The sequence below is a fragment of the Pinus tabuliformis genome, chromosome X (genome assembly GCF_031772625.1).
Source record: "Pinus tabuliformis cultivar Carrire ecotype Pingquan chromosome X, CPIR1, whole genome shotgun sequence".
Classification (NCBI taxonomy): domain Eukaryota; kingdom Viridiplantae; phylum Streptophyta; class Pinopsida; order Pinales; family Pinaceae; genus Pinus; species Pinus tabuliformis.
This window is the reverse complement of record NC_142308.1, coordinates 1,385,031,973-1,385,176,151: the sequence shown is the minus strand read 5'-3', so window position 1 is coordinate 1,385,176,151 and position 144,179 is coordinate 1,385,031,973.

The window sequence follows — 144,179 nt, the reverse complement described above, 5'->3', positions numbered from 1 at the left end:
TTGTGGAGCAAAGTGGGGAAGTTTGTATTGTCGAAGTGAAAAGAAGAGTTAGAAGAGACTGTGCAGATTAATTAGAGCAGCATGAGTGTTGTGGGAAGAATCGATAGAGTAGCGTGAGTGTTGTAAGAAGAACAAAAAGGGCAGAGCTGAAGAGCGTCCAATTGAGAGCATGTACGAGAGAAGGCAAAGTGCTGAGGATATGTTGTTGTGAGTAGAGAGAAAAGAGAAGTTGCATAAGACTAAAGGGAGTCTATGGAATTGCAATGGAATAAGAGCAGAAGTTGTTTTCGCAACCAACCAAATTGGTATTTTCTCTATAAATGTGTATGATTTTAATTCTAGTTTGAAAATTTAATGAAATAGTAGAATAGTGGTAAAAGCAGGTTGGTTTGTATTGAGAAGTTGGTTCTTGATAACTTAAGGGGGTTGGTGCCTCCTGTGAGAGGGTGGTCATAAACAAACTAATGTAATTAAGTAGGTTCTTCAATTGCATAATAAACAAACAAAAAGTTGGTTTTTTTTTACCTTTGGGTTTCCCTGTGAAAACGCCGGTGTGAAATGTGTGTGTTTCTCATGTGATTGGTTGTATGAACATGAATGATTAATATTTTTTCACTTTATTTATGAATGAATGCTCTCATAAGTTAAAAAATATAAAAAGGGACTAAAATCATATTTAGGAAAAAGAACTAAGAATCTCACTATTATTGATTCATTCCCCGCAGTAATTCCTTATTCCACCAAATTAACCATGCAATTATTTATAAGGGACTTGATGGAGTCCTTCATCAACCTCTGGGACCTGATGGAATGAGGGTTTAACCAATGAATGGGGCATGAAGCTTATGAACCCACAAGCATATCTATTCGAACCAAATTGTCCAGGATGCTCATTCACCTCAAATGTACCAGAGGGAGCTACAACCTTGTGTAGCCATGAACTACCATGTAAGAGGTTGTGCACAAGTTGTGCATGAAAGAGTTAGTTCATAGAAATAAAAATATAAAAAAAAAAAGAAAAAAAATAATATATAGGCGTGGAATAAAATCTACAGTTACTGTGTCAAAAACCTGAGTCTAGTTCCTCATCCAAGAGAAGCTTGGTTGCATATTTGTAGAGTAGGAACCCTAACTTGGGAGGTTACAAATGAGTTAAGGAAGCCCCGTAGTGTTGAGATGGTGGCTAATCTAACAAGCCACTCATTCTCCCAAACATACGAACTCAAGTTGTGTTCACAATTGTTGATTTCAATCTGCATCCCAAGGCTCATACTTGACGACACATTGATGCCACCTGTGAGTCTAGAGGTTTCAGTCTAGATGAACTCCATTGGTTATTAAGATTTACTATATTTATAACTATAATGAAAAAATGGGTATGATATAATAAACATAACATATAACCTTTATTTTATAGTTTTGATATTTACCATGTACATTTCCTTATTATTACATTGTGAATATTAATATGAAATTGTAAGTGTTGTGCGGAGCATTATAGGCGGAACCAAAGGCAAGTTCCAATGTTGTGTCTTGGTTGGGAAACCAAGGAATAACAAAATTTATTCATGTTAATAGGATGAGGAGGGGAGTTGGATGTACCCAAATAACCAGACTGTTGATAGGACAAGGACCTATTGCATTTACTAAGAACCTAGAGATCACTAGTAGAAAATGAGAAATTAGTGACTAGGTGACTAAAAACTTTAGTCACCAAAACTTTTCCAAGTGAAATCCTACCAAAAATGAGTAATCATAAGTGACCCAGCTAGAAATGACTAACATAAATGACTAATTTAGTCCTAGGTTAAAATATATGACTGGCTAATAAGTAGTACAACTAAAAATGACTAACATGAATGATTAATTTAGTTTTGGAACAAAAGTATGACTACCTGACAGATACTACAATAATACAAATTAGTCATTTATGTTAGTGATTTTAATTATGTCACTTCGACAATCTAAAACTACAAGTGATAGGGGATTCAAAGGTTGTTATACATTTGTTGAAAGATTATACTTCCTTAAACCCTTATTTATTGGATCAATGGATGATTAGGGTTATGAAGATGATTACAATCTTTAGGTTTATATCCTTTCATCACATTCATAAAGAATTAAATTCAAAGGTTGACAAATTATCCAAAATGGGAGTGGTGTTACAAGTAGGTCAAATACATTGCAAATAATAGTTGTAAGGAGAAGCGTTCTTAGTATAGGACACATTTCATTTAGTCGAAAACTTAACTTCTCATGCACATCTACATTTATTATTATTATGGTCTATTTTGGAGAATTTAGCATCTACGAATAAACAAATTCACTAGACAAGTAGTTGTGCCTAGAACAACAATTTAAAGTGTATTAGACTTTTCCTATAAACAATAGATAAGATGAGAATATAGAAGGCCTACATGTAGTTCCACCTTCCTCTTGTCTCCGTTGTACTGATTCCGTCACTCCTTCTCATACTTAATCCGCTTGAGAAGTACACTGCAAACAAAATAGAAGACAAAAGACGATCAAAGCATACGATCCATTAAATATAAATGAAAGGAATCAGAAGAAATTCATACATATAAGCATTATTAAAGAACACAACATATGGAAAAAGGTTGAACCACTTTATTAGATAGAAGAAGTAATTACAACCATCAATGTCTGATTCAAAGTCATTCCTTCAGCTTGGATCCCATCCACATCACATCAAAAGCAAGACAAACTTGTAGCATCACAACACTTGCTTCAATGCCAAATCTCATAGCAGCATTATCTCCTTACAATTCAACATAGTCCAGCCAGCCCTTGATCACTTAGATGAGTGGTCAATTTATGGGAAGAAGAAGAAGGTTTTGTCATAAATGGTGGCATTGAATGGCCTTCCATATTTAGAATTAGTTCCATGGAGGAAGTGATGAGAGGATAGGATGCACCTTAACTCATTCCTCATCCATTTTCGAGCTCATAGGAGTATATAACTGAGGGAAGCTTCTAGATGACTCCAAGAGATAAGAATATTCCCCAAACCCCAATTGAATTTCACTCAAATTCACCCAGTGTAGCCTAAAGAGGGCTTACATGCTCTATAGAGCACCCTGACAGTGTATCTACCTGTGCTACAGAGCACCTTGGTAGCGTATCTACCTATGTTGGTCCATTTAGAGACCATTTATGGATGTCTTGGGTCATGAAACTTTCTGGGAAGGAGGCATTCAAAGGGGTGACCTATTTAGGGCATGAAACAACTAAATTTAGGGTTTGATGAGCCTTAAAACAATAATCCTAATGTTGGGATTTGATGTGCCCAAATGGATTTGTAATAGCTATCCCCTAAAGCATGAAGTCAGAAAAATGCCAATGTCGAATGAAATTCTTTACGATGACATGATGAGTTATCAAAGTGGAAGGCGACCTGCATCAATTACAATACATATATCATGATATTTGATTTTACATGAATTGTTGATGGAAGGCATACCCATGCTCAACCTATAAACTTTCATTAAATGTACATAAACAATTGTCTATAGATATAGACCCATGATTAGAACGACCATCAATGTGACACAATTGTACATATGATTTATTACTCCTGAAATGGTAGCCCGGATGGATGAAACTAGATCCAGGGTCTTCAATCTCATTCATCTGTTCACTCAAGTACGAGTCTTAATCATGTGAACATGTGATCTGAAGTCGAACATGGCAGGACACCATCTGATTACCAGCCAATGATGTAAGTTGTTAACAGATGCGAGAGAAATCATCGATAATGATAATGATCCTCAAGGTACTGCAATACATTCTGCATGGTGTGAATGGATGATTTGATATCGAACACCATAAAAATTCTTTTGTTCAAAGGGCATTGATGTATTCCTATTGCTGGAATCAAAAAATCTGCCATTGATGCATGCAAGCTTCAAGGTACTGAATGGGTGTTTCTAAGTCAAGTTCATGGATAACCTTTTGATGTTGAAAAGAAGCGAATCATCGCAGGAGGTTCTTGATGTAACCCACATCAAAGACATGAAATGAGTGTAGTGATTTTAGAGATGGAATTTGGCTGACAACACAAGGCTCAGGAATGGTGGTCATGAAAATGAAGGTTTATGATATTGCAACTGAATGACTTCTCTTGAACATATAGGCAACACCGAATGGATTGGCAACATTCAGCTAAAACCAAAGTAATGGATGGTATGATAGACCATAGGTATGATAACCATCAAGCAGATAACCCAACCCAAATAGTCTGAATGAATTGGCAGCATTGACCCAAAACCAAAAGTGATGGATGGTGTAATAGACCATAAGTATGATAACTGTCAAGCAGATAACCCAACCCAAATAGTCATGGAGATGAAGTGAAAGTGTCATGTTCAAGAGTGATTTGCTACCATAAAGTGGTTTCCCCCTTTTTCCATTTTCCCTAGTCATCGCTGACAAATACCTCTTTATTTTTATCAAGCTTGAGGAGGATAACATATGCTTGTTTTATAATTTCACCCTTTGGGCAAATCCATTGCTATTTTATGTTTTAATAGGTCTAGCAAAGGTGAAACTCGGTCTTTTCTAGATGGACAAGTTTGAAAATGGACAAAAAGAAAACTCCACAGTTTTTTTTTGTAAATTAATCTTTCAAGTCCAAAAAAGCGTAAAATAATACAAGATAGATATCATTTTCAATCTGTTAACGAGTTGGAAAGGACAAGCGCTCGAAAATCTTTTCATATATGAATTTAAGCTTCTGTGATCCATAATCTGAGTTTGTAGAAATATTTTTCAGAAAAATCACATCAAAAAATTTTTTTCAATGCATTTTGAACCAATGAGTGTGGCTCAACTAGTCCTAACGATGAACCACACTCATTGGTTCGAAATGCGTCGAAAAATTTTTTCTGATGTGATTTTTTCGAAAAATATTTCTATAAAATCTTTTCATATTTCAAGAGTCTAAAAAGAGCTTAAATAGGACTCCACTTTGAGGAACGAGTGGTGTCTAGGATAGCAACTAGTTTCGGTGATGTTGGAACTTGTCAAAACATGTTGATTTATGTGAATAGGCTAGCTAATTTGACCACTCATTGCAACTGTTCCTCAGAAAGGGTAAAACAATCAAGTGAAACCATATGATCGTCCAAAGGGATGGTGGCGATGGGATGAAAAAAACCAAGGCTCATATGACGAGAAAGGCTCATAGAATGGCAATCACAAGGGTTAAAATGGAAATGGTTTCATTTTTACACAAGCTTGAACCATAGGGAACTATGATTGGGTTTAGTTTCATGTTTACACAAGCTTGAAATGAAAAAATATGCTTGGATTCAGTTTCATTTTTACACAAGCTTAAAATGAAGAAATTGACTTGAATTCAGTTTTATTTTTACACAAGCTTGAAACAAAAGACTATGCTTGAGATTGGTTTACATGCCCCCAGCATGATGAAAGGGAGAGTCTCCTAAAACTAGATGGAAGTCGTTGTGGTGAAGCAGGACAGTTATCCAACACCTTTTTGGCTTCGTCCAGATAGGGACAAAGGTGAATGGGGTGATTCCCTTCACATAACCTATAGGGAAACTTAACTTTACCACTAGTTGCATTCCCCCCAAGCTTCATTACATTCACCTAAGTAGACTACTCGTGGCTATCAGGTGGATGGAATGAAGGTTCATTTATGAGATCAAGTGAAAGACTCGACTAGGATTTTACGAGATCTAATGAAAGACTCGATTTGGAACTTTTCTCCATGGGACCTTGTTTCATTTTTTAATGAGCTTGACATAAGACAAGGAACTACACTCATACTCCTTGTTTCATTTTTTAACGAGCTTGACACAAGACAAGGAACTATGCTCGTATTCATTGGTTTCATTTTTTAATGAGGTTGACACAAGACCAGGAACTATCCTCATACTCTTTGTTTCATTTTTTAACGAGGTTGACACAAGACAAGGAACTATCCTCATATTCCTTTGTTTCATTTTTTAATGAGGTTGACAGAAGACAATGAACTATCCTCATGGGAGTTGTTTCATTTTTTAATGAGGTTGACACTGTAAAAGAACTATCCCCTAGTACATGATGTACAACATAACTGAATTGATCGTCAGTTGATATAGGCATGCAACTGGTTGCCACATAATTAACCCGTGGTGGGGATGATACCATTGGTACAAAAGGACGAATTAGGGAACATGGTTGACTAGGAGCCATATTTACACCGAGAAATGAGAGTTGGTCAACGGTGACAATTTTGCCTTCATGCGGGAAACAAATCACTTGAAAGAGTGTGGAAACAATAGCTCCCATGTCATAAACATAGCCACACCCTAGAAGTAAATTATAGTCTAAAGGGCCTGAGGCTACCATCACGTTCAGATAAACGATTTTTCCTACCAAATTAATAGGAAACTAAGGAAGGACCACTAATGGTTGACTGATTCCTCTGTTAAAAGCCAACAGATTTTGGATAACAAGAACATGTGGTGGCGAACCGAGCGCTCTCCAAGAAGTTGAGGAAAGGATACTCACAGATGTATCTTCATCTATAATAGTGCCTGATACAATCATATTACAAACATGTACTATGATTTGGAAAGGCACATAAGAAGGAAGACAGAATCCTTCGAGTCGATTCCAATCAAAGGAAGTGACCAAACTACTTCGGGGGGTACCATAAGAACAGGAGAATTAACACCTTGAGTTATGAGATTGGGAGTATTTTCCTCCTGTCTTGATGGATCAGGAGGACTACCCCCAACCTCATTAGAATCTGAGGAAACAAAAAGAACCTGAGTGGTATCATATTCACTCTCTTTGGGAAAGGTACGATTAGTTGAAGGTGAAATCAGGTCAACTGTTACCTTGGCCTGTTGATTTGGGTCGGGTATAGACTCATAGGAATCATTTTCAGAGAGAGTGGATTTGAACGATGGTTGATTTTGGTCAGTTAATTCATCAACTAGTGAAGGATTTAGGGAGAGTTTCTTGTAACCAAATGGAAGTCACTGCGGTGAAGCAGGATGATTATCCAACACTTTTTTAGCTCCATCTAGATAGGGACAAAGGTGAATAGGGTGATTTCCTTCACATAACCTATAGGGAAACTTAACTTTACCCTTGGTTCCTTGAACTTTACTACCACTAGTTGATGGTGTGTCCCTAGCATGATCTGCAAAAGTTAATGGCATAGGACGATGTGAATTAGAAGACCATTCTTCTAAGATCTGAGAAATATCAGGACAATTTTGAAGAAGATGGTATCCTGCACAAAGTTTGCATGGATATCAAACTTTGTGAGGTTTGACAGACAATTTCTCATGAGATGATGCAGTCAAAGCAATGGTTGCTTGGTTTCCCATTTGCTGAATTTGCTTCTTCTTCTTCTTCTTCCCTTTCTTATCCTTCTTAGCCACCTGGCTACAAGCACCAATACTTTCATCAAGTGAAGAGGAAGAAGGGGAGGAAGAAATAACCAAGGAATAAGGCAAAGGGTCAACTTTAGGATCAACTAGAGATTGATTTTGTCTAGTTCGAGGTGTACTCGAGTATTCCTCCCATATATACTCGAAGTTACGTGGAGTCCCAGTCCATATAAGCACTGTCTAATGCAAAACCGCACAGTGAGAGCATTCCCATATACTTTACATACTGTAACACCGCCTTATATACCTGAAGTTATGTGGACGAGCTAGGATATACTCACGTACATGGAATGAGGTATCACACTCGGGATGTATTGCAGAAAAGTTAGCAACAGCTGCTTTGTTTTACGATGTCAGAACACGTCTCTAACCTAGACCTCTAAATGTTTTTCGTTAGGTGACAATGCTCCATTAGTTAAATTCAGATAAATTTTACACTGATCTTATTTAGAATTTGCCTTTAAAGGTTCACCACATGATGTATGTTTTCAATTCCTAAAATGCAACTAATATGATAAGCATTATTCTTATTCAATTGAACAATGAAAACCTTAGCTAGTAGGGATAAAGAAATCAGATCTTTAAAAAAGAAGAAAGAGCACATCTAATGCAATTTCCCTAGCTATTCCTTTCAAGCATTCACAAACTACAATATCAACGATGCAAGTTTTTCTTTTCGAATCCCTCAATGTTATGATGAACAAAAAGGAAATATGCAAATATAATCAATCAATATTTAATAAGAATGAAGACTTTGACGACAGTTCTGTTTCGAAGGAAAAGAAGACTTTACAACACTTTCTTTCGAACAAAGATTAATCAACTATATTCTAAATTTGACCATAGATTGATAATGACAAAGAAAACATTAATCAATCAAGTCAAAGTAGGGATAAATAGGGAGATAGAAATTTGTTCTCTAAGACATGACATTCATTGATCAATTATAAAGCAAATAAACAGAGAAAAGTTGGCAAAAAAATTTTCCAAATGTGGGAATGTGACCTAAGGTTGATCAGCATAGGTCGAAGAGGGCCTAACTGCACTGCAGAGCAATGTCTCTCACTCAAGGGTGCTCTAGAGAGCACTTTCCCCTAACCAAGCTTGCACTAATTTCTGAGAGGCCACTCAAGAGTCATCTAACCTCAATTTCGACAAAACTCAATGCAAAAGGGCTGAAATACAATCAATGAACATAAGTAGGGTCTATGAGAATGTCTTAGGAGGTGAATAAGCTACTAGGAAAGGTGATAGTTTCCCCAGTGGAGTCACCAATTTGTTTTGGAGAATTTAGCATCTACTGATAAACACTAATTCACTAGACAGGTAGCTGTTCCTAGAAAAATAGTTTAAAGTGTTTTACACTTTTCCTATAAACAATATATAAGATGAGAAGATAGAAGTCCTGCATGTAGTTCCACATTCCTCTCGTCTCCCTTGTATCGATTCCATCTCTTCTTCCCATACTTAATCCACTTGAGAAGTACCTTGCAAACACAACAAAAGATAAAAACCAATGAAAGCATACCATCCATTGACTGTAAATGAAAGGAATTAGGAGAAATTCATACATATAAGCATTATGAAAGAGCACAACATATTGAAAAAGGTTCAAACACTTTATTAGATAGAATAAGGAATTACAACCATCAGTGTCTGATTCAAAGTCATTCCTTCAGCTTTGATCCCATCCACATCACCTCAAAAGCAAGACAAACTTGTAGCATCATAACACTTGCTTCATATCCAAATCTCATAGCAGCATTATCTACCTACAATTCAACATAGTCCAGCCAGCCCTTGATCACATAGGTGAGTGGTCAATTTATAGGAACAAGAAGGAGGTTTTGTCATAAATGGTGGCATTGAATGGCCTTCCATACTTAGAATTAGTTACATGGAGGATGGGATGAGAGGATAGGATGCACCTTAACTCATTCCCCATCCATTTTCGAGCTCATAGGATTAGATAACTGAGGGAAGCTGCTAGATGACTCCAAGAGATAAGAATATTCCCCAAACCCCAATTGAATTTCACTTAAATTTGCCGAGTGCCGCCTAAAGAGGGCATAGGTGCTTTGCAGAGCACCCTGACAGTGTATCTACCTGTGCTGAGCACCCTGGCAGTGTATCTACCTGCGCTGGTCCCTTTAGAGACCATTTCTAGATGTCTTAGGTGATGAAACTTTCTGGGAAGGAGGCATTCAAAGGGGTGATTTGTTTAGGGAATGAAACAACTGAATTTAGGGTTTGATGAGCCCTAAAGCATTGATTTGAATGTTGGGATTTGATGTGCCCAAATGGATCTATAACATGGTCCTGTCCATTGAACTTAGGATAGTAGTTTCTAACATGGATATAATTTTTTTATTGAGTTTGAACATACATTATGAACATAACAATATTGGACTCTTATGAAATTGTTTTGAATCCCTGGGGATTTTGATATTGTCTGAACATTAGATGTTGCACATATTAGAATATCACGTCATATATGTGAAACATATTTAGTATATTTTAGATGATGCAAATTACAACTTTGCATTAATACTTTGTCCATCCCACTAGTGAAACAAGATCCAATTAGCATTTATGTGAATTCTTAAATTAAATAAGATCTCAATACCAATAAACTGTGGATATGAACCCTTAACAAAAAATGCCATATTGGAGCATCTAGAAAGGCATCCACATGCACCCACATTATTGCCAAAAGTTAAACCATAGAGCTATATGTGGAAATGAATATGGAGTTTTAGCTAGTGATGCATAGGTATCATGCAATTATTGAACTCAAGGCTAACTACTTATGTATATGGGTGATTGAATGTGAACCCATGCATATATATATATATATATATATATATATATATATATATATATATATATATATATATATATATTATATATATATATATATATATATATATATATATATATATATATGACACTGGAAAATTTGACGTTCATGAATATTTTCAAGTACATATGGGTGGAAACTCTAACGCCGTACTTTGACAGTTTGGTAGTACTGTTAGATTTTACTTTGATTTTTGTATATTTAAAAAATCTCCCCTATTATCATATATTGTATGGTACTTTAGTCATATATCCGATGACAATTGAAACTTGGTCGAATATCTAAAGAGAATTCAATTTTTGTTAGATATCTGAGAATTAGCCAAGTCTATTATCCATCAAAATACCAACAATATTACACTATATCTTTGAAACATATTGATAAGCCTCATCATTGGTTAACTATATGGACCATAATACACCTCCGATCTTATTGAAATAAAATCTTTTCATAATACCTTACATGTTTTAATTATATTTTTCTTAATGAGATGAGTAAATGTAAGATGTATGTCTAGTGGACTAATATCCATTGATTGCAGGTTATTGAGATAAAATCATGGAAATTTTGGCTAATTGAGGGCAGAAACTCGAATGAGACAAGGAGGAGAGGTTATAGCAGATAGACCCTCCTCATTAAATCCTCACTCATTCAAATATTCCTCAATCAAATCACACTAGCTTATAGTTGCAAGTAGCCAAGTCATGGAGATCATGGGCAGCCAAGCTAGTGATAGTTAAGAGCGAGTTCATCTTGTGTTAGGGAGCCAAGCCTCCCTAGATTTAGGGAAGTTGTTGGACACTTCAGTTGTATAAATAATGAGGCCTAGAGCCTCATTAGGATTTAGATTTTTTTATGTAAGAGCAGTAAGAATTTTCAAGTGCAAGTTTGTGGCAAAACATTGTTAAGTAATTTTTCTGATATGATAATGAGAATGAGCATTTCCTTTATCCAGCACTGAGTTGACTCAGAGGGATGCAACTCTTGTGTTAGGGCCCAACCTTAGCATCAAAGGCTCCTCTTCTTGTACTTGTATGTTTATATTATTTCATAGATTAATCGTTGAATTGGTTTTAGCATTGTTTCATTGTAGGTAGTGGTAAATTTGATTAGTTTGCTTCCATTTATGCATAGCTTTAGTAGTAGTTTAGAGAGGTAAAGGAATACCAAAAATGCTGAGAGCAAGTGGATTTGACCGCACTCCTCCCTTCAGTGACCACGATTTGAGGGGAAACTCCTATTCAGCCCCAAAAAGACAGAATTCTGATTTCTTATGGAATTTACGATTTTCTGCTGCTTAGGCCAACATCTTTTCAGTTTTCAAGGATAGGTTTCAATTTCCATTTCTGATATCTTCAGCTTTGTATTATATCTCATGGTGTTTCACAATATCGTGCAAGTATTTCCATGCATGAAATAGGAAACTAAATAATGAAATTACGTTTTCTTAAGTTGATTGGAAATCTTTCTTGTTTGACATGACTCATGGATAAATCCAAGTGATATATGCATTGCAGGAGTTTCAATAGTGTAGGAAGATCTCATGCTGACAACTGTTGAGCCTCAAAACTACCCTTTCCTTAGAAACTCTTCCCATCCCTTTTCTTTGTTTTTCCATGAAGAAAATGCATCCCTATCATCAATAACTAGTATACATTGCCTTAAGGAGGACATTTTAATGATTTAAATAATATGTTTTTATGTTTTACTCTTTGAATACGTTTTTGTCTTTTAGCTACAGAACGCAGTCTATTCTACAACTAATCAGTTGTTTCGTAGCTATCTTCATGCTTCGACAGGTTACAGGTGTCAAACAAGGAAATTGGCCACATGGGCATCTCTGGAATGGTCATGACATGGATCCTATCCTAGCCAACCAACCCAAATTGATAAAGAAACCAGCTCAAGACTCCAGTCAATGAAGAAGTCAAATGTAGAGACCAAAGGAAACAAGACTCTATTTTGTGGATAATCAACACGTTTCACAGTGATGGGATCCGAAACAACTTCCTGAACCCACAAAATCTAACATCCATCTGTGCAACTAAATCCAAAAGCCATCATCTTAGATTTATGTCACCAGCAGCCGAGGAAGGAAATTTTGTGTGCTTGTCTGCTACGTGTTTTTGGCTGTAGCTTATTTTTCTCTACAAACAGTTGCATAATTTTCTTATAAATACCAGTGTAAAGAACTCAGAACAAGTCCGAATTTCCTGATGTATTAAGCTCATACTATTGCTCTATAATTTTGAAACTCATTTCTTGTGTTTTTTTTAATATGAAGACCGCAAGTATCATGGAAATGTGAAGGAGTTTCTTGGAGTGTTGATTAAGTACGCATAACCTGATTAGTTGCATAGGGCCCCTATGCTGACTAAGGTTTCGTTGCATTTTGTTTTATCTTTTCTAGTTAACTGTAAATTCACCATTTCTTCCATAGTGTTCATAACCATTTTTCATACTAACTCTGTTTATAATGAAATTTGTATCATTTTTTTACTAATGAAGAATAGCTTCTTCCAGTAAATAATAGCTTCTTCTTGCTTAATTTCTTTCTAGTTTTTATTAGCAGTTGGATGTTGAAATTCAGTAGTGTAATGTAGTTTGTTTTATTTACTGTTTCACTAGTCTTTAAGTTTTCAAGTAGACTAATCAGTGCAATTACAGTTCTTGCCATTTTGTTACTAGTTTATTGACTCATGGTGTAGATGAATGTTTCTAAAGAGCCCTTTTAGTTGATAAGTCATCTTAAACTAAGTGGTTGAATACTTCATTCATGCAATGCGTCTTCTACATTTTTGTATTTATCTTCTCTTAGAATAATGAAGTACATAATTCCTCAAAATGTCATCACAAGGAGGCTTTTGTCCAAAAATTGAGAGGAATTGTAACTAAGCACTTCGTTTAGTTTTGTTTCCATAATAGATAGTTGCAATTTCACTTTCAGTTTTGGTATTTCATTTATTTTTGTTCTTGTAATGGATTAGATAATAGTTGCAATTTCACTTTCAGTTTTCGGTATTTCATTTAGTCTTGTTTTTGTAATTGAATAGACAATAGTTTCAATTTTACCTGTTAGTTTGTAGCTCGTGATTTGGAAATAATGATATGATTGGATATAGAAACTCTGTTTTCATTTCTTGATTAAACTTTGCTTCCAAATCTTACTTAAGCTCTTTTTAGTTCTCATTTCTTTAGGTTCTTAGCAGTCTTTATAGAAGTTAGATTTAAGATTTTGTTAAGTACATTGTAAATCATAAGGGATTAAAAATATCAAAAACCCCAAAAACAACATAAAACTCAAAAACAATGAAGTAATAAGGGTCATCTAGCACCTGTAGTACACTACACTTCATAAGTTTATGATACCTAGATTGATAATTTATGTATAGAAATTTAGGACACTAAATTGACCAAACATTTTGGCGTCATTGCTAGGGAAGTGTAACTAGGTATCCTTATCTCTTACATTCAAAAAAAATAAAAGCAACAACAAAACAAAACAATTACATGCATAGAGAAAGAGACTCTAGGGGTAGATTTATAGCTAGGGATAGAAGTTCGATTCCTACAACACCACCTACTCCACCTATAGCAAGGAAAGGCACACCTTCATCCCATAATCATACTCCCAGCCATAGGATTCTTGGAATTCAAGGGGCAAAAACTCAATCAAAAGAATCTCCTACTTCATCCATCAAAACAGTCCTAGGAGAGAAAAATTTTGAATCTCCAACAGTAGGGATAACCTTTTTCACCTCCACAGGAGAGCCTATTGTAGTTGAAGAATTAGGAATACCTAGTGAGCACGAAGAAGTGGAAACTCTCTCCCATAGTCCATTAATAGAAGAAACAGAGGAGGAGGGAATAGCCTTGCAGGTTGAACCCTATACTGACTCTGAAGAAACTATAATGGCAGAGGAAGAACAAGATGAAGAATTCTCACTATTCAGAGAAGGTGGTAGAGGGAGAGGTAGAGGAAATAATGGAGGCGTAGAGGTAATAATGGATGAGGCAGAGAAAATAGGGAAGTATATAACTCTTTTGGATTCCCTATAGTTGATGAGGAGACACATACCACAATGAAAAATATCTCACCATCTGTCCTCCCAAACTTCTATGGGTTGAGAAGTGAGGACCCTGAAACATTTTTGTTTGAGTTTGAAGTCTTGTGTAGAATGTATGACTACCTAGAAGACTCTAAAAAACTCAAATTTTTCCCTTCAACACTAAAAGGGGCTGCTTTGAAATGGTTCATGGGGTTAGTCACTCAATCCATTAGAACATGGAATGACATGAAAACAGAATTTTTCGATAGATACTTTGATTATTGTATGCCTAACAATCATAAAGATGAGGTGTTCAAAATGATGCAAAGAGAGGATGAAAACTTAGAAGATTTGATTGAGAGATTCAACTATAATTTGAAAATAGAAAAGACAAACAATTTAGATGAAGAAACTTTGAAAGATATTTTGTTAAAGGCCGTTAGAGATGAGTGGATAGATATCCTTAACATGATGGGGAGGGGAGATATCTCTCAACTTCCATTGAGTGACATAGGAGAACTATGTGTTCATCTCTTAAACGAGAAATCTAAAACTGGGAAAGGGCCAAGAGATCCTTCTCTTGTTAGAGAAAACAAATCTGCAACTGGATTTGTAAGCAGGGCATAAATTGGCAATATGCTTGATGAGTTTAAAATTGACATTTTAGGGAGCCTTAGTGAGGAATTAGAAACCCTTAAAATTCAAAACAAGTAGAAAATAGAGGCTGATGCTTTAGCCACCCTTTGTCCAAAATGTAGAAACAAACATGCTCTAAGGGAATGCCCTTTAGATGTAGAAAATGTAGAAACGTGTATGATTTATTCAAAAAGTCATGAGACCAAGGGCTGTCCCTCAATCCCAGGTTTTAAGGCTGTCTTTGAAGAGGAAACAGTCCCAAATTCTATAGAAAATCTTTGTTTTGTTGCAAGAAGACCTTGGCAGGGGCCACAAAGTCAGGGATTTAACAATCCAATGTATCTTCAACCCCCACTAAACTGGAATTCTTGGCAGCAACCTTGGCCTCAACCTCAATCTCAGTATCAATCTCAACTGTGGGAACAAGGGGTACAAAATCCTGATTCCTTATGGGAGATTTTCTCAATATTATCAATATCCTCCATCCTATTAGAATTATCCTCCCCCAGAAACTCAGCAACAACAACTTCAAAATCATAACCCTCAACTTTCATTGCCATTTCCACAACAACCCGCACAACAAATTCAAAATCCTCATCTCTTACTGCCATTTCAACAGAAACCAAATCAACTACCAGCCCAACCATTACCAAACCCCAACAATAAAAACCCTCAGAATGCTTACATGGTAAAACGACAACAATTTCCAACTTACATTATTACTCCTCTAGATCTTAATGACATTCAACTAAGATCTGGTAGGATATTAGAAAAGGAAAAACCTTTTGTAGTTATTCAAGGACAAGACACTTCTAAGGAATATTCTCTAAAATTAAATAAAAGTTTTGAGGAAACATCTCTCTAAAACCAAAACATTGAAAAAAAAAACAAAAAGAATCAGTGAACACAACTCCTATCATTGAGCAACCAGCATCTACTTCTACACCTCCTTTTCTTGAGAGACTACAAATTGATAGAGGGGTAGAAAAACAGATCTTGTTGCCCAATTATGATTTTGTAGATGAATTGAAGAATGTCTGCATAAAAATTCCTTTGTTACAAGCCATTAGAGAAATTCCAATTATAGCCAAGATAATAAACGAGTTGAGCATCAAAAGACCGGGAAGAAAAGCAAAAGAAACAAAAAGAATTCACCTGGTAGGAAAGATAGTAGACATAATGATCGGAAAAATTGCCATACATAAGTATGTAGATCCGGGGAGTCTAATTGTCAAGACACATATAAATGGAATTGAAATTCCAAATACATTGATTGACTTAGGGGCAAAAATAAACATCATGAGTAGACAAACTATGTAGCAGCTTAAACTTCCTAATCTTCTTTACACACCTACCTTACTACAACTTGGAGATAGATCAATAATCAAACCAGATGGTGTGCTAGAAGATATTTCAGTATCCTTAGATTCTTGGGAATATCTTGTTGATTTCATGATCTTAACTCCCAAGAATAATTTAAGAGGACACCCACTTATATTAGGAAGACCTTGGTTGGCCACAACTGATGCTTTTATTAGTTGTAGATCTAGTGACATGTATATTTCTCATGGTAATTCAACAAAGAAATTTACCTTGTAACCTCCAGCAAAAGCAATCAGAGAAATAGATGACGAGGAATGGATTGATGATGAAGATGATATTCAGCCTCTCTTTACTATGTCAGAAATTAGGAAAGATAGTTAAATTTTGAATACATTGGAAAATTTTGAAACATCTTCAGAATATGATCATGCACAATTTCAAGAAAAATCTAATGTTGAATTCTTATCATCTAGGCAGAGGTCTCACTATTCTATGCAATAGTTTGGTAGCTCTACAATGGAAATTTTTCCAGGTAGGACATTGAACTTAAAAAAAAACATGCAGAAACTACAACAAGAAGAGCTAACCAAAACAGTACAAAAACATTCTATTGCATTTGCATGGGAGTACACCGACATGAAATACATTGATCCTAAGACTTGTATCCATCATATCTATATTGAGGAAAACAGTAGACCAATCAAAAAACCTCAGAGAAGAATGAATCCAAATCCTAGGGAAATTGTAAAAGAAGAGCTCCAAAAATTACTCAATGTAAACTCCATTTACCCAATTTCAGATAGCCAATGGGTTTCTCCTTTGGTAATTGTGCCTAAAAAGAATGGTAAATGGAGGGTGTGCATTGATTACCAAGAATTGAATAAAGCAACCCTTAAAGATCACTTTCCTTTGCCCTTTATAGATCAAGTGTTAGATACATTAGCAGATAAGAAGTATTTCTCATTCTTGGATGGTTTTAGTGGTTATAATCAAATTCAGGTAGCACTTGAGGATCAGGATAAAACCACATTTACTTTTCGATGGGGAACTTTTGCCTACCGAGTACTTCCTTTTGGGTTGTGTAATGCACCTGCAACATTCCAAAGAGCAGTACTAGGAATCTTTTCTGATCTAATACATGATTTTGTAGAGGCATATATCAATGATTTTACAGTCTATGGAAACACATTTGAAGAAGCTTTGGAAAATTTGGAAAAATTTGTTAAACGATGTAAAGAAACAAACCTTTCACTAAGCCATGAAAAATGTTTTATGATTCTTACAGAAGTTATTGTTTTAGGATATCACATTTCAGGAGATGGGATTAAAGTTGAAAAATCTAAGGTTGAAGTCATCTCTAAGTTATCAATTCCAAATTGCCAAAAGGATGTTAGAAGTTTTCTAAGATTTAGAGGATACTATAGAAGGTTTATAGAAAACCTCACTAAAATAGCATCTCCACTCTTCAAATTGCTTACCAAAGATTGTGAATTCAATTGGAATCCTGATTGCCAACTAGCCTTTGAAACCTTGAAAGCTAAAATATCTGAAGCACCTATTTTAGGAGGTCCAAATTGGAAACTTCCTTTCCACATTTCCACAGATGCTTTAGATACAGCACTGGGAGTTGTATTGGGACAAAAAGATTTGATTCATTATGCCATTTACCATACGAGTAAGAATTTGACTCCCACTAAGTTGAATTATAATGTGACTGAAAATGAATTTTTAGCTGTTGTTCATGCAATTAACAAGTTTAGACATTATATAACAGGCTATGAAACCATTTTTCATATAGATCACTTTGCAATTAGATATTTGATGAATAAACTTATTACTAATGGCAGAGTTAGAAGATATCTTTTACCTTTGGAAGAATTCAACATTACTGTGCTAGATAGACCTAGAAAACAAAACACAGTTGCTGATTTCTTGTCCAGGATTCAAAATATCAAAGAAGACTCTTCGATTGAAGATAAGTTTCCTGATGAATATCTTTTTACATTAACTACTCAAACTCCTTGGTTTGCAGAAGTTGCTAATTACTTGGTTACAGGGAAGTTACCTTCACATTTGCTTCCTAGAGAGAAAAGAAATATTATTCAAGAAAGTGCAAGATATTCATGGATCACTAACGAATTGTATAAAATAGGGCCAGATCTTATGATCAGAAGGGGTTTTAGGGAAGATGAAATGCCTAATATTCTCAACGCATGTCATGATGAGCCGTGTGGTGGATAGTTTGCTGACAAGACGAAAACCTATAAAATCCTTTCTTTAGGATATTATTAGCCATAAATCTTCAAAGATGCTAAAGAATATGTTAGGAGGTGCGAAAACTGCCAAAGGGTAGGGAAACCTGCTCCCTCAAATGAAATGCCATTACAAACTCAGGTACTTATTGAACCCTTTGAAAAGTGGGCTTTAGACATTATTGGACCAATTAATCCTCCATCTAAGTAGAAAAAGTATATATTGGTATGTACTGATTATGTCACCGAATGAGTGGAAGCCAAAGCATTACTTTTTGGTAACAAAATATCTGTAGTTAATTTTCTTTCTTAAGAAATCTTCACTCGTTTTGGTGTTCCAAGAGAGATTGTGACAAATCAAGGATCTCAATTCACATCCAACATGATGGAAAGGCTTATGGAGGGTTGCAAGTTGTGGCAAAAGTATTACCCATGGAGGGAAGTAGAGGAGGGAGCTTCACTCCCTTCTACAAGGAGGAGATAGCCAGAATGATTAAGATACCTCAGGATAAAGGTAGAGGGAAAGTAGAGGAAGGAAGGAGGAATAGGGAAGAGGAAACAGAGGCTCCAAATTGGAGGAGAATGATGGCACAAAAGACAAGGAGAAAAATTACAAAAAACAGAGAACAAAAGATAAAAATCAATAGGGACCGCGTAAACCCAAGGCTGAAATCACTCCTAGAGTAGTTTTAAATAATCCAGAGCTACAGGCACACAGGGAGCGCATGCAGATGTACGTAATCATATGCAAATTTATGGGGTTATGGCCCACTGAAAAAGCTTTACAGACTTGAATCCGATACCACTGGAAGCCCAAGGGGAGCATTGATCTTCACCTCGGGTCCAAGGGCTTCTTCACTGTGGTGTTAGCCAAAATTAAGGATAAAGACAGAGTGTTTGAAGGCAGGCCCTACTTCTATGCAGCGACAGGGCTCTATATAAGGCCATGGAAGATGGACTTCGTTCTGGAGAGGGAAACTTTTACCTCAGTCCTCGTTTGGGTAAGACTCTATTTTCTACCTCTTGATTATTGGCAAACAAAATCACTAGCTGCCATAGGCAATACATTAGGAAGGTTTTTCAAAGCTTCTGAAGCCACAAGGAGGGGAAAATATACTTCCTTTGCTACGGTCTGTGTGGAGATGGATCTATCTGGTGCTCTTCTGGACGAAGTTATCTTGGAGGTTTTTTATGAGGAATGGGTGCAAACAGTAGACTACGAACAAATTCCTTTTAGAGGTCGTAGATGCCATGAACATGGACACCTTCTAAGAGACTGCCCTCTCAGTATAGCAGAAAACAAAAGTGAAAGCAACATAATGAAAGACACAGATAACTTTCACAGATTTTTCCATAAAGGAAAAAGTGGAAAAAAAGGGCCAAAACAATAGCAAGCGGGAGGAAAAAAGGCCAGTCAGAATCAATACCAAGTTCTCGAAGAGGAGGAAGAAACAACAATAGAGGATCTAGTAATGAAGGAAGGTTATGAGAAGACAGAGAAGGAAGAAGATAAATATCAGACACAGGAAAATGAAAAACAGAGAGAAAAAATGATGAGGGATTTAGAACTGGAAATGGACCAGGAAATGAACCAGAGTGAGATGGAAATGGAGGACAATGACCTACAGGAGATTCTTGAAAGAGAAAAACTAGATCTAGAAGGATTCCTAAATTAGGGAACTATGGGAGGAGTAGATTCACTACCATAAGAAATGATCAATAGAATACAATAGATATTCCTATGGAAAACCCAGGCAAAGGGTTTGAAGGAAGTAAAGAAAAATGAAAGACATAGTAACGAAGGAGTGAAGGTAGTAAAAAACGACTCCGGGGATAGCAACAAGGAATCCCCAAAGAAAAAGAGGCAGAAAAAAGCAGAATGAGCTACTGATGGAATGTGGAAAGCTCATGGTAGACTCATGTAAGATGAGAGATCTAACTAGTTATTCCTTCACCAATATTTAATTATGAAGTTCGCGACTTGGAATATTAGGGGTCTAGGTAGGAGGAGAAAACAGAGAATGTTGAATAATAGAATAAAACAAGTAGCTCTGGATTTAATATTTGTCCAAGAAATGAAATGATCTATTCAAAAGTTAAAGAAAATCCATAGTAAATGGCTCAGCAAATTTGAGTTTCTAGAAGTTAAAGCTGAAAATTTAGCAGGGGGTATCATCACGCTATGGAATCCCAAAAATATTGGAATAATTGATGCGGAAGCATCAAGGAACTATTTATCAGTGGTCATACAACCTGTAGGAGATGGGAACACTTATATAGTCACAAATGTTTATGGCCCTAAAAGGTTGGATGACAAAATCAGGTTTTTAGACTCCTTGGTGGATCTTAGGGTGAAGCATGCAGGATTACCTTGGGTCATAGGAGGAGACTTCAATATGATCAGATCTCTCTCGGAAAAAAGGGGGTACAAGAGCTCTAAACAAGGATGCCACAACCTTCCAAAACTTTTCAAAAGGCATGAAGCTAGTTGACATTGAGACAAACAATGGCCTCTACACTTGGAATAATAAAAGAGGAGGGAATTCCCAGGTAGCCTCTAAGTTAGATATATTCATGATCTTAGAGGATCTCATGCTTTTAGACAAGGAAATAATTGCAGGAATTCTCCCTTTTAGTGGCTCAGATCACTGGCCAGTGTTAATGGAGATCAAGGGCATAGGCACCCCATGAAATCGTCCATTTAGATTTGAAAATATTTGGTTTTCACATCCATATTTTATTAGCAACATTGGTAAATGGTGGGAGGAAGATTTGCAGATTCAGGGATCGTCAATGTTCTTGCTACACAGAAGATTAAAGCACATCAAGATGAAGCTAAAGTCTTGGAACAAGGATGTATTTGGAAATATTTTTGTAGGTAAGAAATCTATTGAAAATAAAATTCTGGAGCTCAACCAAACTCTGATCAAGGAAGGATTTGATAAGTACAAAAATGAACAGGTAGAGAAATATGATCTAGAATGGGAAAAGCTATGCAAACAAGAGGAATTTTTTTGGAAACAAAAATCAAGAATTTAATGGCTAAAGGAAGGAGAACGCAACACCGACTTTTTCCAAAGGTCCACCATTGCTAATAGGACTCACAACAAGATCTCTTAGGTCAAGAACGAGGTAGGGAAGATCCATCAAACCCATGAGGAAATCGAAGCGGTGTTAGTTAAACACTTCCAAGGTATTTCCCAAGAGGACATTTTAGTAAGGGAGCCTTTTATCAAACACTTCACTAAACACATCTCTAATTTGGTATCCAGAGAGGACAATTGTAATCTCAACAGACCTATAACTAAAAATGAGGTAAGCGAGGTACTCAAGGAAATGCATAGTGGAAATGCCCCTGGTCTGGATGGCTTCAATGTGGATTTCTTCAAAGTTTGCTAGAACATTGTAAAAAAAGATAATGTAAGGGTAGTGGAAGATTCCAGGCTGAACAGAACTATTTTGAAAGCTCTCAACACCTCCTTCATCACCCTTATTCCAAAACAAGATAATGCTTAAACAACAGATAAGAATAGGCCCATGGCCTTATGCAATGTAGTTTACAAGATAATTTCCAAGGTAGTGGCCAACAGACTCAAACCTTTGTTGCCTATGCTTATTTCAGGTGAACAATCTAGATATGTGGAAGGCAGACAAATTCTAGATAACAACATTCAAGCTCATGAGGTGGTTCACTTGTTGACTAGTAACAAGAAAGCAAGTATGATAATGAAATTGGACATAGCCAAAGCATATGATAAAGTAAACTGGACATATATCAAGAAAGTGCTTTCTGCATTTGGTTTTGATCACAATTGGATCAAATAGGTGATCGCACTAGTGACTTCTGCCAGCTTCTGAATTTTAGTTAATGCCTCCCCCTCTGAAATTTTTCTTCCTTCTAGAGGACTCAGGCAGGGTGATCTGTTCTCGCCTTTTCTCTTCATCCTCATGATGGAAGGGTTGGGGCAGTCCACTAAGCATGCTAAAGGTTCGAGCAAAATTCAAGGCCTCCAACTTTTGGAGAATGGGCAGGCTTTGACCCATCAACAATTTGTAGATGATACCATGCCACAAGGAATTCCCACAGTCAAGGAAGTGCTGGCATACAAAAAAATTATGAGTGACTTTGCAATGGCAATGGGTATGGAGGTCAATCTTTCCAAATCAATTATTTTTTTCTTCAGCACCCACATTGCCATCCAGAGAAATGTCTCTAGAATTATAGGCTTACAAAGAGATTCCCTCCCCTCAAAATACTTGGGAGTTTCTCTAACAATTAAACCTTTGCATAAGAGCATTTGGGAACTGTTAATCAGCAAGATGCAAGACAAAGTCAGAAAATGGACAATCAGATCTTTAAATCTAGCTAGTAGACTAGTTCTTGCAAAGGTAGTGCTCTAAGCTATCCTAATCTTTATGCTATCAGCACTTCCTGCATGAAAAGGAGTTATACAACAATTTAGAAATATACAAAGAGATTTTCTTTGGGGCAAGGAGGAAACTAGGAAAAAATGGGTTTTAATTTATTGGGACAAGATCTGTAACCCTAAGAACCAAGGAGGCCTAGGTTTGGATGATCAAGAGATTCTCAGCAAGGCTCTGGGAGCCAAACTTTGGTGGCAGTGGGTTAAGGATCTTGAGTCTCAATGAGCAAGTAGCTGGAAGGAAAAATATGCCAGCTCCTGGCACTCTTCTGAGCTAATAAGATGACAGGAAATATGAAGGGCTCTCCCATATGGAACAAAGCCTAGGAGAATAAAGGAGTGGTTCAAAAAAACAATTTCTAGGAAATCAAAAATGGAGATCATGCACTATTCTGGGAGGACAAATGGCAACAAAAGCCAACACTTTTTACAAAGGAGTTTTTAGGCCTCAAGCAAGAGATAGACAACCAAGGATTAGTAAAATTAAAGGAATTTTGGGAACATGCTCACAATACCAAAAAATGGAGAACGTGGAAAAAAATAGATGGCAGAGAGGACAGATCCCTCAACAGCAAAGCAGAGACCCTAATAAGGATGTTGGATCAAAGGATGATTTTAGTCACTGAAGGGCAGGATCAACTAAGATGGGGAAACAACAAAGAGGGCAACTTTAATATTAAGGAAGCAAAATGAATTCTCCTAGGGCTGGAATCACAAGCTCCAGTCAGAATTTGGCAAAATCTATGGAGGAACAAAGGCTAGATGAAAATCAAGCTCTTTATGTGGTTGGTTCACCATAGGAAAATCTTAACCTGGGATAATATCAGAAAGAGGGGTATGCTGGGACCCTCCCGATTCTAGCTCTTTGAAGCACAAGAGGAGACAATGGAACATCTTCTCAATAGCTACATGTTCACCTCAAGGATATGGGATTTTTTTGCCTCCATCTTCAATCAGTCTGATAGAGACAGAGATAGTATCACAAACACCTTAAACAATTGGAGGATTAAGTTTTCGGATCATGAGGTTCTCAACTCTGCCTGGGCTCTCCTGCCAAGTTTCATAATATGGAATGTGTGGAAAGAAAGAAACAAAAGGATTTTCAAAGAAGAAAAGACCTCATTTCTCCACCTGCTAGAGTAGATCCTGAAACAACAAAAAGAGACAGTGGGCACAATAGTTAGGGATATCCCCAAAGATCCTCCCTTAGAAACAGAGTTGAAAATCCTCAAACAGTTAGACATGAAGGGGATCACTCCACAAGGTCTAGACAGGAAATTAATCTTAAGGGAATCAATTAAGGATTTCTGGACCCCCCCGTCGGAAGGTTTTTTGAAGTTTAACATCGATGGAGCTTCTAAAAATAACCCCGGAATGGTTGGCTTTGGAGGAGTTCTAAGGGATGAAACAAGAAACATAATCTCCCTCTTCCATTGTCACTTAGGAAAAGCTACAAACAACATCGCAGAACTAATGGAATTGGAGCAATGCTTAGACTTTTTGAAACAAGACAACAACCATAATGTGATAATAGAAGTTGATTCTGAGTTAGTCATCAACGCAGCCAAGAAAATTAGTCATGGAACACGGCCATAGAAAGTTTCAAAACATTGGAGGTTAATAAGGGTGCTCCAAAAAATTCAAGTCCATATTTAGGGACTTCGCACACTTAGATTCAACCATGTGCATAGAAAGGCAAACAAATTGGTGGTCATCCTAGCCAACCAAGGGGTCACTTGTAAGGACAGCAATAATTTGATGAGCTAGCTGGATATTCCACAAAGCGATCTAAAATGACTTTGCCATTCCTAGGCAGAAGAGGATAAAAGAGTGTATCAGAATAGAACTAAGGAAGACAAGGCGCAATAAGCAGATTTATGCAGGATTCACATTTTTGGTCAGACAAGTCAACGGAGGGTAACATGACTGAGGCGGCCTCGGCTGCTTCGATCATCACACCACTGGATATCTCTGATGGCGGATGATGGGTTTTCTCTGCGAAGAGTAAGACTTGATCAATAAACACTCTGGGGGCACCACTTTCCATTCTTCTCAGGGAAGGGAGACTAAACCACCTCTCGGGCGGTTTTGGTATGCTCGTACCGCTTTCAAGCCATAGGTGGTTTTATATTTGGGGCAGCGATACCTTTCATCGCTTGACACATGGATGAGGGATGTGTTAGAAAAACACCCTCATTGCACATTAAACTTCAATGATGTTTGGGCGTGCGATATTCAGATCCACTGTCCGATTATTTATCATCCGATCAACACTTAGGAATGTGCGAGGGTATAGTGGGGCTGAGGGTTTAACTTCCTACTTCTTTTAGAAGTGATTTGCTTCTCCAGTGTACGATTATTCAAGAATTTTGGAAGGCAGGGTTTGTAATGTTGTTCAAGTGTGGGATGGCACAGGGTTTTGGGGGAACAGCTCATGTGCCCGGTGACTCCCATAACTTGTCTTTTTTTGGACTCAAAAGTGTTTGGTTGGAACCTTTTGGGGTTTGAGAGCTTATTCTTTTTATAAAATCTTCCTATTGGTGGATTTATGTAAGTACTTTAAACCATTTTGGATTTAATGAAAATAAGGTATGACTCTTGCTTTAGCAAAAAAAAAAAAACATGTATGATCATATCTCTCCTTAATTAATCATCATGTGATTTGACTACCACGATGTCTCCATGATATCTTCCGCCTTCAATGACAAATGCTCCAATGATTCCTTCATAACTTATCTCCATTTTAAACTCCATAACTTGCGCTGAACTAGTCCTTTACAGCTACATTTGTTAACGGTAAGGTTAATGACATGACCTACTTATATACAACTCTTCAAACCCTGACTGTTTATTTATTACATGCCAACCCTTAAGTTTTTCTCTCATATTTATGCAACCATTTTGTGTATACAGTCATGTTGTTTCCATATATTTCGTATATACAGTCATTCTGTTTCCATAATTCACAGTCATTCTATTTCCATAATTCACAGTCATTCTATTTCCATATACCCCGTCATCCTGTTTCCATAATCATTCTGTTCTTATATACCCAGTCACTCCAATACCATATATGCAGTCATTCCATCTTTTAGACAGTGAGAGTAGTTTTGAACGGTAACCAAAAACAGAGGATATGGGACTTATTGTTATAGCTAAGCCCGTAGGGGTAAAATACATGGAGGGGTATCTGCGGTTGAAGGGAATGTTACAGAAGGTAGGTTGGCTATGTTTTATTGAAAATTTAATGGCTACCATAAGGAAATCACTAAATCCTTTGCCAGGTCATTTGATGGCACGAAAGTGGAAATAGGGGATATCAAATTTGCAGTTACCAAGTCCCTCATCGCAGAAGCAACAAAAATCCCAAGGCTAGGAGAAAGGTGGTTCAAAAACAAAGAGTTTCATGATGAACCTTGGAAGGTTATTCTTAAAAACCCAGGTATGGATGTTTCAGTCTTTAGAAAAGGGATTCCAATTTCTGCACTCAAAAACAAATGGAGTAGCATGTTGTTAAAATTGCAAAAATTCATTACATGTGAAGTAAGGTTTGGGTGTATGTATGTTTATCATATAAGATTGTCAATGAATTCTCTAGAGAATAGAACCCTCAATCTTCCCTTTTTCCTTCTGAATATTTTGAGAAGGATGGAAACTAATGTCCAAAAGAAAGTTGAATCAATAGAAACAACTTTATATCACCATGGATTAGTGAATATTTTAGTTGAATTTCGTTTGAGAAGTGTAGGGGATACGTGGGAGGACTTCTTGGATAGGAATTTCTTCCAATATGATCTAGATTTAACTAAGGGAAGTCATATTAAAAGAAGTAGAAGAAGAAATATTAGCATTAAAAGCTCCTCACAAAAAGATGATACATAAATAACTCCTAGACCAGAGGCTAGGAAGCAGACCAAATAGAAGAAAATGAAAGAGAGGGTTGAAGAAATTAGTGAGGACATTCTTGAACCTTCATCACCTCAAGAAGATGAACAACTGATTTTTGAAAGACTAACCAAGATCAAAGAGAAAATCAAGAAAAATAAGGAGAAAGGAAAGAGGAAAAGGACACAAAAGAAGAAATCATAAGCTTCCAAAACTTGAGGAGGAGCTCTAGACTCGGAGGCAAGGTGAGGAAGGTTAAATCAAAAGAAGCCTAGCTTATAAATCTAGAGGAAGAAACTCCAGTTTAGTCCCCTAACAGTATTCCATATGAACAAAGTCCACAGAACTCTCCTCCACAAAGTTTTGAAGGCAGCCCAAGTAGAGCTTCTCCTGGCATTGATCCAATACAATAGCAAATTTGTGACTACAAAGAGTCATTAGAGAAAAAGAGTAGCTCAGAAGACCCAGGGGCTTTAGCTAATCCAGAGCGGCCTGTCACCTCACAAGAAACTCTAACTATCTCCCTCAAATAGGAGATCTATGAGCTAGAAATTTTGAATAGGCACATCCAAAAAGAAAATGAAACTTTAAGGGAACAAAATAAGCTAGATAGAGCTATTCATGACAACACAATGCTACACTGAGGATTATGGTACAAAAAGAACAGGAAACTGAAAATGAAAAATAAGAAGCTGAACAGGACACTTATTCGTCTCAAATACAAATTTCTTATGAGGAAGCCAAGGATGGCAGTCATTGCAAAGAAAAGAAAGAAGAGGAATTTGGATGTGTTGGCTGAACTATTAGAACACATGCAATAAGAGGAGGAAGTTCACAAATTTTTATTGCATGGGGAGATGCAATGGTTTTGCAGTGGGGGTATGTTGAGCCTCAAAACTTCCCTTTCCTTAGCAACTCTTCTCATCTCTTTTCTTTGTTTTTCCATGAAGAAAATGCATCCCTATCATCAATAACCAATATACATTGCCTTAAGGAGAAAATTTTAGTGATTTACATGTTATTCTTCTAAGTTTTGTTGTTTGAATAAGTTTTTGTATTTTAGCTACGAAACATAACCTATTCTACAGCTAATCGGCTATTTTGCAGCTATCTTCATGATGCAACAGGTTACAGGTGTCAAACGAGGAAACTGGCCACATGGGCATCTCTGGAATGGTCACGACATGGATCCTATCTTAGTCAACCAGCCCAAATCGAAAAAGAAACCAGCTCAAGACTGTGGTCAATGGAGAAGTCAAACATAGAGACCAAAGGCAATAGGATTATGTTTTGTGGATAATGAACATGTTTCACAGTGATGGGATCCGAAACAACTTCCTGAACCCATGACTCTAACATCCATCTGTGCAACCGAATCCAACAACCACCATCTTAGATTTATGTCTCCAGCAACCGAGGAAGAAAATTCCATGTGCCTGTCTGCTACGTGTTTTTGGCTGTAGCTTATTTTTCTCTACAAACAGTTGCATAATTTTAGTATAAATACGTATGTAAAGAACTCAAAACAAGTTCGAATTTCCTGATGTATTAAGCTCAGGCTACTGCTCTATAATTTTGAAAACTCATTTCTTGTGTTTTTTTTAATATGAAGACCGCAAGTTTCATGGATATGTGAAGAAGTTTCTTGGAGTCTTGATTAATTATGCATAATATGATCAGTTACAGAGGGCCCCTGCGCTGACTAAGGTTTCATTTCATTTTGTTTTATCTTTTCTAGTTAACTATAAATTCACCAATTCTTCCATAGTGTTCATAACCATTTTTCATACTAACTCTGTTTATAATGCAATCTTTATCATTTTGTTACTAATGTAGAATAGATTCTTTCAGTATAAAATAACTTCTTCTTGCTTAATTTCTTTCTAGTTTTTATCAGCAGTTGGATGTTGAAATTCAGTAGAGTAATGTAGTTTGTTTTATTTACTGTTTCACTAGTCTTTAAGTTTTCAACTAGATTGATCAGTGCCATTACATTTCTTTCCATTTTGTTACTGGTTTATTGACTCATGGTGTTGATGAATGTTTCTAAAGAGCTCTTTTAGTTGATAACTCATCTTAAACTAAGTGGTTGAATACTCCATTCATGCAATGAGTCTTTTTTACATTTTTTTATTTATCTTCTCTTAGAATAATGAAGTACATATTTCCTCAAAATTTCATCACAAGGAGGTTTTTCTCCCAAAATTGAGAGGAAGAGTAACTAAGAAATTCATTTAGTTTTCTTTCCATAATAGATAGTTGTAATTTCACTTTCAGTTTTGGTATTTCATTTAGTTTTTTTCTTGTAGTGGATTAGATAATAGTTGCAATTTCACTTTCAATTTTCGGTATTTCATTTAGTCTTGTTTTTGTAATTGAATAGACAATAGTTTCAATTTTACCTATTAGTTTGTAGCTCATGATTTGGAAATAATGATATGATTAGAGATAGAAACTTTGTTTTCATTTCTTGATTAAACTTTTCTTCCAAATCTTACTTAAGCTCTTTTTAGTTCTCATTTCTTTAGGCTCTTAGAAGTCTTTACAGAAGTTAGATTTAAGATTTTGTTAAGTACATTGTAAATCATTAGGGATTAAAGGGATCGAAAGCCCCCAAAACAACATAGAACTCAAAAACAATGAAGCAAGAAGGGTCATTTAGCACATATAGTGCACTACACTTCATCAGTTTATGATACCCAGATTGATAATTTATGTAGAGCAATTTAGGACAAAAAAATGACCAAACAACAACCCCAGCCTAAACTCGTCCATCCTTGATTACCGAAAGCCACTAAGTTCATCAAGCAATTCATCATTCCATAAAGAGAACTTTCTAGGTTTGTTGAGCAAATTCAACCATCTTGCAAGCTTTGGTTTGAGCTCTGATGAAGTCCTAGCCACCCACTTGCCTTGTTTCTTCCATCATTCACCTTCTTTAAGCCCTCTACCACCTTCCAAATCACTCCTATTTCTCTCGGTTGGATCTTGTAGGAATACATGGGAAACTGCAGGAGCATTAGGACATCCTATAGGATGACCTCTAGTCACCTGGTTTGACATCGATTTGTGGGAAAAGCATCTAGGAGGATAAGAGAAGACCCCTACTTGCCTCCCAAGCCATATGGCCTTATGCCACCATATCTAAGCCACCTGCCACACCACAAATAATATTTAGCATTCACACTTTCACAAAAAGGGGACAAAAAGGGAAAAATGGTTATTGTGCTCATTCATGTGCACAACAGTAGAATGTTTAGTTATTTTAGATTGCATTCCTATGACAGTTAGGATTACACACATGTTAGCTTAGAATTCCTTTGAAGAAAGATCTCTTAGAAATTAGTTAGATGAGTGGTGTGTTTAAAGCATTGATTTCAGTCTTTCCTTACTGCAGTAGACAATACTTCAATTCTCCCAATTACTGAAAAAATCTCCTTTCTTCATTGGTAATCAAACATCTTATGAATCAATAGAAGGTTGGTTTAAGAAACCATAGTGGCATATCGCCAGCTCAGCAGTGATAAAGAGTGGACCCATCACATCTGCCTGTGTATACAACATGGTCACCTCCAAGTTTGTACGAACCCAGAGTTGATAAAGTAAAGTTGGTCGCCCCAGGAGTTGTCACATTCTTGTTGTAATACTGGTTCTCATCACATATAATAACATAAACATTACAGTATAGAAATGAAATATATAACACCATGAAAATTACACTAGTATATATGAAATATATGAATTAAAAAAAATGAATATAAAAAAGTCGATTTTCATATATTTATTATTTTTTAAAGTAGTAATATTATTGTTAGAGTTTTTTATCTTTTTCTTATTCTAGCTAATTTTATTTTAAATTTATAAAACATTTCTTAAAATGATTAGTTTCAACCATATAATTTTATAGGATGTAAAAGAATTGATTCAACACTAAATTCATTTATACATTAAAAAAAACATATTAAACATCCAAACTTTACAATCTTACACTAAATTGTATCATAATATGTTTTGAAACTTAAATAATTAAATAAAAACAAAAAACACTAATATTTTTAGTCCCAATCCAAATCCTAAGAGGCCCTTTCTCAGTGGAAGGAGGGCGTGTTTCAGGAAGGCAACTGCTATCTTGTTTGTGGCTACAATGACCCTATATATCTAGCATTGGACGCCTTAATCTCGATTTGATATTAGTCCCAACGAGGATGACGATGATAGTAAAGTGGGCATGTATAATATGTATCCAAAGTATGGGACTAATTATCACAGGCCTGTGGAGGAAAAATGTGCTATGAAATTAGGGGCATTTGTGGAGAGAGACACCACCATAAATAATCTGTGACCTGCAACTTCTACCCGTTCTCATACTGCTTTTACAATCCAATGAAATGTCTATCCAGATTGGTATGTAGCAGATCTTGTTGTGTCTGTATAAATTTAATTTTTGATTATTACGTACACTTGATTCTAAGTAGCTCCTTTCATTGACCTTATCTGAGCAAACTATCTTAATCTAGTAAGGTCAAAACTATTCACGCAAGAGTTTATTATCATGTTTTAAAATCAAGCCAACCTAGTGAGGGCTTTCTGTCATGACCAAATGGCCTTTCAAGGGAAAGCTAACCCAATAAAATCTTCCAGTGAGGACCTTACTATCTTGAGGACTACCCCAAATCTATGCGACCTTAACACCTTTTAGGACCAACAAAATGTTTTAGTCAACACCTTATCTGATTGAGAATAAATTCATCAGTCCCATGTCCTGTTCTTCATCCCTATTACTGAGAAAAATCAAGTCAGGGAAGATTCTCACTTACCCTAGCATAGCATTAGAAGGGTTGATCAGGATATTGTAGGCTGGTTGGTTGGGTTGATCAGTACAGGAAGGGGAAAGGGGTGTATTAATGTGAAATAAAATACCAACACATCGACATGTCAATGTGGTAAGATAGCACGTAATAGCCCATATATAATAATTGCGAGGAAAATATGATTCGAAAAAGCATTGCACTAAAATCATCGATGATGTTAGTATCCTAGTGTGGGAGGATGCTATCACATCAACATGGGGACTTGCATTTGAAAGTCAACTTCCAGATTAGCAACAATTTTGTTGTAGGTATGCTTTATAGAACATCTGTTTCATGATTGTTATGCATATGGAAAAATTAACAAGAAGAAGGAACGATCAACCCTTTGCTATTGGAGGGTCTATAGTTGGGCCCACACAATTTCTCGAAAATTTTGACCTATCCCGGGGGATTGGATGGTGAAAATAAATAGTCGATAGACAATTCAATTGCCTTTTGCATGATGAATGGTGAAAAAAATGAGAGTTTCTGCTATCTCTTATCAAAATATTCATCGTTGAGCTTAAACTATACATGGCATAACCAATATTTTAGCTAACTCAATATCTTCAAGGGCTTAAGCCGAAATCTATGTAGGGTCCTTATAGATAGTAAGGCCCCAATCAAACAAAAAAGTAGTCTTTCAGTCTCGACCAACCCAGTAATATCTTATGGGACCAACTGTTTAAATTCTGTTGTCTGATTCATTCATTCTTTATTTACATGGTGATCACACTGAAAACATTCTAAAAACAATAGTATCTAATATGATCCTTGTTAATGACCTTATGTACATGTATGTTTTCTAATTTTTAGAAAAATTCCTGGTAGTGAATTTGTAGAGCCTTATTTCATAACATTGTTTTGATTTAATTCAATGGTTCCCATTTCTTTCAGGTATTAAACAAGAAAAGACTTTTTAATGGTGAATCTCCAATTGTTACTTAAATTGCAAGTTTTATTTAGTTTACTGTCTGTTCTATGTTGTATCTTGTGAAGTGATTGGGTCAGGACAAGTAAAACAAAATTGACTAGAATATATGCATTTTTTCACATATCTTAAAGAGTTTGACGCACCTTGCTGAGAATTTTATGGATGATAACCTTAACTCAGTCTAGAAAAAGAATCTAAAGTAATTTATCTAAAGAAATAGGATTTTTAGGAAATGGTCATAACTCAATGATGAATTGAAGACAAAAGGCGAGTGAAATATTCACTTCTATGAAAAAGATCAAACTTTCCCTATTACACATGCAGATTATAAACAATTTTTAAGTTATAAAGAAAAAGGATCTTTGAATGGTTATTAGAAATGTTTATGTGCGATTTGACTTCCAAAACCCAAGCCTCACCAGAAGACATTTTGAGGGTTAGCAAGTTCAATTGTGGGAGGTGGAGCATCTGATTCACATGTTAAATGATTGGCTGCAGGACAACCCTGGAAAGTTCCCAAACATTATGTTCATAAATCATGGAGAGTTAGAATGGATTGATGTGGAAGAAAATAGAATATAATTAGATTGATTTTTTTAAATATTTACCTTGTTTAGCTCTAGTAGTGTTCTCTAGCGTAGCAGGGTGCAGTCAGTGACCAGGTACAACAACAAATATGTAAAACAACAGTAAGGGAACACTTATTGTTGTTGAGATTATGACTAATATACACTTGATTTGATGTGTCAACCCTCTATTTGAGGTTTCAGTGTCTTTATTGAGGCTATATATTGATAAATAACCCACCTTATTGGACTTAGAAGTTATCAATGTTTGACTATGTTGGCCTAGTCATCTCATCATCTCGGGGCTAACACTCTAAACCTGAATGGAGGTTTAGGTGTATATATATATATATATATATATATATATATATATATATATATATATATATATATATATATATATATATATATATATATATATATATATATATATATATATATATATATATATATATATATATATATATATATATATATATATATATATATATATATATATATATATATATATATAGATATATATAATGTACACCATCATCCTCATTTGTAAATTGAACACTCAAGTTTTTATGTGATAAAATACCTAGGTGTAATCTTACATCTAGTGCCCCTCCCTTGAATACTTGTGTTTTGATAGCGATCATCCTTTTTTTTTTAAATTTATCTTTTAAGCACATGGTATGTGTTCATATATATTATGATCATTATTGAATTGTTGTCATATTTTTTCACTGAACTAGATTAGGGTTTAATTAAAATTTCACTGTAAAACCACTATCTTATCATCTCAACATGGTATCAGAGCTATTGTGGACTCTTCTTTCTCTATTTAATATTATTTTAGAGTTGTCCCAGGTTTGAGGTTAGGGTAAATTTTAGGTATGAAAGTTGGTTTCATTGTTGTCTTTTGCACAACAAACTATTTTTAAAGGTTTTTTATCCTCATTTCCAAGTGTTCTCTCCTTTCTCGGCTATTTGCTGGCATTTTTTAGTAGATATAAGGGGTTATATTATAGGTTTGTTCCCTCCCTTAGGGAAACACTCTCATTTTTTCTTCTTACTGCCAATCATTTTCAATTTTTAGGCCAATATTTGTCTTATTTATGGTAATTGGCAAATGGTTGTTTCATGTGCTTATGGGGCCGACTATCATTTTTGTGTTGATCAAATGGAGGCCCTTTTTTGTAGCAAAGGCTTATGGATATATTTGGAGAAGCCACTTTTTTTTGAAGATGATGAAGGCTATGATCTAGTGTATTTGAAAAAGGATTAAGCCCTAGGGTTTGATCACTTTTTAGGTAGAGGTTGATCGCTTTTTAGGTAGAGGAAGGCCTTATTCATCAAACCAAGGGTAGAAAGAGTGGAGGCGGATTCAAGATGCTTTGTACAATTTTTTGGGTGCAGTGAACACTACTTAAGTTGGCCGAGTTGAAATTGGGCTCGCCAACCTCAAAATGGTGGATTTCTCTACCATTAGTAGAAAATGATGAAATTAGTGGCTAGGTGACTAAAAAAGTTAGTCAATGAGATTATTTCAAGTGAATTACTACAAAATTTGAGCAATTTTAAGCAACCAAACTAAAAATGACTAACTTAAACGACTAATTTAGTCTAGGGGATAAAATATACTATTAGATAATAAGTGACTAACTTAAATGACTAATTTAGTCTAGGATTAAAATACATGACTAGATAATAAGTGACAAAATTAATAATGACTAATGTAAATGACTATTATAGTACAAGAATAAATATATGACCAAATAACAAGTACAAAATGGATATTAATTTGTCATTTATGTTAGTAATTTTTAATTTCCAATCTAGAAATGAAAAATTGCAATTTTGATACCGAAGTGTTACATTTCTACATAGGTCTCTGAATCTACTGTAATATTAACATTTAGAGACAAAGGGGTATCTAAATCCATATACAGTGCTAAAATTTTGAATACCCTTTTGTCTCTAAATTTTAACACTACAGATGGATTTAGAGACCCTGTTCTTTTGAATCCATATACAACATTAAATTTACAGACAAAGGGGTCTCTGAGTCCATTTGCAATGTTAAAATTTAGATACCCTCGTCTGCAATGTTAAAATTTTGGTAGATGGATTCAAAGATCCCCTTAAAGGGTCCATGATTCCATCTATAATGCTAAAATTATAACACTTTTATAAAATCACTACTAAACCAACGTAGAAATTGCTATTAAAATGACTAACCACAACACATATTAACATATGATATTAGTGAAACTATAAAAAGCCTCTATTTATTTCCTTCCCTCCATTATTTTTTTTTAATGATCACAAATTTATTTTATTTTCATCTTTTATTTCCCTCTGCTCATTTAAATTTATTTTTCACATTTAATTTTCATTTTAAATATCTCTCCGATCATGCCATCAAGCGTTTGCTGGGTTGTTCCGACAATAGGGATACACAAATATCTATACATGCTCTGTGGTATCTATACATGCTCTTTGGTACAGATCAGAGATCTATGTGGGTCACTGCTTGGTTTGTTTTGACAATAGGGATATACAAATATCTATACATGCTTTATGGTGCTTTGGTAATGTGGCATTTAGATGGGGCACAAATACTAGCAGGGCTAGACAGGGAAGGAAAGTAAAAATAAGAACTAGAAGAGGACATAGACCATATGCTTTATCATATATTGTCATTGCCATGATGCGTATGCATGTGCATAAGGAGGGGAGGGATCGAAAGGATTGAAGTGGCACTAGGTATCCCATGCCTGGTCCGAAGAGGTACAGGGGTGCTTAGAACTTGCAGCAATAGAGTTACTTTGGAACTATACTACATTTCATACGTAGGCCACACAATGCAGGAAAAGTTAGTTTCAGTCATAGCAGCAAAAGAATTACATGAAGTGAGGTATTATAAATCTGCGAACTCTTACATCTGTAATCCCTCTGTTAATTTTCTTCCACTAACGTTGCTATATTTTTGACCTATATAGTTTGATTTAAGTTTTTTTCCAATAAAAAATTTCTTCTCCTTTCTATTCTTAGAAACAATAATTACGAATAGTGTAGAAATAGTGTGATTTAAGTTAGAAACAACAGGCAGACTCGAGACCACGATCAAAATTTTCATCTCGTTGTTTATTTTCCTTGCGATAAGAAAACCTAATTGAAATCATCTACATAATTTTATTGGGTCAACAATATAACATATTTGATTCAGAGTGATAAGAAGAGCCAATGCTAATTCATGAAGCTTATTGACTATACAAAATCGGTGAAAATTTCATCTCAAAATAAAGTTATATTCTTAGAGCGGTAAGCATAACTTAAAAGACGAGCACAAATTAGAAGATTAACTAAAATGACTAACTTCTTTGGGCATTATACAAAATTGATGCAAATTTCACCTCAAAATGAAGTTCTGTTTTTAGAGCAGTAAGAATAACTTAAAAGATGACCAAAAATTAGAAGATTAACTCAAATGAGTGACTTCTTTAGGCCTTGAAATGATACTTTAGAAGGCTACACGTAATTACAATTTTGGGGAAAAATTTAAAATTTGTCGTTTCATGCACCAGAGAATTGAATCAGATGGAAATGCATTCAAACATGATGTGGAGACAAAAATTTTCCAAACCTGTGGAAACAAAGATCTATGACACGTGAAAATCGCTTCATCTACCAAAGATCAGAGTTTAGTTTCGGTCAATGCCAAACAGTATCGAGACATTTTAAAATGGAGACTAGCCCATCTAAAATGGGAGCAAATAAGGAAAAAAGAGTCCCAAAGGGAACCAAATAGAGAGAAAAACCACGAGGAAACTAACATATAGGTTGTGCACCAAAAAAAGAAGAAAAATGAAACATTAATAGTCTTGAACTAGGAACGAACTATTGTGGGATCAGATGAGTAAACTACAGATCCTAAAGAGGTGGTCCTTTCTGTTTCCGGGAAAACTAGTGTCTTTTCAATCGACTAGCCCTCTAGGATTGACAACTATCCTAGAAACAAATAATCAAAGCAATCTAGGATTTCTTCTATGTATGAAAGATAAGAGAGAGGTAAAGGAACCAACCTGGATCTTCCTCTTAACTCCTTGCTTGATCTCTCGCCCCCTTGACAGTGATTGCAACTCCTCTCCCACTTATCCGGATTAGAGAATACCTGTAGAAACACAACAACAAAACACCGTCAAAGCATCTTGATATATTATATCATAAGAATTACAGGATCAAAAATACAATGAACATACAATGGCATTCACAAATAATAACATTCATAATTGCACAGTTGTATGGAAGAAAACTCAAAGAACTTCATTAAATAGAAGGGAGAATTATAATCCAACTGTTTGATCTAGCATCATCCTCCCAATATCAAAGCCCTCTTCACCTCATGAAAAGCAATATCACACCAATATTACAATGCTCTTTCTCAACCACAAACTATCAACACTTCGTTGCAAATTACAAAATTCGAGCCCCTAGATCTCTCAGATGAGGGATCCATTTATAGATGTGTGCAAGGGTGTGAGTCATCTCTAGGGTTTTGATTAGTGTTATTTGACTTGTTGTTTTTGGTTCCACTTGGATATTTCTTAGATCTCTTACTCATCCCTGGGCGAGTTCAGAGAGGCAAGTGTCATAGGAGAAGTTTCTAGAAGATTCCATGAGCATCCACTTAGCAAACGGTCTCAGAAATCTATGCATCATTGCTCATCACACCCTAATAGTGGAGCAGTCAGTATGGTCCAGTTTTGACCAGTTCGGATGGTTTTTCAGGTGGAACTTTTGGGGAATGATGTAATCAGCTGACCATGATCCTTTAGGGTATGAAACAACACTTTTAGGGGTTAAAGAGCCCTAGTTTATCGACATATAAGATTGGGGTGCAGTGCCCAAATATGTCTATAACAGTTGCCCCCTAAAGCATGAAGTCGTAAATCTTTGATGTCGGGTGAAATGCTTTATCATGACGATCTGAGGTTTTCAAAACTGGAAGGTAACCTGTATAAGATACAATACAATACATCATCATAATATAACTTTCATGATCTATTTGAGGCAGTCATTCCCATGATCAACCTTATAAATTCATTTCATGTACATAAAAAATATAGTCGTTTGCATATGCAGACTGGTTATTCTTCAAATTTAGATTCATCATCCATGGCTTGGATGACCATCTGTGCCGATTCTATGTACATTTAATTTCTTTACATCCCTAAATGTATCATAGCTCAAATGGATGAAACTAGATCCATGTTCCTCAATCTCGTTCAATCTTCACCCGATGTACAAGTCAATCCATGCGAAGATATGTTTTGAAGTCGAACATGGAAAGACATCACTTGATTACCAGCCAATAATGTGAGCCGTTAACAGACGCGAGAGGAATCACCGAAAATGATGATGATGCTCAAGGTACTACAATACAATTCACATGGTGTGAATATATGATTCTAAGTTGAACACCATGCAAAATCCTTTGGTTGAAGGCCATTGATGTCAACCTGTCGCCGGAAGTGAGAAACTTGACATTGAGGTATGCAAGATTCAAAGTACTGAAAGGGGTGTTTCTAAGTCAACTTCTTGGATAATGAGCTGATGTCAATAAGAAGTGACCTATCCTAGGAGGGCCTTAATGTATCCACATCTACAACATGAAACCTAGCAAATGATCTTATGGAGGTGAAAACGATCTGATGACACAAGGTTCAGGAATGGCGATCATGAAAAATGGAGGGTGTAGGTATTGCGGTGGATGAGGCATTAAATGGATGGTGGTTTCTCAACCGAATGCCTTCTCTTGAACATATTAGCGACAGTGAGATGGATTGGTAGCATTAACCCCAACAGATGGATGGTGTGGAATACCAATGGTGAAATGAGAGGTGAACAGAGTAACCCAGCCTAACTCGATCATGGTGACGGACTGAAAGTGTCATGTTCAAGAGCGACCTGCTACCATAAAATTCTTCAAGTTTTCTTCCCTTTTTCCCCAGTCATTGCTGACCAATACCTCTTTTTTTTTTCAAGCTTGAAGAGGATAACATATGCTTATTCTATAATATTCCCTTCAGGCAAACCTGTCTCTATGTTTTAGCAAGTCTAGTGATAGTGAAGCTCATTATTGTCTATGTGGACAAGTTTTTCGCTATTTTTTTAACGAGTTTAATGACAAAGACAACTCGGTCCTTTTCATGTTTAGAGAGTTTGAAAAGGGATTAAAAGGAAACTGGAGCAGTTATTTTTCATAGCATAATCCCTTAAGTCCAAAAAAGGATAAAATAATATAGAAGGGATGACCTTTTTATCACTTTAGCGAGACGAAAAGACAAGCGCTCAAAATTTTTCGTGAGATAATCCCTCAGCTCCAAAAAAGATTAAAATATACAGGAGGGATGGCACTTCCAATCACTTTAGTTAGCTGGAAAGGCCAATAGGTCAACAATATTTTCATATTTAATGAATCTGAAAAGAGTTTAAAGGAGACATGTTTTTGAGGAACGAGTGGTGTTTAGGGTAGAAACTGGTTCCGAGCAAGCTTGGAACTTCTCAAAACATGGTGATGTGAAGAGGTTGGCTAACAGGACCACTCATCACAGCTATTCTTCAAAAGGGTAAACAATCAAGTGGAAGCATATGATCGGCCAAAAGGATGGAGGTGATGGTAGGAAAACAACCAAGGCTCAAAAGGTTGATAGCATGGCAATCACAAAGGTTATTTACCGAAGGGAGGTTCATTTTTTAACGAGCTTGAACCATGGGGAACTATGCTCAGTGGTAGGTTTATTTTTTAATGAGCCTGAACCATGCGATAACACATGATCAGTGGTAGGTTTATTTTTTAACGAGCTTGAACCATGCGATAACATATGCTCAGTGGTAGTTTTATTTTTTAATGAGCTTGAGCCATGCGATAACATATGCTCAGTTTTTAGTTCTTACTTTTATGTAAGCTAGAAATGGCAAAACTAAAAAAGCTAGAAAAAACTAAAAAGCTAAGGAACTACTGAGTTTAGGTAGGATGGTTTTGTCCGCAGAACCATGGAACAGACAAAACACTTCCTTTGCTTTGTCTACAGTGTGGACAAAGGTGAATGGTTTGTTGGACCAATCACCTAACCTAAGAAGCTAAATAGCTAAAAAGCTAAAAAATGAAATTGAGAAAGGTTTGCATGCCCCCATCATGATGAAAAGGAGAGTTTCTAGTAACCATACGGAAATCACTATGGTTAAGCAAGATTGTTTCATCCGCAGAGCAGACAAAACACTTCCTTTGCTTTGTCCACCAAATAGACAAAGGTGAATGGTGTGTCAGACCAATCACTTAACTTACAGGGAAATTCATATGGTGGGATTGTTTTGTCCACAGAGTAGAAAAAACACTTCCTTGGCTTCGTCCGCAGCGTGGACAAAGGTGAATGGTATTTCAGACCAATCACATAACCTACAAGGAAACCTATCTTTTCAGCTGGGTTCATCTGCCAAATAAACAAGGGTGCATGCCCCCTAAGCCTTGTTACATTCACCAGACTACTCCCGGCAATTAGGTGGATGGAATGAAGGTTGAAGAGACACTCTCAACACAAAAGGACCATTTAGGGATGATGATCGACTTGGAGATATGCTTGAACCAGGGAATGAAAGCTGGTCAATGGTGACAATTTTTCCTTCATTCGGGAAAGACATCACTCGAAAGAGTGTTGAAACAATAACTTCCATGTTGTAAAAATAGTCACGTCCAAGGAGTAGATTCTAATTTAATGGTCATGGGACTACCATCACATTCAGGTGAATGGTTTTCCTTCCCAAAGTTATCAGTAACTTAGGAAGGATCCCTAACAGTTGACTGGTTCCTTTGTTAAAGCTTGACAAACTCTGTGTGACGGGCATAAGCGATAGTGAACGAAGCGCTTTCCAAGCAGTTGAGGAAAGGATACTCACTGATGCCCCTTTGTCTATGATAGTGCCAAACACGACCATTTTGTAAACTTGTACTATGATCCAGAATGTTACATTAGAAGAAAGGCGGGATCTTGCTAGTCAATTCTAATCAAAGGAAGTGACTAGACTACTTGGAGGGGGTATCGAATAAACGGTTGAATTAACCCCTTAAGTAGTGGGAACTGGGGAATTCTCTTCATGTTGTGAAGGAATGGGTGGATTTCCCCCAAGTTCATCGGAATCTGAAGTGATAAAAAGAATTTGAAAGGTATTGTTCTCACTCTCTTCGGGAAGGGTATGATCGTCTAAAGGTAGAACTAGGTCGAACACCATCTCGACTTGTTGACTTTGGTTCGGTATGGACTCAGAAGATTCATTTTCAACGATAAGTGTTTCAACTGATGGTTGAGTTATGTCAGTCAGATTTTCAACTAGTAAAGGACTTGGGGAGAATTTCCTGTATCCAGATGGAAGTCGCTGCAGTGAAGGAGGATGGTTGTGCAAGACTCTTTTGGCTTCATCCAAAAAAGGACACTGGGGAAGGGTATGGTCCCCTTCACATAACCTACATGGAATTTTGAACTTTCCTTTATGTCCATGAACTTCACTATTACTAGTTCATGGTGTGCTATCAACATGATTACCAAAGGTTGATGACCCCTGCTGGTGTGAATTGGGGGAGTATTCTCTCAAGATCCGAGGGATGCATTGACATTCTCGATGAAAATGGTCTCCTCTACAAATTATGCATGGAGATCTAGGTTTGGAAATTTTAGTGTGCTGATTTTCACCAGATGCTGCATGGTTGCCCCCTTGCTGAGTTGACTTCTTCTTCTTCTCCTTCCCTTTCTTCTTCTTCTAAGCCACCTAGTTACTAGCATCACTACTTTCACCAAGTGAAGAGGAAGAAGGGGAGGGAGAAACAAATGAAGAAGAAGGAAAATGGTCAACTTCAGTATTAACTGGATGCTGATTCGATTGCTGAGGAATAACGATATTTTGAACAATAGAGGTTGATAAAAGCTAGACTAGCAGGCCAGTTGTGATTCCCGGAAGGGACAATGTGGGCATGTATGGAGCACCAACATTTCCCCAAGAAGAAAATGGACTAGGATTCCCCTCAAAAGGGATTCCTTGATTCGTGGACTCCATTATCTCAACCTAAGATCAACAAAGGAACAGGGATGTTATTCTGAATTTAATAAATTTTAACGCTTTGACACAATTTTGCTTTTTCAATTTTTAAGAGTTGAGAAAAAGCTAAAGATGACTCTAGTCCCCTTTGATTTTTAATGAGCCTGAAGTGACAAGTGCTTAGATGGACGTTTTCTTTTAAAGAGTCGAAAAGGAATGAAGGTGACTACTCTGGAAATCTAGACAGAGGAATTACCAAACCAATCTCAAAAATGCAATATACACCTTGGTGATAAATTAAAGAGAAATTACGAAGGACTTATTTACGGTAGTCAATCTTCTCGAATGCTGTGCTCAGTGCATTTCAATAGATAGGGCGACAGACATGGCTTCCTATGGATAAAGGATATAAGCCTATTGTGGTCTCCATATATATACTCGATGGTATGGGGAGCACAAGTCCATGCTAGCACTTGTCGTATCAAGGAGGAGGAATCACCCAACCTTCGATGAAAACAATAGTTACTAGATTTTACGACGTCGGAACACGTCTCTAGCCTAAACCTCTAGATGTGCTGCGTTAGGTTCCAAAGCATTGTTAAGTTCATTGAGATTTATTTTAGAGTTGGACTTATTTAAAAGTTTGTCTTTCAATGGTTCATTGCATGATGTATTTGAAATTCCTAAAAATGCAATCTGCAATGCTAAACAATCATTGTTTATTTTGATCAATGAAAATCCTAGCTACTAGGGAAATAAAATTACGATTATTTCAAACAAAGAGCAAAGAGCACACACTAAATGCACTTTCCTAAATCATTTTTCACACACAAGCTAAATGCAAATGCAAATGCATGTATTTGTTTTTTGTTCCCCTTAATGTGAAAAATGCCAAAAAGGAAAACTAATGTAGCAAAAGATCTGAAATACTTTATTCAAAGCGACATTTTGACAATTTCGTTTTCAAAATACAAAGGAAGACTAAACGACACTTTTCAATTTTGAATAGAAAATGCTTTCAACACTTCGAATGAAAACAAATCAAATCAAATACATGACAAAAAGATCAATCGACTATTTAGAGAAGGAAGACTCCACGAAACTTCTCTTTTTTGACACAAAACGACAGTTACGAAATTTTTTGTACCAAAACGATAGATCGATTTAAGCAACTTTTTGACAAAGGATTGTAAATGATGGAAAAATACATAAATTTTTTTTACTAATCCTAATCAATGGAGGCTGCCCTATGTAATGCAAGGAGGCTACAATAATAAGGCACTGTTCATAAGCAACAAATCAACTAAACAGAATTGAAAACAAGGACAAAAACCCCAAATTTCAAGAAGGAAAATAGGCTCAGTTAGTCATTGCACCTAGACTTCAAAGAAACAGGGATGAATCACACTTTTCAGGCTCAGGAGGTGCGATGCATACTGGTTTACAGTGACAGAGAGTGCGATGGGCCAAGAAGCGCAACTGAGGTGGGTTTTGGTTCAAATTTGTAGCTGATTTCAGTGATTTAAGCTGAGCTATGATGGACAGTAAAGAGAAAAGTATAGAGGAATTATCTTGGGAGGTTACTGCGCTACCAGAAGGGCATCTATAATGCTTGTAGGTCAAATTTTCAATTCATAAACTAAACCGGAGATTGACTGAAGCAGCATTCATCTACTATGCAATTGTAGAGAAAGAGTAGTTCGAAGGCTATCTGGATAACTTTAGGCTCTGTCTATAGTCTATAAAATAAACAATAATAACAAACAAACATCTATTCGATCCCCAGTGGAGTCGCCATTTTGTTTTCTCGAAAACTAGTGTCTTTTCGATCGACTAGCCCTCTAGGATTGGTAGCAATCCTACAAACAAACAATTAAAGCAATTTGGGATTTCTTCTATGTATGAAAGAGAAGAGAGAGGTAAAAGAACCAACTTGGATCTCGTACTTAACTCCTTTCTTGATCTCTCTCCTCCTTGACAGAGCTTGCAACTTGTCTCCTACTTATCCTACGTAGAGTATACATGTAGAAACACACAAACAAAACACCATCAAAGCATCTTGATCTATTATATCTTAAGCATTACAGGATCATAAATACAATGAACATACAATGGCAGTCACAAATAATAACATTCACAATTGCAGAGTTGTATGGAAGAAAACTCAAAGAACTTTATTAAATATAAGGGAGAATTACAACCCAGCTGTCTGATCTAGCATCATCTTCCCAGCATGAAAGCCCTCTCCACCCCATGAAAAGAAAGATCAAACAACAATACAATGCTCTTTCTCAACCACAAACTATCAGCACTTCCTTGCAAATTACAAAATTCTAGCCCGTAGATCTCTCAGATGAGGGATCCATTTATAGATGTGTGCAAGGGTATGAGTCATCTATGGGGTTTTGATTAGTGTCATTCCACTTGTTGTTTTTGGTTCCACTTGGAGATTTCTTAGATCTCTTACTCATCCCAGGGAAAATTCAGAGAGGCAACTGTCATAGGAGAAGTTTCTAGAAGATTCCATGAGCATACACTTATCAAACTGTCTCAGACATTTGTCCATCCTTGCTCATTTCACCCTACAAAAGGCCTCATCAGTATGCACCACACTTGGCTAGTGTAGAAGTCAGTATGCATTGCACCCTGATATTGGAGTAGTCAGTATGGTCCAATTTTGGCCAGTTCTGGACGGTTTTTTAGGTGGAACTTTTGGGGAATGATGTAATCAACTGACCATGATCCTTTAGGGTATGAAACAACACTTTTAGGGGTTAAAGGGCCCTAGTTTATCGACATATAAGATTGGGGTTGCAGTGCCCAAATATGTATATAACACTTTCCAAGCCCTGGTCTTCATGGATCCTACATTGATTCCAGATATTCATTCATGTAATCCAAGTCATGGAAGGATCCTCCTTGACCAAGCTGAGGGGTTGGTTTTCTATCGGTATGATGGGAGTCGAGAGTTTTTGGAAGTGAAGGAATTCTTTGTACCCGATGGCATGGTGCAGGGACAACCTTTCCCTAGGAATTAGGTGCAAATACGTTATTATGAAAACTTTAACTAGAGCCTTCTTTGAGCTCTTCCCTTGTGGAAGAAGTGTCCCTCCTCTTGTTCTGTCCCATCCCTTTTGAGAGCTTCTCCCGTGCAAGGTACTCCCATTTCAAATTCAGTTTTCTTCTACTCTCTAAAAGTTTTTCCATTTTATAATATGAACATAGATTCTCAACATTATTGGATGTAGATTATTTCCTAATAATTGAGGCGTACATATTCATCATAACTAAAATTACATAGCCACTACCTAGTCCTGTATCCACATCGCAAATTCATTGCCTCATGCATGTAGGTGTTTAGTATGAAAAGGGACTTCTCTACTCATGTCCAAATCTCCCACCACTTCCTTACACACTAGGAATTTTACTTTTGTAGCTTCTTTGGTAGAGGAAAACAATGGATTTAGACAACTTATATGCAGACTTGTACATAGTGATTGCCTTCCATAATCACGGTTAACGTCTCTATCTACTAACCTAATACCAGTTACGACTTTTAATTTTTGAGCCTTGGAACCTTGTTGTATACTAGTGCTAGTATTCAATTGAATATAGAATGGGAGAACATATAAGTAGCCATGGCATGTACACTGTAGAAAATCAAGCCATATTATATCATAAAATTACCAAACGATCCTTTTTATTCACACTATGTTCCTATGATGGTGTTGCAATGATCACTGGCCTATTAAATTCATTCAATGTTATTCTATTGTTTTTATGACCAAACGGTGGAAGGAGACTATCTCGTAAACAACATGGCTCAACATTATAGACAAGTATTTGTTGGAAATTACTGTCACAAGAAAGAAATAAAAAACACATTGTACTGGCTTTTTTGTCCTCAGGAAATGGCATTTGGTTCTATGTAACATTTGGCACAAGAATTTTCAATTCTTTGTTTTGTTTCATCATAAATCTGTGAATGCAATCGTAGCAAGTACCAAGTGGTCATTTCCAATCTAGAACACATGTTGTGTAAGAATCAAAGGTGTCACTTTGGACCAACAATGTCACTTTTGGTCAACTAAGGGTTGTTGGCATTGTCACCTTATCAACAAATCCTCTCACTTTCAATTACTTATTGAACCTTGGGGGTATCCCAAAGAAACAAATCTATGGGGTCCTTTATGTGACTAAATCACTAGCACTGAAAACCATCTTTACATTGGATGGTCCAACATCTTTATGATCACTATCCTACTAACCACAACTTTTTCATTCATTATTGCTATAATTGCAACATCTCTAGTAACCACAACTTTTGCATTCATTATTGCTTTAATTGCAACACCTCTAGTAGATATTGATGGTGTTCATGAGCCTATTTCTTCTTATTTTCTTTATGGAAACAATATTATCTCCAACGCCATTATTCCTACCTTTGCAACTATCGATTTTCACTTCTACCCCATTGGGGAAGTAGCTTTCGTCGATGAATGGGTTTCATAGATACCCAACCTATGACAACGAGCTACATTCTATTTCTGAAGCTTGTAAGCAGTGGAAGAATTATATTCTACCAAAGGAAATGGCCATCCACACTAGTTGTAGGCCTTTTCCTACTCTAGATAATCCTTGGGAGTTAGTGCCCCTAGATTTTATATCATGTTTTCCCTCAACCAAGCATGGTAACATATGTGTTTTTGTTGTTGTTGTTTGCTTCCTTAGGATGGGAATTTTGACACCTTGTAAGAATATTGTTCAACAAAATCCACTCATACGCTATTCTTCGAGCATATTTTGGTTCAATTTGGGTTTCCAAAGGCCATATTTCTTGATAGGGATAGTAGGTTCCTTAGTATTTTTTGGTTTAACCTTTGGTCCATGATGGATATCAAGTTTGACTAAATCCACTACCTTCTATCCCTAGATTGATGAATAAAAAGTGGTCAATAGGATTATTGTAGATGTCATTAGAGTATACAATTGTGAGCATCCATATACACATGTTGAAAGCTTTCCATATTTTCAATAGAAATTTGACATAGCTCTTCATATTTCTATTGGCCACAAGCCTTTTCAGGTGTGCTTGGGGTCCCAAAAATTGGCACAAATTTGTGTAGCTATATTCATGGTATAACACATTAAGATACCTCCTATACTTAGAACGAGGTAAGTAAAGCAACCAATTTTGAGGAACGTATCCAACAAATTCAATAACGAGTTCATGATATTTTGTAGAAAGTTGCCAACTCTAGGTACAAGTAAATACACAATCCATTTGGTTCCACATAAGTTTCAGGTTGGTGACAAGTTATGGTTGGACTTGCATAAAGGGCAATTAACAAACTCCTATAAAAAGCTCATACCACTTCGACATGAGCCTTACACCATTACTAAGACTATGAGTGATAATTCTTTTTAGGATAGCCATATGATGATTTATATTACTTCAAAGTTATATGTTAAGATTTTTAATGCTTGATGAGATGCATGCCATGAGATAGCCAGAGGATAAATTTCTTTAAAAAAAATGATCTCACCATTACTAAAATAAATTGTTGTGATATTCTACTTGACTAACTTAAGTTATTGTGATATTCTACTTGAATGACATTAGATAAGTACACCATAGATTTTAAGAGTTGACATTTTTAGAATTGATTTTATGTCAAAATATGTGGATCATTGTGACTGAATTTTTTAAATATTACCTACTCTAATATTATTTTTCCTTGTGACTATTTTTCTTAGATATTACCCCGCTCTAATATTATTTCTCTTATGAATAATTTTTTTTAAATATTATCACCTCAAAGACTATTTCTGTTACATGCTCCAGATTCGAGAGCTTGAGAATATAATTGCGGGTGGGCCATATCTCTGCCTTTCTTGTCTTACAGTCCTATCGACCTTAGATTTCCATAACCCAAAATGTTTTTTTGTCCATTTGGTTGATGAAATTTCCTTCACCAATGCAGGTGGAGGGCAAGGCACCGAGAGGCATGGGGTTGAACTTGCGAATCTTGCAATCAAGATCGATCTCCGAACATACCTAGATGCGAGCACCGACAAATGCAAGGATGGCCATGTTGACAACAGTGTAGGATCAGATTCGTACCCAATCATCGTGGATGTTGTGACAGTGTTGTTGCAAGAGTTAGGGTGAAAATGTGAATCGAGTTGGATTGAAGAAAACTCCACTGTGTTGCCAAGGCGTTCAAGGATGGAACAAGAGGTATCCATTCAATATTCATGTTTCTTTGTACTTTTTTGCATGCTTTTTTGGTGGCTATATATAGTATCATTTTTATCCCTATTGTTGAAGATTTGATGTAGGTACAGAAGGGGTGTGCTTTATCATTGTAAACAATGTACCCATCGAATTTTGTATGATGTTGTAAAAATTTTCAGAGTGACAAGTCCTTTTCCCTTTTGGGGACATAATGACTCATTCATCATGATAGTTGATCATACATCAAGTGTAAAAATTTCGATTCAATTCATATTTTTCGATCTAGATGTTCATCTGATTGAAATTGAGATCAACTCCATGTTCCTCAAATGTTGTAACAAACTTTGGAATAATCTTAGCGAAGATAATATGGAAATGAAACAAGCTTGTGTTCTGAGGATTAACTCTGCCATGCATTTCCATTATTGCCTCTCGATGTTCACCTTTTTTGATAGGAAATGGATTTTCATCATCCTTTTTAAAGGAATCTTCAATTACAAGTTTCTGAGTATCTTCATCAATTTGTAAACTCCACATCAATTCCAAATTTATTGTAAAATAAAAGTTGGTCTTATTTTTTTTAGCTGAATTTTCATTGAACTGATATATGAGAACAAGACTAGAGGTATTATTGCACATATTTTCCTCATGCCAGCCAATGAAAACATCATCTATGAAATCGAGATTGTACTTTTGTAACTGAGCAGAGACTTTATCTTTTGTATATCTAGGTTTCTCATCAGTGTTCTTGGTGTATCTGTCATTTTGAAAGTCCAAACTTGTATTATCATACAATGAGCTTTTCAAGGAGGCTTCTTCATTGGAACACATTTCCTTGTCATAATGATTATGATTGTCATACAGGGGATAACCTGCAAAATGCAACATATATGACTTGAATATGTTGTTTTCCAATTTCAAGTAATGGTTTCAATGCCTTCATCATCAAGGGAGTGAGTGTAGGAACCATATTATTTAATACATAATCAAGCTTGGTCAATTCTATTAATGAGAGAGACCTAACACTCCTCAACACTCTTGGCACACCTTGACATGCTTTGGCACACACTAACATTCCTTGGCACCTCACATGTCTTGGAACATCTTGCCATGATTATGATGCCCAAGCACATGTTGGCATGCCTTAGCACAACATAACACTCCCCTAACATGTGTTGGCATGCCCTGCAATCCCTAGCATGCCCTGGAACACCTTTGCCATGCATTGAAATACATTAGTATTTGGCACACATTGGCACTTAGAATGTATTGGAACCTATTGTTAGTGTGCCTAGCATACCCCTTTTGAAAAAGGTAAATTATTTACTTATTAACCCTCTTAAGCATTCATTTCCTTGAATTTTAGCTAGGTTCTCCCTTTTGTTGCCTTGAAACTCCTTGACACATCTTGGCACACCCTATCACCCTACACATCTTGGCATGCCTTAGCACCTTGCATATCTTGGGATGTGTTGACAATATTTGGAACATGTTAGCACACTCTGGCACTTCTTGACATGCCTTAGTATTCCCTATCATGCCTTACCACTACCTAACATGGATTTTTACTCCCTCCTTGTCATGGCTATCACTCACTGACACTCCTTGACACATATTCACATTCATTCATTTCCATGCATTTTTACTTACTCCTCCCTTGTGTTTCCCTAGTACTCCCTAGCACTCCTTGATATGCATTGGCTCTCTCTAACACACCTTAACACTTGTTGACATGCCATGCCACTCCATAGCATGTGTAACACTCCCTGACACACATTGGTTGTTGGCACATGTTGGCACTTGGCAAGTATTAACATGCATTGAGATGCCTTGGTATGCTTTGGCATGTGTTGGCATGGTTTAATATTAAAGTTATTTGAGATCAAAGGATATGGCTCAAACAAAGCTGCAAATCTAGCATTCTATGCAAGCTCCAAACGACTGGTGACTTCTTTGTAATTCTGGTATGATTGGCTAGGGAATAAACATAGTCTGTTACAACCCATATTCATTGCCTTCTAGACCTTCTATTGATTGTGACTTCCCTTCAGACTGTCTCTCTAGATACACAATGCCCTTAGGCTTCAAAAACGAACTGTACAACCACTTGATGAGGCATAACTTACTGCAGCTTCCTAGCTGAAGATTCTCACCCTGTAGAACGTGGTACTTAAGGCCTGCAAACTTTTTGTAGGTGACCCAAACAAATACGTCTTCCTTCAAGGATAGGTTTACCATAAATATCACATGGAAAACATCCATAGATCAAACTTTACACATAGTGACAACATCATCTCATACCTCAGACTTGTAATAGAAGATAAGGAGGCTCAGAACGGTCCACACATGGGCCCACAGTTTTGCTAAGGAGGTTTGGTCTTCTAGCTAAAGAATTTAGTACATCAAACAACCCTGCCGGGAGAATAACATAGCCCTTCCTCCTTCGTTGGAAACAACTTTCTCCTGCGGCTATTTCAAAGAGTAAATATTGTGAGATAGATGTGTGAAATGAGGTAGTAGGAACTTCTATATATACTAGCTATTGGGTTTGAATGGACATGACTGTTAAGCTTCATGAGCCGACATAAAGGAGAGACTAGGCTTGATAATTTATATGTGAGAGAACATAAATTCAAAAATCTATTTCTCCTTATCCAAATTTGATGATATTTAGGTTGATTTTGATCCTCTCAAAAAGGGGAATTCAATACCACAATTATCTTCTCAAAAGGAGCTGTCAAAAGTGGAATTTGGCTCGAGTTTCGATTTTTAACACTCATTATCAACTAGGGAGAATTCCACGTGTCAAACCAATAGTAATTGTCATTGATCATTATGGCATTATGTCATTATGATCCAAATCCACACCTCATCTAAGCTCTGTTGAACACTAATATAGGTAATGAAGAAGAATTGATGAAGAGTGACTCACAAGACCTTACCACTCTCCACTGACAATAGTGAGTCCACATAACCAGGGGTCAAACCTCAATTGGTCTTGATTCCAAATGATCAAGTAGTTGAACATCATACATCCTAGACATACGGAGTATGACACTACATGATGCATCCATCGGTAGTGCTATGGTTCCTATCCACTTTTACCAACTCATTGGCCAAATGAGAGGTACTTCCCATGTGTCTCAGACTACATGAGTGGAATGATACTGTAGTAATAGTAGGGAAAGAATAGATCACATCCTCCTTACAAACACACGTAGGGAATGGATGAACCATATCCTATAGTCGCATATTATAGCCATCATAGGGAAATGATAAACCACATCCTACATGCATGCAAATCACTGAGACGATAGGGAAAGGATGAATCACGTCCTACATGCATGCCAACCAGCAATTGTAGGAAGGATCCTACATGTGGGAAAGGGTGAACCACATCCCATCAACATGTCAAGCATTGATTGTAGTGCTTGGATATCCTACATGTGGGGAAAGGATGAACCATGTCCCATCGAGATGTCCATATGTGACAAAAAGTAGATTCCTATATGCATCTCTTGCTGGGGTATCCGTAGGATAAGGTGAACCACTCATCCTACTCTTATTCTATAGAAGAAGGTCAACCACTCATGTTATGCATATGTCATAAGGGAGGGTGAACCACTCACCCTATGTGTCATGTATCATCATGAGGTATCACATGGGAAGATGAGCCACTCACCCTGTACCTAGTGTACCTATAGGGGAAGGTGTATCACTCACCCTATGGTTCCTCATAATATTAAGAAGTAACTCAGACCACTAGGAGCTCCTAGAGCTCAATGTCTAACTCGTGACTCTTAATAGGCTCTATCCATGACTCCCAACCTCTCTTTGAAGGAAGATGATTTTGTCTGTACCAAGAGGTTATGCACAGATGATGGTAGCCTTCACATTCAACCAGAAATAATAGAGCTTGATTAATTCCCTCAGTACCATACCAAAATAGAGGCATCCAATATAAGGAGATGTCATAGGTTCTTTAAAATATGAATCACAATATACAACAATATTTACCAGCATGTGCTCAAATGGCTTATTGAAGAGCTTCCTCAACCGACTAGCATCATAATCATGAATTTTGTTTTATATATTCAACGTGAATGGTGCTCTTAGAGAAATAGTCTTCAGTCTTTGATTCATCCATGAGTTAAAGGTTGCTTCCAAGAGATCCAACATTTAGATGTGCTATCTCCATTCTTCACACAAACAACTCAAATTCCAGGTAAAGCGCATCAAGGAATAGATAAATAAGCAACCCTAAATTATAGCAAACTATATATAGATATATATATATATATATATATTATATATATATATATATATATATATATATGATCAGGTGTTTAATCAGAACACCAGAATCCCCACAAATCATCTATGTTAAGGAAGAAGTGAATTAGGTCTAGGACTTTGAATTTAAAAATAATATCCCTCTCATTTTGATAAATGAGAGGATCATCATATGTTTTAGTTGCATCTGTGACCATGGCTTCCTCTAAGTATTGAGCTATCTGCAAGCTACTATATTTCCTGTCGTTATTCCTATGGCCCACTTTCCAATATTGTTCTTTTAGTTAATGAATCATAATGAAGCTTTGGAGATATAGCTAGACATTTTACCAGGGATTTCTTAGCTCACTCTGAAGTATTGTTTTAGCTAGACATCAAGGCTTCACTAATCTGCCCCTCAATTTTAATATGAAGATTTATCAGAAAACAACTGCATTTGTAAATCTCTTTATTCTAAATCAAAGAGAAAGTTAGTATCATAGTCCTTCTTAACCCGGGGTGAATAAGTTCTCCAATGGGATCATCCAATCAATGAGATGATTCATGACATCTACCAATCCATCATACAGAGGTCTTTCTCATCTAGGAATTTGAATCCATGCCACCATTCTTAATGAATTCAATGATCCTCCCATTTTTCTTTATGATTAAAGAGGTTGCTGCAAGGAACTGGTCCATGTCCTTAGAAAGGGAAGCAACTTCCAATGTTGCAACCATGATTATAATATTTGATTGTTTCAAGACTTCCTTCTGATTAGATTGCAGACAGAGATCTCATAGATCCTTCTAGATTCTTGATAGGAAATACTGATCTAGACAACTTCAAATATGATTATGACAAGGTTTTTGATCCAACGTCCTCATTTAACATCTTCAACCATAATCTAGAATTTGATATTTGATGATGAACACTTATAGTTGCCAAGAACCATAGATATGGTGATAGTACACTTGTTGACATATTTCTCAAGTCAATGGAGGATCTGAACTGATTTATTTAGTTTATTAAGAGAATTATTTTGTATCATTATTGACATCATAAGCTCATAGTCAACAATTTAACCAGATGTGAGGACTTCATGATGTACTCTTTTAATCCCTGAAGATGTGTACTAATGAAGAATGTACCACTGAAGATGCCTGCCAAGAATAGTGTCCACAAGGCTGTTGATTCATACTTCAATGTCAACATATACACATATTTTCCACAGCTATAAAAGCCTGAGATGATCTTTTAGGACTGTTTCTTTCAGTGAAGTTGATATAGCATTTCAAGACGACTTTAAAAAATGATTCTAGTGTTTGAAGTTTTCTTTTTTCCAACGTAAACAAATATTGACTGATGTGAATAGCCTAGGGTTTTGGTATAAGCTCTTACTTAATCACAATATTGTCACTATAAATAAAAAATTCTCCATAGGCTAAAGTAGATCAGACTGTGTGCATGTATATATATATATATATATATATATATATATATATATATATATATATATATATATATATATATATATATATATATATATATATATATATATATATATATATATATATATATATATCTGTGTGTGTGATGAAGTCATTTCTCATATTTCACTGAGAGAGTGAGACTCATACTATCTCCACAGGTCAACAAATACTCTTCATACTATAGGAGACTGAGAGCAAGGTGATAAGATTTTTTTTGTGAGATGATAGGCCTTATTTCATAAGCCTGAGAATAAAACATGACAACAGTGATATCCTTTACTGCTGATTCCATTGAAATATTTTGAATGTTAGAGTCAGATTTACCAAAAAAATTTCATGCAGACGAATCTTGGCACATCATATTAGGAGTAGAAAGTTATGTTCCTTAGGAGGCTAGAATGAATTTTTCAGGACAATATCTCAAATGAGTGTTGTCTTCTTCACCCCTCTATTCAGAGTTGCTATGTTTCAAACATACTTTCAAATTGTTTAAGGATCATATCAATCCAATGACTCACTGCATTCTCTGTTATAGTGCTTTTCTTTTGAATTAGAATGTTCCTTAGAAAGTCACCCTTACCAAGCACTTACAAAGACTGATATGAGGTCCTAGGAGGCTCCTTCAATTACTAATTTCTGCTTATATTAGGGCTCGATATTACCATCATTTCAAAAACTAGAACTCACATATCCCCACAGTCTAGGGCACAAATTTTCATTCGATGTAGATGTCATGAATGAATGTTCAAACATTGTGAAAACGTCGTATTTGCATTTGACTAAAATTTTGTCCAATCTTCATTACACACATGAACCTTTGACATTATACATCATAAGCAATGTTCTATCCCTAGAAACATACGTAAATTTCTTAATATACTTTTGGGTCATAGTTCTGAGTCTATTTTCTGATGAATCTCGGCAGCATAGGTAATACTCTTGACCGTGGTTATTGAAACTACCTTGATAATGGCTTTACTCTAGGTATATTATTGGTGTTTTGTCCCTTCAAAACAAGTACTACATCTCTTCAAGTAAGATACCATAGTGGCTCAGCCCTAAAGTCATGGAAGATTTCAACCTGAAAAATAGAATATCCTTCCACAGACAAATGCACATTGGCGTCTTTGAATTCGGCCAGAAATAAGGAATTATACTTTCAAAATGAGCATCTATTTGACTTATTGTAACTATGCCCAGAAACTTGATTTAATGCTACAAGGATCTCAGCCTAGGAATTCATATAACTTTTGATGTGATGGGGATTTGTCAACAAGTTTCTTAGTGATTGCATTCTCTCTTTCTTGGGCTTGTCCTCGCTTGGCTCTGATACCACGTTAAATTTGGGACATATTCTTAGTTACTTCACGGACCCATATTAGCCCATTTATAAAACCACTTTGATTCCATTGGCAATCACATAACTCATTATCATATAATCAGTAACTAAAGAAAGAACATAAATGATAGGAGCAGAAGACAAGCCAAGACAGTAGATCTCAAGGATATGACTCAAGCCAAGGAATAACCCCAAGATGGAGAAAACTATTTGTCAATTCTTCTTATCATTAATATCAAATGTTCAACAGAGAGAGAGAAAACAACAATTCAAGGTCAAAATGAGTTGTAAATGTGAAGGTCTAATTCCACTTTCCTTAGAGAAGGAGATGGCTCAAACAAAGTTGCAAATCTGGCATTGTGTGCAAGCTCCAATGAATGGTGACTACTAAGAAATTATGGTATGACTATATAGGGCATAAACACAGCCTTTTATAGCCCTTATTAATTGCCTTCTATACATTCTATTTACTGCGGCTTCCCTTCGGACAATCTCTCTAGATACATGATGCCCTTAGGCTTCAAAAACCAACTGGACAGCCTCCTGATGAGGAATAACTGACTGTGGCATCCTAGTTGAAGATTCTTAGCCTCCATAATAGGTTACTTAAGGCCTGTCGCCTGGCCGTAGGTGACCCAAACAAATGTCACTTTCTTCGTGGATATATTTACCATAAAGATCACTCCCAAAACATCCCTATATTAACCTTTATACATAGCATAAACTTCAGCTCAAACATTAGACCTATAATAGAAGATAAGGAGGTCTTGAATAGACAATATTTTATACATAAGCCCACACTTGTCCCAAGGAGGTTCGGTCGTTTGGCTAAGGAATTTAGCCCATCAAATAGCTTTGCCAAGGCAATACCTATCCCTTCCTCCTTTCCTAGAAACACCTTTCTCCTGCAGCTATTTCAGAGAGTAAATATTGTGAGATGGATGTGTGAAATGAAGTAGTAAGCACCTGTATATATACAAGATGTTGGGTTTGAAGGGAAATGACTTTTGGGCTTGATGGGCTGACATAAAGGAGAGACCAGCCTTGATAATTTATATGTGAGAGAACTTTAATCCAAAATTCAATTTATCCTTATCCAAATTTGATGATATTTAGGTTGATTTTGATCCTCTCGAAAAGAGGAATCCAATGCCACAATTATCTTCTTGATAGGAGCTATCCAAAGTGGAATTTGGCCCAAGTTTCCACTTTTAACACATACATGCCTACAATCTTTCTCAAAGGTTTTGTCCACAACATGCTCAAAACAACGTTCAAATTCCCTTAGATTGTTCCAAGTCTATTTGAAATTCAAGGCTATTTATTCAAAATAATTAATCAATAAGTTTCACTAAAATAATACCAATGTTTCATATTTTAAGTCAGATTACTCAGAATTACGAGAGTTTATATGAACTAATCAACAACAATGTATATTTTTCTTAAGCATTCACATGTCAGCAACACAATTATGTGTATATTTATGTTTCTTCATTTATTTACAACAGATTTATTACCTTGGCTAGGCACTTAAACATCTGATGTGTCTCTTCCACTACAAAAAAACAACCTATATAGCTCAACATTGTATCAATCGAAGTTCTAATTCCAAATATTTGATGCAAAAAATAAAAATTTTCAATTTAGTAGTATTTTGTTCTATGCATTCGTGAAATTGGTTTTTGGTGGGTCTAGAGCCCATTTCTAGAACCTGGAAACCACCTTGGAATTATTTCTAGGATGTTGTGCATCTCTTAGATTCAAAAAAATATTTTAAAAGTGTCCAAAAAAGTTCCCACTAACCCTAGCATATCAAAGCAAAAGCTTTGATGGTGAAAAAGCTATCACAAAATAAAGGAAAGACTTATGTCCTTACAAAATAGAAAAGAAAACCGGCGAAATAAAACACTTTAACATGGCTTATTGGGCAACTTTGCCACAATAAGAGGAAAAATGTCACATTCCCACAGTTTGGGCTTTTTCGAATAATTCTCTTTGTTTGCTCACATACCCTCCAATAGTGTGAGTGACTGGGAAACATATCCTACTTCAATAATATAGAGTATCCTTAACACCGAGTCAACTAGCCTATACCATATTTTAATGTTTTGACCATTAAATGAAATTAAGAACACCATTAGGCCCCTTATCACTCTATTAATGAAGATGCAGGACCTATACAACAGCTTAGACCTTTAAAAAGGGCCAAAATCAGTGAATTCAACCCCCTCACTGTAAATGCCCCAAGCTTCACCTGCCATTAGTTCCCACCAAGATCACTGGTTTTTCTTCCAAATCAGTGTATCCCACACTAGAGAGGTCTCAACATTTCAAATACCACCAAGGTCACTATTTTTGGTTCCAGTGAAGATGCAAAACATACGCAGCAGCTTAGAACTTTTAAAAACGGCCAAAATCAGTGAATTCAGCCCCCTTAGTGTCAATACCCTTAGTTTCACCTACCACTAGCTACAACCGAGGTCACTGGTTTTGCATCCATATCAGTGTGGCCCACAGTGGACAAGCCTTAAAAAATTTCACCTACCACCAGCTACCACCAGGATCACAAGTTTTTCTTCCAAAACAGTGTGACCCAGATTGGACAACCCTCAAAATTGACATGGAAGTGTGTAGACAACCAAAGAATCAATTCACACATAGGCACTTGCCTTTATTTCAAGCTTTTTAGCATGAGGTACCTTAGAAGGTTGCATGGAGGATAGAGGGGCCTCTCAAGCCCAAAAATTTATAAAATCTACACTTAGGGAATCCATTAAACACCTTTTGGAGAGAGCACCATTTTGTTATTTGGTTGCAGAAAGAACCTTTAGCTCCAAGGTTGTGCAGAAAAATTGTTGTGAGAGCGTAAGTGATTAACCCTCTTTGATCCTTGCCAAAAGAAGGAATGTTGTTGGTTAAAGGCCAAGGACTTGTAGAATACCAAAAGGTTAAAAACTAAACAAAGAGGATTTAGGAAGCCACCTTGGCATAGGTAAAATCTTATTTGTACCTCTCTTTCTTTATCAATAGAATCTCTCCTTTCCTCCCCGTGGTGTATTACCTTGAATACTTGGTCACACCTCATCCCTCAATCTATGTCTAGTGATGTTGGGATTATTGAGTATTCATTTATAAAAAATTCATTTACAGTTTAAGATATTCATGATGGCTACTAAATCTCATTCAAATTGAATATTGGTTGTACAAAACATTATTTAGAACCAACACTTCTATTATTTATTGTAGTGTGAGCCTGAGCATATTTTCATTTGAAAATAGTTTTGTAAAAACTCTTCCCTGTGATGCCTTTGTTGTAGTTTGACTCAGACTTCAAAAATGCATTTCAAAAGCTCCTTAGAATTCAAAAATTCATTTAGAAAGCTCAATGTTCAACCAATTTATTCAAAATTAGTCATTAATTCAACATAGTCAACACCTGTTTGAAAATTAGGGAGAATCAAAGCTGTGGAGATTGTTATTCTGAACTGTAGATTTAAATGCTAGAAAATAAATGATTACTATTACAATTTTGATTTCATTTTTTTTTTGAATTGACAGTTTCTGGATATTCCAATCAGGAAAGTTGAGCTCACTTATGAAATGAACTTCATATCTAAGTCTTCAAATAAGTGTATACCTTGCTACAGAATTTTGAATGAGGTTGGGAGTCAGATTTCCATTGATGGCTCTAGTTACATGATCAATGTTTCTTATTAATATTTAATGAGCTCCATTTATCTGATGGAGAACTTATTTATTATATATATAATCATGAGTCTATCTGGGACATCAATATCTAGAATTTTGGTGTTTGACAGATTAGCAAGGAATTGGCATTGAAAACGTATGAGAGTATGGCAACTCTTCAAGTTATGGACATCATATTTTATGAAGCATGGAGGCAACGCATAATTCCTTTCTATCTTACGAGTAATGGAGAAGAGGCCATCGACATTGCATTAGAAACAACTTTTACTATTCATGATGTGGTCTTTGCCCATGTACATAGTTTGATCAAGATGTGTGTTAGGATATTCCGACACATAGGATATAGTTAAGTTCAACTTGGTCTAGTATAGAGTTAGGTTAGAGTTAGGTAAAGTGTGTTTCTTTACCGTTGTACATTTTGTAACTTACAATCCGACGGTCACGATATGTAGTGATCCGACAGTTCATTCTCACCTCGGTATTACCGACACTTGATCCGTGGCTTGACACCCGATTGGTCCATGAGTTCTATTTAAAGCGCATGGAGGGTCATTGTTCGGGTAATCCGTGCATGAGAGAAGCTTATGTAAATTTTCATTCTTTGATTAATAAATTTCCTGTAGTACCCACGTTGGGACAGGCTGTGGACTGTTTCCCTCCTTGCACTTTGAGGGTTTTAACCACGTCAAAAATACTGGTGTATTGATTTGAGATCTGGTTGTGAGAGGTGTCCTTTTGGTATTCTTTCTGTGGAACTTACCCTGTAAATTCCTACATGGTATCAGAGCTATTTGAGGGCCGCGTCCGTTGGTGATCCAAATCTGAAGCCGGTAGAACTGCATGCGGCTGTCATTTCCTAGATCTGCTATTTCTGACTGCTTTCGGGCCGAGAGGACTGCTCTGTTGCATTTAGAGCATCTGTTCCAGTGAGGAACCCCTTTCGTTTCACACGAAAAGGTTTCTGGTACCCCTAGCTGCGTCATTTTTCAGATCGGGAGGTATACAGTGTTTTTTTTTGCAGTTTACTGTTAATTTCTCTTTGCTTATTTCGGTCTCAGTTTATTTAGCCTTTTTTTTAACCGGATCTATACCTTTCATTTCTGCGTATGCTCTTTGCCCTGTGACTCTGTGTGCTCTGGGCAAATCAGAAATAGAAAGGAAGGATTTTTCTCATGCGTATGCTCTTTTCCCTGCACCTTAGTGTGATCTCGGAAAATCAGAAACATTGAGAAAAATATTTAGTTTTTCGGCTAAAGCTAACCTTGAGATTTTTTTTTAAAATTTCTAGTTTTTTGGCTAAAGCTAACTTCGAGCCGCAAGGTTCATTTTTCTTTGCATATTCGTGTTGGGTTTTGTGGTTTGTGTTTTGTAGGGAAAAAGACCTTTCTCAAGGCAAGCACGCAAACCAAGGCCCCCCTCCCCTCTCTCTCTCTCTCTCTCTCTCTCTCTAATTTTTGTATAGATCAATTGGTTCAAAGCTATTTTAAGAGAGTAGAGGTCTTGGGTTCAAGTCTCCATTTTGTGGGGGCGGATTTTTTCATTCCCGCACATTCGCGCACTTTGCCGGCAACGTCAACAATTTTTTTTCAAAAAGCCATAACTTCTTCATCTGGAAGCCTTTTTCAGAGCCGTTTTTTTTAAAAACCACCTATTTTTTCGAGATCTATCCATTGGTACACTTACTTTCAGCATCTTCAGCTTCAGTTTTTTTTTTTTTTTTTAAATGGAAGGTCAATGCAAAGTCATTCTTGACAGCACTAACTACTTCCAATGGGTAGAATACATGGAAGATTTACTTAGAAGTAAAGGTCTCTTCAGAATAGCCACAAACCAAGAGAAGAAACCAAAAGATGAAGAGAAGGCGGCAAAATGGGAAAATAGACAAGATCAAGCACGTGGTTTGATAGGGATGTCTATTTCTCCTGATCTTAGATTCCACATTGCAGGACTTGAGACTCCTCATGAAGCATTAGAAAAACTTGCTAAAATTTTTGGGATTAAAAATGAAATTAGAGCCCATCAACTTGAAAATAAGCTGCTTACTTTGGATCCTAATAATTTTTCTTGCATTGAAGATTTCTTGTCCAAATTCAAGACCCTTAGATATCTCTTGGAAGGTGTTAAAGTTAAGAAAGAAGATGGTAACCTTATTTATTCCATCCTTACTAAGTTGGGACCAGCCTACTCTGTATTTGTTTCCACTTTCCATTCTACAAGGGAAGCTTTCATTTGTCAAGAACAAGACTACAAGGCCCCTTCCTTTGACTCCTTTTGTGATTCCTTAATAAGAGAACAAGAAAAATTCTTACACCTTGGTCTTCTTAATCTTGGAAACTCTTCCACGAAAGCGTTAGCCGCCCAGCAACAACCAAATTCAAAGAATCCTAAGAAGTCATATCCTCAAAAGAATGGTCCTAAACCATCTCAGCCTCAAAATGAAAGATCATTTCAGCAAAATGATAAGACCAATAAAAACAAATGGAAGAAGACTGATAGACATTGTAACTTTTGTAATCGAGATGGCCACTTAGAATCTAAATGCTTTAAGAAGATGGAAGCCTTGGAAGCCGCAATGAAGAAACATAACATCCATGTGGAGCCTACTTCAACTTCAACTTCCGGAATTGCACTTTCTGCATGTCATTATCAATCATCTCAGTCTGGTTATGCATTAAATGTATCTTCTTCTTCTTCTCATTCTCATGAGTGGCTCATTGATTCTGGAGCCTCTTGTCACATGGCCAAAAACCAAGCCATGTTTTCTTCTTTAAATGATTGTAACACCAAAAATATATATATTGGTGATGATAGATCTCTTAATGTTGTAGGGACTGGAACTGTTCATCTAGACAATGGTCAGTTTAATGATGTATTATGTGTTCCAACCTTATCCTGCAACCTTCTATATGCCTATCAGATAACTCATTCAGGTGAAGGTAAAATTGTTGAATTTTCACCTCATGATGTTGTAATCAAGGATCTAAAATATCCTAAACAGATTCTAGCTACTGGTCTTGCTGATGATTCCAAAAGGTTGTATAAGTTTCACAACCTTGGGTCATCCAATCTTCCCTCAGTATTTGTTGCTCATAATGATGAAGTGATCAAACTTTGGCATGAGCGATTTGGTCACTTAAACTATCGCTCCCTTCAGCATCTATGTAAAGAAAATATGGTGACAGGTCTTCCTATGGTATCTTGCAGAGATGGTGTTTGTTCCGGATGTGTACTCGGAAAACATCATCGGGACAGTTTTGACAAACGTGCCTCTTGGCACGCCTCAACCCCTTTACAGCTTGTGCACAGTGATTTATGTGGTCCTCTTCCTGTTGCTTCATTCTCTGGCTGCAAGTACTTCTTAACTTTCATTGATGATTTCTCCAGACGCACTTGGGTATACTTCTTAAAACTCAAGAGCGAAGTATTTACCACTTTTTTGGCATTCAAAGCATTTGTTGAAAAACAATCTGGACATCAAATTCTTAAGCTAAGAACTGATAATGGTGGAGAATATGTTAAAAACACATTCATCAACTTTTGCACCGAAAATGGAATTCAAATGCAACATACTGTTCCATACACTCCACGACAAAATGGTGTAGCTGAAAGGAAAAATCGCACCTTAAAGGAAATGGCTAATTGTATGCTACAATCTAAAGGACTCAGTCTTAGTTTTTGGGCCGAAGCAATTAATTGTGCAAATTATATAATCAATCGCACTCCTACTAAGGTTCTAGAGAATATCACTCCAGAAGAAGCTTGGAGTTCCATTAAACCAGATGTAAGTCACTTTCGTGTGTTTGGAAGTGAAGCATGGGCCCATATTCCAGATGAAAAGCATAAAGCTTTAGAACCTAAGAGTGAGAAATGTACTTTTGTTGGATATTATGAAGATGTAAAAGGTTATAGACTTATTCCATTTAAGTCCAAAAATGTTATCATTAGAAGAGATGTAAAATTTGATGAAAATAAATCGGCCTGCGAGCCTAGTCCGGCGGATGTGCCACCTCTTCCTCTCTCTTCTACTTTTGAAAACATTTCTTCTTCAGATGATGAAAGCGAGGATGATAATCCTCCCCCACCTTCTCAGGATCCTCAACTTCTAATATGGGTCCGTGCTACTCGGGATGCAGCAGGTGATCTTGCCGGTGATCCTACAGATCAGCGACGTACACGTTCTCAGTTTGAAAGAGCCTCTTCTTTACTGGCTCAAGCTCCAGTAAATCATGATCCTGACACTTTTGCAGAAGCTTCAGGCCATCCACATTGGGAAGCAGCTATGAATGAAGAATATCATTCATTAATGACAAATGATACATGGGATCTTGTTCCTCTACCAAAGGGACGCAAACTTGTTAGATGTAAATGGGTTTACAGAACCAAGTATGGACCAGATGGGAAAGTTGATAAACATAAAGCTCGTCTCGTTGCTAAGGGCTTTTCACAGGTCGAAGGCATTGACTACACTGAAACCTTCTCCCCTGTTGCCAAAATGAACTCTATCCGCCTTGTTCTTTCCCTTGCTGCCTCTTTAAAATGGGAAGTCCATCAAATGGATGTTAAATCTGCCTTCTTGCATGGGGACTTGCAGGAAGAAATGTATATGGAACAACCCATTGGCTTCATACAAACAGACTCCAGCCTTGTTTGTCGACTTAAGAAATCCCTTTATGGCCTCAAGCAAGCTCCTCGGGCTTGGTATACCAAAATGGATAGCTTTCTTTTAGAATCTGGCTTTTCTAGGTGTCATTCTGACAATACTGTCTACACCAAGAAAGTGGGCAACTCTCTTATCATCCTTGTTCTTTATGTTGATGATCTTATTCTTATTGGTAGTGATCCCAACCTTATAAACCATGTGAAGTCCAGCCTTAAAAAGAAATTTGAAATGACAGACTTAGGACACTTACACTATTTTCTCGGTCTTCAAGTCTTGCAATCCCAAGAGGATATTTTCCTTTCCCAGTCCAAGTATGCTTGTGATATTCTTCGTCATTTTCACATGGAAGACTATAAGCCAACCCCTTCTCCCTTTCAGTCTGGAGTCAAACTTTCAGTCTCTTGTACTTCTCCTGAAGTTGATGCTACCTTATACCGTCAACTTGTCGGAAAACTCTTGTATTTAACCCATACTCGTCCTGATCTTTCCTTTGTTGTTGGCCTTGTTGCTCGTTTTATGCAAAACCCCCGTGAAAGTCATTGGAAAGCAGCTAAAAGAATAATTCATTATGTTTGAGGTACAATACAGTTCGGGATTCATTACAGTGCCAAAGCAGCTCCTCTGTTAGTTGGTTTCACTGATTCTGATTGGGCTGGTGACCCTGATGATCGAAAGTCTACTGCCGGCTATGTCTTCACTCTTGGTTCAGGACCTATTACATGGGCTTGTAAGAAACAGGCTGCCATTTCTGTTTCGTCAGCAGAAGTAGAGTATCGTGGTTCCGTGGAAGCTAGTAAGGAAGCCTTGTGGCTTCGTCAGATCCTATCAGAGTTTGGCTTTGAGCAGCAGCATCCAACCACACTTTGGTGTGATAATCAAAGTGCCATTCAGCTATGAAAAGATCCAGTCCAGCATCAGCGCAGCAAACACATTGAACTACACATGCACTTCATCAGAAAGCTCATTCATGACCATGTTCTTGAAGTGCAATATTGTCCAACAGATGATCAGGTTGCAGACATCTTCACAAAGGCTCTCACAGAGGCGAAGTTCACTAAACTTCGATATATGCTTAGAGTTCAGGAAGTTGTCACTAAGGGGGGATAGGCTCTAGTGCCTCCTTCCTTCTCCTATTGTGTCATATTTGTAAATCCTTCAATCCTATCCCAAGTTGTTCTTAAGGGGGGATGTTAGGATATTCCGACACATAGGATATAGTTAAGTTCAACTTGGTCTAGTATAGAGTTAGGTTAGAGTTAGGTAAAGTGTTTTTCTTTACCGTTGTACATTTTTTAACTTACAATCCGACGGTCACGATATGTAGGGATCCGACGGTTCACTCTCACCTCTGTATTACCGACACTTGATCCGTGGCTTGACACCCGATTGGTCCATGAGTTCTATTTAAAGCACATGGAGGGTCATTGTTCGGGTAATCCATGCATGAGAGAAGCTTATGTAAATTTTCATTCTTTGATTAATAAATTGCCTGTAGTACCCACGTTGGGACAGGCCGTGGACTGTTTCCCTCCTTGCACTTTAAGGGTTTTAACCACGTCAAAAATACTGGTGTATTGATTTGAGATCTAGTTGTGAGCGGTGTCCTTTTGGTATTCTTTTTGTGGAACTTACCTTGTAAATTCCTACAATGTGCTAGCTTAGAAATTGAGAATAAAAATGTTTTCCAAGAGATTATCTTAATTGTATTCTTTCATGCTAAAGACCTTGGCTGAGAATGGAATCTTAACTTGTATGGTTGTTCTAAAGCAAGATCTAGCCTACCAAATTCCTATAAATTGTGGTTTTAACTTTTGTAACATTTTCATAAAGATAACAATACCACTTTTAAACCAATCCCAGCACCCCACCAGGGTTATGAATTCTTTCATTAACAAGCACCTTCAAGTCTATATTATTCTTCTAGAAGGATTTTATAGATGGTGGAATGTACTACCAAAATAATTAAGACTATAGTAAGATTAACTGAAAGGGCTGATGTTTTTAATGTGTGTAGTATCGAGAAACAATAGTCCTTACTTGGTGCAGTTTCACGATGCAAGAATTTTCAAACCATTGCTTTGGGAATTGTGTTGATTATGAAAAAGGGTGCAAGATGCCTATCCATTATGGATTCAATACATTGAATTACTTCACTATATCATCCCCTATATTGTAAGGGTCTACTCCACTTGAATGGTTTTTATCTTTATGAATTTACCTATCAGGTATATTTTTATTTGGGTTTCTTTTGTTAAAATATTTTGGGTTGTTTGCAAGTTCTTAGTACATTCCATGTATCCTGTGCATATTCCAAGATAGAACTTCCTCATTGAATAGGTGTAGCATATTGCCTAAAATTGGACAAGAGGAAAGCTCATGCAGTAACCTTTTTGGTGATGATGGCATGAGTGAGGTTAGTGTCAGCTCACAACCATCACATTTTCTACTGGCATGGTTCCTCATGTCAGTTCTCAACGTATATTCATTCTAACAGATACATTTTTCCGTTTTTGTTTGAGGGATATTTTGATACTACCTTAAAATTTTCAGTAGCTACAGATGGGAATTGGAAAACCTTCCCCTCTAGTCTACAAGGTAATAGGTGGAAGGGTTTCATCTTCACCAAGAGTTGGAATTGGAAGGGATCCTTATCTATCAAGTGCTGAGGCACGAATTCTCCTCTGGCATCATCAAGAATTGGATTTGGAAGGACTCCTTCTCCATCAAGGATTGTTGGAAGGATGAATGATAGGAAAGCAGAGCAGGATAATGGGTGGGAAAGGCTTTGGGGTTGGAAAGGTGATGGAGATTACCTCGGGCAACTTTTCACTACTAATATGAGTGTAGCATATGGTTCAAGGAATGGATATGATTGGAGGCATCAGGCAATACGTGGTACTCTAATTGATGCCTATGGAAATTAAAGGGGTTAGAGATATTCACATGGACTACTTTCGCATGTACAACTACATCAGAAAATTGATATAATGAGCAGTAGAATGGTGACTAGAAACTGGTGAAATTCAGAGGAAGAAGAATACTTTGAGAGGATATGAGCCCAAGATTGGAGAATCATGGTAGAGGACCTTGTGACCTAAAGAAGTGGTAAGGCTTAGAGAGAGAGAAAAGAATGGGTCTGGAACCTGCTCTTCCTAACAATGTTTTGAAAATGCATGGACCCTTGTATCATATCGATATACCTATTATGAGTGAGTAGAGATGACCTTCTAGAAGGGTATGATTCCTTTCTCCTTGTTGTCTTTTTTGATCTAATTAGTTTTATGAAAATATATTCCCTGTTTCCTTTTTTCCTTCTTGGTTTTTTAGAGATTTCCTTAGCATGTAAAGATAAAGGATGTCTGACAGAATTATATTTTTCTGAATGTAGAAGTGTGTAGAGCACCATTCATATTCTCTTTTGCAATTAGGTATTATGTCTCAAAATATCATAGATAATTCTATTGGGACATCATCTTTGGTGCAAAGTAGTCAAGGTGCATTAGAGAATTGACCTGTAATGGGCGACATCCTCACCTAATACATCAAAATCATATCCCAGCTTCAAAATCAAGGCTGAGAACACTTCAAATTTTTGTTCCTAGCCACAACAATTCAAGTTATGGCTTGTCATATTCATTCAATTTAACTCATTCTGTTGGTCACCCTGTGACTTAAGTGAATGACTCTAGGTCATCAGGTACAAAAATTCCATTAGGAATGGTACCAAAATATCAGGCCAATGTGGGTTCTTCCCTTGGCTCTGATCCCCCGAGCTTTTGAATTCCTGTCACTTGTGACACCATCATCGAGCAACATTCCTTTCTCACAAAGGAAACAATCACAAAGACTCGTTTCTTTGTCTCCTATCACACAATCTGGACAACCTTCTATGCAAACTCCGCTTCCTCCACCTGCATCTCTGCTGCCCCTTCAACATCAACAATCTCAAAGACTAAATCATCAACATGAGATTAATTTCATGAGGCCTGGAGCCTGGAAAAACACAAGTTCAAATTCTGTCTCTCCATTCCCAAGGTCATTCTTCATAGTCCTTTCAACAGTCTCCACTTCAATCACAACCTGTTCAATAAATTCCTCAACAACTACCACAGTTACAACAATTAGAATCTGTGGGAGCTTCATTTTCAAATTCTAAAGAGAATGAATAGGTAAACAATTTTAAAGGACATCTAATTTTTCTTTTCATTTCCTTTTTTTCTATTTACTATTTTTGATGTTTATTATAACATGTATTCAGAGTATATAAACAACAACATGCAATGTTGTTATAATTATATTCTAGGGATTGTGATCACATTAATTCTGCCCTTGAAAGTATAATTATGTGCTTGAACCCTTGCTCTCCTTAGTCTCCTTTGTCCAAAATGCTTTGGGTTGTTGTTCTATTTCTTCCTATGAATTATCTTGGATCAACAAGGCTTGGTTTTGGTTTTGTGCCCTGAGATGATATTTTACATATTCTATCACTATACATTTTAGTCACTTGTTTCATTTGAAAATAGTGTATAAATGTTTCTTTTATCATTTCTTGCTTTATTGGCTTGGATCATGAAGCTTTTACGCTAACAGTTATTCTATGATATTTTTCTTTAAAATTTTGAAAATGTCTAGCAACAATCACAACTAGTAGGATGTTCATACAAAACTTCATAATTTCAAGAAGGGCATCCATACCAAGTCCATACAAAAAATCATTTGTGTTGTTATGATTTATCCATTCTATAAGACATCATCTTATATTGAAAACCTTTAATGTAAGTTCGTACAGTAGGGCCTTCATGCTACGAGATTCCGTCAAGGACTGCACAATAAGATGTCCATATGGAAAAATATTTTCTCACTACAACATGTCATCAAGGACATCATCCAAGATCATAGCACATATAACAGAGTATCCATATTGAAAGGCCTCTGTACTATTGACATTTGTACTCTCCCGATGTTGATGGCATTTCTTCCATGCATTTCATTCCTTTTTTTCCAATGTTATTTTTTATCATCAAGGCAATCCATTTCAAGCATCATCCTTTGCCACATAGGTCATATTTATTCCATTTTTAATACTTTTCTACACATGGGCTATCCATTATGTCCATGAACCTGCAAAGCCATGGAGAAGTGGTATAATAAGCATGGATTTGTATTTAAGTTTTGAACCTAGCATAAAATTAAAAATTAAAAAATCATGTGCTAATGTAATCCCAAGTTGTTTTGCTTCATGCTTCTTCCATGACAACATCAATACTATAGCCTATGCAAGCTATTCCTTGGAAAACTATTTTCTGTAACTTTAGTATTTCCTAATGAAATTTATTGTGCCACTGAAAAAGATACTCAGTGTAGTTTCACCTCCATGTGATTAGGTAGTGAGTGAAGCCTCAACTCAAAACTGTAACTTGTAAGAACTTATTCATTGATTAGAAAGCCTCTTGTCCACATCTTCTGCTGGCAGTTGACCTGCCATTCATTTGGAAATTCTGGAGAAGATGGGGAGGTTCTCCCCAAAGCTATTTTTCAGGAAAAAATGAGTCATATCTATGAATAAGCATAAATATGGTATTGTTGTACTTGACATTACATAAGATACCATTGTACTTGACATTACATAAGATGTCTAACAACATATAATGTTATTGGTAAGAGTCATCATTAACATGGAGGATTCTGCGACTCTTGAGTTGTTGGAGAAAGATCCACATGAAACTATTCAGCGTAAAGATTGCATCAATGGATTCATTGGATGTATACGAAAGGATATCTAAAATTCATTTATTAATTGGGTGCAAGCCAATGGAATTCATGTGGTTGGTTTTAGGACCTTAATATCTTAGTACTCACTCACATCAAAATCTGGATTACAGTTCATTGTTACATGACATGCTGATATTTTTATCATATGTTTTCTTTTCTTCTTGATTGTTTGCAAAAAACTAGTTAGCAATATCAATCTTGTGATTGAATACTCTTGTTTTGTTATTTTTTGTGGAAATGGGAATATATGGGAGGTTGGATAGGACAAATTAAGCATAGGTCAATGATATAATTTAATTTCCACAACAACAATGCTTGGAATCATTTAATAACTTGGAATGATTAAAGAGTTTAGACTTCTGTGATCCATAACATGATTGTGAGAATAATTTTGGCAAAATCACATAGAGAATCATTTTCTAACGTGTTTCAAACCAAATAGTGTGGTTTGTCATCAGGGAAAGTTGAGGAACAAATCTGAGCGATCAGTTAAATAGGGGGTGCAGGGGATGTAGGTCCTGGCGATGAACCACACTAGTTGGTTCGTAACACGTCGACAAATGATTCTCCATGTGATTTTGCCGAAATTATTCTCACAAACTTGGAATGATGTCAAAATGGTAATAGATGATGTTCCCTATGACATTTTATCATCAAATTGAAAATGTGTGGTTTTCAAAGAAAAAATTATGGTGGTATATTAATGCTGACTTATTATTAATTTATTCTCTTGTTTATAATTTCATAAATCTTTTCAGTTATTCATCATATAAAAAAACATATATTTCCTTATTTCATGTAATGACATTTGAGGTTTCAGGTTTTGGTAGTGGGCATATGCAACAATGTTTGTGTTCTTGACTTTGTTGTGATTGTTTTTTTAGCAAGGAACCATGGTCTAATTCCCTATTTGGAAGAAGTTGTGGTGTACTCCGAAGGATGTGCGACTTATGATATTCCTATCAATGTTTCTAAAAACATACCTAAGGCGATTCCTCATCCACAAGTAAACCTACTTACTTTTCAAAGATTGTTGTCATCTCTTATCTGCATATCACGTCAGTCAGAAGAAAGGGCAATAATGCCTAAAGAAAAGATCATGCACAAATTAAGAGAATGAGGGTTCTGTTAAATATTTGAAATGAAGAAGAGGGGAACCTAGTAGATGAATTTGATTGTGCTACACTAGCGTAGATCCATCTTAATAGTATCATGTCTTTAAGCTCCATTCTTCTTAAATATTACATGGAATTACATGCAATTTTTCATGTGTAGATTTGATGATGAATACATTAGCCATTTTTTAAAATTATCCATCAACTATAAAATCCTGGCGAACAATTATTGAGTATCTAGAAATGCATGAGGTAAGGGAAACCATAGACTAGAGTACTCTCTTATGGGCTTGGCATCATGGTTGACTATTTTTAGTCAAAGGAAAACCTAACAAGCTAGAAATAAAATAATTTTTGATGACATGGAACCAGCTCACAGAATCATACCCCAAGAAATTACCCTTATGAGAGAGTTGTTAAAATATAATTTTAAAAGGAATAGACAGGTATGTATTCACTAAAGAATTCAAATGCATGATTAGCTCGAACGCCCAAGGGCTTGGGGTATTCCATGTGCCTCTAGAGAAAGTTGTTAAAATCTAATTTTTAATGGGGAAAGAAAGGTCTATCGAATCTGAAGCCTGCAAATGTGAGATTGGCTCTAAACAACCTAATTTTTAATGGGGAAAGATAGGTCTGTTGAATCGGAAGCCTACAAATGAGAGATTGGATCCAAATCCCCATAACTTTGTATCTTTTGTGTCCCTCCTAGAGGTTACTTTATCCATACCCTTTAGGAGCTGCTTTTTGATGGAATGTCCAAGTGGATCATAGGACCTGTAGGTGGTAGGTGCACCAATTTCAACATATCTGGAAATGCCATCCATAATTTATCTTGAGGATGTTAAAGGACAACAAAAGCAATTGTTGAACCTATTGCTATCTTCTAGGGGATTATCCTTTTCCAAAATATTAACAAAAAGCAGATTAATTATGTGTGTGGTTCTCTACCAATTGTCTGCACCCTTTAAAGTTTCTCAGTAAGAAAACAATGTGCATGGATGATGATGACTATGCTTCTTTTATAATCGTTTTAGTGTTCAGCATAATGCAAGTTACAAAAAGAAATGGAGGGCTTATTTACCAGCGAATGAAGGAATTATTTCTAGGTAAACGATTTATAAGGACTGAATGTTGGTAGAGGCATAAATTTATCCTTCCATTTCCATGAATTCATTGGGAAATACTAGTATATGGAAGAGATAGAGTGGGTGTTTACACCCCTTAATAAGAACATTAGAGGGAGAACAAAACCCTATGAGGATAAAAAGGAAATTTTCCCATGGTTACATCATTCCATGACCATGCTAAGACATGGGAAAACTAAAGAAGGGACATCCATAACCAATACTAGTCTCCCTAGTGTTCCATCTGTTAATGTTTGTTAGATGAATTTCTGAGGTCGTGATCAACATTTCCCTCAAATCCATTTAGCAGTACCTAAGTCTTCCCAAATGGAGGTCCAACACCATTTTGATGGCAAAAGGTTTCTTAGAGAACTTGTCCCCATGGATTTAGATTGTGAGGGTAACTATCCATTAAAGAGTGCACACTAAAGGGTTGATTGAAAAATTTATATATAAATCACCACCTTATCCCTCCTCAAGCATTATTCTTGTTGAATATTCCTTTTCTCGGGGCTTGTATATATTATTCTATTGGAGGAACCAATGGTTGTGAACAATTAACTAACATTCTTAGTTGGACATTGTGAAAAGGGGAGATAGAGTCCATCTGGTATAGACTCTTCAGTGTATTTTTTCATTAAGTGGGAGAAATATAGCAGACTACGTCCATCACGCAAAATCATTTCAGTTGTGTTATAGTTATCAACTAAAAACAACTATCATGCAATGGCCTTTAGATAGATAAAATAGAAAATATGGATGGGGTAGAGGATCATGTGTGGTGGTTGATCAGCATTCCCCTCCTATTCCTTCCCCATGTGTTATTCTCATTGAAGATTACTCTCCCTGAGGTCATATTTATTATTCAATTGTAAGAACCTGTCCCTAAAATAAGTAACCTAATTGCCCATCCAGATCCACTGATAGAAACAACATAGTGGTAGCTCAACATTGACCCTTTATAGTGAAAGGTGAACATTTTTCCCTCGAGGGAAAAGTAGAGTAGACTACAAATATCACCCAAGTTTCTTCCAATGGTATGAATGTTTTCAAATTAGGTCGAAGTATCTTTCCAGATAAACTTAGGGCTAGGTGGGTTGGGGGATGATGTGCAGTAGTAGATGGAACAATGTCTATGTGAAGTCATTCACCATATCCTATTCTTTGAACATTCCATAGATAAGATGATAAGTTAATAATAATATCGTGTCTTTTGAATTTCAGGCACATATTTTGCAAGGGATGAGTCTATTGTAATTGAAACCCCTAAGAGCATCAACTTTGATTAAGAATCTTCTCATGGAAGTAGCACTATGAGACCACACTAGGAGATGAATAAGGTAATGGACCTAGAAGACCACATCAAGAGATGAACAAATAAGTAGACTTATGAATGTAAAGGCCTAATGGGAATGCTTGGATGCTCTCTCTTATAAGATGTCTTTTGTTCTGACATATTTGGAGTTATCCAAGTACATAGGAATTTTGGTGGTCTAAACTTCTAAGTAAGATGGCATTCAGTCATCTATTTTTGCACTGTATATCACAATTTCCTAAAGACTAACATAAGTTCTTGTTTAAACTCCATGTGTGTGTGTGTGATCATAGGTTTAAATGAGATGTGATAGGAAGGATGGAGCAGAAAGAGGAAAAAACCCTTGCAACAGATAGCCTATGGAGGATGATCAAACTATAAGGGCTAGAGTAGTAATTAATGCATACCAAATACACTATTTCTCTTTGCATAGAATATCAGATAAGATTTCCAATAAAACCTACATAATGCTTCTATCATTTGGAGAGTAATAGTCTTGGCATTCCCGATTGCATAGAATCGGTTATGTTGGAAAGTTGGAAATGGGAGAAGTATATGATTTGATTATAGAGCCTTGGGTGGGATGTAACGACCAACAAAAATTATCAAAATATTTGATTTAGTTTTTGAGGAAAGTTGCAAAAATATATTATAATCTTAGGATATGTAGCTACTAACAATTCTAGGTCATAATTAATTATGGCAGAAATGTAAGAATAATGAGGGGTTTCTAGATTTAGATGGACATAAAGTTGATCAAAGGAATCTATTCAATCAATAATTTTAAAGTAGTTTTCTGAGGTTGAGTCTGAAAAAATATACACTGCTATGGTCCAAAATTCTTGCTAATGGAGACTACACAAACAACACTGGGTATTCAACAAGTTTTTTAGAATAGCAAGGAGAAGCCTACTAGTGGTGGAAGGCAGTGTTGAATCTACATGGAAAATTTTGATGGGTATCTCCTTCATTAAAGAAGTATGGGAAAACAATTGTTAGCTTATTTGGAAGTAAATGGAAATGGGAAGAATCATCTCTACTTTGTTCAGTGTCTATGAATAATTAAGAATGTCAATCTCTTTGAAGGGAAGTCTTTCTCACCACTAGAAATTTATCATAAAATTAAATATGTTGATGATGTTAAGTCATCTCCAAAGCCCAAACCTATGAGAAAATTTAGGTCATTAGAGATAATCAGGTTTATTTGATGGTGCTAGCTAATGTATATCTTTCGAGGTGTAGTGCTAGAGCTTCCCTGTTTCTTTCATGTTCATATAATGTTTGTTTTAAACTGGGCCATGCGTGAGGTTATATTAATTGGAAAAAGTTTGAAAGTTATGGTTTCTTTGACTAGGATTGCAGTGGAAATGGGTATAGTATGGTCTCTAGGTAGTGTCCCTTAGATAAGTTTCAACATGGCTATTATGAGAGATCAAATATTTTTCTTCCTTTAATAAAGAGGTTGTATAATTTTGGCTATAAGGGGAGAAATATATTGACCTGTAATTTTTGGAAGTTGATATTTTTCTTGAGAGCTCAAGAACTCCATAGCTTGGAAATTATACTATAAATTTCCTTAGCATGTTTTTCTTTGTAAAGGGAGGCCTTTTGCATTAGGGTTGCCTTAGGGATGGATTGAATATTTTAACTTCTGAGACTTCTAAAAGTTTCCTCACAAAGAAATCATTATTATGTCTAGGATGAGTTCCATGTGATGAGATCTCATTATGAGGGCTAGGATCATCAATGCTTTCATGTTCAAAAATTGAATATGTTGGAGATGCCATGGTGGTGACCAGAAAATATTGGTTTGGCACTTGATCGTTGGTGTGGAAATCATAGCCACATGTGATACCTTGCCCTCTTTCCATCTAAATATTTTTAGTTTATTGATTCACCACTAGGTACTTCCTTGCATTTCATAAATGGTATCCAACATAAACCTATTGGTGCTAATTAGGGTGCTTGATGATTGAAAATTACATCTTGAATAACTTAGTAATGGACAAGTTTCATTGTTTTCATATCTTCTTAAATGTATCCTACATTTTGAGTTTTATTATAGTGTTGATTCATCCATAGGCAGTGGCATGACTCAAAATTTTCTAGTCTATACTTCCAATGATAGCCTCCTTAAAGAAATTTATGCTCTTAAGCCCAAAGTTTGATGGAGTTATGGTAAACTATATTTTTACTAGAAAGGAAGGGGTAGGGGTGTAATCTATGATTTCTGATTAGTTCCATATCCAATGGCATCACTCAATTTTTTTTTCAGTCTACATTTTTGATGATAGCCTCCTCAAAGAAATTTAAGCTGTTAATCTCAAACTTTAATGAAGTTATGGGGAACTAGATTTTCTAATAAAGGAAGGGCCAAGGTGGAATATATAATTTATGAATAGTTGTAATCACATTTTCTAAATTAGGACAGATTGATAAACAACAAAGAGCTTCTATATAATTTATTTGAATAAAATATCCTACAAAATTATTGAAGCAATTGTGTCTCATAGGGTCATTATTTACTTTTGTGAATATTAATTGTTCCTTTTTAGGATAGTACTAGCTATCAAATGTCACTGGTTTTTTATATTGAAGCACAATTGCAAACTAAATGTGACAAGATTTCTGATGCCTTTCATATGGATGAAATTGGTAAGGAAGCTATTTTTTAAGAATTGTATATAGAACGAATGACATTTTCAGTTTATTTATGAACTATGATATCATCAATTTTATTTTTGGTCTTATTAATTACGATCACATTGCATAGCTCATATGTCGTAGGAGCCAATTCTCCTCAGAGCTTGCCCCTTCCAGAAAGGTCAACTTCATTGGAAGTGTGCTATCATTTTATAATATGCTTGTTGTGAGTTGAACATGTCGCTTATGGAAATTGAAACTAGGTGGGAAGGATAACAATCATTCCTCACAACCACTAGAGATAAACCTAGTTGACAACTTTCTTTGTGGAACTTATAATTAATATCATGATGACCACACCTTTTTTTTGTACCAAATTCACTCTACTTTTTGAATAATTTAAAGCACATTGCTTTAACAAGGATAGGAGATAGGCATGGATAGCCAGGAAAGGAAGGTTTGGGATTGTATAGGCCATTTTGATTCTCATTTTTCTCTTTCGCTTCTTTAGATAAAATTATATATTCAAATATGAACTCAATTCGAATCAAGCTAAAATAGAGAAGCCTAATTATGAAGATGTTTCTATCTCCACCACCTTGCAATGACGTTATTTTTTTTTGAATTATACTTGAATTTCACTAATAATAGCCTGGATTTATATATTAATTTTCACACCAAATTGACATCATCGTAGACATACAAAATACCCCATTAAGTATCACCTAAATATGGTTCAGGGAATATTAGCTTTAGCCCATGCATGTGGCAGATTAATTTATGAGGTGTGAAGTTTTATTAGAGGCACTATTTGCTTGTTTGTTTTCTTTAGAAAAAGGGTTTTCTCTTAGTTTAATATGAATTTAAATTTATCATTTGTAGCATGTTGAGAAATGAAAAAGAATAGTGTGTGACATTTATCTTGCAGAAGTTGATATTGAATGAAAGGATATAGAGTTTAACCAAGCTACAATCTACTTTGGTAAAGGCAGACCATCTTAAAAATCTACCTACGAATACACCATATACAAAGTTTGAACATAAGTAATATATGGACTTTTCTTTTGCTGATATGTTATTTTTTCTTCACAAGATATCACAACAAGAAAGATATTGATATTGTATGAATTGTTTTAGGACATCATTACTGTTTTTTTTTAGATGTCCTACTTGATTAACAACTTCTCATGGCATGAAGGATTTAAATATCAATTAATGTTTTCCTAAAACAAACTTGATTCAAATTTTATAGATATAAAAGATAGAAAAAATGTAAGTTCCTTTGTTTCATTATTACTTGACTTTGGTGTGGGTAGTTTATAGGAAATGGCATTAGGCAAGTTACAGGAAATGCGATTGGAAAAAGGATGGGATTGGGAAAAGGATGGGAAGACAATGCAGAGCATGTATCAAATATGATTCATTTGTTGTTGGAGATCCTTTTGGCACATGAGCCATCGAATTTGGAGAAGTTTCTAGTAGGGATTGCTATGGTTTTTAATGTTGTGATTTTTTCACCTCATGGTTATTATGGGCAAGAAAATGTTTTAGTAATGCTAGACAAGACACTGGTGGACAGGTAAACAAATTTCTTATAATTTCAATGCACATTCCACGATATCCTCTCTTTATTTTTTGATTGTATTTTGAATGTCTCTCTTGATTTTGATTTTTCTTTTAACTATGAAATTGAAAGTTCTTGGTATAATGCCCATTTAAAAAACATCCAAAGCTTGAAGATGAGTTTAGTATTACAAGATATTAATTGAAATCCTTTTAGTTGTTTTGTGTTAAAATATTTTCATGGCTATTAAAAAAGTTTACTTTCATGTTGTTATTTGAGCACAAATTGTCTATATACTTGACCAAGTTCATGCGTTAGAGAATGAAATTTGACTCGGAATAAAATGAAAAGGGTTAAACATCACACCTCATATTATTTTTTTTAACACGGTATCTAGAACTTGAGTTTTTTAACATGTAACTTAGTTGGCATGATTGTGCCTAAGCTTTCTCTGAAGGTTGAATATAACTAAGTTATTAAGGTGTTCTCTTCTATGGTGATGTTTTATTTTCTCTGTTTATATAGGTCATTTGGCTACATTATGACCACTATCCCCAACTGAAGAAAACTTGTTCAATTTTCTTGCTTTTATGAGGGAGAATTACATTGCCATTGCTGATGTTGAGGTATATGTCGTATAAATGTTTTATGCTATACTTTAGTTTATATTCATGTATTCATCGTCTTTCATGTCTTATACTTCACATTGTATCTTCTCTCATTTTCAAGAGAGGAGCTTAATATTGATGGTATGAAGGAGGAATTAAAGAAAGAGAATAACAATAACACTAGAGCGACAAATGCAAAATGAGAGAAAGAAGAGAACCAATCTAGTGATACCCTTAAAGCAATATTTTCATAATACACATACATAGAGATTGATGGTCAAGTCTTCAGATTTGATTAATTCACTTGCAATGCCTTGGAAACATAGTGATAATGTGTTGAAATGATGAAACAATATTTCATGTGTAAATTGTAGTCCAACCAATATTAAGTTAGAAACTCATATTGTAATACTTGACAATTTATATAATAAAACTTGTGGTTGAAATTATTTTTATTTACACTTTATATTATTTAGCGTTGTAATTAACATATGTAACTTTGCGCTATCATATTAGATGAACATGTACATTGTATGACATTTTTTAATTTTTATTTTTAATTTAGTCGTAAAATCATACTAATTGATTTATGTTGATTAATAATGAACACACAAAATCAATCTAAAATGCTAAATTAGTAGTTTATATTGATTAATGGTGAACACAAATAAAATGAATATATGACTAAATTAGTCGTTTATAATGATTATGAATGAAATTAAATGAAATGAATAGAAACTACTAAATTAGTCATTTTACCAAAAACAAATAAATGACTACTGCAAATAATAAATTTGTGATTATAAATGATGACTAAATTTCGCATATATATAACTATTAGTAGATAATTTATAGTATCTTATAACATGACTAAAATTTAGTCATATTATTTTGGTCATTAATTAGTTTGAAAGCATGACTAAAATTTGCATATATATGACTATTAGTAGCTAATTTAGAGTATCTTATGACACAACCAATATTTTGGTCATTAATTAGTTTCAAAGGATGACTAAAATTTTCATATATATGACTATTAGTGGCTAATTTACAACATCTTATAACATGACCAACATTTTGGTCATAGTTTTTTGGTTTTCTGGAGTAATCATATAGTACTATATTTGTGGTATATTTGGTCATTAATTGCAGCAATTAATGACTAATTTAATGACCAAATTAATGACATAATATACTACTAGATGATAAAATTGAGACAACCAATTAATGACTAAGCTAAAAATGACTAAAAGTTGGTCACATTGTAAGATACTATAAATTTGCTACTATTGGTCACCAACTAAAAAATGGTTGTTTATATGCAAATTTTAGCCGTTATTTTAGTAATTAATTTGCCATTTTGTACTAGTGTACCATTGATGAGTATTATGTTAGGTTCAAAATCTTGAACTCTGCTACTGTTACATTTGGTGGCCAAGCTAAGCATGATTATGGATATAACAATGTTTCCCTTATAAAGCTTCTCTCACATTGAATAGTTTTTCTCTAATCCTTTCTAATATTCCCGTTTTTACCAAGGCACATGTTTCACCTACTTTACAAGATGTTTTTTCTAACTTTATCTAGCATCAAGTCACCTTGAGGAATATAGATGGAATACCCTCTATAGATCAAGACTATTCTAAGGCTTCTACTTTATATGTATGTGAATCTACAAGTGACACAACTAAATCCTCTAGAAAGAGGAGGAATTCTTTTTCTTATTTCCTCAAGGAGGAGGGTCATACTTTAAAAAATATCAGAAATAATTACTCGAGTTTAATTGAAAGGGAATTGCAAATTTTATTATTTACAATTTTGGTTTACTTCTATCCATATGTAATTTTTGTCATATTACATGAACCAAAATGATATCCCCTTCAAGGTCCTACCCACTTAGATACACGGTTGTCCATATTTCTTTCCAGGTAACAATTAGCAGTTATGAAGATCATTGAGGAAGAAGAGAGAATCCCTCGATCTGAAGGGAACATTGCAATATGATATTTTTCAATGATGAAAAAGCTTGATAAAGTGAGGAAAGAATTAGGTACAAGGATAGAAGCCTCTATATCAAGCATTAATATTTTGGGAATATTTGAGGGTCTATTAGTATCTCCTCAATATATAGTCTATGTAGCCAATTAGGTTGCTACCAAAGCAGCAAACCTTGTAAAGATTGATGATTTGACCAACAATGATAATTCAAGTAGAACGTGTTTCTTATTTGTATATTCTTCTCTGGTTTTTCCTATGTATGCTCATATGTTCTCATATGGATATTCGTCCCTTGTCTTTCCTAGTAATGTATTCTAATACGTAAGCTCCATATTTTCCCTTTACTGTTGTTGAAATTAAAATCTGGATATTTGTTTGGTTTGTTGTATTCTTAATTTGTTCTCTCCAAGTGGATTTGCTGCTATGTATCACCATATAGAATGTTCTTGTTGCAAATATACAAACAGAACAAGTTTCAAAAATGTTAAGATAATTTGTATCTTTCTTTCAGGTGGAAACATGTGGCATGATTGTTGAAGCATGCATTGATAGATTGGTTGATTTGTCATCATATATTTGGCCTGGTTATGTGAAAGAATTAGTACTACTCCACTCAACACCAGTTCAAGAATCTCATTGGTCTGCATTTATGGAAGCAACCACACTCTCTATTTCACTTAAAAGCACTCTTATTGCAACACTTGCATCAATGTATTTTCAATTATTTTGGTGCAAACATTATTTTTGTTTGGCATATAAGCTCCCTGGAGACCTAAAATTTGAGTTCTAATACAAAATTTTAGTATTTTTAAATATCGTAGATGATTCTTAGCAAGAATATTTTATTGAGTGTTGGAATTTTTTTTGAGCAGAAGTCCCTCCTCGTTTAAAATTTTCCTATTAGGGTTCTTATTATTCATCTTACCTCATAGGTACACATAGTAGTATGCTCGGGAACTAGTTGATTGGGAACAAGAGTTTCTTTTTCCATGTTGCCTTCCATGGATTTCCCAACCATAGAGTGTGAATGAAAACTTAGCAATTTTAGGGCATGAAAAGACTAATACTAAATGTATACATGTTTCCAATTAAGTAAATGCAATAGAGTGACCAAGCATAAAATTTAATGGAAATCCACACACATTTCACTCAAACAAAAATAGAACTAAATGTCCTATTTACAAGTAGAAATATGATACTTGTCTTGTAATCAAAGGATGTTTAAGAACTTGCCACATACAAACAATCTTCTACCCAATTTTAGGCATCTAGTGTAATCTCCATCTCCAAGTTGGTATATGAGACCACTAGGGAAAAGGAATCAAACTATAGACTCATAGCTTACATAAAGCAACCGAATTTCTCTCAAACTTAACAAATATACTCTTGACATGGTTATTGAGGTAACTATCAAGACATAAAGAAATGATGAAATTCTTGTCCTCTGGCCTACAGAGCATAATGAAGATATTTCCTTTTTCTTGCTCAATAGTCCCTCAAGAATACGCTTCCCTTCAAATATTTTAGTGTAAGCGGTGAGAATTCGTTATGTTGACTAAAATTGGTGGATGTGGTTACTTTGGCAGTGCTATGTCTCAATTCTATATTATCCAATGAAAAAGAGGATAATTTAATGGTGAAATGGGAGGTTTCCTAGTGCTATGCGTGGATATAAGGTCACCACAATTTATTTTCTTGTATTAGGATTGCATTTTTTTGTGACGAAGTATTTTGAAACTTTATGTAAAGTTTGAACCCATCTTGGCATCCACATGAAGAAGGTGGGCTTTATGTCTATGCTTTTCATGCATCATTTGGAGAGAATAAAATTGGTGAGGGTGGTTTTCCAATCACAAACCTTTCACTTGGAAATAGAACTCGACCTTTTTGTATTATTCCTTGGCATAGTCTCATACCTTATCCTAATAATGGGGCATCAATTGCTGCCACAAAACAAATTTCTCTAACATGTGGAGGAATCTTAGTAAAGCCCTCAATTGCATTAATTTGCATAACTCTTGTATGTGTTTTTTCTATTCTAGGAAGCCTTCTCACTTCCTCCATGTTGATTAGACATGTCAAGGCTACAAATATGAATGACATTGTGATAGGAATACTAGTTGTATGTTACCATCACATATATGTCCTTATTGCAATAGGTAAATAATCATAACAACATGTATGAGAGTGATCTCAAACACAAACTTCAAAATCCAACACAAAATCAGCATGGGTGCATATGTGAGGTGTTTTAATACACTTACTCTTCCATCAATGATTTAAAAACATGGGTAGGCGCTATCTTCTTTTACTTGGAACATGCCAGATCCTTTCACAAATTTTCATATTCTACCTCAATCTAGTAGCTCAATTACAGTTCCCCTTTACATTAAGAGCCACAATAGAAAATTGGTAATAGATTATCTCCAACATTCCTTTATCTCTTTTTCCATGGATGAATCTATGGCTTTATTCTACACCCATAATTTAAATGTGATTTAATAGATAGATAGCTCTTGGCTTTGACATAATTTGATCAAACCTAAAAATATACCCAAATAATTCCAGGCGAAGTTCCATTAAACATTGTTGTTGCATAGTCCTTTTCACAAGACAGAACTATATTCTAATAAATTTCCAGTTCATTGGCGTTCATAAATATGAAGATGTAATAAATTAGCATGAATTTTAGAGTGTATTGAAATGTCTAGTGATGTAATATGTCATCCCAAAATCCCTCTAGTGAAATATTTTAACATGCCTTTGAATAAGTAGTACCAGTGATTAACCTATTGAGTATGCATAAAGCTGATTATTTTCAAATTAACTATTAAATTGGAAATTCTGACACCCGATGATCTTGGCCTACTATGGTTTCCTTTTTCATTGTTTTCTACTCTTATTTTACTGCGCTTCTCACTTTTGACCAGAATTTGAATCACATTTTTGCTAGTGAAATCTCTTATTCCAAATATATGTCCATGAACATTTAATATTTTGCGAGTAATCTTTACAAAATGAAAGTGAAAGTTGATTCAATTATTGGCAAAGACAATATTTCTTTTTTTTGGACTAATTGTTGTAAACATTCTTTTGAAAGCGAAAAGAGCTTATATGTCACTTTTGTGTTCCATTGGTTATGGTTGAACTTTCAATTCAAGCACCATTAAAGGTTTTGTCCTTGCAATGTAAAATATATATTCGGACTATGGTGTCCAATCCGATATGTTGGTTCTTCTCGCATGTATTGACAAGGAATGTAATTTTGTATTGTATTTGATGTTTGTTTTGGAATTTTGTTTAGTATCTGAATACCATGATTGACATTGTCAGAATTACTTTAATGTGAGGAAATATGAAGTTTGCACTACTTTGAAAAATACTGGAATGGATGTTGACTATGGCTTGCTTCATAAGCTTGAAAGGGCCCTTAACATAATATAAGGTGAAAAATAATATTCGGGAAAAGGAAGTAAAACATGGGAAATAAATCAATGTTTGTGCTTGAGAAGGAATATAATTAGGTCACGTTAGGATATTAAATTTAAGCTTTGGGTTTACCTGGAGCTGCCATTACCTTTTTTTTTCTCTTTAAAAATTTATGTGGATATCTGAGAGTCTAATAGAGGTGGTGTCATGGGAACAATATTAGTTTAAGGCATTAAGTGTCATGGTAGTTGAAAAAAACTAACATATATTTCAACTTATTTTGTGGCATAGGTTCAGTGGGCAAGATTCGATAAGCTAGAACTTGGGGAAAATATTTCCCACCGTGTTCTCCTGCTTGGCTATGTGAATGGTTTCCAAGTTTGGGATGTTGAGGAAACTAATGATGTGAGGGAGCTGATCTCGAAGAAGGATGGTCCTATTTCATTCCTACAAATGCAACCAAGGACAATCACCTCAGGGAGTGTAGATGAGGGCTTCAATGTTGTTCGACCACTATTGTTGGTTGTTACAGGAGATGGAACTCTCAATGGAGGTACTGTTCAAGGTGGATTTGGCTCTAGATATGGGGGAGTCATTGGCAGCCCTCCTTAGATGGGAGAAGTGGTTTTGTTCCCATGGTTGTTTGATTTTACTCCTTAAGATCACACAGTTATGTACATGTATTAAGGTTTAGGTCAGTTGTTTATACAGTTCGTTGTAGTTCTCAAATTATAGTTTTGCCCTTGTTTCCCAAGTAAGAAATTTGTTAGTTCACATTCTATAATATAACCTCCTCACTCTTATTTGGTAGATATATTATTTTGATGTGGCTACTCTCCAGAACACTTTCAGTGTCCTCACTTACCCTATCCCTCAAGGGGGACAAGCTACAAGAAGCATAAATATAGGCTAGGACAAGCTACAAGAAGCATAAATATAGGATTTATTTTAATTTACAGTTTTTACTCTATTTCTCCATTCTCATTTGTATGTTTTATTGTAACGATAGAAAACTTGGTCAAGCTTGGTCACTCTCCAATAGTTTTGTACTTCTATATATGCATAATACAAAGCAAAGTGTACCATATGTGGACATTATGACAATTTCCTGTCATCTCATACTTGCATACTTTCTCTCTTGTGTGTGAGTATTCACATTGCTATTTTGTACTCTTATCACCATCATGCACCATTATGTGACATCATAGTTATGCATTTTGGCCACTAAGGTAGACCTTTGAGAGAATTTTTTAGATATGGAGGATGAATTTTGAAATTTTGTCTGCATCAAAATTTTCACCTCTACATCTGCAACATTTTATCCAAATTGGGTTCAAAATGGAGTTCTCATTCCTCCACCTACAGGTCACCCTCAAGTGGACTGGTTATAACTTATGATAGATGCTAAAATTTTGTTAATGATCTTTTCCAAGAAAAACCTTCTAGGGAAATCCAATGGATGCTTCCCCACATTTGTGGATGGCATCTCTAGTAGACCCATTGGCATGGACTAGTGTGCCTCACTCCGGGGGATTAGAATTGGGTACCTACTAGCATGGAACAAGCCAAATTCCCAACAACATGGGCGACAGCTAGTTGAGCCAACCCTTTGGGCTAATTTTTTTCTAATTGTTATGCCTATCTAATGTGCTTTCTATGTTACATATGTTATAAAAGTAATTTATCATTAATGTTGTTTGTAATTAAAAGTCAATTTAGTCAAAAGACATCATGAAACATTGTAGTTCTTGTGATGAGTGCATCTTGGAGTTTGTTGGTTGGATGAGTTCCCCTGCAACATAGAACAACTGCCATTTTTCTCATGTGTTGATGTAGTTGTGTTTCCTGATGATTTTTTTGTGTTTTTAGTTCTGTTACTTTATTACAGTAGTGATTTATGGATGAAGAAATGTTGTTAAAGATAATTTTCCAAGTTCTGTTATAATTTCTTAAAGTTTATCATGGGTATTTCGATTCTAAAAACTATAAAAATGGAAAAATGAATTTCAGACCTGTAATTTCTGGATGTAAGTTTATGGCTTCAGATTGACATTGTAGGGATATTAATTTTGTGAACTCATTTTCCAACCTATAACCCTTGAAATTGCTTGACATTTTTGATGCCATTGTCAGGGATGTATGCCTCACACCCTTGTTGGAAATTTTGTGCCCTAATGGAGATATTTGAAGACAAAAAGAGACAAATGGTGCATCCATTTGAGGAACATGAATGTATCTTTGGCACAACAACAACATTTGAATCTTTGACCCTCCAAAACCATGGTGAGCACACACAAAAATAGTGGCAGCAATGATTCCATTATTTTTCCAGTTGCCATGTCCACCAATGATGATTCTTTGGGAAAAGGGAAAACAATCCCACTAAATACCCTACGATGATTCTATAGGAAGATGCATGAAGACTTGATTACATTCCTCTTTGAATTGGATATTGTTTGTTAAGGTTATGATTATGTCAAAGATTAACAACCTAATGAGTGTTTTGAGCAGACTGATATCAGTTGTTGTGCCAAAATTCAACTAAGATTGGGTAGGATGGTCCAATTGGTAGAGAAAAATAAACATAGACCAATTCTTACACCACAACATCATTCACACAACAACCATTAGTGGAAGAAAAAGGAGAAAAGGGAGTGGAAAAAAAATCTCCACCCAAGGATAAGGTGTTGCTCCAATATGATATACCATTTCCTAAAAAATACAACCAATTGATAAAATGACAACAAAATCAGGATTAGAATCGCTTAGATTCAAGCAATAAGGATGCCCTAATTTATGACAAACACAAAAAAAAATTGTGCCTGTCACAACTTATATTGTACGAGATCCCATCTTGTGATTTTCATCACATTGATGGAGATTTGTTGTTGTTGCTCTTGGAGCATTAGACCGACTTGGCCCTGGCCATGGGGGTGCTGCAAGCAGGGGGTGGGGGGAATTCATCTTCATGAGACCTCTTCTCTTCATCATATCATATCACTTGATGGAGATATTTGGTTGGGGGAATCTCACTTCTCCTTGGTTGAATCATGAATGGCATCTCACTTACATGTGCTTGCTTTGTTGATCACCCATTCATTCCATTTTTATGGATGTGTATCTTTTTTTATGGATGAGGGTTCTAGCCCCCTAAAGGGGGTTAGATGATGATGGCTAGGAGATATATTTTTCATGATTGTTGAAGTTTCCTGGTAACTTTTGCATAATAATGTGGTATTATTGGGTTTCACTAGGAGAAATTCTACATGGTCCTTATGCTGGATGTGTGATGGTGACACACTTTTAAGGTTGGATGTGTTAGCCATTCTAATATGTCCCTTTCTCTGATCATGTTGCTATGGTGGGATGATTTAGGGTGCCTTTGTGAGATTTTTCTAGGTGATTTAACTTTATAATGTCACATTTGCTAGACATCACCTAGGGGTAAGGTGTTTCATGATGTTAATACCCTCATTGATATGTTATATCTTAAGTTGTTAGAGTTATATAAGGGGTATTAATAATTATATTATGACTTGATGTGATCTAACATTTTCGTAATGTTAGATGGTGATTTTGATTTAATAATCCCTTGTTGTTGGTGCACTCTAGGTTGGACCTTTTGTTTTGTTGTTATGATGGGGAGGTTTTCCTAGGGTAAATTTTGTCTTCTTCTTGTGCATTGTGATCTCTATTGTTCTATTGTTCTTGTATGGTTGAATTTTTGAAGTATAATTTTTGAATGATATATTGGAATAAAATAAAAGAAGATCAACATCAAAATTAATTATCAGTATTTCAAAAATATTGTGCTAGCATACATTGCACTTAGAAAATCAACATGGCTATGATCCTTCAGGAGGCATAACTATAGGCTATATAAATAGGCTATAATCGTTTAGGCACCTAAGCCATCGACTTTGGAAACGATTCTAGTAGGGATTCCTATGGTTTTTAATGTTGTGATTATTTCACCTCATGGTTATTTTGGGCAAGAAAATGTTTTAGGAATGTTAGACAAGACATGGATGGTCAGGTAAACAATTTTTTTATAATTGCAATGTCTATTTGATGATATCCTCTATTTATTTTTTTATTGTATATTGAATGTTTCTTTTGAATTTGTTTTCTTATTTTCACTATGAAAATCAAAATAATGTGTATCATGTCCATTTAAACAACATCCATAGCTTGAAGATGAAATTAGTATTACACGGTATTGATTGAAATTCGTTTAACTGTTTTGTGTTATAAGAATTTCATGACTATTAGAAAAGCTTATTTTCACGTTTTTATTTGAGCACATTTTGTTTATATACTTGACCAACTTCATGCATTAGAGAATGAAATGTTGTTGTGAATAAAACGACAAGGATTAGACATCAGACCTCAAATTATTTTTTTCTTAAGTTATTTACAACTTGATATTTTTAGCATGTAACTTAGTTGCCATGATTGTGCCTAAGTTTTTCCTAAAGTTTGAATACTATGTTACTAAGGTGTTTTTATCTATGGTGAAGTTTTATTTTCTTTGTTTATATAGTTCATCTGGCCACATAGTGGCCACTATCGCTCAACTGAAGAAAAATTGTTCGAGTTTCTTGCTTCTATAGGGAAACAAGGCTTTGACAATGCTGATATTGAAGCATATGTCATATAAATCCTTTATAGTCTATTTTATTTTATATTCTAGTGTTCATCGTATTTGATGTATTACACTCTGTATTGTATCTTCTTTTGTTTTTAGAAAATGAACTCAATATTGATGGTAAGAATCAAGAATGGAAGAAAGAGGAGAACAATAACAATAGAGCGAAAAATGAAAAAAGAGAGATATAAGAGAATTAGTCTAGTGATACACTTACAACCATATATTGCATAAGACACACACATAGAAATTGATGGTCAAGTATTCAAAGTTGGTCAATTCACCTGCAATTTTTTGGAAGCACAAAGATAATGGTTTGAAGTGATACAAGAAAATTTCATGTGTAAATTGTAGTCCAACTAATATTAAGTTGGAAACTCATATTGTAATACTTGATATTTCATATAATATAATTTATGTGGTTAAAATTATTTATAGTTTCACTTGATATTATTTAGTATTGTAATTAGCATATGTAACTTTTTCTTTTCATATTAGACGAACATGCATGTTGTATGACTTTTTTTTAATTTAGTCGGAAAATCATACTAATTAATTTATGTTGATTAATAATGAAGACATAAAATCAATTTAAAACTACTAAATTAGTGATTTATATTGATAAATGACGAACAAAAATAAAATCAACATACGACTAAATTAGTTGTTTATATTGATTATTAATGAAAGTAAATGAAATCAATATAAACTACTGAATTAGTCGTTTATATAATGAATATGAAATTATACAAAAAACTAAATGATTACTGCAAATGATAAATTTATGATTACAAATGACAACTAATTTTTATATATATGACTATTAGTAGCTAATTTACAGTATCTTATAACATGACCAAAAATTAGTTATATTGTTTTGGTCATTAATTGATTTCAGACGATGACCAACATTTTGGTCATATTTCTTTGGTCATGAATTGGTTCTCTTGGATGATCATATAGTAATATATTTCATCATTAAATGTGGTAAATAATGACTAAATTAATGACCAAAGTTTTTACTAAATATACTACTAAACGATAAAATTCAGACAACCAATTAATGACTAAGCTAAAAGCAACTAAAAGTTGGTCATGTTATAAGATAATGTAAATTAGCTACTACAGATCAGCGACTAAAAAATGGTCATTTATATGCAATTTTTAGTTTTTTTTAGTAACTAATTAGCCATTTTCTACTAGTCAATGTGGGTTCAGATAAGGGAGGAAACACAAGATACAAATGTTGTGCTATTTGAAATAATCCAGTAATTTAAGGATGAGATGGAAATATTAAGGGTCGATAATGAAAGACTGATGCAAGAACAAGAAAGGATCATGAAAAGTTTTTCATATCAACAAAACCATAGACCCCATAATTCCAAGCCCTCAGTAGTGGGAACATGTCTGAGGAAAATAGATCAAGAGAAGATAACCCTGAATCTGAAGGTTATCAAGAAGATAACAAGGTAGAATTTGGTAATGTGTCTACTCATAACGGACCTAAGAGATTGAAAACTAATTTAAGAGTTTAATAAAATTAAACCCCTACATTCTGTGGTGACTTAGAGGAAGTTGTTGAAACCCTCTTGATTAATATGAACAAATATTTTAAAATTTATGAATATGATAAGAACTTAAGGCTTGGTTGGAGATTTTTGAATTAAAGGGAAAGGTAACCTTGTGGTGGTAAGAGGTTAAAAAAGTAGTAGATATTGATGAAAAAGAAGTAACATGGGGGAGATTCGAGAGGCATTTCGAAGATAAATATATAACAAAAAGATTCTATGATGAGGAACCAAAGGAGTTTCATGATCTTAAACTATGGAAAATTTCTATGGATGATTTCATAAAAAAGTTTACATCCTTACTAATGTATGTCCCTTATAGATAGGAGGAAAAATAAAAGGTCCAATGGTTTATGAGTAGTAAACTTGTATACATGAACGGGTGATTAGAGTTTGACCACCACAAAACTATCGATGAAGCTATTCGAAAGGCTTGAATATGATACCAAAATATGAAGAAGAAGGGGGACAATAAAAAAAGAAGGAAAAATAAGAAAACACAGAAACATTCACAAAGTACAAAGAGTATTAAGTCTGCAAATTTTAAAGGTCTATAAAAAAGTAGCAAAGTAAAATTTTAGGGAGATTGCAGTAAAACCCTAAGTTACAGGGTGAATCAATGTCTACTAAAAAACTCAATAAACTTGAGTTTGATCATGAAGAAAAACCCTCACTACAATGATGGGGATGTGGAAGACCTCATTATGTCAAAATATTCCCTTACCAAAAGGGAACCGACTTGGTGGCACATATTCAAGAAGAATCCATAGTAGGGGAGGTAGAGAGGAGTTTGCCAAAATTCAATGAAGCCTTAGAAGACCACCATGAAAAATATCTAACGACTATGGTGGAGTTTGATGGTAAAGTCTTTAACTAAGTTGTGTCTATTTTAATTAACCACGAAGCCATTTTGAGTTATATTAGTCCTAAAATTATAGAGAAATGTCATTTGCAAGTAACGAAGTTCAAAAATCCATGGCTAGTCTAGTTGGCCATAGGAGTCAAGAGGAGGGTGACAACTGAGTCAAATGACTTCCCTTTGGTATTGGTATATTATCCAATAATCTAAAATTTGAATATGTTACCCTTAGGGTCATATGATGTTTTGATTGGGATGAACTAGCTAAAGAAACATTGGTCTCCTATAAATTATAAGGAAGAAAAAATTATTTTCATTAAGAAAGAAGGAAATTGATAGGAAGTTGAAGGAATGAAGAGACCTTTAAAGGTGAGGTGCATTAAATCCCCGTAATTCTAAAAGCTAATTAGGAAAGGACACCAGACCTATGTTGTGCAGGTAGGCTATACTAATTCAAAGGAAAAGACAACAACACTAGAAACCTTACCTCTTGTCCAATACTTTGGTAATGTAATTCATGAATAAATCCTTGGATTGCCTCCTAATTGGGATGTAAAATTTACAGTTGAATTAATATTTGGAGCTTCTCCAGTACCTTGAGCATGATATCATATGACTATTCCAGAGTTAACAAAATAAAAAATGTAGTTACAACAATTGTTGGATAAAAGTTATATCTGCCCAAGTATATCGTCATGGGGATCCCTTGTGCTATTTCTTAGAAAGAATGACAGTACCTTATGGTCGTGCATTAATTATAAGTAGTTAAATAAAATATCCATTAGGAATAAATACCCCCTAATAAATACCCCCTACCTATAATTGATGATCTATTCGATCATGTGAGAGGTGCAACCTATTCTTGAAAATTGACTTACATTTTAGATATCATAAAATTAGAATAAATGAGGAGGATATATGTAAGAAAAATTTTATGACTCACTATGGAAATTATGAGTTCGTGGTTTTATCCTTCAGACTCACCAATGCTCCAATCAAATTAATGTGTCTTATGGATAAAATATTCTACCAATACCTTAATAAATTTGTGTTGATTTTTATTGACAATATTCTTATTTATTCGAAAATTTTGGAGGAGCAAAAAAAGAATTTGTAGATAGTTTTACAAATTTTAAGGGAACATCAACAATATGAAACATATAGTAATTGTGAGATTTAGAAATACCAAAATCAATACTTGGGCCATGCCATAACTCAAGGAGGAATAACAATAGATCCAAAGAAGATCAAGACTATAATGGAGTATTCTGTTCACAAGAATGTAGCAGACATTAGTTCCTTTATGGGATTATCCAGGTATTATTGATGCTTTATCGAAGGATTTTGAAGGGTCAATTACCCCATTAATTAGCTATATAGAAAAAATAGAACACCTTACAATGTACAGTTGAATGCCAACATAGATTTGACCAATTGAAACATTTACTCACTACAACCCCTATTTTAAGGATCGCTAATCTGGAGAGGGAATTTATGGTTTGCATAAATTCTGGTAAGGAAGGGGTTGGAGGAGTGATGATACAAGAGGGAAGGGTTTTCACATATGAGTCTCGAAAGTTAAAGGAACATGAACAAAAATATTCATCTTACGAATTGGAGCTGACAGTCGTGGTTCACACTTTAAAATTTTGGTGGCACTACCTATTTGGAAATAAAGTTATGTTAATGACATATCATAGCAACTTAAATAGCTACTTTAAAAACCAAAATTAAATGCACGAAAAGAAATATGGGAAACCTTTTTAAATGAATTTGATTTACAAATTAAACACTTGAAAGGAATATATCATCGAGTGGTGGATTGCATAAGAATGAAACTGAATTTTTCTTATGAACTTTCATTGAGTACAATTAGAACTAACTTCCTAGAACATATTAAAGATGCTGGTCTGAGGGACCCGAAGTACCAATTTTTGTGGCAACAAGCAAAGATGCAAGACAACAGTGAAAAATAGCTGGGTTATTATATATATGAAGATAACGTATTAATGTATAGGGGAAATTTTTATGTTCCAAATCAACAAGAAATAAAACAAATGATTCTGGATGAATTTCATAAGAGCCCTTATGTTGCTCATCCTTGCTACCAAAAACTTATTAACTACTCTAAGGAAAAGTTACTTTTGGTCGGGAATGAATAAATAAGTAGGGAAATATTTGATTAAATTCTTGGAATATCAGTTGTTAAAGGTTGAACATCAACACCCAACTAGCTTGGTTCACCCACTTCCCATTCCTTAATGGAAATGGGAAGTTATTACAATTAATTTCATTACTTCCTTTCCTATTTATATAATGAAGAATGATTCTATAATGGTAGTGGTGGATAAACACAGTAAGGCTGCACATTTTATACCAATGCAATATACTTATAAAACAGTCCAGATTGTTCATATTTTTATGATAGAAATTTTTAAATTGCACAATATGCCTAAAGCATTCATATCAGGTACAAATGTAAAATTCACGTTCGCATCTTGGAAATACCTGTTCACTATATTGGGTATGAAAATACAATTCATTATTTCCTATCATCGTCAAACATATGGGAAAACTTAACAGGTCAACCAAATTCTGGACAATATGCTACAGATGTATGTGATGCAACAACTGAATAAATGGGAATTCTACTTACACTTATTAGATATTTCCTACAATAACAACTATCATACCTCCTTAAAAATGAGTCCATTTGAGGTATTATATGGGAATAAGTGTAGAACTCCTATCAATTGTAATAAGTCTACAGATAAATTGATGCTAGGATGAGATATATTGAAATAAATTGAAGGTACCATGAAAAATGTAAGAATGAATCTCAAAGTGGAACATGATAAACAAAAATCTTACATTGATAAGAAGAAAATTTAGAGGTAATTTGAGATTGGGGGTCATGTATATGTACGAGAGAAGCATAAAATAAGTACCTTACGTTGGATGGTCGTGCCAAATTGGCTCTCAGGTTTTGTGGCCCATTCCAAATTCTAGCTCGAGTTGAGTGTGTAGCTTACCAGCTAGCCTTGCCCAGCCACATACGAGTACATAATGTATTTCATGTTTTATTATTTAATCTCTCTCTCTCTCTCTCTCTCTCTTGCTATATATATATATATATAGCAAGAGAGAGAGAGAGAGAGAGAGAGAGAGAGAGAGAGAGAGAGATATAGATATAGATATGTATGTATATTATTAATTGGTAGTAAGTACAAGTAAGATAATTTATAGGAGAAATGTATAAATGTATTTATGTTACAAATTTTCAATGTGTAAAACTAATGACAATTGTTGGGCTACAATTGTAGGTCGAACCGTATGGTGAGTTCCTGGTAGAACCCCTACATATACTTGATTGGAGGAAAGTAATTTTGAAAAAATTAGTTATCAGCTAGGTTAAAGTGCAGTGGAGGCATTTTAGCCCAAAATAGGCCACCTAGAAGGGCAACAAAGTAATAAAGGAAGCTTATCCTATCCTGTTATGAGAGATTGGAAAACACTAGAACAATGTTACACTCAAGGGGGAAATACATAATGCCCCCTAGTAAAGTTGGTAAATATTGGTACTGTGGTTTAAAGACATTGTTTTTTAACTTTGTGGGCCATGGAAAAAACCAAATTAATATTTCACATGGACATATACTTATTTGTCATTATTTACTAATTTCACAATGTTTATGCAATGTATATGAACAATAATAGGGAAACAATGTTAGAGAGTCTCACACCCAGGTATATGAACAGTTATGGGCAAGGTAGTTACTTTCCCAACCTCCCCGTTGGAAATAAAAGTTCAAAAAGGAAGACAATATGGTTATGATGAACCTGAGGCAAGAGAGGGAGGAGGAAAATAAAGTAGCGAAGACTGAAAGGTTATCATGACAAAGTATTCTAGAGTTAGTTAGCTACTGGAGTATGTCTGAGGCTTGAATGATCAGATTAAGAAAATTAGACCAAGTCTGCATGGGATCAAATGGTCATATAGTAGAAAATTGTATTAGCTTGCATTGATTAGTATTTTGGAATCTATTCTGGGTGTGAAGCAGGCTCGGGGAGAGACACAATGGAAAATACTAGTCTCATGGTTGGGTGGAGCATTGTGATTCCCAGTATCTGTGTGATCAGTAAAGGTAGGAAGTATAACTATGTTATGAATTGTAACCCTTATGTTTAATTTTATGTACAATTAAGTTTTTTATTTGAACTTTGAATCTCATGTTAGTTCTTTTGTGTGTGTTGATTTTGATATCTGAATGATAGCTTTTTTGTAAATAATATGGATTGTATTACAGTAAATAATTTTTATTTACAGTAGTTGGATTGTGCGAGAAACCTTCTCCAGCACAAGAGCCAATGACCCTGACCATTCTGGCTTCCAAGTTGACAAGTTTACAATTGACCTCTTTAAAAAGGAAGCTATAGTTTTTTAGAATTTTACAATAATATGAACAGAGAAAACTACAAAAAACCAGAACTAAGGTTGACTCCAAAAAGAAATCAGAATGCAGAGTTGAACAGATAACTTTTGTTCCCAACGCGTTTATTTTTTGTGTTGTAATTACTACCATGAGCTCGGCAATGATCGCAAACCTAAGAGGGCATAGGATAAAAAAGGAGCATGCCATGAGCATTAGGGGTTGGCTACTTCCAAGTCATCATCCAACGTAATAGGTTGCTCTTGGGTGTTTCCCTACTGTGAATCTATGGAATTTGGACGAGTGAAGGAAGCTCCATCAACTTCTTTCTTGAAACTGGGTCAGTTGTTTCCCAACGAATGAATTTTTTTAGTGGCTTATTTCTCTAACACCCTATAGTGGGGAGAGTCTCTGGTGATAAAGAGGCAATGGTGGAAAGACTCCACATACACCAAGAATTTATCAGTAAGGTTATCTATCTTGTCCTCCACCACCTTTGAGAGTTTGACCTACTCCTGGATTGCCAGGCCATGAAGAGTCTTCATATGCCCTAAAAGATCAATTGCATGTGTGTAAATATTATCCCTAGCCTTGGAGAGAGGGGTCATGTGTCCATGCAAAATCATCAGCTACTTCATTTGGGGACATGCCTCTTCTGAGTTCTTTAGCCTGCACTTCTAAGTTCGCAGTTATTTCTTATGTTTTGGGATTCACTGCGATAAAGTACTTTAGATCAGCTCACCTAGCATAAGTCTCAATGAGAGTGATGGGAGGGGAGCCTAAGTTGTGCCAACGGGAAGACTCATGACCATTCCCATGACCCCGACTGGGAGCCGAATTGGAATTTCACTTGGGTGGCATAAGTGGGGAAGGGATGGATGACAGGCTTGCAGCAGACGGGATCCAAAAGGGACGACAAAGGAAGGAGAAAAAAGGTACAAGAGCTAGCCATATGATGGGGAGCGGAAGGTAAGATGGGTTATTCATAGGGTCGAGAGAGCCTTGAGGGACGAGGAGGGTAGGGAGGAGGAACGAAGGCTAAGCATGTGAGGTACCAATGGTGGGTGGAGGAGATAGTACTGAGCAGGCAGGATGGGAGAGAAGGATGGTGGCCCCGTGGGACAACTAAGCAATGTATGGCTTCTTTGACATGGCTATCATAGGGAAAGCGGCATGGGGCAGGTGTTTCTTAGTACATCAGTCCTCCAAATTATGTATTTCATCATTGATGAGACTAGTGATCTCCATCCTATTATTGTCCATTATTTCTATTGTCCTTTGCATTAATTTATTCACATTGCTAACAGAGATCACCGTACTCTAGGTCATGTCACTACCTCGACCTCAATTGGTAGTTGCCAGTTGTGCCTTCACTTGCCAACATATCATCTAGTCTGTTCCCATCACATCTAGCTTAAGCCTGGAAGTGAAGCCCATTCATGTTATCAATATTTTTTTTCATTCTTTGAAGGATTGTATTTAACCGCTAGTTGTAAGAGACCTTGGTGGTGTCCATACCGCACTAGAGTTTTTGACTGGCCTGCATTGTTATTGTTGAATCACCTTCTATGATCAGAAGGCTCAAATTGTGGAGCTTAGAAATAGTGAGCCCATGTTCCAGAGATTGATGTTCAGTAAAATTATTGGTAGAGATGCCAATGTTTCCATGATAGAGCCTGAGTATTTCCTCCTATGTATTTCTGAAGACCCCCCAAAACCGTGCGTTGCCTAGGTTGCCTTTTTTTGCTCTATCATAGTTGATTTTGACAGTCCCTATCTCTAGAGAACACCACGTGACTACATTTCCCCTATTTATATAAATGGTAGAGTCATTGGAGAACTGGTTGAGCTGAAGATCAAGAAGAGTACAGATGCTCAAGTTCAAACTTTCATGAGGGTTGGTGGGGCAATGGGGAGTGGGGGAAGCCACTTATTCCCAGATTGTATTCTTAATAATAGAAAGAATAACTTCTTCCTATTGGGAGATTCCTCTAAAGATCCTGACATTTATTTTCTTCCACAATGTGAAACATATGATTCCTGGAACCAAGTTCCAAGCCCTGTTCATCGAAGGGTTGGGGGAAATGGAGGATCTCTAGTTCTAAGTGGTGTTAAAAATTAAGGAGGGATCCTGTTCCGGGTTTTGAATACAAGATACACCCAATTCCATAGTTTTTTCACATATGGGCACTGATTCAACAAGTGATTTATTGTTTCTTCCTTTAGCTCACAGAGGTTGCATCTAGAAGGTCCAATGAACCCTTTTTTTCCTAGACTCTCCCATGTGAGACTATTTGTGTGCATTATGACCCAAGGAAAAATAGTGATTTTTGGCCAACATTTCCTTTCCCATAGAGGTTTCCATTTTAGTTCGGTTGAAGTTGATCATGCAGAGCAGTGTATCTGTAAGCTTCCTTTAAATTAAAATTCCCAATCGGGTTCTTTCCCCATCTTATTTTTTCCTTGGAGGTATCGTATTGAACTTTCCTTTTTTGCAATTCACTCAAAAGTTCTTGCCACGCCTGTGGGTTAATTGGGGGTTCCCACCCTTTTTCATCTAACCATTCTCTCCACATGTCTCTTCCATTGGTAGGTTTCCAATATTGACCTACACCAATTTTTGCCACTATTTTGCATTCTGACCTTGATCTATCTGAATTGATCCTTATGCAAGTCTAGCCTTTTTTGATATGCATCTTCCCAAAACAGGGCCTTATCCCCATTTGCGACTTCCTAGAAACTGTGTTTGTGGAATATTTCTCTATTTTCCCATGCTTGATACCATACAACAAAGCCCCTTACGCTCCCATTCAGTCTAATGATTTGTTCCTATGAGTGGGTGGGGCCATATTTTTCCTTTCATATAATTCCCCAGGGGGAGTTTCAATTTATTATCCAATGCCACAACATTTTAGTTCCCAAGTCTTTTCCTATGATCGCAGGGTCCCTAAGGCTGAGACCACCTTCTTTTTTAGGTTTACACATTTTTTCCCATGCCACCAATGCGCACTTATGTTTCCTTTCCTAACCTCTCCACAAGAAGCTCCTCTGTAAATTTCTGATAGCATTGGAGATTGATTTGGGTGCTGCCAAGGCTGAGTATAAATAATGAGGAATTTCATGTAGCGCAAATTTTATTAAAACAAGGCATTTTGCTAGATATAGTGATCTGAAAGTCCAATTGGCCAACCTTTTTTCTATCTTGTTGATCAAAGCTTCCCAAGTAGAGTGAGCCATAGGATTTTTAGTGAGAGGTATACCAAGGTATCTAGAGGGGAGGTTGCTTCTTTCAAAATATAAGATCCTGGCGATATTTCTTTGGATTGTCAGAGGAGTATTGAAGAAGAAAAACTTAGATTTTTCTTGATTTATGGAGGTGCCATAAGCTCCTGAGAAACCAGAGAGAATGGATTTGAATGATAAGTCTTATTTTATTGTGGGGAGATGTATTAGTAGAGTATCATGCACAAATTGCTGATGTGTGGAGGGTGGAGCTGAGGTATAGAGCTTGAGGCCAGTAAAGGAATTGCAAGAAGAAGTTGCGGTCATGGATCATCTGAGCCCTTCTTCCATAATGACAAAAAGAAAGGGAGATATAGGATCCCCTTGCTTTATGCCTCTAGAGGAGTTTAAAAGTTGAGAAGAGGAGCAATTTAGGAGAATCGAGAAAAACCCCCCTAAGACCAATGCCATAATCCATTTTATACAATCTTTGTGAAACCCAAAAGAAGCCAAGACCTCTTTCATGTAAACCCAACTAATTTTGTTGAAAGCATTAGACATATCTAGTTGCATCATTATTCCAGGCTTCCTTTGAAGTTTTGGAGAGTGGATTAATTCATGGGAAAGGATGATGTTGTCCACAATTTTCCTTCCTTCCACATAGCCGGTTTGGTGTTCGGATATCAAGAGAGGCAGGATGTTTTTTAATCTATTAGGAAAAAATGTAGAGATGATCTTATAAATGACGTTGCAAAGGGTTATAGGATAAAAATTTTCCAGGGAATCAGCACTTCAACATTTTGGAATTAGAGTGAGAAAGGTGGCATTGTGAGCTTTTAGGACATACTTTTGGATTCTAGACTCCTCCAGAAAGGCATGGACCTCATTTTTTAACATTTACCGACAAGATTTGTAGAAGAAAATGGTGAACCCATCCGAACCAACCACTTTTCCAGTCCTTCCACCTATTGTAGTGAGACATTTCTCAGAAGCATTTTATTTTCTTCCTCAGTAAGGATCTCTGGGACGTTGTTAGTAATTTTTTAATGTGCCTTGCCCAATCATGCCTAGGCTCCATGAGGAGAGTACTGTAGTACTAATTTAATTACTTTACCATTTCCTCATGAGAATGGATAAGGTTTCCTTGTCTGTTCCTTAGGGCCAAAACTATGTTGTTCCTTCTATGTTTTATCATAGATCGATGGAGGAAAGCAAAGTTTTCCCCCACATTTTAGCCAATTTATTTTGGAATTTTGTTGCCAGAGTTTCTCTCATTGAGATGCTCTTTCCTCCCAACTTTGTTGGAGATTGAGCTCTTCTTGTTTTCTTTGTTTAGTGATGCCCTCATTGATAATTTATTGTTGTAGGATTTCCATTTTGAGCTCCAAGTTCATTCTGTCAGTGAGTATATTCTAAAAACTTTCTTTATTCCAATTTTTGATTTCCTATTTGATGTTTTTCTATTTCTATTGAAATTTATACATATTATTTGCAGTTATTGGCATTGGGTTACCCCACCATTATCTTGAATTTCCCTCAAAGTCTAGGTTCTCCAACCAAAAGGTTTCAAATCTTAGTGACATATTTTTAGGGTTAGGAGAGATGTGAAACTTTAGAGAAATCGGCTAATGGTCTGATACAAATTATGGGGGAATTCTTGCATCTATTTCCCAGGAGGTGAGATAGATTTTTTTTGAGAGGACGAATTGATCTAGCCTACAAGCTATTTGTATTTCGCCCCCTCTTCTATTGTTTCAAGTAAAGGTGTCATTACTCGTTGGGATATTTATGAGCCTGAGGCCTTCTATGGTGGATTGAAAGGTTTCAGATTCCTTATCCAGTTTTCTTATGCCTGCATTCTTTTCTATGAGATTAATGATCATGTTGAAGTCCCTAGCAATGATTTTAAAAGGAAGTTGGATGGATTCCACCAGATTGGAGATACTCTATATCATCTTGATACATTCTTTAGCTTTGTGGGGGGCATAAATATTTGTAACACAGATGCTTTTATTAGTGTCGATGATTTTCAAGACAATGGTTATGGAGTTCTTTGTTGTAGCAGAGGAGGTGAGATCATACAACGAAATTTTCCACGTGGTCATTAATCCTCCTGTTGAACTGATGGAATAATTGGCTGTGTAACTGTACTTCTTGAAATAGATTTTTTGTAGGAGAGGAGGGTGAGCTAACTCAATTTTTCTTCTAGAATGATAAGGATATCAAGTTTATCAAGTGGAATTCTACCTTTGAAGTTTCTTTTCTTTCCTAGATCATTAAGTCGTTTGATATTCCAAGTAATGCAATTTGTTGGTAAAGAATGGGAGTTAGGGATAAGACCTATACCTTTCCTTAGTTGATGAGTCTAGCACGCAGTTCTCTAAGAAGCTGACTTGTGGTTCTCCTTCCCCTTTTGCGGCTTGGGCCTTTTGGGATATATCTTCTTGTTGTTATGTTTGAAAAAATGCATTTGGTTGTGTTGCTTTCAATTGGTGGATGATCTGAGTTTCTTTTTAGTTCTACTTGGAGGAGATATTCTCCTTATATTTTCTAAAGTTGGTCTTTTAGGACTGCCGCCAATCCATTTTTCTTCTATTCCTATACTATTGACAAGAGATCTACTCCTTGCAATGATTCTTCTATTGCACTTTCCTCTGGGGTTTCATTCATCAATACCTATTCCATTTATGTGTCTTCTTATAAGTTATCATATTCCCCATTTCTATGATCTAAACCTCTGCCTTCTTACCTCTGCTTTACTGCACTTTGCTTCTCATCTCTTGCCTCATACTCTATTAGGTTCCTTGACAGTGGTTGTCCTCACAGATTATTCAGAGCCTCAAATTGGTTGAAGTTGATTGTATGTTGGTGTTCCTTCTTTTTGTTTGTTTTGATATTGTTATTATTTCTTATGTTTACTACAGTGAAGCCTTTGCCATCGTTTTTATTGTTAGCCTGCTCAATATTTTGAGGCATTTTATTTCGCAGATAATCCCTAAAGAGGTGTCCATGCTCGTGGAACATACTACACTAGAAGGGGATATGTTCGTAATCAATTTTTGGGAGCAATATTTCATTCCTGAATATTAGTTTTATAGCTTCTTGGAGGTCTCCTGAGACATCAATATAAAAACATATTCTGGCATAGGAGACATAGTGTCCATTTCATCTACCCTTTGACATTTTTATATACTCTCGTAATTGGTATCCTATGACTTTGAGGATGGAAGGAGCCCAATAATCCATTTCCAGGAAATAGAGACGCATCGAGACCTGGACTCTTGTGAAGTCCTCTTCCTCTCGAGTGAAATTTTCTCTCGAGAATCTCATATACAGTCCATATGAGTTAAAGAAGTAGCGACCTCTCTCAAATATCCTATCTATATCTTCTAAGAGGTAAAAAATCACTGTAAATAACCCCTTTGAGCCTAGTTGGAGTCTAATTTCCCCCTTTGGTTTCCATTTAGCTTGTAACCACTAGTTCTGGGCTTTCCTTAAGGGCCAGATGCCCATGAATTTATAGATTACTGCATGTTCATGCATATAATCTCTGTAAACGGCGACCCCTAGGTCGTGGATTTCCAACTCTGGAAATTTGTTGGCTTTTGGGTTACAGATACTCCTTGATTTCATTTTCTCTATTCCCCCCTGAACCTCTGTGATGTTTTCTACCATATATGAAGGAATAAAAGAGGTGGTGCCTTTGGCAGATTGGACCTCAACATTTTTCCCCTCTCTTGGCTTCTTTCCCTTGCTTCAGGGCTTGTTCTGGAGGAGTGCAAGGTCGTGCTGGAAGCCAATTTGGTGAAAAAATACTCTTGCTTATGTGGGCGGCCAGTGACCATGTCACAGAAAGAGAGAACCCCCAGGATGTCAACATGTTCCTCCATGGGAGAAGGAGAGGTGAGGGAGAGTTGTGGCAACTAGATGCCCTGGCTATCCGAAGGCAGCCGTTGGGAGGGCACCGTGAAGTAGTCTTAGGTTACAGTGGCCAAGCACATTACAATGGCCTATTTTTTTTATTTTTTTACTAATATCTGAATAATAGTTGAACATCATGCAGTAATGGATTATTAACAGGAGGCTCTGGTACTATGTTAATGTACTAGGTTAGTTCCAAATCGGTTATCAAGGAAACATTGATGGAACAATCCCTTACTGTTGGAGTGTTGATTCCAACAATGAAAAGAAAAATAGGAAGAAATGTGAAACTTAAGAGTAATGATACTGTGAAGAGACACAAACGAACTTCTTTTCTTAGTTTTCTTTTATTCTTCTTGCATAACATCGAACATAAAGAAACTAGATTCTGAACTTAAAATCAATCGGGAATAGAAGAAAAAAATTCATAATGATAATGCCTTAGACGATAATAATTATTGGAAAAACTCTAGGTTAACTTCTAGCCGAGCAGGATACTAGTAGCCGAAGAAGTCCCTGTGTCCCACATGCTAGGTCGGAGAAATATTTTACCAAATTAAATATTAATGGAACATCTCACTCTATTTAAATAAAGGATCTCAAAAAAATTAAAGAAAAGATCTAAGCTAGGGTTTCAAGTAAACAGTAGGAGTTCTAATATATTTTTCAATGATAACCAACAAGTTTCATTAAATACAATCAAGGAGACAAGACTCTTCACATTATAATAATAGGAAAGCTTTACCCTGTAAGAATAAGACTATAATTCGTAGATTACATGAAGAACAAAATAAGTAACTTCTTAACAGAGAAACAATTTGTTCTTGACTAAGACAAGTCGAACTTAGTATACTAAAATTCCTTGTTTGTGAGAGCCAATAAGTATAAAAAAACTATTATCAAATATGATGTAAAGATATACATGCAAAACCCATAAGGAAATGGTACTTAATCGAACCGACAATCGTTCGTCTATTTGGGATGCACCAAAGTCCTATCAGACTGAATATGTTTAGGAAACAAGCCATATTACATTTTTCCTAACAATATAACAATCATAATGCACACCTAGTTCACACAGATCAATCTATATTAAGACTTACAAACCCTAAAATGAAGTTGCAATGGCTATCTTCGAGGATTACACAAAACATTAGCCAAGGTAAGATGTAGAAGAACCTAGAGAAAAGCTAGTATAAGACCCGAAATCTAGTGTTGAGGCAGCTAGCAAACAAGAAGGTTTTCACTTTCCACAATAATAAAACCAACCTACAAAACTGAAACCCTAATTATATATTCTTGGAAATATTGCACTAACTAATGCATTCCTCACTGAAATTAGCCATGCAATTACTTGTAATGGGCTTGATAGAGTCCTTCATCAACGTTTGGTACCTAACAGAATGAGGTTTGACCAATGAATAGGATATGAATCTTATCAACCCACAAGCATATATATTCGAGCCAAACAGTCGAGGATGTTCATTCACCATAGAAGTAATAGAGGAATTTGTAAACTTATATAACCAAGAACTACCATTTCAGAGGTTGTGCACCTATTGCAGAGGAAAGAGTGAGTCCATCAGAGAAAAAGAAAAAAAAAAAGAGAAAAAAGAATGAGATAGAAATTAATATGCAATCATGGAATAAAAACTATAGATACCATTCCCAAAACCTGATTATGGTTCCTCATCCAAAAGAATTAGTTGTATGGATGGAGAGCAGGAACCCTAGCTTGCAAGGTTGCCAATGAGCTAAGGAAGCGTCGTAGTAGTGAGACGGTGGTTACTTTAAAGACCTAGTCATTCTCCTAAGCATAGGATCTTAAGTGGTGTTCACAACCATTGATCTCAGTCCACATTTGAAGGCTCGTACTTTATTACAAATGGATTCCAGCTATGAGTCTAGAGGGTTTAGTTGAGATGACCTCCCTTAGTTATTAATTTTTTATCATGTTTATAATCATAATTAACAAAAGATTATGATATAATAAAACAACATATAACCTTTATGTTATAGTGTCCATATTCCGCGTGGATATTAATTTATTATTATGTTGCAAATATTACTATGAAATAACAAGTGTCGTGGGGAGCATTACAAGAACACATCCTGAAACTGCTACAAAATAGGGTATCTCTTCAGGAGTTCATCATCCTCAACATCCTTTCTTTTGTTACTGTATATATGAACTGCAAAGAATACATATCGCTTTCTACATTTGTGATTTACCTTTATAGCTATAATCATTCTCACTAATGTAGGTTTCTTCTTTCCCTACAAGGTTCTTCTTTCCCCATTGTTATCTAGGCACTCAACAGCCTTGTCATAAAATCTACTTTAGACCTATGAATGAACAACCAATCCATGCCCAAAATCATATTGTACAATCCTAAAGTAAGAAACTTTATATGTGTATATGTATACATACCCTTCAGCTTAAATGCACAAGATCTCACCCAGTGATGAACTCTTTTCTTGGCACCTATAGCCAACTACACCAATCATGATTCTGTATGCAATTATTTATTTAAGCCACACTTATCAACTAGATCAATACTTATATAAATTTAGTCAGACCTGGTTTTCAAATAAATAGAAACAACTTGATCACGAAGCATACCTTCCATCTCGATAATGGATGCCTGATGATCAGCCTTCCTATTATACAATGCTACATAAATATGGGGAATTCTCTTCCTAATATCTCCGACTTTATATGACTCCATAGCACTGTAAATATGAAGTCCTCCACCCTAATTCTATGGTCAATCTCTCATGTACTCTCTCCACCACAACTTCAACACTACAAAGGATTCCTGCCATCGTGCTTGTTTTACTCCTTAAGCTGAAACCCATGTCCTATTCAACTACATTAACCTTGTCATAAGGTGTTATATTCTCCTTGTTACCTATAACCTAAGGTCTTTCTCACATCTTATCCCACTTTCCTTTCCTATTTTCATTCCCTTTCCAATCATGCTTAGGCTCATACTTATGCTTATATTTCTCATAATAATTATTCAACTTCCGAGTGACTTCCTAAAATGACTGAGGCCCATAATACTCAATCTGATCCTTGAATGATAATGGTAATCCACTAACAAATATTTGGAACTTCATCTTTGTGTCCTTAAGATATGACAGATACTTCAACAAACCCATGAACTTAGTAATGTACTCTTCATCTATGATAGACCCCATTTTCAATTTGTATAACTCCTTAACCTTACCCTCACAGTATCTCTTTGATAAGTACTTCTTCCTAAAAATTCTCTTAAAATCATGCCAACTCAACTCCCATATCTTGATACCTAAGACAAACTTAACGTCTTCCACCAGATATTCACTTTTTCTTTAAGAATAAAAATATCTATCATGGCTTTCCTATTCTATAAATAGTCATGAGGCTTGAGGAACTTATTCATCCCAAGAATCCATGTGTTTTAATCTTCTAGTTTCTTCAAATCTCCATTAAAGGTAGGAGGCCTAGCTTTCTTGAACTCATCCAACAAATATTTCTTCTCACTGCTCCTATAAGAATGATAGTTTTGATGACTATGATGTATATTTGGACCAAAAAGAGAATAGAAACCATAACTGCTACCTCTTCTGTGAGGTGTATCCATCCATTTAAAACCTCTGACCATGTCATCCATGTATGAATTGTGTCCTCCATGAGACCTGCTACCATATGCCTCATTAGTCCTATCCTGCTATCCATAACTAACCTGTGGTTATCCCTCTCTCTACAAATCAGATAAAATTAGACGGATCACTGCAATACCTCTGCTTGCTTTTCCTATGTTTGGTAATTCTTTCCTATGAGTGAATTATCCTCTCATTATCTGCCTTGAAACTTCTGATTTATGCCTTCATAATTCTTAGTGTATGTGTGGTATTAGGAGAAAACTCATCTCCATGTTGCTCAATTGATCTATAAGGAGAGTCACATGAACTATATTCCACCATTTTCCTCGTAATCTTCCATATTATTCTTCCTACAAACATGCCATATTAGATAAACCAAATACAGACGTAATCAAAATCAGACCTTAGTGATGTTTAGAGGAGGCTATCTTGTCTGCACAAATCAGTCCATATTAGCATGATATACATATCTATATCTATATCTATATATATATATATATATATATATATATATATATATATATATATATATATATATATATATATATATATATATATAATGATCCCACCATATCAAAATCAACATCATGATGACAGAAACTGTAATAATGAAAAAAAAAATGCATGCATATCAACATATTGATAACTGACATGCATGCATAACAATCGGAGCTACCTTGAGGAAGAGCGTTGCAAACATGCCTTGATACCACCTTGTACCATTCCACCCCAACTTTACCCAAATTGCCAAAATCTATAGGGTAAGCGTGAGATAAGTGTCACTATGACATGACCCAACCTCAAGATTCTAGTTAAGGAAGTGGGGCCAACAACTCAATTCTTAATGACATCCTACAAGGACTCAAAATCAATCAGGATTTAAACAACCACCATATGTGATCATTCACTAATATGGAACCCTATTTCTTGGACCTAGCACCCCAACCACACAAACAACAAGGAAAGAGTGCAATTGTGAGGGTCCAACTTCATGCACAAGCTTGCTTCCATGCGATTATGACCTAAAAATCCCAGTTCAGTGGAAACAATTCCAAAATATGAGGAACACTTTTAGGCTAGCCTATAGATCATTGCTTATAACTTCTTGTAATTTCCCAAAATCATAATTAACATGAATATAATGAAAAATACTCAAAATGAAACAAGGAATTCTCCTAGACATGCATAATCAATGATAGACATTTCATCAAACATATGACACAAATGTAAGCTATATGTCGTGAATTTGTATCTGATCACAAAGTGATAGTCCTCACCTTACAATCACCAAAAATCCTCAAAGCCCTCTCTAGCTAGATACAATATCACTTGTTAGTCCATTCATTCGTCAACCATTCAATACCTTATCAGAACATGTCAAGAGCCATATATAGATTACATTATGTAACCTATATAACCAACAAATAACTAAAATAGAAACCATGAAAATCAACCATAATATAAACATCATAAATAGTACATGTATTTATAAATTATAGTAGGAATATAAAACATATTAACATATGAAAATTCCAACCAAGTCAAGGACTTCCACATACCACCCAACCATAGATTGGGTTGAAACAAATCTCTCTTTCAACCAATCAACCCCACACCATATTCCAATAATGAATGTGATATCTCATGCAATAACCAAAACAAAATCAAACTAGGGTTTCCAGAGGCCAAACCACCTCAACCCTTAACAACAATGATTCCACCTCTATTGTAAGGAAATCACGAACATCAACCATATTAGTCTCTACCCATGTTGTCTAACGCTCTACGAACTAGTAACTCAAACCACAACCTTCTAGGGCTCTAGATCATTTGTTGCAACTATGGCTGAAAGGACTTGTAACTCAATCCACCAAGGGATCGAGAGTGTTTGTCCCAACCAAGGAGCTAGTAACTCAACCCAAGTTTTTCCAGGGCTTCCATCATTTTTTTCCAACCCACAACCATTGAGAACTTGATAACCAATAAGAAAAAGCCGGTGGAAAACCCACAACATCATGGCTATCCATGAAATGGAAAGGCATGGCTAAAACCATTCTTAATATAGGAAAATCTCCATGAAAATGACATCACATAACCAAATAATCACATGCATATACCATGCATCTAAAAACAACAAGGAAATCACACGTGCAACCTGTTACCTGTAAAGAAATCCAATTGTAGTTGTTTATCCAACTGTTCTCTTACACTTAACTTCTTTCCTTTTCTTTGTTTCTCCATTCCAAATGAATACTATAGTGCTCCAAGAATGCTCCAATAATCCTCTAAGTGTGCAATATTATGAGAGAATGAGAGTGTGAGAGAATGAATTAGAGATCCACCACAAAACTGTCAAAAAGATGTCAAAAATCTAGAACGCAAAAAAGTTGTGCCTGATTTTGTGATGCCATTTTATCATTGATGTCTCTAGTTTATTCAGTTTCCTTCATTTTTCCTCTAATTTCCTTTGCATGCAAATTTATCTCTTCACCTCCCTTTTCTCCCAGTTTACTTTATTTTCATAAATGTCATTTATTTCTACTTGCCTTTACCAATTTGTTTTCCAATTTTCATATACATTAAATAATCCAGAAGTGATTCTCACTCTAATGTTTTTCCCAACATTCGACCTGGAATATGTGTCTCGTGACCTTGTTCATATTATATTACATGGAAAATCAACCAGGGGCTATTATAGGGATCAATTTTGGAATCAATGACGTACCTAATTATTTTATTTTATATTTATTTAGTTAGCATTGATTTTACTAGCGCATAATAAATGGCCGAATCATTTACATCTTACACAATGTTCAACTTTTAAAGCCATGTATGTTTTTATAAAAGGAATAGAACATTAACAAAGTAAATATGTGACCTTTTAATATTCATATTATCCCTATACTGTCATCCTTTTCTATTCATTCTTGTCTTGTGTTATGATTATTATATTGGTGGATGATTATTTATTTTTGACCTATTTTCCAACATTTTGATTTTGCTTTTATTTTTCCTTCCCATTTGTAGGTTTATCTAGTTCTCTCCTTACTTTGATGGGGGGTATATTTTTACATTTTCTGATTCTGTTTGGTATGATGATTGGGTAAACCATTTATCCTTTGTTATTTATAAATGGAATGTTATTTTTAAGGAATACTTCCTACACTTATGTTTTCCTTATGTTGAAACTCAAACCTCTTGATAAGTTAAATTTCAGATTTTGTAACTTGTCATTTGGTTGTTCTTGATTATTCTCTTAATCTTTCCACCATTGTTTAAAAGCTATGAAATGATTTTTTCTTTAGATCAAACCTTAGAGTAACAAGATTCACTAGTAAATATTAGTCATTAAAAACTTTGCATGCAATCCCTTTCTCTTAAGGAGCAGATTTTCCTCCTCGCCTATTAAATAACCTGTTAAAGATTAATCATAATCAAATTTTATGTTAACATAAAAGGATTAATTGTGGGATAAGAGGTTTCATTACGAGATTACCAACCATGATCATGGGTATTAATGAAATAAAAATTACCATTATTTGGTCACCAAGCTATGGTAATGGATTCTAGTTGTACAATTGAAATAGAAGGGATCTCATCATGAGCCAAGTTTCCAACTTGATCGTCTTTTGTTAAAGGTTGTGAATGTCATTGTCACTGTATGGTTAACAAGCTAGGAAAATGGCCTTAAGTTAATTCTAAAGTAAAATAAATGTTTTTAAATGACTCTAAATCTATATCTAATAGATGAGACACAAATTCTTCAATGGGTTAAGAGGAATACCTATTGAAGCTATAGACACTTGCTGGTAGCAGTGGCCATGCCTATGGTATCAAAATTAATATTACAATATGAATTACTTGGTTGTCTTTATCTTCCCATAAAATCATTATCAATAAGATTTTTTATCAGTTTGCATTTTACCTGGTTTTTGAATTAGGGTGGAAATGATTTTTGCGGGTTTTAAATCTCTAATTGTTATCCATACAAATCAGAGATGTAACTTTTTTTTGTTTATTTGAATGGAAACATAACACAACATATAATCATATTTCCTTTATTTCTATCAGTTTCAAATTGTTAAACCAGAGATAACCGGTTTGCTCAATCAGTCACCAATGTTATCACACCAACCTACTTCGTTCACCTTTTATAAAATATAAAGGCCCCCCCCCTTGAAATTTTTATTATTCCTCCCAGTTGTTTGGATTTGATTAGAATGGACTTAAAGGAAAAGTATTTATTAGTGGGATTATGAACCTCAAGGTATCTAAGGGATTTTGTTTCAATGGCTGCTTGATTTCATCGATCACATTTTTATTCTATTTCAATATCATGATCATTTCTCTTTAGCTTATTTTAAACAACTTATGAATGGGCGATGAAATTATAACATGTGAATTTGAAAGTGTAAAGGTTCATTACATAATATTTGATTCTGCAACAATAATCTTTGGTACCTATTACTTACCGTAATGTCTTTATAAACATTTATTTTCATATGATTTTATCAAATTATGATCACTAATGTGGTTGATTGCTTTCCCTCATCCTTGTTATTATACTTTTCCCCTTTCGATTTCGGGTCATGTCATGCTAATTATTTCGATTATTACTCATTGTTCTTTGAACGTTTGGCTTTGAGTGCTTACCACATTTTAGATTGGTGGCATTTTGTACTGAACTTTGACATTTACCTTGGAATTTTCATAGTTTGATTAGTTTTTGGATGCAATGCTTTATCATTTAGTTCTTCAATTTGTTTGACGGGTCTGGATTGTGTTGGTAATTTTTTTCGTTGTAAATATATAATCTGTATATTGACTATATATATATATATATATATATATATATATATATATATATATATATATATATATATATATATATATATATATATATCTAAGGCTTTTGTGATCCATATCAAGATTATAATATCATCAAGAAAAAAGAAAAATTGGAATAATAACATCAAGTAATATTTGTTGACGTGTTTCGAACCAACCAGTGTCATTCATCGTCAAGGCAAGATGAAGGATAAAATCATGATAGTGGGTTAAACAGATAGACAAGTCATTCCAACAGCCATAAGGAAATGACTACTTTTGAGTAGGTCAAAAAAATAGGAAAATAATTAAGTTTACGTAGTTTAATATAAGTAAAACAAATTAAATATTAATATTATTTTTCTTTTTTAGTAAATTAAAAAAAATAACATACATCCTCTATAATTATTTAATTTGAAGAAGTAAATATATATAAAATTTGAATGAACAAAAATATGAAATATAGAAAGCCCGTCCATTAAATGGGGTTAAGGAACCACTGTTAAAATATGGGGGAATAATAATCTTATTATAAAGGACTAATAAATAGGAGATTATACACTACCAAAGTCACAAAAAAATAAATATGAAAAATTAAGAAAGGAATAAAATATAAAAAAGGAGGGCAATAAATCGAAAAATGGAAATAAAGAGGAATTAAAAAACTTAAGAGAAAGAAATAAGAAGAAAGAAAAACACGAAAATAAAAAGGGAAATCAAGAAAATTGATACAACAACTAGACCAAGAAGGAAAACTAAGAGGAAAGGGCAAGTATACAACAACAACTAATTTTCCATCCATCATCCCTATTTAAATTACTCGATCTCCTTTCAATTTCAATGGCTTCCCTAAACTTACGGTGATGAAAATGAGAAATATTCACAATAACTTTAGCCTCCTCAATGCATATATGATACTTTGTCTTCTCAGCATGTTCAACTAAATTTGAAGAGCGGGTCCTTCCATGCTTCATGTTTGTTGTTTGTTCCTTAATCTTCTTATTTAGGGATCGGGCAGTTTCCCTAATGTATGAGGTTACACATGAACATGGGATAACATAAACACCTTTCATGTCCATGGGGTCCACCAGGTCTTTAACAGATTTCAAGGAACTTCTAATGGTGTTGAGGGGTCTAAAGGTTGAGGGAACATTATGCTTCCTCAGGATTCTTACAATGATATATATATATATATATATATATATATATATATATATATATATATATATATATATATGTCATTTATATCACAATTTGTATATTATTTTTCTTAATTTAATGAAAAGTAAAAATAATATTAATATTTAATTTGTTTGACTTAAATTAAATTATGTAAAATTAATTATTTTCCTCTTTTTTTTTACCTAGTCAAAAGTAGTCATTTCCTTAAAGTCACTTCATTATAGACGTTGAAATGATCTCTCTATCTATTTAACCCGCTACCAATATCACTCTTCATCTTGCCGTGACGATGAGCCACATTGTTTGGTTATAGACGTGTCAGGAAATATTTCTTGATGTGATTGATATATATCTATATATCAATATATATATATATAGATATATAATTAATTAAATTAATTAAAAGCTTTATATATATTGTATAAAAAATATAATATAGTTTATATCAATAATATGTAAATATTATATATGAAAAACAAAATAAATAATACTGAATATATATATATATATATATATATATAATTTTGTATTTGTATATATCATATTTACTATAATTTAAATGAGTTGTTTTAAGTGTGACTTTTGGGAAGTTTCTCCGGTGGATTTTTCCAATTTAATTTCTCTAAAATGCAGCAAGAATTCATTGAAATCACTAGTTTTATGGGTAACGACTGCACAATAGAAGTGCCCAACGGGTTTATTAGGGTGCTGAATTCATATATACAGCGAAAAAACTAGCTTAAATAACACAAATCAAGATTTGACCATAGATTATTCCACTGCTTCCTTCACCGAAAAATCCAAAAAATCACACTAAAGACGACTCCTAATTAAAATAAAATTTAAAAAGTAATTTTATTTTAAACCCATTATCATATTTAATATAATTTTGTAATTGTATCTATTATTACATATGATATTTAATATAATTTAATATAATATATCCTATTTGTATATTTATATATATCATATTTAATATAATATAATACAATATATCATAAGAATTTTTTTCGACCAAACAATTTGCTTATGTGATTTTTACTAAAAAAAAACTTTGCTTAAATCATTATGGATCACATAAACTTAAATACAAAAACAAAATATATCATATTTGTATATAATATATATTATATTAAATTATATGAAATGGGGTTTAAAATATAATATATTAAAAAGAGTATATATATATATATATATATATATATATATATATATATATATTAAATGAGGTTTAAAATATAATATATACAAATATGATATAATTATATTTGTATATATTATATTTTAAACTCGATTTTATATATATCATATTTTAAATCCTATTTACTATAATTTAATATAATATATCATATTTGTAAAAGTGCGAGGAGAGCAATTAAGGAAGTTGTTGATTAATCTCTTTAAATTGGCAAGATAAAAATATACAAAGCCCTAACTAAAAGGAAAATAGGGCAGTATATTCGTAAAATACGAGAGAATCTCTTACACCTCTGTAAGGTAGCTCCTAAGAAATTCTGGAGGCAGATTCTAACTAGGAAAACTAAAGATAATAATAAAATTTCTTTACAAGACTAGATTTCCTATCTTAAAAAGCTTTATGAATCTCCAAATGTCATGGATAAATTTGAAACCATTCTCACAACGAAAGAAGTTTCCTCATTAGAAGACAATGATTTTGGGGTTAATTGCTTCGCTAATGGGAAAGCTAAGGACATTGAATGTTACTAGGCCGAAATCTTAAAAATTGGAGGTCCTATCCTCATCCCCCACATTCACAAGGTTTTCATTCAAGCGGTCAATCAAGGGTTCCCTAAACCATGGAATCAAAGCTTCATTATCCCTATTTTTAAAAGTGCGGATACAAGTAAACCCTGTAATTATTAGACAATTATGATCAACCCTCTACTCGCCAAGTTATATGGTATTATTTTGGAAGGGAAGTTGAGCACATGGCTTGAAAGTGAAGGTAAGCGAGCTAAAGGCCAAGTGTGTTTTAGAAAGCACCACTCAACAATAGACCACCTCGTTACACTTAGGATCACTGTGGGGGAATTCTGCAATGATAAATCCAATCTCTTTCAGTGCTTTATGGGCTTCAGAAAGGCTTTTGATACAGTTCCTAGAAGCAACCTTTGGAATAGATTAGAATCGATAAAGATTCCTTTTGAGTTTAGAGTTGTCCTTATAAGGTTATACGATAATGTAATTCCATGTTAAAAAATAATGAGGGGTGGTCGAAAGATATTAAGTGTAATATCGGAGTTAAATAAGGTTAGCCCCTCTCCCCTACCCTATTTGGCATTTACATCGACAAGATAGGAGGTTGTTTAGAGGACGCTGGATGTACTGGCACCATCTTTGTTGGGATAGTCATCATCCTTCTTCTCTGCGTTGATGATATTTTTCTTCTCACAAGGTTACCATCTGATCTTGATAAGCAACTTAGAATTCTTAAGGATTTCTGCTCTACAATGGGTATGCCTGTTAACACTGACAAAACCAAAGTTATGATTATCAAATCCAAGAAGGACACTTACGCTAATTCTATGTATGACAATAGTAACTTGGCGGAAGTGTCTTCCTACAAGTACTTAGGAATTGATATTCATCACAAACTCAACTGGAACTATAGCCTTGAGAAAAGGATTAATGGGGGATGGAAATCTTATTTTGGTCTTGAAAATAGTTGTAAAATGACAAACCTCTTAATGTGGGATAGAAATAAGTTCCTCTTTGAAACATTAGCCACTCTGGTTATCTTATATGGATGTGAGGTTTGGGGTTGTAGCATCTCTAGAGAATCCTAGAGAAAGATTAGAGCAAATCCTTAAGCGTTTTATAATGTATAATCTCAAAATTAAAAGCAACACACCCTATCCTATTCTCCTTATAGAAGTGGGTTTTTCTTCTATTGAGAGCCTAGCTATGACTAGGCTTTTGTTGTACAAGCACAAACTCAATAACATAGGAGACCATAGACTTCCTATGTTAGCTTTAAATTCTAGCCAAAACCACCTAAGTCTCAAATGAGGTTGGTGTAAAGACACTAGGGCTTGGTTAAACCATTCAGAGATCGACAAGAATGTTGCATTGTAAAACATTAATAGCATTAAAAATATTGTTTCCTCTAAGTTCAAAGAAAAATGTGGTGTGAGAAAGATTTAGCAGCTAAAAGAAAATTAAGATATTATAAGGAGGTCATCAACCCCACTCTAGAAGATCAAAAGTATCTCTCTATTTTAACTACCTCAAAGAAGAAAATTAATATAGCCAAGATTAGAATGAACTCTCATGAGCTACATAGTGAAAAGGGTCGTTGGGCAGTTCCTAAAACACCATGGATGGAAAGGTTCTGCCATCTCTCTGAGAATACGAACATAGAGGATGAAAATCACTTCCTCTTAGAGTACCCCACATACAACCACATTAGATCTCACTTTCAAAATATTTGTTGCAATACTAACATTCCTAGCCTTTTATGATGTCAAAATTACAGTGAGATCAGGAGGCTTCTCTCCAAGCTTTTTGAGCATAGGAATAATATCTTAAATCAAACTAAATAATTTGTTTCTTTAGATCCGATAGACCAAAGTTTGGTCTCATGTACATTAAACAACATCATCATCATCATTATATTTTAAACCCATATATATTATATTTTAATTTTTTTTTAATATAATGTATCATATTTGTATATTATATATTATATATGTATATATTATATTTTAAATTTATATATATTATATTTATTGTGTAAGGCATTCTCTCTCAAATGAGCTCATTTTTGGTGTTAGTTTTTTTTTTTTAATGCATTGTCGGATCAAATGTTGGACGATTCAAATGTTTCTCTCCATTGATTATTGCCAACTGACTCCTTGGTTTACGCTTTCAACTAAATTTTTCAGTTCCATTGATTATTGCCAACTGACTCCTTGGCTTACGCTTTCAACTAAATTTTTCAGTTCAATGGTTCCAAATTTTTTATTGTGGTTTTTAATGCAATTGGAATCTTGACATCCACCGATTCAGATGTGACATATCAAATTACCAATTTCTTGATTGCAGTAGCAAGCATTACCAAACAATTCATCAGGTACTCTACTTCTTCATTTGGGTTGTTAAATGATGGGGTCGCTTCCATTATGTCGCTGATGAATCAATGTTGTTTCCATTATCTGGCTGCTGAATCAGCTGGGCGGTTGATCGTTTCATGGGCGAGGGATCATTTCTCCACGCCACGTGATTGTGACGAAGGAAATATTAGTTTTTAGCGTGAACCGCCATTCAAGTAACATTGATTTCCCTTCACAAGATATTTAACGTTTTTGGCCTAGGTCAGAGTTTATGCCCTAGGTTTGAGAGATGGAGGAGTGAATTAGACTCACTAATTCTGTGTGAGATTTGAGCAGTGGAGTAACGAGGTAGCTTTACTGGCTCTGCTCTAGATTTGAGCACTGGAGCAAGCACGTTACGATCTGATGACAAAAACCACATGGTTTTAGTGGTGTTATTAGTATGTCTTTGTCCTATTATTTAATCTTGTTTCAAACTTTTTATTTATATGTTTATGATATGTTTTTCATTTTGTAACAATGTTTTCGATAGATTCTATGTCCACCCGGACGTTAAAGAACATTGAAGAATCTGCGTATATCTCATGCGGGAGTACTCGATCCAGGAGGATCCACTTCCGCCTTTGGAACAGGGACAAATTAAAGGGTTCACCTAAGGAGGAAGGGTTAAAATAGGTTGGAGCAAACCTTCGTTTATTGCCTCTTACCAATCCATTAATGCATGCAGGGATATGGACCTCACTCCGTTCAAAATCGTAACAATGCCACTGCCAATAATAACAACACCGCTAATTTTGATTTTAATTCATTTCATATTTCGCATGAAATGGTGAAGGATAGTCAGTGGTGCAGCGTTGATTTTGGTGGCAGGAAATGACACAAGCCAACGCTTATCGCATTAGTCCATTGTGTCACATTCTAAGTGGTAACAACTAAATATTTATAACGTGAACAAGTCAGCAAAAAATTGGTTTCTTAGAAATATGGTTGTCTTAACAGCGTAAGTTTTTGAGGTTTTATCTGCCCCTCATTTAATATTACAATCAGGCCCTATTCAAATATTGGCTAATCAATACAAAGTTTTGGCTGCGACATAGGAGCATGTTTTAATTTTAGGCCTAAATCATATTTACCAAACCTCCTAATTTTAGCAAGAGTTTCGAGGTTCATACCTTTTAATGTGTTACGGTAATGAGAAGGATTGTAACCATTTCATGTTCTATTTTACAACGCCCTATTGTCGACTTGTCATGACCCTACATGATAACAAACCGTAAACACAATTTACATGTTTAATCCCGCATTCACCGCATTACTTTCTAAATTTCAAAATATATGTAACATAGTATTATGAATTTTATTGACATATTAGGCATTCTCCCTTTGCCAACCAACCAAAAAAAATGTGAATGTTGGTAGAATTACCATGGAAATTAAAGGTTTATTCAAAACAATATAAAAAAATAATGTTAATTATATGATATTTACCATGTAAATTTTATAACAAATCTCAATATTTTATAAACTTGTAATATAATATTCACATACATTATTTTTATTTTTAATTATATTTTATATTAATGTGTACATTGTGTATTATAATATTATCCAGTAATCAGTAAAGTATTTATATGTAAGAAGAAATTTTAATTAAAATAATAAAAATAAATAAATAAATAATTATAATTTTATTTTAAATTATTGTTATTAATTGTAAAAAAATTAATATATTAGTCAAATATATAGATATTTAAAGAATATGTAACAAGATTCTTAACTATGAAGATTCAGCTCTATTTTACTTTGGAAAATCTTAATCTATAAAGAGACTTTGTTATAATACTATAGGTCAATACCATGGCTTCCTAATACCACATGTGCATAAACCATAACATATATTGATATGACACATGTTCATATGACATTTTTTGCAATTAATCAATTTAATCAAAAGAACATAACTACTTTTGAAATAAATCACATCTTTTGCTCTATAACTATTACTAAGAGTATTTTAAAATATCCAATGGAGATTAAATCCTTACCCACCATCGAATAATTATAGATAATTAAATTGAAACCTTGAAAACCTATTCTAAAATATATACATCTATAAACATAATTATTGCTTCTAATAAAGATGAACTATAACACATTTAAATAATTTAATTTTATCATCCAAGTTTTATGAACATATGATTTTGACAATATATTTATATTAAAAAATGTATAAACAAACAAAAATAGTTATAAAATTAAAACATTCAAAAATCATAAACAAAATAGAGAACAAAAATATAAATAATAGGGAAAATAAAAATATAATAATATTCATATCATTATGTAAATGTTTTGTAGAATATTTTATTATAAAAAAATGGAGAAACAAAAATAATAAGGTAATTTAAATTTCATGTTATGGTTTTGAAAAACTTAATGATATATTTAATAATATATTTATAGTCATAGATTTTGTTCGTCAAGGTTCTATCATAGCCATGGCTAAGGTTCTTGTGTAAACAAATGAGGCACATGAACCTTGTGTAGGTAGCTTCAGTTGTGCTATTATACAATGTTGTAAGCTTTTATTTAGCAAACAAATGTTCATCGTTTCCATTATAGTTGCAAGACTGGTGGTGCTATTATATTTCATTCAAACTCTAGGTTTTTCTGCAATAAATCACCCTGACATCATTTTTATTTCTTGTTTCACACGTCAACTTGAGAAGATCATTCTTGACAAGCATGAAGACACCATGAGCAAGATGGGTGCAATTTTAGCTTCTAGTATTTTAGATGCAGATGGTTGGAATGTCTCAATTAAGTTGTCATTTAGGACTAAGCATGACAAAATTACTATTGATGTTGTTATGGCAATATTTAGTCAATTTTGGTATTGGTATCCACTTGTATATTTTTTTTTATCTATGGATGAGGGAAACATCTATGGTTACACACGACCCATGAAAGACCCAAAATCTAGTGATAAGGAGGGGAAAGAAATGCAAGTAATTTCCACCTGCAACTTGATTCCATACTTTTACAAGTTCTTAACATAAATGGGATATTTTTATTAAATGGAAGTGCAATAGTCAACATCTCTTTGTAGATTTTGTAGAGCTCCTTTACCATTCATTGACCTGTTATTATAGTTGGAAGTTTATTTGTGAAATTTCATATCATAGCTACTTTAGTCTTGTCACCACTTATTTCTTATTTCCCATTTCATATCTATGATATCTTTGTATTACTACCACCTTATTATATGTAATGGTTTTCACTTCAGTGAAAATGGGCACAAAGTTTTTGTAGCCGAAATTTAAGTTTCTTTCACATGCCAAGCCCTCATTATTTGAGTATCCTCATGCTACAACACCTCCAACAAAAAAATCTACAGCAAAATTTCTAATTGTTGTTTTGTATCTATCAGCAAAGGCTAATGTGAGAACAAAGAAAGAAACGTATCAAAAAACCGCTATGGATGAGGGAAACATTTTTTATGAAGCAAGACCCATGAAAGGCCAAAAATCTAGTGATAAGGAGGGGGGAGAAATGTAGGTAATTTCCACTTGCAACTTTATTCCATACTTTTACAAGTTCTTAATGTAAATGGGATGTTTTTATTAAATGGTAGCTCAGAAGTCAACATCTAAAGTGAGAACAAAGAAAGAAACATATCAAAAAACTGCTATGGATGAGGAAAACATTTCTGATGAAGCAAGACCCATGAGAGGCCCAAAATCTAGTGATAAGGAGGGGGAAGAAATGTAGGTAATTTCCACCTGCAACTTGATTCCATACTTTTACAAGTTCTTAACGTAAATGGGATATTTTTATTAAATGGTAGTTCAGAAGTCAACATCTTTTTCTGGATTTTGTAGAGCTCCTTTACCATTCATTGAACTGTTATTATAGTTGGAAGGTTATTTGTCAAATTTAATATCATAGCTATTTTAGTCTTGTCACCACTTATTTGTTATTTCCCATTTCATATCTATGTTATCTTTGTCTTATTGTCACCTTATTATATGTAATGGTTTTCTCTTTAGTGAAAATGGGCACAAAGGTTCTGTACACAATATTGTAGTTTAGATCTAGGAATGGAGTGTATCACACCAGTGTTGTTTATGGTCATAGTTGTATTGAGAAAATCAGGGTCAATTTAACATTGTTATTTAAAGTTTATTGCTCCTTCATTTTATGATCTTGGGCTTCTTCTCAATTTTTCCATCTACATAACCCACTCTTCCTCTATGCTTATTCAAGTTAATTTCATTTTTGTAGGTGGATATTACATCTGAAAGGAAAGCTCAAGCCGAGCCATTTTGTGAAAATCTCTCAACTCTTGCTTGAGTTGCTCCAGTGCAAGAAAAGTATATTGAATTTTTTTAAGGGAGTAGATATGTGCACATTAAATTAATTCCTTGAAGGTTTGTTGGAGCTAGCAAAACATGCAAAGTTGGAACCACATTGAAGTGGACCATATGTGCAGTTGTCCAACATCTATGTTGTCGCTGGTAGATGAGATGATAAAGCCAATATTATAAAGGTGATGAAAGACAAAGGGGTGAAGAAGGAAATGGGACACAACTAGATCAAGATTAAGAATGAGGTGCATACATTCAACACACCTGAACACTCTTTACTTAGATAGTGCAATTTCTAGAGAGGATTTTGGCATAAGTATGGCCTTGCTTATAGTTGGAACTACGAGTGAAAAGGGCAGTGAGACACTTGCATATGCACATGGTACTCAACATGGAATGATTATTAGGTATTGGTGGTTACTTATGTCTGAAATTTGAAAAATATTTCATTTGAAAATATTATTCGAAGATTTATTTTTCCTTATCTAATTCAACTCAATTTGAAACTTTCCACCAGATTTTAATATGTCCATTTGTAAACAATTATGTACAAGGATCTGGTGCTTGAAATATCATTAACTGTATATGGAAGAGGAGAATAGGTAGATATACTTATAGAACAAATGACTCGTGATTAGTATCCAATTCTATGATATGGTGTGATTTATGCTCTCGCCCTCCCATACAAGGGCACATCCAATAACAAATCCATTCATCATCTATTGCACTTCGTTGTTTTTGATGTTAGTGATGATGTGAGAAGAACTACGGTGCTAGCACTTGGATTTGTTTTATACTCTGAACCTGCGAAGGTTTATGTGCTATCTTACAATGTACCATGTTTTTATTATTAAATCAATTTTAGACTTGATTTGTTATGAATTTTGTACTACAACTTGGTGGAGCATTTGGCTCAAAATTGTAAGAATAGTAACAAGGGGGTCAGTATATGCTCTTTTTCTCCTTTATGATGGTGCTAAATCAAACTCTGCAAATTTAAGAGACCACATGAATAGTTTCTTTATTGTCTGAGTCATATAATCCACATGTCAGATATGGAGGAGCCTTGGCTGTGGGTCTATCGTATAGACACATAATTAAGTGAGGCCATTTTGCTGCTGGAACCATTAACGTCAAATGTGGTAGAGTTTGTTCGTCAACGTGCCCTTATAGCCATTGGATATGGTTCTGTGCAAACAAATGAGACACATGAACCTCGTTGTAGGTAGCTTTAGGTATGCTATTGTACAATGTTGTAAGATTTAATTTAGCAAACAAATGTTCATTATTTCCATTGTAGTTGCAATTCTATTGTTAATTTTTATTGCAAAGTTTATTTCTACCACTACTACTATAACATGACTATCACCAATTAACTTGTTCATATAAAACTTACAATTTATTCCCTTTATCTAATACTTTGTCTAATACTGTTTGATATTGTTTTTATTTATTTCTTTATTTTTCTTACGCTTCTACAATTACCTTATAACTTAAATTATGCACATAGTTAAACCTATAATATTCAAATTTCTTTGAACGATCTTTTATACCATCCATCCCTACATACATTTGAATATAGTTTATTATTAATTATCCTGCAATTTAGTTTATCAGTAAATATAGCATCAAAATTATATTTTAAATATGGAATTATAAAAATTTCTCTTCACCTTAGCTGTTGTTAAACTTCAAGCTCTCTTAGGTTGCCAACATCCTTATTAGTTCCCAAAGGATCATTTTCTTCTCATTTGTCACACTATGTGGTATGACCATATATATTAATGAGTTTGATAATGCATATTATACCCTATAGATTTACCTCATATACATATCATGTAACGTTATCCATATCATTTTGCCCTAAAGAAGAAAGAGTGATTCAATTTTTCTAGGCACTAAAAATCTCAACAAATAACTAAGTTGAATTTCTTGTGCTTTGGAAGGGTTTTCAAATGGCTTCCTCTGGAAGTCTTCACCAATTATCACTTTTTGGAGAGTCTATGATAGTGATCCAATAAGTGATTAAAATTCTAGGAAATAATGAGTAGTTACTCCTTGAAGATCTACATTGAATAAAGCTAGCTACAGACAAATGTGATCATATTGAATTCTTCCACGTTAAGAGAAACTTGAATAAGGAAGTCGATGTCTTGGTCAGTTAGGGAGCACAGCTAGAACAAGGAATATTAAACATAATTGACAATATAATATTTTTTTCTTAGAATAAATTAATTGGTAGAATTCATTTGTACCTTTGCACTTGCAAGTAGTTTTTACATTTGGCATTAACACAAACTAATATGCCTGGGGTTTGGGACATATGTCAGCTTTTACAAACATAAATTTACCAACACTTATATTGTTTAGCTGGGAAATTAATACTATGTATCCTTTTAAAGTTGCTTATTGTATATCTTAGACAACATTAGAACTGGCCTAGAAGGTTAGCCACTACACATTGCATCCTTATGTTGGAAAAATGGCCCTTGAGAGGTTTGTCACTAAAAACAACTCTATGCAATTTAGTTTTAGTAGTTAATACTTAGCAATTGTTTTGATGTGCTTCGTTCAAAGTTAAACATTATAAGTGCTTGGAAAGGTCTGAGAGGTGAACCACTGAGCACAACTGAGATCATAGATTTCTCCAGATCAGAAATTCCCACTTATACAATCCCTTCTAAATTAAACATATCAATCTCAATTTCATCATAAAAATAATAAATGTTTAAACATAATAATTATAATCTCTGTCGAATAATCTCGAAATCCATTGGCCACCTCCAACAACTAGGAAAAATAAATCTTGCTTTGAACCAATTATCGAGTAGTATACATGCAACTCTTGGGAAATGTTTACTACAACTAGCCCTATCATATAATACACTCATAAGGCACGTACCTCATGTAATTGGTGGTTTTCATTCATGTAGACTCAGGTAAGATTCTTGTAAAGATAAATTAGTTTATTACCTATTTTTATATGCGATAATTTATGTTGCAAAAGAACAGTTCCAAGCTAGACAACATCTACATCGTATAACATATCACATCTCTCTTCATCTATGTTCTTCTTCCATATGCCACCAACTTATCATGTTTCACTGGAGAAGGCCTCGTTTCCTAGTTTATTTTAGAAGGCAAGGCACGTATTATGTGGATAAAAATTTGGATGAGTGGGAGCATGGGATAAGGTGGTTTCTTCTTCATATCATCGATGTTTCCTACTCCTCCAATTCCTATTTCCTTCACTATACTTCCCTTCTTTGCAATGAGTCTCTGTACTGATGTGAAAATTTTGGATCTTAGTTTTACAACAATAGATGATTTATGTTTGGCTACTATAGCAAGTGGTGCCAAAATGCTTAGGCATTTCAGCTTGGTTGGGTTTTTTGTGTGGTAATTTATTGAGATATAGAATGCACAACTTTGATTTTGGTTTGGCTAATGCTAATCTTGTTACATATATGGTTTTAACATGTTATCTTATACTGTAATTTCGTTCCATTCTCCGAGTTAATTTTTATTAATCTAAAATTCTTTGATTAGGATGCTAATTAGTGTATATATGGTGATATGTGGTCTTAAGATGAGAAGTCTTTTACACTCAATAGAAATTTCATTATTCAATCATATAAGGAATGAAAAAGAGGTTGCCACAAAATGTATATTGAGATTAACCATTCAGAATTAAAATAGATAATGTATATTCAAATGATGAAACATTCAATAAAGTACTCTCTTAATTCTAGAGAAAGTAATTTTAGAAATGAACCCATCTTGCAATTATAATCCATGATATAGCTCAATTTTGTAAAGTTTAAATTTCAAAGTTTTGAAGTGGCCACAAAATGTATATTGACATTAACCATTTAGATTTAAAATAGACAATGTATATTCAAATGGTGAAACATTCAATAAAGTAATCTCTTAATTCTAGAGAAAGTGATTTTAGAAATGAAGTAATCTTGCAATAATAATCCATGATATAGCTCAAGTTTGCAATGTTTAAATTTCAATTTTTTTTCTCTCAAATATCATTAAATAAATAAAATTGCATAAAAAATTTACTTCCATCTTATGCATTAATTTTTTTAGCCTCCTGCCTTATTGCGTTTCCTTTGCAACATATGATGCAGTGGCTAGTTTAAAAACCTTTTAATATAATGTATCATATTTATATATAATAACGTATTATATTTTATATAATATATTTTTTATATTATATTTTAATCCCATACATATTATAATGTATTATGTTTGTATATTTATATATATCATAATTTGTATATATTATATTCTGAACCCCATTTGAAGCCCAACACACAAGTGAGGCATCATGAAAGACTCAATACCGGAGAGATAAGTTTTGACCTTCAACGTTTATCAATGTTTTGAATCACTTTAACGAGCTGCATATGGCATTGCTTTGCCAAACTGCATGTTAAAATTAGTAACAAGGGAATTAAAAAAAATGTCAGGTGTATATTCCGATTGATTGCGGGTCAATCTGAAAAATCCCGAATATGGGTTTTCTGTAGAGTGACCCCAATTAGTTTGATATGTGTGATTTCAGCGAATTGCTGCACTATTTGTGACAAAATATTGGTCTTTATATTTCAGCGAATTGATGCACTATTTGTGAGAAAATATTGGTCTTTATAGAGAAAAAAATTAAGTGACGCCGAGAAACCATTAAAACGTCAAATTGTTATCTCCACGAGTTTTTTTAAGATCAGATCTATTAATTTCGAGCATTTTGGTTTGATTTGTGATTGCAAGTGAGTTTGGGGAATTATGGAATCAGATTATGTGCCATAATCTTGCTATTTTGTCAGTAAAACCAACGGAGCGTACAAATTAGAACCTTTTTTTGTCTTGTTGATCTGATCATATGCCTCCAATTTCAACTGTTTTTTATTGATTTTATTGTTAATTGTCGAATTGTGTTATGAAAAATCATTTTAATTTTTCTTTTTTCAGAAGAAAGAACGCTGCTTTACACTACATATATGTGGTTCATAATTTCATCTATCCAGTCAAATATGTGTTGGGTAAGTAAGTTCTAGAATATCATAAAAAATTGAACCAGACTATCCACTCCGATAATAAAAACTTAAATATTATCCTAAAGTAAAGACAAAGTCAAAGAATAATTTGAATACTATGGAAAAACAAAATTTGCAGCCTATTGTAAAATAGATAGTAAGCATCAGGAAAAACTGTGGCGATATAAAGACCCTCACGTGGGCAAACGTGGTGCTCAAGCCAGGCAAAGCCAGCGCTCCTCCAGGATCATGTTTTCAACGAGATATCTCTACTATATTTTACCAGAATCGCAACTCAGGTCGGCCTTGGAGAGGCTATCAGCCTTTGATGGTATATGCGAGAAGCACGCAAAGGATATACTTGATCCTCCTGAGCCATCCCAGGAGGGGTGGGCAGAAATCAGAAGCGCCTATGATGCAGTCGATCAATGCTTTTGAATCCAGGTATATATTTAGAAAGTTATCGTTTTTTGTTAGGGAACAATAGTAACCTCATAAAGACATACCCTCTACCCTTTGTTGGATCTAAAGTCTCCATGCGACCACAAGTGATATTCAGTGATCCAGTCAGTGCGGAGCACTGCACCACACTCGCAAATTCCTAATTAAACAGCACCATCAAAAACACCAGCCAGAAAAATACATTCCACGAGCATCATCCCGTGGTTGGTTTACAACTAGAAATACAAACGGGTGAAATTGCAAAGAAGTAATAGATTTCAGGCCTAGATTCTAACCAAAGCATGACAAATATTGAATATCTGAAACGTGGGTATTTATCAGAACGAGTCTAAATAGTTGCAAAATGGGAATTTGCGCGATATCATGCATCATTCGGGCGATTTCCTCAGTTTCTCTAGTTGACCCCAACAACGTGCAGCGGGGAAATTCGTTTTGTTCAAATAAAAATGATTTTTATTAAATTTACATAGTTTCATTAGTTTTGACCTAATTGAATTAATATAGCTTTGTTCTAAAATTATTTTGATTCATTTTTAGATTTAATACGTTTTAAAGTTTCTTTAAATATGTAGTTTTTATTCCATGTCGATACATTTCTCTTTTCTATTTAGTTTTTAGTTTTAATATAATATATACTTAGTTCACTTTTAATATGGTTTGATTTTGTTATTTAGATTAGAATTAGAGTTTTTTTTTGAGTTGGATTTCTGTTTGATGGTTGGTTTTAATTTTGTTTTAAGGTTTTAATTAGGTTTAAAATAATTACTAGGTTTTAATTTTTTATTTTTTTGGGTTTTAAAAATCTTTCAAATGATTTTTAGTTAATAATATTTTTGTGATTTGGATTATGGGAAAAACTAGAAGATTTGGATATGAGAAGAGGAAAATCAAATTCAAAAGAGGAAGAAAATTTTCTCCTTGATTATAAAAGAGCTATAAGATGTAAAGTAGAAAGGGAGGAGAGGCTTGAAAAAAGTGGAGAGTGATTTGATTCCTCTTTACTTTCTTATTTTTCTTTGTAAACTTAGTTTTTCTAGTGAAATAGGAATAGAGGCTCTAGCTACAATTGATAGATCAAAATTTGTGAGCAAGTTTGGATGCTTGAGATTTGAAGACTAACTTCAACTTTGTATGAATTGTATGAATATTTTCTACAAAGAATAAAAGTCATTTTCGGATTTGTTCAATATGGTTTTTCTGTAACTTTTGTTCAATATGCTTCAATATTTCTTTAAAAATTTATAATGATAATCTTCATGTAATTATTTTTTGAAGATTTTCATTAATTTATTATCTAATCTATTTTTTGTGAATTGATTTAGCTTAGGGAGGTTTAAAAGTGTTTTGCAATGGTAATGATTTGAATCTGATTCATATGCAGAAGCTTGGATGGTTTTAATGTAAGATTAATTATATATTCTCACCATTCACTTAGACATATAAAATAAACCTATTTAGATCATTTTACTCCTCCAGGATAAGTGTTTTATTTTTGTTTGCTTGTGATTCAATAATTGCTTATTATGGCTATTGGGTTATCCTTAGATTAGTATTTATAATTTAACCTTGTTAGAGACTCAGGCGAGCAACAAACCAAGTCTCCTTTCAGGGAGAAAAAATATTCATTTTCCATTAACGTGAGTTACATAAATTTTTTGGTCATCATTATCCTTTTGTATATATATACAATTATATAGATTAAATAGTAGTTTCATTCTCATTGTACATATGTTTATATATCCATTTAGGATAATTGTAGGATTCTCTTGTATTTTCCTTTTGCAAGAGGAAGATCCATAAGACCAATAGATCCCTTAGACCCATAGAGAATGACCATCACAAATAGTTGGGGTTGTTGAAGATCCTTGGTTTAGGTCATTTCTCATTTCTTGAAACACGTGTGTGAGTGCCTACATCAACACCTTATTATCCACAACCTATAGAAAATAATTCTCATTGGACTTCATTGAATGATACTCAAAAAAATACCTAAATCTTGAACCCTCATCTCTGATTCAACTCATTTTGTATATCTTACCCTGTTATGGGAAACCTATAGACAATAATTCTTATTGGACTTCACTGAATCACTTCTACATTCCATTATTTCCATTGATACTATAATATTTTATTGTCTCTTCCCCTTGAACGACTTGCTAAATTCTACGGTACCCACTCAATTAGTGCTTTCTCATCCAAGGTAGATTGAGCAACATATCTCTTTCTCCCTTTCTCCTCCATTATGAACTCAACAATGCATATTAGATGCACTTAATACTAATTGTTGACTTTAATAGACTATACCAAAATACATGTAAATATGTATTAAAAAATTAAGAAGTAAGAAAGAAGGGAACAATAAACCCCTAAAGGGGAAAATCTATAAATTTATAACAACCCCCTTAGATTATAAATCATGCCATATAGTTATAGGATACACACATATGTCCAAATTAGTTGTTCTACTTGAACAAAATTCATAACGAAGCATCCCTATGGTTCATATCTTGATACATTCCCAATATCATAAATAGAAGTTAATCTAACACACTGGAAATTATTCTTCAAAAGTCATCCTCAATTAAGTTGTTTGAGGACAACAACTCAATTCCTAGATTTAAGATAAACAACCTTATGATGACAAGCAAACATATAAATTAGAAATTTAAAATTTGGCAGTAATGTAATTTAAAATTATATGCCATTAGAAATTAAGTGCAACAAAATTATATCTCAATAGAAATGAAGTGCAACAAAAAAACTTATCTTTGCAGCAAAAGAACTTATCTTTCCAACAAAAGAAGTTTCTTTTATCTAGGATTGTAACCTAGATTCTTGTAAAAAATTCACATAGCTCAAATTTTACATTTCTATTGTAGTTGCTTTACGAAAGGACTTTGTAATGTTTTCTTATAGCATTATAGCATATACTTTCTTTTCAAAATTCCCAAGTTTGTGTCATTCTTTTTTCAATTAAGCATGAAGGGTTCATTTGTTGAGTTGAGAGGCTCATTCTACAACCCAATATGAGGGATATGTGTAAGTATTTTTGTGCTCAACATGGAGTTGACAGGTGTCCCTCTCAAAATAAAAATAAAACACATTCTAAGTAGAAAAATAAAGTCATCTATAATAACAAAAAATGAATATAAGTAATGTAATTAGAAGTAAAAATGTGTCCCCAAAATGCTTAAACCTTATAATTTATAAAAATATTTCAACACGATATTTAAATAAACTATTTGAACATCTATTTTAACTAATTCATGTCTATATCAATTCCATATATCCTAGTATATAGAAAAAAATGTTAAAAGAAAATATTTTAATATTGTATATAATAAAATATTCAACATGGATTGTCAACAAAATATTTTAATACAAAATAATATTGAGTTATAGAAAAAATATATCTTAATAATAAAAAATAATTTTAATTTTTGTGGATAAAATATTTCGATGTACATGTTATGTAAAATATTATAATGTATGCATATATTATATATTGTTTTTAAAAAATGATGTATTTATTAGAAAAAATTAAGTTTTTGTGGTTAAAATGTTTGAAGTGGTGTCAATATTTTACAGTTTGGTCTTTTATACTCTATTTAGCTTTGAAAAATACAAATTAAACAACGGAAAATACACATTGTATTTTGGATTGTAAAAAATTGATCCCTCTCTAATCATGTTAGATCTCTTGTCAAAATGAATCTATACTAGTTAACAAAACAACCTAGGAACAATTTTTTTTATTTTCTGACCTAGGAGAAAAGTGAAAATTGATTGAGCCTGAGATAAGGAAGACTTCATAATAAGACTTATAAAGAGTAACATGGAGTGGAGTAGCGTAATCCTCCAAATATTAAATTAATTCCTAGTAATCCCCTCTTAATTTTTTTTTCACTTCAAATTGGTATTAGTATTGGTTTTGTGGCTTTCTAATTCCCTCTGAATTTTGTTTTCACTTCAAATTGGTATTAGTATTGGTTTTGTGGCTTTATATTGTGATTAGGTACATAGTGCATCTACTATTAAAATGCATCTATGATATATAATCCTAATGTCATATTCTTAGAGAGATAATTGACAATTTTACTATTTTAATAAATATTAAACATCAATGGATCACTATAGAATGTATTTAATGCTAGACGTTCATATTCATCCACTTTATGTGTGTGTGTGTGTGTGTGTGTGTGTGTATGTATTCCATGACTAGAAATAGGAGACAATCAATCAATGCACAGTAATAGATAGGCAAGCTACACCAAAACTATAGCCCCTCCTCTCATAGAAAGTCAAACTATAATAATTTTATTCCTTTTCTAAATCTTGTACCATACTGCGGAGGGATTATTTTGAGAGAAAGTTTCATATTGCTTGCCATTTCAAATAGAAAGAAATTAGCTTTTGCAATGACTGACAAAGAATGAAGCTGAAAGGTGGAGTGGAGATTGATCTTCTCAATATTTTAAATGACCAAATAGATTACATTGTAAATATCGATAATAAACGACTCAAGTAAAACTCAACAACTATGGAGTAGTACTCAAGTAAAACTGAGCTTCCTATGACACCTATTAGATAATATAATAGAATGTAATGAAACCTAACTAACAACTAATTGATAGTGAGATTAATATCTCAACATCCCCTCCTAATCTCAATTTTTACATGTAGTGACACTTACAATCCCCAGTTGTTCTCATTGTAATTAAAATACATTCTTACGCAATGGCTTTGTCAAAATATTTGATAGTTTATCTTTGGAACCACATAAATAAAGTACTATGTCCCTATCATTGACAAGCTCACGGATGAAATGAAAACAGGTTTCAATGTCCCTCCTCTTTTTGTGGAAAACATGATTTTTTGAAAAAGAAATTGATGAACTGTTATCACAGTAGATTGGAGTTGGCTCCTTTTGAATATTTGAAATATATTTCAATAATATTCTTAACCACACAACTTGACAAGTTGTGAATTTTCTGCTACATATTCTACCTTTGTAGTATATATTGACATGATTGGTTGTTTCTTGGATGCCCATAAAATCAAATTAGTTTCAAGATGAAAGGCATGCCCTGAGGTGATTTTGTGACCATCTAAACTCCCTTCATAATTGATGTCTGTATATGCTAAAAGTGAGATATTTTTAGAATGTGTATAAAACGAACCATAGCCTATTGTCCCTACGATATATGTTAATATCATTTTGAAACCTTCCAATGAGAAATATTAGGTGACTGCATAAACCTTGAGACAAAACTTGATGCAAACATAATATCAGTTCTATTTAAAGTGAGATGTCACCAATTACCAACTAGAATTTTATACAATGTGGAATCAACTGGTGGTGTGACATCTTCTTTGCTCAGTTTTGTCGCTTGAGCAATTGCTGTATCTGTAGGTTTGCAATTGGTTATTCTAAACTTTTTGATGACATCAGTGGCATATTTTTGCTGACCGAAAAGAATTCCATTAGCAGATTGATGATTTTCTATTCCTAGGAACTATTACACCACTAGTAGATTTGTAATATCAAACTCTATTTGCATTTTTACTTTGAAATATTCTAACATCATATTTCCTGTATAAAGAAGATCATCAACATAGAGGCATAAAAAAAGAATTTTACCTTTATGAATTTTTGTGTACAAATTTGGCTCGTGATTGCTTTTGAAAAATCCACTTTTGATGAGAGATGTGTCAATGCGACTGTACCAAGCTCTTGGAGCTTGTTTCAAACCATACAAGGCTTTATTCAATCTATATACATTATGTTCATGTCTTGGAACTTCAAAATTAGGAGGCTTCTCTACATAATATTCTTCCTGCAATATATCATTTAGGAAAGTAAATTTTACATCAAGTTGATAGAGTTTCCATTTGTGCTGAGCTACTGTAGGAAAAATTCTTATGACAGTCACTAACCCTGCTAGAGGATAAAAATTTTCACCATAGACGGCACTAAACTATTGTGATAATCCTTTAGCAATCAACCTTGACTTATGTTTCTCAATTTCTCCTTTTACATTCATCTTTGTCTTATATAACCATTTTAGACCAATTATGGTTTTGTCTCTTGGGAGATCAGTGAATTCTCGAGTCTAATTCTTCTCTATGGCAGAAATTTCTTTGTTCATTGCATCTATCCAATTCTTTTCTTTAACTGATTCTTCAAAATGAGTTGGTTGATATGAAAGAAATGCAAACATATTTTGTTTGTCAAAATCATGCTCCTACTCATATATTTCTTTGATGCTTCTTGTTTTCAAATTGTCTTCTGAAGATGATGAATCACTAGTGGATTCAGTGCTTGAAGATGTACAATTTTCATAATGGTATGGTTCTTCTTCAACCTGCAATCTTTGTGGTTGTGGTGGATAAAAAGATAGATTTGAAGCTTCCTCAACATGATCAAACCAAGATTTATTTTCAAAAAAATTTACATCTCTTCTTAAAACAAACTTCTTTTTAAATGGATTATAAAGTGTGTTGGCGTTTGACTACTCATTATAGCCTACGAAAATACATCATTCACTCCTATCAGCAAGCTTCTTTCTTAGCTTCTCAGGAACATGTGAACAAGCTACTAATCAAAAAATTCTATAGTGAGATGTATTTAACTTTCTACCATCCCATGCTTCTTGAGGTATTGTATCTTGGAGATTGGTCATTTGAGATATGTTGAGAACATACACTACTTTTGAATCTCCTTCAGCCCAATAATTGTTTGAAAACTTCTTCTCATGTAGCATACATCTGGCCATGTTCATGATTGACTTATTTTTCCATTCTGCTACTCCATTCTACTATGGAGTATATATTGTTGTGTTCTACATTATGTTTCCTTGTTGTTGGAAAAATTCTTTGACGTGATTAGAGTTGTATTGTCCTCCTCTATCGGATCTGAGTATTTTCAAAATATTTCCACTCTGCTTTTCCGCTTCTACTTTGATTTCTTTGAACCTTGAGAATGTATATAATTTGTTTTTTAGAAAATACACCCATGTCCTCTTGCTATAATCATCAATAAATGTCCAAAAACAAATACTACTGCCAATAAACTATGTCTATATTGGGCCACATATATCTGCATGGATAAGATCTAAAGGCTCTTTTTCTCTAGAGGAAGAGGTGGGAAATTCATCTCTTTTATTTTTGGACAGAACACAAATTTCACAATTACAGTCTTTCTCATTCAGACTAGGGAAACCAATGATGATTGCATGTTTGTGAACCTAACTTAGAATTTGGAATGGTATGTGGGCATATCTAGAATGCCATAGCTGAACTCATATATTCTCGACACATTGTGGAAAAAATATTGTTAGATATCTCAACTTCTAAGAGTCAAAGGAAACATGCTATTCTTGTTTTTTTTTAACCTTAGATATTAATATTCTATTAGGAGGTTTGTTATAGATATAACATGTGTTCCATTGAAATATTACATCATAACTATGTTCCATTAATTGTCCTCCACTAATGAGGTTATGCTCCTGATTTGGAACATAATAGACATTAGAAATGTAATTTTGATGATTGTGTTTAGTAAGAATAAGTACAATACCTTTTCCTTAATATTTAATGCAAGAATGATCTCCAAGAGTAATTTTTTATGTTATGGAAGAATCAAGATAAGAAATAAGATTTTTGTTACATGTCATATGATTGTTGGAGCCACTTTCCAGCAACCAAAGATCCTTGTTGTGAGTGTGTTCAGAAATATTTCATGAAAGAAACATTGTTTCAGAGGATTCTCCTTCATTGTTGGAGAGATGGACATTGCCTATGTGCTGATCTGATTACATCTATTTGCATTCATGCTAATAATGGAAAAACATTTTGCAGTAATAACACTCAACCTTATATTTTATCCATCTTTTTTGATGCAGGAGCATCCGGACACCCTTAGTCAAAAGTCAAAGTCAAATCTATGGAGGAGGAGTTGTGGACAATCTTCTAAAAGAAGAGCAAAATTCTATTAAAAATGATCTAAATTGATGGAATTGATAAGTCTTTAGAAGACTTGAATTAATGTAATTATCTACTATGTATGCATAATGAAAGATTTAGGAGTTTGTTTGAATGATTTTAGGTGAATATCATGGATCTACAATGATCCATGATTCTATATTTGTTTCAATATATTATGAACCTACGTGTTTTGATGGGGGAGATAGAGAGACATATATAGAGCATAGACAGAGAGGGAGAATACAATGTAGTCGAAGGAGAAATTGTGCCTAAGGGTGAAATGCCTTAGTTTGTAATCAAATTATGTATATAATGGAAATATATATGTTATGTGGATTTTCGTGTATATGTGTATGTTTGACCTATAGTTCAGATGTATGTGTTGGAAGAATTAAATTTCGTGTGATAGGTTATTGATCGACGATCGATCATTGTAAGGATTGATGGCAATTTGACGTTAAAATGATATATATGTGTGAGTGTTTAAACAGAGTGTGGCAAAGTTAATCTGTGTGGAAATGTGAATTGCATCGTAAGCAATCAATCATAGAGGGAGTTGTCGAATTCTTCATATGGACATATATGAATGGCAGAAGAGGAATGGTGGAGGAATAGATCTAAATCATCCATTGATCTATTAGGTCGACGATGATTAGCAATTGTGGGGGTAGGAGAGTACAAATTTTCATGATCGCGGCTGAAGTCCCGCACTCACTCCTAGCAATCGATCTCATATTCAACCTTTTATATCACAGTCAACTGCGGGGGTTAAGCCTGTTTTAAACAATGTGTTAATTGAAGTACCACAAACCCATAGATTTGATGGTGATGCATGTGCATCCGTCACTCTTAATTAAACAAGGAATCCAATGTGGAGCAAGGAGGACGTGGACCATCAAAGAAAAACTAGGGACAAATTCTGTCAAAAAAACGCTAAAATGATGCACTTAATTAAATGTAATCTGCCATATGTATGAATATAGAGAGATTAGTTGAGAGATTTGAGGAAAGGATGTGATTGGATCCTTCACATTGATCCGATCCAATGTTCCCTTATATATATATATATATATATATATATATATATATATATATATATATATATGATGAACCTATGTGTTCAATAGGGGAGTAAGATGTAGAGAGACAAATAGAATTTGTGTAAACCAGAGTGGTGAAAATGTAATCGATTGTGAGCTTGTTCTAAGGCTGAAATGGCTTAGTATGTAATTGTCGTGTATAATATAAAAGTGTGTTCGCTGTTGAATTGCGCGCCTATGTATTACTTTATAGATAGCCTGTGTGTATTTCATATATAGAGGTACTCCTGTGTTGCGAGCATGTTGATCGACCATTGATCATTGCAAGGATTGATGGTGATCCAATGATAATATGAGTGATGTGAGTGTTTTCAGAGTGTGGCAGATCCATGTTAAGTGAAGAGATCCATCAATAAGCAGAAGATCAACAGCGTAGGTGATAAAGAACAAGAACCATTGATCATTTAGATCTAACGGTCATCGTCAGGCTTAGATGCAGGGTGTTAACTTGCGCGAAAAGTAGTTTCACAACAAGAAACGGTAATTTGCATTTGCTCTAAGTGATAAGTGGTATTGTAGGGTAGTCACCTGATTCCACTAACCAAGTGACATGTAGTAGCCGAGGAGAGAGAAAAATAGCTTTTTTGGTGGGCAACCACCATGTAAGTGGTCCATCTGAAATCAATGTCAACAGTCGAATCAAAAGGAGGTGATCAACAGTGGAGGATTGTCATATGAATTGATCGAATCAGTGATCAGACCTTCGGGAATGTGATGTGTCGATGTCTGATAAGCGATATCTTCGATAAGCCGATATAGGGCTGATCAGAGATTGAAGAAAGGAAGGAGTAGTGTTGCGAAGATGTCGTTGATGGGTGGACCCGACAATTTATAGGTGCCAGTGATATCTTTTTGAAATCCAGCCTAAGCGTTATGGTCAGATTTTCCATATGGTTTTGTGCATTCTGATAGTTGTTTGGTCCCGGTTTTTGATGCCTAAGTAGAAATGAGAACGCTTTCGAAATAAACATGGGCCTATAACTCACAGGCCTCAGGATTGAAATTTGTAAATGAAAGGGATTTTACCTTATCCCAAGATCTCCTTTCATTAGTTGGCCTCGTGTATCTAATGGATATCAGCTCATAAAGCAATCAAAGTTTAAATTCAAAATCGCACACGAACATTTATATATCAAGAATTTATAATCCTTATCGGCTCCGAAGGGATCTTAAACGCCGTGTATGACCCTCGTTTGATATCGTTGTTGACCATTGGATCAAGTGTGCCTTGATAAAACGGTGGGAGATCGTCAATTAGTTTCGAATCATAATATCTCATGAGTGAATGAACATCATAATACTTGTGATGTGCGAAGATAGGGTGAACCATCAACTGTCATATTGAATGGTATGATCAACGACAGAGATTGAAGCCGATAGGACTTGGGCCTGATTAGACCGAGAAGTTTATGTACATGAGTTTATTTTATTTCAGGTCCGGTCTTGTGCATTCAGGTGGGACCGGTGTTTGTTAGAATATTATGTGTTAAAGGGTTTTTTGGTGATTGGTTAGGTTTTTGTTAAAACCCACCAATGTAAACACTTTTGATTTGTATAGGTGGGCTATAACCATAGGTTCATGTAAGGATTTATGAAATGAAAGGGAAATTGCCTTTGGGAAGTTTTTCCAGCATTAAGTGGTTTTAGAGCATGGAAAGGTTTCATGGGTCAAGAGAGAAGATTTTGCGTGTGAAAGAAGGAGGTACAGTTATGTTTAAGACTGGTGAGTTTGTGGTATTTAGCAGAAGGTGAGAAGGATGCAACAACCTAGAGTATGGAGTGCCCATATGGTTCCACAGAAGAGAGAACTAGAGGGACGCTGAAAGACTAAGCTCGAGGAGAGAACCTTGGTAAGGTATCATGTAGCAGAGAAGACTGTTACTGCATAGGTTCTGTTGCAGTTCACAGAAAGATCGTGAAAGGAGTTCCACCAAGGAAGTGGGTAGAATTGATAAGGTATGAAGGAGAAGAATATGGCTAGGAGGTCATAAATTTTTGTGACTTGAGAGTTTGATACAGGAGCATCTAGACACCCTTAATAAAATGCCAAAGTTAGATCTATGGAGGAGGAGCCATGGATGATCATGTAAACCAGGAGCAAAATTCTGTTAAAAACAAGCTAAATTGATGGAATTGATAAGTCCTTAGAAGACTTGAATTAATGTAATTATCTCCCATGCATGCATAATGAAAGATTTAGGAGTTTGTGTGAATGATTTTAGGAGAGGATCATGGATCTAGAATGATCCATGATTCTATAGTTATTTCTATATATTATGAACCTGCGTGTTTTGATAGGGGGAGATAGAGAGACATATATAGAGCATAGATAGAGAGGGAGAATACAATGTAGTCGAAGGAGAAATTGTGCCTAAGGATGAAATGCCTTAGTTTGTAATCGAATTATGTATATAATAGAAATATATGTGCTATTTGGATTCTCATGTATATGTGTATGTTTGATAGTTCAGATGTATGTGTTGGAAGAGTTAAATTTTGTGTGACAGGTTATTGATCGACCATTGATCACTCTACGGATTGATGGCGATCCAATGTTAAAACAATATATATGTGTGAGCATTTAAATAGAGTGTCGCAGAGTTAATCTGTGTGGAAATGCGAATTCCATCATAAGTGATCAAGTGCAGAGGGAGCCGTCGGATTGTTTAGGTCGACGGATATCAATGGCAAAAGATGAATGGCGGAGGAATAGATCTGGATCATCAACTGATCCTTTAGATTAATGGTCATTAGCAACTTCGGGGGTAGGAGAGTATTGATTTTCTTGGTCGTGGTTGAAGGCCTGCACTCGCTCCTAGCCATTGATCTCATATTCAAGCTTTTAGATCATAGTCAATTGCGTGGGTTAAGCCTGCTTTAATCCGTGTGTTAATGGAAGTCCTGCAAACCTGTAGATTTGATGGTCTCGTGTATCGAACAGATATCATATCATAAAGTGATCGGAGTTTAAATTCAAAATCGGACCCCAACATTTATAGATAAAGGATTTATAATCCTTATTGGCTCTGTAAGTGCGGTTAAACATCGTAAATGATCCCTGTCTGATATCGCTACTGACTTTTGGATCAAGTGCACCTTGATCGAACAGTGGGGGATAATTGATTAGTTTTGCATCACAATATCTCATGAGTGGATGAACCTTGGCCTTAAGAAAATGCGATTTTCGATGTGCAATAATCTGGTGAGCCATGTTCCATCGAATTGAATGGTATGACCAATGGTAGAGATTGAAGCCAATAGGACTTCAGCTTGAGTAGACCGAGAATTTTATGGACATAGGTTTATTTTACTTGGGGTCTTATCTTCTGCATTCAGATGGGATCGGTGTTTGTTGGTGGATTATGTGTTAAAGCGTCATTTCGTGATTGGTCAGGTTTTTGCTAAAACCCACCAATGTAAACGCTTCCGATTTTTATAGGTGGGCCATAACCCACAAGGCCACATATTAATTTTATGAAATGAAAGGAAAATTTCCTTTAGGCAGTTTTTCCTACATCAATCTGCTTCTCTGAGTTTGATTTTGTAGAGGTCTCCATTTTTTTGATGTGTGATGATTTTCTAATCTCCCTTTGCTTCAAACTCTACCTCACTTGTTGCCACCTTTATATCATCTGCCTCTGTGAAAATAAAGTTTTGCTTTGAAAGCTTGTTCCATGGAATCTTCTATCAACTTGAGTCTTGTTTTGTGTGCTAGAAGTGATCCAGGGAACTGTTATACTGAGGACGTTGTAAAATCTTTGGATTCTAGTATGGCTATTACAATCATGTCATATTTCTTTGGAAGACTTCAAAGGACTTGTTGAACAATTTTCCCATCAGAAATGGTTTCACCGATGATATTGATTTGATTGACTATTGCCACATCCCTAGTCGTAAAGTGATCAACATTTTTTATTTCGTCCCTCTTTATGGTTTCAAATTGTACCTTAACGTCAGTAATTTCATTGTCTTCAATGTATCATTAACTTGATACACAACTTTAAGGATTTCCCAAGTTTCATGTGTTGTGGATGCACCTGTTATCTTGTCGAAAATAGAGTCCTCAACTGAGTTTTGAATCCAACATTTGGCTATATGTTCTTTCATTATGAGTTCAATAGTTGCATTGCTCTGATTATTAGTCATGTCCACCCTATCTTTTTGAGTCATATCTACATAGGGAGTCTCAAGTGTATCCCAACACTCTTGGGCTTGCAGAAACGTCTTCATTCTCAAAAAACAAAACTCATAAGTTTTGCCAAGTAGAGTCAAGGTCTGTGGAAAAGCTCTGGAGGAAGCCATTTCTTTGAATGAAAAATGTGCACCTTTTCTTTTATATATGCATTTGAAACTTAAAAAAAAAAAATCTTTTTCATTTCCAAAATTTTCTTTAAAAAAAACTTAAAGAAAAAATCCTTTTCCTTTCCAACTTTTTTATTTAAAAAAAAACTTTTAAAGTAATATAACAAAACCTATTTTTACTACTCCTTTTTAAAATATAAGAAGGTTGCCTTCCTTTTTAAATCATACAGTTTAAAAGAAATCATTAAACATACAAGTGTGTTTTGAAAGGAGTCATGAGTACCTTTCTTAAAACTTGTGAGGTCTGAGTTTTGAATCAAGAACCAAAACTGCAGCACTTTTCCTGGTACATTTACTATAAATTAGTATAACGCATTGTTCATTGTTACCATGGAGCATTAGGACATAATATTAGGACATAATTTGTGCAAGGAAATTTGGCTAACATGAGCTCTCATCTAACTCCTTAGCGTTAGTATTGATATCGCCAGTTTCGTGCTTTGGGTGAGCATTACTAACACTTTGGTTTGACTCCTAGATAACCTTATTCTCTGAAATTCAAATATAGGTATTCCCTTCATTGTAACTGGATTATAAAGTTTGTAGGATTTTTACTTCTCACTGTAGCCTAAGAAAATACATCTTTGACTCCTATCATGAAGCTTCTTTCCTAGATTCTCAGGAAGATGTGAAAAATCTACCGATCCAAAAATTATAAAGTGACATACATTAACCTTTTTACCATCACATGCTTCTTCAGGTATGGTATCTTGCAGAGTGGTTGTTGGAGATCTGTTGAGAACATACATTATTGTCAAAAATGCTTCAGCGCAATAAGTGTTTGAAAAATACTTCTCACGAAGCATACATCTGGCCATGTTCATGATTGATTGATTTTTCTTTTCTGCTCCTCTATTCTCCTATGGAGTATATCTGGATGTGTTCTGCATTATGATTCCTTGTTGCTGAAAAAATTTTCTGAAGTGATTAGAGTTGTAATCTCCTCCGATGCCAGATTTGATTATTTTAAAAGGCTTTCTACTATGCTTTTCTGCTTCTGCTCTGATTTCTTTGAAACTTGAGAATGTATCTGATTTGTTTTTGAGAAAATACACCCATGTCTTCTTGCTATAATCATCAATCATTGTCAGGAAATAAACACTACCACCAATAGACTATGTTTGCAATAAGCGACATATAACAATATGGACAAGCTTTAAAGGATCATTTTCTCTAGAGGAAGAGTTGGGAAATTTGTCTCTTTTATGACTGGACAGAACAAAAATTTCACAATTACAGTCTTTCTCATTCATAGTTGGGAGTCCAATGATGAGTGAATGTTTTGAAGCTAACTTAGACTTTTGAATGGCATTTGGCCATATCTAGAATGGCATAGTTATGGCTCATCTATTGTTGATACATTGTGGACAAGTGACTATGAGAAATTTCAACTTCTAAGAGTCAAAGGAAACATCATATTCTTGGTTTTTTCAAAATTAGCTATCAATCTTATATTAGGAGGTTTGTGATAGATATAACATGCATTCCCTTGAAATATTACATCATAACCATGTTCCGTCAGTTATCCTACAATAATGAAGTTATGCTTCAGATTTGGAACATAATAAACATCAGAAATGCATTTATGTTGATTATATTTAGTAAGAATAGGAACAATATCTTTTCCTTCCATTTTAAGGTAAGAAGGACCTCCAAGAGTAATTTCTCATGCTATGGAAGCATCAAGATAAGAAAGAAAACTTGTGTTACCTGTGATATGATTGTTGAAACCACTGTCTAGCAACCAAATATCCTTGTTGTGAGTGTCTTGAGAAAGATTGCATGAAAGAAACATTGTTTGAAAGTATTATCCTTCATTTTTAAAGAGATGGGAATTGCCTTTGTGCTAATCTGACTGTTTATTTTTGCATTCATGTTCATACTGCCCAAATTCCATGGAGTAATAACACTAGAAATTATATTTACTCCATGGTCTTCTTCTCTAAGTTTGGATTTGTGTAGGCCTCCACTGCTCTATAGCATGATGATATTGTGATCTACCTTGGATTTTTCCACCTCTATATCCTTTGCCTTTATCTCTGCAAAATGAAAGCTTTTCTTTAAAATCTTATTCCATGGAATCTTCTATCAAGTTGAGTCTTGTTTCATGTGCTAGGAGCAATCCAGCCAACTGTTCTACTAAGAAAGTTGTAAAATCTTTGAATTTGAGAATGGATGTTACAATCATGGCATATGTCTTAGGCAAACTCCAAAGGACATTTTGAATGATTTTATCATCTGGAATTGTTTCTGATGGTGTGTAACTGCGTTAATAGATATATTCATAATTTTTAAATTAGTTAAAAACCTTTTGTGAAATGATCTACCTGAGCTCTTTATCGAAACCCAAAACAAGTTCAAAATCTCGTGAAATCCATCAATTTCGATATTCTGTTAGAATAGACAAATTCCTTATTTACTCAGGTATATGGCCAAAACTTCAATACCCATGGAACTGAAAGGAAAGAAAAGCTGCAATTTATAATTTATTGGGTTTGGAATTGAAATTAAACTGCATATGCCTTTACCACGCAATCACCGTCGGATCGCACACTCTACAATGAATGGTTGCGATCAACTAGAGTTCAACAGGATTAAGTCATAGTTAATAGCTCATCGGGTCCAAAAAAGAAATTACCATCCATTCACTTTTCCGTGTGATATCTGTCAGATCTCACTCATTTAATCGGATGACCTAGATCAATTGAGATATTAACCTAGTTTAATAAAATATCTCGTCTGATTCTGGGTTAAACATCGACGCTTATTTTCATGTGATGCCCGTTGATTTTTCGATCAGTTGATCGAATGGATGTGATCTACTCCATGGCTTATAACGAACTTATTAGACTTTCCTAATTCCGCTAATATTTTAGCACTTCCTCTTCATTTAGCCCATCTCTAGATTATATGTTTATGACCTTGAAACATATCCGCTACCTACAGTTTAATGCAATTATAGAGGATATAGCCTATGTTTAAAGAATCAATTACATAATAAAATAAATACGCCAAAACAAGCTTTAACTCAAAACCTCTTTCATTCACACAGTATTTACATATATGTACTAACATCTCGTTCTTTGTTCTGTTCTCTCTTCTACTTAGGTTTACCTAACACTCCTCTAACACTTTATAACCTGTCTGCCTACTCTATCACTCCGTCTAAAACCCTCCCCCTTTCACACTCCTCATAGGATTACATTTAAGTATAATTACCTAGTTATGGATTATCCTAAATCCATAATCTTCTGCATAAATCACTCAACTAATTCCTATTCAAAGATCTCTTAATACCTAAGATCTCTAGGAGATCTACACACATTAATTATCCCTAATATTATCATATAGTTGGGAATATTTACTTTTAAGACCTCACACATATATTTTCCACTCAATCTATACAATATTCTAAAAAATTGTTAAAAACATCACCCCCCCCCAATTCAACCAAATGTACAATAATATTTTGAGCAAGATGCTCCTACATCAGACTCCTATTGTAGAAAAACATTATAGACTCCTATCTATGAAGTTTGTCACTTTTCTATAGTAATGTGATAGCTATAAGTCTAAATGACTTGCTACCTCCAGGATTCCAAACTCTATTTTGGGGATGCTCCTTCAGTCTTTCCTTTCCATGTTGTTGTGTTTTTGTTCCTATCATTCTTCTTTCTCATGGTCTCCAAATTTTGAATGAGTCTTGAGCTGGGTCACTATCTGCAACTTTATCTTTTTCAAGTAACTCTGTCATGCTCAAATTATTAAGGACTAAACCTGAAACTTCACCATTACCATCACTCAAATAGTCAACCAAATTATGTATATCATTTATCGTAGGATGAATCAATGATGATCTATTACAATTTTATCCTCCATGCTCTAGAAGTAATTAATATTTGCTAATCACACCAACACAGTTGGTGTTCGCTATGGTGTCCTTTCATTCATTTGTTATAGGTTCTTTGATCTAAACTTCTTTAGCCTCTGACTCTCAAACTATTGGTTCTTTCTCTAATGAGCTGCAAACTCAACTTCATGGAATGAAGAATGATCATCCCAAGTTTCTTCAAGTTCACAGAAGATTTCTTGATCATAACAATGGTCATTAGCTGTCTCTATAGCAACAAATTCCTTATCCATACCTACCTTCATAGACAACCAATTAGTCTTAAAAATATCAGATGTTTTGGTTTCTTTTGATGATTCAAGCACCAAATTCCCACCATGGAATTTCAATGTTTCATCAAATCCTCTTTGCTATGAGTCAATTCCTATGAATCTCTTCTTCTCCAAAAAACAAATATGTCTTTCTTCAAGTTTGTTCACCAGCATAGAATTCCATCTCTATTGCAATAGATTCCACTTGACCTGTTTCCTTATTCTTCATCCAAGTCTTTGATCTTCATTCACATTCTCTTGAAATCAATCCTCTAGTATATCTAACTCTGCTTTCATCATTTCAAGACTTATCCTATGCTCTTCAACACTCAACTAACTTTTATTTGAAACTTTCCTAAGTTTCTCCACATTCGTTTCCACTAATTCTTCAAATTCAAATCAATAAAAGAAAATATTTACCTCAATCAAATTCTAAAACTGACTCCTTTGTTTTTCCTTTACCTCCGTTGTGCCTCTGATTTTCCTTGTCATATGTCTTCTTGATCTCTCTGACAACTTTAACTTGTGAGTTGTAATCAACCTCTACTGTAACAAATCTCCTTCTTGTTACACATGCCTCACCAAGTTTTCCTACTCTGAGGTTATTCTGTTAGCATTTCTCTAGTTCTCTCCTCTGGAACCATATGAGCATTCCTTCCTCTAGGCTGCTACAAATATCCTCTCCTTCCTCTACTATTACTCTGTACAACAATTGTAAAGAATAGCAGCGACAAAGAATCATA